Source organism: Notamacropus eugenii, chromosome 3 (assembly GCF_028372415.1).
Source record: "Notamacropus eugenii isolate mMacEug1 chromosome 3, mMacEug1.pri_v2, whole genome shotgun sequence".
Classification (NCBI taxonomy): domain Eukaryota; kingdom Metazoa; phylum Chordata; class Mammalia; order Diprotodontia; family Macropodidae; genus Notamacropus; species Notamacropus eugenii.
Genome location: NC_092874.1, coordinates 96,980,558 through 97,124,736, shown reverse-complemented (window position 1 = coordinate 97,124,736; position 144,179 = coordinate 96,980,558). Strand labels below are relative to the sequence as shown.

At 40.3% G+C, this 144,179-nt stretch overlaps 2 protein-coding genes and 5 pseudogenes across 2 annotated transcripts; all 7 read left to right on the top strand.

Moving 5' to 3' along the window:
• The first annotated feature begins 16,214 nt into the window (after positions 1–16,214).
• Positions 16,215–16,801, top strand: LOC140531192 (ras-related protein Ral-B pseudogene; annotated as a pseudogene).
• A 9,312-nt stretch (positions 16,802–26,113) lies between these two features.
• LOC140533053 (stonustoxin subunit alpha-like) lies at positions 26,114–44,346 on the top strand (annotated as a pseudogene).
• On the top strand, positions 39,570–77,790 carry LOC140531845 (uncharacterized). Its single transcript, XM_072650525.1, is given in 5 exon segments — positions 39,570–39,627; positions 45,108–45,798; positions 71,230–71,319; positions 76,949–77,365; positions 77,367–77,790. Coding segments are annotated over 5 exon segments (1,680 nt in total).
• Positions 77,791–78,452: 662 nt separating this feature from the next.
• On the top strand, positions 78,453–82,393 carry LOC140531844 (verrucotoxin subunit beta-like; annotated as a pseudogene).
• A 19,733-nt stretch (positions 82,394–102,126) lies between these two features.
• On the top strand, positions 102,127–102,726 carry LOC140531191 (ras-related protein Ral-B pseudogene; annotated as a pseudogene).
• Positions 102,727–108,226: 5,500 nt separating this feature from the next.
• Positions 108,227–110,378, top strand: LOC140531843 (GTPase IMAP family member 4-like; annotated as a pseudogene).
• A 12,801-nt stretch (positions 110,379–123,179) lies between these two features.
• LOC140533052 (GTPase IMAP family member 9-like) lies at positions 123,180–140,220 on the top strand. Its single transcript, XM_072652338.1, has 3 exons — positions 123,180–123,334; positions 131,422–131,546; positions 137,707–140,220. Exons 2-3 carry the CDS (start codon positions 131,426–131,428, stop codon positions 138,714–138,716), a joined length of 1,131 nt encoding a protein of 376 aa, XP_072508439.1. The 5' UTR covers positions 123,180–123,334; positions 131,422–131,425; the 3' UTR covers positions 138,717–140,220.
• The last annotated feature ends 3,959 nt before the right edge of the window (positions 140,221–144,179 follow it).

Below are 144,179 nucleotides of genomic sequence, written 5' to 3'. Positions count from 1 at the left end.
GAACCAGAAAATACCCTAGCTTAAAAGATCCAGGGTCTCCTATTTCATCCTGGACCATCTCCAGTCATGCTGACGAATATCTGGCCAGTGGACCCAGAGGGCTCTGGAGGAGAAAGTGAGTGTGCTGATCTTGCACAGCCTTCCCTCCCTCAAATCAAAGTCAACTGCAAGTCAAGTCATGATCTCCCCTGATGTCAAGGTCCTCTTTGAGGATGAAGGACAAACACAACATCCAAATTACCCCACATATACCTTTTGTACGTAGTTGTTCTCATATTGTCTTCACTGTGTTAATCACACAGAAAAAGGATATTATTGTTCCAAATAAATAGATGATAGGTTAAAAATTTTAAATAAAATAAACAACCCTTCATATCCTTTCCATCCTTGAAATTTTCCAGCCTACCTGAGTGGAGATCTCTTAAGAAACTATATATGACATATAACTAATAAGTGTCTAATCTTCTATCTGCTACCTTTTACCAGGATATATCTTTTCTTTGTTAGAAAGTTCCCTCCAAGATGAAAAGTGTTATCAAAAATGGTTGGTTTTACTTTTCAAAATTTTCCTGCCTTATGTGAAGCCAGACATATTTTCCATAAAACATATTCCATAAAACATAAAGTAGAGTCATAAATTAATTACCCTTGTGAAGCTAGACCCATAAGGTTCTATTCTCCCCGTAATCCCTAGACAGGCATTGTCAGATTGGGAGGAATTGTCCTCTTGTCCCCAATGGTGTGTGATCTATGGGATTTAACAACTGACAGGAGGCTAAGATTATTGCCATATCTCAATTTAGATTATTTTTTAGATTTGGTATTAGATCTTGCCCAGGCTGGCAGTGTAGCAGCCAGTCCCTGATCAGTACCAAAGCTTTAAGTGGCTACTTTTTTTTTTACCTTGCCAGGTTTGCCCCTCCTACTCAGTCTGGTATCCCTCCACTTGAGGGGACTTACCCTTTTGGTGCTGAACCTAGTGTGACATGTGATGAACCTTAACCCTAGTGCTGCTCAGAACTCCTGAACTCAAGCAATCCACCAACCTTAGCCTCTGGGCTGGCCTGCTGTGCTGCTGGACTGCTTAGCTAGGCTGTGGAGCCATGGTTGCTAACCTATACTGGGGCTAGGGGCCACTCACTGGCTTGCCTGGACACTTTCTGCACTGGGTTGCACTCCCCTTTTACCAGAGTAAGACAGACCTTTCCTGCAGTTGCCTAAATAATTAGTACTTGAGGGGATGTCCATCAACTGGGGAACAGCTCAACAAGGTGGGATATGTAAGTATGATGGAATGTTATTTTGCTGTTAGAAATGAGGAAGCATGGGGGAGGAGCTAAGATGGAGGAGTAGAAAGACATACATATGCTAGCTCCTATACCACAGTCCATAAAATACCTGTAAAGAAGAACTCTCAACAAATTATGGAGCAGCAGAAGCCACAGAACAACTAAGTGGAGGAGATTTCTATCCCACAGAGACCTGAAAGACCAATGGGAAAGATCTGTCATGCACCAGATGCAGAGCAGAGCCCAGCTCAGCCTTGGCCACACGGCACCAAGAGGAGAAGATCCAAGCAGGCTTCAGGGACAGAATCTCCAGCAACTGCACAGAACCCTAAACCCACAGACACCAAAGGTCAGTGAGAGGGCCTTTTCTGGCTGGCTGAGAGGGGAGCAGGGTATCCCCATAACTCAGGCCTCCTCAGGTGGTAGCAGTAGAGGCAGCAGCAGATGGGGCTCCCAAAGCAGGCAGTAGCCTGCATCCATTGTTGAAGGTCTCATCAGAAACCCCCTGAGGGAGCTGAACCCTGTGTGGCAGCCCTGCCCCCACCTGAGCAGCTGACCTTAATCTCACATTGAATAACAGCTCCGCCCCTGCCAAAAAGCCCCTGAGGATAGGGAGCAGTTCATTTGAATCTCAGCCCCCAAGGGCTGGCTTGTTGGAGTTGGAGGCCAGGAGGTTGTGGAGAGGAAACTCAGAAGTCAAGCAACTGGCTGGGAAAATGCCCAAAAAAGGGAAAAAAATAAGACCATAGCAGGTTACTTTCCTGGGGAACAGGTGTCTCCCCCCATCCTTTTGGATGAGGAAGAACAAGGCATATCGTCAGAGAAAGTCAAGGCCTCTCCCTCCAGAGGGAATTTAAACTGGGTTCAGGCAATAGAAGACCATAAAAAACAAGTTAGCAGCTTACTAAAGGAGAACCAAAAAAATGCTGAGGAAAATAACAGCTTTAAAAAGAGGCTAACTCAATTGGAAAAAGAGGTCCAAAAAGCCAACGAGGAGAAGGAGGTTTTAAAAAGCAGAATTAGGGAGGAGCTAGATGGCAGAGTAGAAAGAAACAGACAAGGAGGCTCTCCCCACACAGCCCATAAAATACCTATAGAGAGGGACTCTCAACAAATTTTGGAGCAGCAGAAGTGAAGAACAGCAGAGTGGAGGAGATTTCCAGCTCAGGGTGACCTGAAAGGCCCACAGGAAACGTCTGTTGCACCAAATGCAAAGCCCAGCGCAGCCATGGCCAATTCGTGGCTCACGAACATCCCTCAGGGGTGGAATCTCCAGTCCCAGCAGCAGTGGGTTTGCAGATCCCTCAACACACAGGAGCCAAAGCTGGTCAGGAAGGGAGAAGGGCCTTCCCATAGCTCCGGCCTTAGGCAGCAGCCACAGAGGCCACATCAGGAGGAGCAGCAGCCACTTCCACTGTTGGAACATAAAAACCCTGGGGGCACTGAGGAGTTGATTCTTGCCTTGGCACTGTGTGGAGGCCCTGGGGGAGCTGGCCTTTGTCTCATGCTGAATGGCAGCCCCTCCCATCCAGCTTATCTGAAAATCAGTCCCCAGTGCTGACTTGGGGGACTGGAGGCCAAGTGGCTGTGGAGAGGTAACAACTAAGATTCTGAGAACAAAAATCCCTTCCTCTGTCTAGACCAGTACATGCTTGATTGTGACACCTTGGAGGAACTGTGATCATACAGATTACCAGAGTATACCCTACTCTTGACAAAGGACCCAAAAGTCAAGGAACTGGTTGGGAAAATGCCCAAAAAGGGGGGAAAAAATAAGATTATAAAAGGTTACTTTCTTGATGAACAGATATCTTCTCCCATCCTTTCAGATGAGGAAGAACAATGCTTACCATCAGGGAAAGAAATAAAAGTCATGGCTTCTGTATCCCAAACATCCAAAATAAATATTGAATGATCTCAGGCCATGGAAGAGCTCAAAAAGAATTTTGAAAATCAAGTAAGGGAGGTGGAGGAAAAACTGGGAAGAGAAATGAGAGAGATGCAAGAAAGCATGAAAAGCTGGTCAAAACCTTGCTAAAGGAGACCCCCCTCCAAAAAAATGCTGAAGAAAATAACACCTTTAAAAAATAGGCTACCTCAATTGGAAAAAGAGGTTCAAAAAAGCCAATGAGGAGAAGAATCCTTTAAAAAGTAGAATTAGACAAATGGTAAAGGAGGTTCAAAAGCTCACTGAGGAAAATAGTTCTTTCAAAATTAGAATGGAACAGATGGAGGCTAATGACTTTATGAGAAACCAAGAAATCACAAACCAAAAACAAAAGAATGAAAAAATGGAAGATAATGTGAAATATCTCATTGGAAAAACAACTGACCTGGAAAATAGATCCAGGAGAGACAATTTCAAAATTATGAGACAACCTGAAAGCCATGATGAAAAAAAGAGCCTAGACATCATCTTTCATGAAATTACCAAGGAAAACTGCCCTGATATTCTAGAAGCAGGGGGCAAAATAAATATTGAAAGAATCCACCCATCACCTCCTGAAAGAGATGCAAAAAAGAGAAACACCTAGGAATACTGTGGCCAAATTCTAGAGTTCCCAGGTCAAGGAGAAAATATTGCAAGCACCTTGAAAGAAACAATTCAAGTATTGTAGAAATACAATCAAGATAACACAAGATCTAGCAGCTTCTACATTAAGTGATCAAAGGGTGTGGAATATGATATTCTAGAAGTCAAAGGAACTAGGACTAAAACCAAGAATCACCTACCCAGTAAAACTGAGTATAATACTTCAGGGAGAAAAATGGTCTTTAAATGAAATAGAGGACTTTCAAGCATTCTTCATGATAAGACCAGAGCTGAAAAGAAACTTTGACTTTCAAACACAAGAATGAAGAGAAGCATGAAAAGGTAAACAGCAAAGAAAAATCATAAGGAGACTTACTAAAGTTGAACTATTTACATTCCTACAGGGAAAGACAATATTTGTAGCTCTTGAAACTTTTTTCAGTATGTGGGTAATTGGGATTACACACACACACACACACACACACACACACACACACAAGCATGTGCACACATGCACACATGCATGCACATACACGCACACAGAGAGAGACAGAGAGCACAGAGTGAATTGAATAGGATGGGATCATATCTTAAAATAATGAAATTAAGCAGTGAGAGAGAAATATATTGGGAGGAGAAAGGGAGAAATGGAATAGGGCAAATTATATCTCATAAAAGAGGAAAGTAAAAGGCTTTTCAGTGGAGGGATTAAGCAGGGAGGTGAGAGAGAAAACATGAAGTTTACTCTCATCACATTTGACTAAAGGAAGGAATAAAATGCACCCTCATTTTGGTATGAAAACCTATCTTACAATACAGGAAAGTGGGAGAGGAGATAAGTAGGGTGGGGGATAATGGAAGGGAGGGAAGTGGGAGGAGGGAGCAATTAGAAGTCAACACTCTTGGGGAGGAATAGGATCAAAAGAGAGAATAGAAGAAATGGGGGGCATGATAGGATGGAGGGAAATATAGTTAGTCTTGCACAACATGACTATTGTGGAAGTCATTTGCAAAATTACACAGATATGGACTATATTGAATTGTTTACCTTCCCAAAGGGAATGGGTGGGGAGGGAAGGATGAAGAGAAATTGGAACTCAAAGTTTTGGGAACAACTGCTGAGTATTGTTCTTGCAACTGGGAAATAAGAAATACAGGTAATGGGGTACAGAAATTAATCTTTCCTACAGGACAAAAGAGAAGATGGGGATAAGGGAAGGGAGGGATGTTAGAAGGGAGGACAGATTGGTGATAGGGATAATTAGAATGTTTGGCGTTTTGGGGTGCGGGGAGGGGAGAAATGGGGAGAAAATTTGGAACCCAAAATTTTGTGGCAATGAATGTTGAAAACTTAAATAAATAAATTTAAATATAAAAAGCAGAATTAGTCAAATGAAGGAGAAGTTTCAAAAGCTCACTGAACAAAATAATTCTTTGAAAGAGAGAACTGAGTTCAGGGAAATGAATGACTATGAGTTAAACCAAGTAGTTAGTAAACAAAACCAAAAATTTGAAAAAATACAAGATAATGTGAAACAATTCACTGGAAAAACAACTGACCTGGAAAATATATCCCGGAGAAATAATTTAAAAATTATTGGACTACCTGAAAGCCATGATCAAAAAAAGAGCCTATACATTGTCTTCCATGAAATTATCAAGTAAAACTGTATTGATATTCTAGAACCATAGGGCAAAATATTGAAAGAATCCACTGATAACCTCCTGAAAGAGATCCCAAAAGAGAAACTCCTAGGAACATTGCAGCCAAATTCCAGAGTTCCCAGATCAAGGAGAAAATACTGCAAGCAGTTAGAAAGAAACAATTTGAGTACTGTGGAAATACCATGAGGATAACACAAGATCTAGCATCTTATATATTAAAGGATCAAAGGGCGTGGAATATGATATTCCAGGAGTCAAAGGAACGAGGAGTAAAACCAAGAATCACATGGCCAGCAAAATTGAGTATAATACTTCAGAGGAAAAAAATGGTCTTTCAATGAAGTAGAGAACTTCCAAGTATTCTTAATGAAAAGACCAGAGCTGAAAAGAAAATCTGACTTTCAAACACAAGAATCAAGAGGAGCATGAAAAGGTAAACAGGAAAGAGAATCATGAAGGACTTACTAAACTGGAACTGTTTACATTCCTACATGGATAGGTGATATCTGTAACTCTTGAAACTTTTCTTAGTACCTGGGCAGTTGGTGGGATTGTACACACACACACACACACACACACACACACACACACACACACATACACATAAAGAGAGAGAGCAACAGAGAGCACAGGGTGAGTTGAATAGGAAGGGATCATATATAAAAAATAAAATTAAGAGATGAGAGAGGAATATATTGGGAGGAGAAAGGGAGAAACTGAATGAGGCAAATTATCTTTCATAAAAGAGGCAAGGGAAAGCTTTTCCAATGGAGGTGAAAAGGGAGGAGGTGAGAGGGAAAAAGTGAAGCTTACACTCATCCCATTTGACTCAAGGAAGGCATAAAATGCACACTCAATTTGGTATGGAAACCTATCTTACACTACAGGAAAATAGGGGAGAAGGGGATAAGCAGGATGGGGGGGAAGAGGCAAGGGAGAGCAAATGGAAGGAGGGATCAATTAGAAGTAAGCACTCTTGGGGAACGACAAGGTCAAATGAGAGAATAGAAGAAATGGGAGGCAGGATAGGATGGAGGGAAATACAGTTAGTCTCACACAAAATTACCATTATGGAAGTCATTTGCAAAACTACACATATATAGCCTATATGGAATTGCTTGCCTTCTCAGTGGGGATGGGTGGGGAGGGAGGAAGGAAAAGAAGCTGAAACTCAAAGTTTTAGGAACAACTGTTCAGAATTGTTCTTGCATACAACTGGGAAATAATGGTAATGGGGTATAGAAATTTATCTTGCCCTATAGGACAAAAGAGAAGATGGGGATAAAAGAAGGGAGGGGTGTTAGAAGGGAGAGCAGATTGGTGGAAGGGATAATCAGAATGCTCAGAGTTTTGGGGCAGGGGGAGGGGAGAGGTGGGGAGAAAATTTGGAACTCAAAACGTGGTGGAAATGAATGTTGGAAACTTAAAACAAATAAATAATTTTTTAAAAAAAGAATCACTGTTCTACATGAAAGGCAGGGGAAAGAATAATCTAGACATTATATTTCAAGAAAATATAAATGAAAAGTTCCAGATATAGTAGAACTAAGATATAGATGGAAAGACTCCATATATACTTCCTCAGAGAAACCCCAAAAGGAAAAATCCTAGGAATGTCATAGCTAAAATCTAGGTATCCCATGTTGCAAACATAAATTGCAAGATAAAATATTGCAAGTATTCCCTCCCCCCAAATAAACAAGAGCAGTTAATTTATGAAAGAATTCCAGACAAGATCACACAAGACCTGATAGGTGCTAGCATAAACTAGAGGAGATCTTGGAATGCAATATTCTGTAAGGGAAAAGATAGAGTTTGACAATCAAGAAGAATTACCCAGCAAAGTAGAGTATAATCATACTGGACAGACATGGATTTGTAATGGAATACAGAACTTTGAAGCATTTCTGATTACAAGACTGTGACTGTCTAAAAACACTGCAATGAAAAATCGGAGTCAAGAGAAATCTTAAAAAGTCACTTTATTTGAAGAAGTTAAGTAGCTTCATGGTATTGGAGTGCTAATAATCTATTGGGGGAGGCAGGGTAAGACAAATGTCTCCTCAGAAACTTTATGTCTTCAAGGTGTACAGGGAGAGGTAAATTAGAGGACCTACAGGTGCATTTGGTCTGTTCAAATGGTTTGAAGAGGAAGAAAGAAGATAAGTAAGAGGAATACACCAAAGCAGAAAGAAGAAGCTTGTTAAACTCAACAAGGAAAGCTGGTGAGGGGATGGCATCTAGAGAAGAAGAATACTGGGAAGGTAATAGCCATGAAAAAGCTGTATTCTGAAAAGAACATTTAAAGGTGGAAAATAAGAAATGAGCTAGCATCTAAAGAGAAATACAGCCATTGGGGAATGCCTGAGCAAATTATACTATTATGCATCCAAATGAATCTTAATTGTGCCACAAAAAATAAGAAAGCATGATTTCAAAGAATACACAAAACCGATTCATGAAGATAGAAGTGAGCAGAAATAGTATAATTTCTGTAAGATAAACAACACTATAAAGAAAAGCAATCTAGAAGACATAAGAAATCTGTAACAAAAAAAAAAAAACCCAAAAAAAACCCAATCATCCAACAAGTGTTCAGAGGACCTGTAACAAAACCTTAACCCCCTTTTAACAGAGAGGTCATGAATCCAAGGTGTGAAAACAGATATACACTGTAGTATAATGACTGTCATATTGCTTGCCTTTTTGATGGTTTGGGGAGGGACTGGAGGGAGAGGGAATTTGGAACTCCAAATTTTTAAATGAATATTAAAAATAAATAAACACAAAAGATATGTACATAGCTAGAATCAATCACTGAGGAGATTTCTATCATTTGGTAGTATTTGGCACAAATTCCTTTCTTTTTTAATGAGGGAGCAGGTTGAAGGGAGAAAAAGAAAGAGGTTCAGAAGGAAGTAAGGCAGGAACTTTTGAAAGCCATGTGCGGAAGTTATTATATGCAGAAAGTTCTTGCTTGGACCATTCTGCAGACCTCTGTGTGAGACAATTTTTTTACATGATGCAACTCATCCCCTACTCATTGTCAACCAACAGACTTTCGTCTAAAAAGAGACCAACAGAATTAGGTTAATATGTACCATTTGCTCCCTTTAAACTGGCAGAACATATGTAGAAGAGTCAGAAAGTCTGAACTCCAGGAAAGGACATTTTGAAACACCCCCATAGAATGCCCCATATCTTCCTGACTCAGGATACCTGTGTCAGCCAAAATTGTAGTCTCCACAGTTGTCCATCATAAACCTGGGAATGACATAAAATATGAATGCCATGACAGGATAGCAACAAGATAAGAGAGGTGCCATTGTGTCAGTTAAAATTATAGTTTCCAAGAGAATGACCCACATGTCTGGCTTTTCTGCCATTAAAAATAGAGGTCATAAAATATAACACAGAATACCCATAAATAACAAGGAAAGAGGAATGTCATTATTGAAGATAGAGTCTTAGCAAGGAAGAGCCACAAAATAATAAAGTAAGGCAAATGTCCTGTTTAAGTCATCTGGTCTTTGTCAGAAGAATGTTGCCTCTCAGCTAACTTCACTCAGGGAACATACAAAGCATGACTGTTGTGCCCTGGTGAGCAAAAAACTAAAGCCCTCTTTTGATTGGTCAGTGCACCTTTTGTCCCTCACTGAGTGTGGTGATGCTCAAGCTCATGCTTACCACTCATTTCCACTTAGCCCATAAAAGAAAAGCGTATACAAAACAATACCTTTGAACACATCATAATATATGCTAAACTACAAATATATTGAATGCTGCTCCATGATAGTCAACAGAATTATTGAATGTAAGGGAAAGTTAATGATCATGCATGCAAAGTATTGTACAGTAAAGTTATCAGAGGTGTGCAGTATGTTATCCCTTCTCTACCCACAGCACCTGGCCTTTACCATTGCTGGTTTGCTGCACACCTTTTTTTATGAAGCTATGGGGAGATGTTTGGACACTGGATCTCTGCTTTTCCCGGTATATCAGATGATAGGAAGCAATATTATCTCAACTAGTCTTTGAAACTTTAAAAACATTGAAATAATTGGATCCAGGTTTTCAATACAAGAAAAAAATCCACTCAAATGATGAAATGCTTCTGCCAAGTCTTTCATTGCCAACTTCTCTGATTTGACTTTAGGTTCCAAAGTGTTCCTTTCTATTGAAATCTTTGCAGCTCAATCAGATCCTCATTCAACAGTTCTTCTCCAAGAAATTCAATAAATTCCACATCATTCTCATCCATTTCTAGCTCTAAATCTTCGTGTAATATTACAATCTTGTTACATCTTTCAATACCTAATTATTTTCAAATTCAGGAAAATCAGAATGAACTGTGGGAGCACTTTCCCCCAAACTCTTCATACATGTTGCTTTTACATCTTCCCATGCCTTAGTTTTATTCCAGATTGCACAAAAAATATTAGAGATCTTCCAGAGATCTCTCAATATTTAAGTACTTATCAGCATTCAAAGCTTCATTGCCCTGGGCAAATGTAGTTCCTAAATACCGTGTGTTGAAATTCTCAACTGCTTCTTGATCTATAGGTTATAAGAACAAGGTAGTGTTGGGGAAGGCAGACCACTTTTACATTTCTGTTAAAATCACCCAGATGGGCAGGGTGCTTTAAGGCACTACCCAAAAGAAGCAGAATCTGGAAATTAATGCCATTGTCATTACAAAACTCCACAACTTTGGGAATGAAGCACACTTGTTAAACATAAACCATGTATGTTCAAAGATCAGAAGGGTTATCTATGCCGTAGGGTTAGGGAAATAAATATTGGTCAGGTAGAGCTGCCTTGCTGATTCTCTTTCTTGCTCTGCTTTTCTGGGTGGTACACAAGGACTGGTTTTCATTTGAAATTTCAGATGCATTCCCTCCAAGCGGAAGAGTAGCTTTATTATTCAAAGCTTTAAGCCCCCACATAGTTTTCTCCTCCTCTGTGAAGTAGTTTTGAAATGGCCATCATGGAACAATTAGCCCAGTCCCACAGAGAAGGAATTTCATCTAGGATTTATGGCAGGAACTCTGAAAACTTCTTTGCTGTTCCAAAATCTGCACTACCAGCCTCTCCTGACACCTACATATTATAAAATCCTGCATGATTTTAAAATTGGAATGCAGATTTTTTTTCAGAATTGCTGAAATAAAGTCAGCACAAATTTACAAAAAATGAGAACTATTTGTCCTTATAAAAATAGCACTATAAAATAGACACACAATTTTAGAGGCAAGATTTTATTGTGTGTGTTCTGCTGTGTATATTTAAATGCTCTTTTTTTTTTTGGTGTCTGTAGTCAAGAACAAAAAAATAAAATTTATATATTGATAAAAATAATGAAGTAGGAAAACAGGAAGGGGAGGCACTTATGGAAGCCAACTTTTTCAATAATTTCAGCCACCAAAGAGAAGACAGTTAATTGGGATGACAGGATCAAGTGAGGCTTTGGAGTTCTTTATATGAATGCCAGTGAATTTTCTACCTGACACTGCTCAAATCCCATTTGAGAGCATTTTTTTACACATACTTTCTACAAGGTGTGTTTGTTTTAATAAAACAGAATTATTTTCCTATTCCTTTGGACATCCAAAGTTTCACCTGTTAATAGTGGCAATATCTCACATCTCTTAACAGTTAAGTTTTTTCTTTCAAACAATTATTCGTTTACATTCCTTTTCATCACAAAACTTCTCCATGTGAAAAGGGACTTAAAGGGACAGTGTTCTTTACAGGGTGAGAGAAGGGGAAAGCTCACCTATCAGAAATTTTTAATGGGAAGAAGAGGAGTTGAAAATAATGTCCAGGTGAGAGATAATATAAGTCACTTCCAAACTGATTAATGGTCAAAGAATACAAACAGGTACCTTTAAAATGAGGAACTCAAAGCAATTTATAGTCATATGAAAAAATACTCTAAATCATTAATTAGAGAAATGCAAATTCAAACAACCTTGAGATATCAGTTTACAGCTATCAGATTGGCTAAAATGATTGAAGGGGAAAGTAACAAAGGCTGAAGGTGATATGGGGAAAAAAAGGGACACTGACTCATTGGTGGTGGAATTTTGAACCCATCCAATGATTTTGGAGAGCAATCTGGAATCGTGTCGAAAGAGTTATCGAGCAGTATATACCCTTGGATCTAGTAATGCCACTGGTAGGGCTATTTCAAGAGATGTTTAAGGAAAAAGAAAAAGAACCCATATGTTCTAAAATGTTTCTAGCTCTCTTTGTATTTTTTTATTATTATTAATTTATTTATTTCAAGTATTCAACATTCATTTCCACAAAATTTTGAGTTCCAAATTTTCTCACCATCTCTCCCTTCCCTCCACCCCAAAACGTTGAGCATTCTGATTACCCCTTCTACCAATCTGCCCTCCCTTCTAACACCCCTCCCTTCTCTTATCCCCATCTTCTCTTTTGTCCTGGGGCATGATAAATTTCTATAACTCGTTACTTATATTTCTTGTTTCTCAGTTGTATGCAGGAATAATACTCAACATTTGTTTCTAAAACTTTGAGTTCCAACTTCTCTTCCTTCCTCCCTCCCCACCCATCCTCACTAAGAAGGCAAGCAATTCCATATAGGCTACATATGTGTGGTTTTGCAAATGACTTCCATAATAGTCATGTTGTGTTAGACTAACTATATTTCCCTCCATCCTATCCAGACCCCCATTTCTTCTGTTCTCTCTTTTGACCTTGTTGTTTCCCAAGAGTGTTTACTTCTAATTGATCCCTCCTTCCATTTGCCCTCCCTTACCTCATACCCCCACCCTGCTTATTCCCTTCTCCCCTACTTTCCTGTACTGTAAGATAGGTTTTCATACCAAATTGAGTGTGCATGTTATTCCTTCCTTGAGCCAACTGTGATGAGAGTAAGCTTCACTTCTTCCCTCTCACCTCCCCTCTTTTTCCCTCCATTGAAAAGGCTTTTTTTTGCCTCTTTTATGAGAGATAATTTGATATCTGGGTAGTTGGTGAGATTATACACACACACACACACACACACACTCACACAGGCAGACAGACAGACAGAGCATACGGTGAGTTGAATAGGAAGGGATCATATCTAAAAAAATAAAATTAAGGGGTGAGAGAGGAATAAATTGGGAGGAGAAAGGGAGAAGTGGAATGGGGCAAATTAGCAGCTCTCTTTGTGATGGCAAAGAATTGGAAATTATAGGGATGCCCATCATTTGGGTAATTGCTGAACAGGTTGTGGTATTTGATTATGATGGAATACTACAGTGCTATAAAAATTGATAAACTCAATGACCTTAGAAAAACATAGGTATACTTGACTAAATAATCAACAATATATAATTGTATAGAGTAACAACACTATTGTTCTCAGAACAACTTTGAGTGAAGAAGTCATTGTGACTACTATAAATACCCAAATTAACTACAAAAGTCATATGAAGAGAAAGACCTGATTAACAGAAGTATGTATAGAATGATTTTACAAATATACACATAGTTGTGTCTCATGGTAGCCATTCCTAGGTGGGGGGTGGGGTGGGGTTAACAACAAATAGAAAAAATAATTTACATGATAACCTTATTATATATTTAAAAGGAATAGCAAGTTGTACATAATAGATTTACAGTTTCATGTGCAATATATTTTTTAAATTATCCTATGGGGTGGGTGGAGACAAGATGGCAGAGTAGAAACAGGGACCTACTTGAGGTTTCCCCCAAAATCCCTCAAAAAACCTCTAAAAATTACTCTAAATAAATTCTAGAGCAGCAGAAGTCACAAAATACAGAGTGAAGCAAATTTCCAGCCCAAGACAATCTGGAAGGTGGACAGGAAGGGTCTATCACACTAGACTGGGAAAGGAGCTCAGTTTGATGTGGGCTGCACTGATGTGGATGGAGCTGGAGTGGGCTTTAGGGAACCAAATTACTAGTGCTTGCAGTGGTTTTCAAACTTCTCAACCCACAAATGTCAAAAACAGCTTAGAAGGTCAGTGAAAAGGGTTTCCCACCTGTCTGGGAGGAGAGCATGGTTGGGAGCAGCCACAGTCCCAGCCCCAGCTCTGGACCCACCCCCGGGTGGCTGCTGGTGAAGCAAAGGCTCCTGCTGGAGCCCTCCACTTAAACTCAAAGGTCAAGTGAGTGACTGGGAAGATGAGCAAACGGGAGGAAATAAATAGACTATAGATTCTTACTTTCTCAATGCAAAGGTATTTTCTTATGTCATAGATGATGAGGAAGATCAGGGCATACTACCAGAAGAACACAATAAAGTTGAGGATCCTGCACCCAAAACCATGAAGAAAGATGTGAATTGACCTCAGCCCATGGAAGATCTCAAAAAGGATTTTGAAAATCAAGTAAGAGAAGTAGAAGAAAAATTGGGAAAAGAAATGAGAGAGATGTGAGAAAATTATGAAAAGCAAGTCAATAGCTTGCTAAAGGAAAAGAAAATAACACCTTTAAAATTAGACTAACCCAGAGGGTAAAAGAGCTCCAAAAAGCCAGTGAGAAGAAGAATAACTTAAAAAGCATAGTGGGCCAAATAGAAAAGGAGGCCCAAAAGCTCACCAAAGAAAATGATTTCTTAAAAATTAGAATGGAGCAAATAGAAGCTAATGGTTTATGAGAAATAAAAAAATGTAAAAACAAAACTAAAAAAATGAAAAAATAGAAGACAATGTGAAATATCTCATTACAAAAACCACTGAAATGGAAAATGAATCCAGGAGAGATCATTTTAAAGTTGTTGAACTACCTGAAAGCCATGATCAAAAAAAACAGCCTAGATATCATCTTTAAAGAAATTATCAATAAAAACTGCCTGATGTTCTAGTACCAGAGTGTAAAATAGAAATGGAAAGAATCCACTGATCACCCCCCAAAAGAGATCCCAAAAGGAAAACTCCTAGGAATATTGTAGCCAAATTCCAGAGTTCCCAGGTTAAGGAGAAAACATTATAAGGAGCCAGAAAGGAACAGTCCAAGTATTGCAGAAACACAATCAGGACAACAGAAGATTTAGCAGCTTCAACACTAAGGGATCAGAGAGCATGGAATATCCTATTCCAGAGGTCAAAGGAGCTAGAATTAAAACCAAGAATCACCTACCCAGCAAAGCTGAGTATAATGATTCAGGGGAAAATGAAATTTCAATAAAATAGAGGACTTCCAGGCATTTTTCTTGAAAAGACCCGAGCTGAATAGAAAATTTGACTTTCCAATACAAGAATCAAAGGAAGCATGAAAAGATAAACAGGAAAGAGAAACCATAAAGGATTTATTAAAGTTGAACTGTTTACAATCCTACATGGAAAGGTGATATTTTAAAATCATGAGACCTTTCCCAGTATCAGGGTAGTTGGAGAGATAATTTGAAAATATTACTATATAAAATATATTTTATATATAAGTGTTTTATATATATATACATATATATGGAGAGGGGGGAGGGAGGGAGGAAGGGAAGGAACATGAACAGTGTAAGTTGAATATGAAGGGATGATATCTAAAAAATAAAACTGTGTTGAGAGAAATGTACTGGGAGAAAGAGAAAGGGAAAAGTAGAATGTAGTAAATCATCTCACACAAAAGAGGCAAGAAAGAGCTTTTATAATGGAGGGGAAGAGGGAAAAGGTGAGACAGAATAAGTGAGCCTTAGTTTCATAGGATTTGGCTTCAAGAGGGAATAACATACACACTCAATTGGGTATGGAAGTTTATCTTACTCTAAAGGAAGGAAGATAGGAAAAGGAAAAGAGAGGGGGAATAATAGAAGAGACAGCAGAAAGGGTAATTGGAAGCAAATATTTTTGTAGAGGGACAAATCAAAGTAGATAATAGAATAAATGGAAGGCAAGAGAGGATGGAAGGAAATATAGTCTTTCACAACATGACTGTCATAGAAGTATTTTGCATGACTATGCATGTGTAACTTATATGAAACTGCTTCCCTTCTAAATGAGAGTGGGTAGGGAGAGGGGAAGGGAAAGAAGGTGGAACTCAAAGCTTTAAAAATGAAAGTTAAAAATTGTTTTTACATGCAAGTAGGAAATATAATATATGGGCAATGGGATATAGAAATCTATTGTACCCTACAGAAAAATAGAAGGGAAGGTGATGGGCAGGGCTTAAAGAAGGGAGGGTAGATTGGAGGAAAAGGTAACCACAATATATGCTGTCCTGGGGTGCGGGAAGGGGGCATATTGGGAGAAAATTTGAAATTTTAAATTTTGTGGAAGTGAATGTTTAAAATTGAGAATAAATAAATTTAATTAGAAAAATTATACTATGTTATAGAAATGCTTGTTTTATTGCATAAATTAATAGTAAAATAATTTAAAATATTTTAAATCATTTTTCAAAAAAAAGAAAGAAAATAGTTCCTGGGCTGCTCAATGACAATACTGAGGAGGCAGCTGTGGTGGAAGAGGGTGGTCCTCTTCCTGGCGGGGGAGGAGGAAGGGGAAATTTAAAAGCACCCAGGAGTAAGGGATGGCTGGGCTGGGGCTCAGAAGGAGAAGGAAAAGAAGTGGAGGAGGAGTGGGCTGGACACTCTCAGGTCCAGGTCTCATTAAGAGAAGAAGGTACGAATTTGTGTTATTTTCTGAAGATAAAGAATGAGGACTAATCTTTCCTGAAGAAACTGAAGTAACATTTCAACTACCTTCTTCAGCAGTTCCTTGAACAGTGCTCAGCAACGCTAGACAACAAGTGCAATGACTGCAAGCAAGAATAAGAACCAGAGCTCGTTACTTCTTCACAGAGTGATCATGGTTGGTAGTGGAGGGGTGGGCACATCTGCACTTACTCTGCTTCTTTATGGAGAAGAAGTGCAGACAGACATTCTGGATGCAGCTGGACAAGAAGATCATGCAGCTATTCGAGACAACTCTATGTCCCTAGTGGGGAGGGGTTTCTCTTAGTCTTCTCCATAACAGAACATGAATCCTTTACAGCCACAGCAGAGTTCAGAGGACAGATTCTGCATGTTAAGGCTGAACAAGATAAAATTCCTTTGCTTGTGGTGGGAAACAAATCTGACTTGGAAGAGAGAAGACAGGTACCCATTGAAGAGTTCAGAAGTAAAGCAGAAGAGTAGGGTGTCCAGTATGTAGAGACATCTGCCAAAACTCGAGCCAATGTACACAAGATATTCTTTGATCTAAGGAGAGAAATAAGAGCAAAGAAGATGTCAGAAAACAAAGATAAGAATGGCAAAAAAAAAAAAGCTGCAAGAATAAGAAGAGTTTTAAAGAAACATGCTGTTTACTGTCATTGCTGAGAAGGTGAATCAAATCTGTCAGTTGCCACTGAGGACATCCGGCTGGATTCATGAAAGCTAGAATATATTTCTTCACTTGTACTGTCTTTTCTTTTCACTTGATTCATGTATTACTTCTTTCAGTGAAAAAAAAAGAGAGATCTGTGAATCAATCAACAGCTGGCAGAAAAAAATGACCCATTTTCCCTGCAATGGTACTACTCCTCTGTCATTTTTTTTTTTTAAACTGAAAGCTTAAAAACAACAAACTTAGTACCACAAGCAGAAAGTAATCCAGTGTTAATTTGAAACATACTGTATTGTAGCTTATGATATTTTTCCAGTTTTATAATATCACCAGTTCATTGAGAAATTAAAATTTTCTTGTTCTTTAAGTTTGAGGAAGAAAAACCAGACATTCTGCTACACACAGCAATCTAACACTTTACCATTTTTTATTAATGGCAGTCACAAAAATCATTAAATTACAAAGCATATAGTGTGGTTATGTTCAATGACTTAAGTGATTTATTGAATGACTTTTATAGTCAGATTTTCTTAGTATTTCCCAGAAGAATCTGAAAAGTAGCTAAAATGTAAAATTAAGTTGTCTCAGTTAAGGCATGAAGTTCATAAACCTCGTTCATACATGCTTAAAGTATGAAATATAATCTTCTGGCTTGATTTTATTAAACATTGTTGTCTGGTTCTTTCCTAAGGGTCTTAAGATTGTATGGGAACTTTAAAAAAAAAAGTCCACTTTCTTTTACTTCACCTTTTGCAGCTTTTTAATTAAAGAAAAAAACTCAATAACAATTCTACAACACACTTAAAAATGTCATGCTTGTGCTAATTTCACACACTAATTGGCATTAACAATATACAAACACCATTTTAACCCCAAAGTAATTCTCATCATTTAAAAATTATTTTTTCTCTTAAAGCACTGATAAATTCCTGTGCATGTAGCAAATGTTGTTCATGTTCTACTTTTTGTTTCTTTACTATCAGGTTCATACAAATGCTTTGGAAGAACAATGAGCTGAAGTTCTAACCTAAAATCATGAAGCCAGAGCCAGTGACAGACATTTTGCTACCTCTCACAGAATTACTCAGTAATTCCAAATTTAAATCAGAAAAATAGTGGTGAGAGTGAAGGTAGACCCCTGCCATGTTCTCTCTGGTTGCAGTTTTTCATATAGTTTTCCTCTGACAGACATAATACCATTTAGAAAGAAATTTTTAATGATGGAAAGGAAAGGGTTAAGTGTCGGTGTCCTAGTTGCTGCTGCCATATGCCTAAGTTAAGCAATAATGCAAATTTACCAGAAGGGAGAATAATATACAACTTTTTTTTTTTAAGTCAAAAGTTATCAGCCTTTTCTTTTCAGTAAAAACCAATCTTCAAGTGTAGGTGCCAAACAGAAAAAAAGAAAAGCACTTTCTATTTTATTGTTACAGAAATTGTAAAGATTATGATTTTGATTTGGAAAACCATCTTGTATAACTTCCCAATGAATCATGAACTTTTTTTGGAATAAAAAAAACAGACAAAAAAAAAAAGAATGGACAAGTGAGCAAGCAAGAAAATGGCAGGTGGGGAGGTGAATACCAAGGGAGGCAGAGAGATAGACAGAAAGTGAGCAAAGGGCTAACTGATCCACAAACCTAATAATTAATAGTTTGTTACATTAGTCCAGAGGAGTGGCTTGTGCCCTGTTTAAAAAAAACAAATAACAAAAAGTCCTGTTTTTCATGATTCCTCAGCTTAGAGACCTATTGGCTCAAAAGAACCCAGCAGGTAAGAGCACACACAGTTAAGAAACCCTGAACTTCTCTTTCTCTAAATTTCTCCATTTTCAGGAAATGAGCAGCCCCTAGGTGAGATAACTTTCATTTTCCATCACCTTCCTGCTATTTATACACACACATTCTCCAGGCACACTCTATACTAAAACTTATTCCAAATCTCAGTTCTGTAAGGAGGAAGAAGGAAGTTGTTCATTTTGGCAAATCCAGAGTGCCCAGATTGTCCAAGTGAGAGTTTGGTGGCACCTCTTCGGAAGGGTGGGCTCCATGTTCCCTCCAGGTGGAAGACATGGCCCTTTATTGTTTCTCTGTGTGCTTAAAATCTTAGCTTTGGTTCCTGTTGAGTTGGGGCAAAATATAAGTGTGTCTGAGTGCCCACTCCCTGTAAGAGCCCCAGGGTTGGCTCCTATAGCACAATCTCTTCTCAGGTGGATGACTGTCCTTTCACACTTGGCCAAATTTGTTAGTGAGGGGTGTTCTTGAGGGGTGGTGGGTGAGAGAAGATGAAATCAGCACTGGATCAGCAAATCTGAAGGAAGAAACAAATCAGTCTCCTGCCCATACAGTCAGGTCAGTGTCATTATGGATTGAGGTTTGAGTTACTTGTGAGCATACAGGGACCCACAGACAAAGTCCTGGCCCCAAAATGGGAAGCCAGCATCACCATTAGTCAGAAAATGTGGTGTTCTGAGTGTTGTAGGTGAAAGGCAAGCCTCAGTTTCCCCAAAAGTCCCCCCTTGCCTATTTCTGCCCCCAAATACCTTTTCTAAATACCGATCTCACCATCACACATCCATTTCCTTGATGTAAGCATTGCTGGCTCCAGGCATCTTCTGGCTACTTTCTCATCCTAAAAGAAGATTTCCTTAACCTTCCCCAAAAGAAGGGAAGAAAGTCAACTCAGGCTGCCCTTCCTTCCTCTGACCTTCCTGGTGGATGATCTGGCCATTTCTCCCCATCCTCCCCTCCCCACATACAAACATGTAATTGACACATAGTTTCATGTGCAATCATCTTTATTATACTTCGTTATGGAAATGCACGCTTGATTCCATAATTTAAAATTGAAAAAAGAAAGGATAATTCTTAATTCTGAACAACATGGAATACCCTTACATTATGGAAATGTCTCTGCAGCCAAGGAGAATATTAGGTCCCTGGATGATCCAAACAGTGCACTGGAGAAAAGAAAGGGGAAGGAACAAGGGGCAATGGGATCTCAAAGACAAACTGAGCTCACTTCACAGTTAGCTACCCTCTGCAGGGAGCTAGCCAAGAGTACCCAAGTTTAGTCACTGTGATACCCACACAGAACCCCTGAAATGACAGGGGGCTCTGTCATGGAGCTGGAAGGTCCCTGCAGAAGCAGCTGTGTGGGACTAGATGTCCCCATTTGTCCTACCCAAGAACTGTGGGAGGCAGGAGGGAGAAGAGCAGAGAAGAATGGTCAGGAGCTCCCAGGCAGGTTAGGGATAGGATGGGAGCCAGAGCTGGCTCTGCTCCTGACACTGACCTTGGGGGCCTCTTTCTTACCCTTCCCCCCCTCCCAATTTTGCATGAGGATGACGTTTAGATCTTCTCTCTGTGAATTTTGTGACTACACAGTGTCATCTCCCCAGCAGGGTCACTGTCCCAGTGAAAATGATATCTGAGCAATTAGTTAATCTTTGGTGCCCCCGAGCTCCCCTTTCTCTACTTTTCTCCATGACCTTTGGCCAAGAAAGTATCCCTTCTGCACCAGGAACCCAGAGTCCCAATGCTGCCCCATTTCTTCTATCAGAGAGTAAAGTCATCTAAAACACTGACAGGTAACTCCTACAAAAGTATTAGTGCTGCAGGGTGTTATCCATACTGCTGATAAACCATTTGTCCTCTAAAAGAGGGTCTCAGGAAGGAGGCAGTGTTTAAACCAAAAGAATGACCTAACAAGGACAGAATTTCCAGAAGAGTAAGGGTGACACATGAGGAAAAGAAGTTTGCTTGGTTGCCTTTCCTCCATTTTGAAAAGGTCTCACTTTATTATAGATGACCTGGCTGGTGCAAATGTTTGTGCGAGTTAACAGTTCGCATGAGCAAGGCTTATTTCCAGATGGCCATTCGCTATAGGCTGGATTACATGTATCTAAAAGTAAAGCGAAGTGTAAACGTGGCATTGCAAACCGACTCTAAGGACTGAGATTAATTTTTTTTCTCGTTTGTTTCTCATTTAATCCTAGTGCTTGATCAATTTTCAGGAATTAAATTTGTTCAGATGCACTTCGTTTTTTTCTGTTTACTGGAGCACTATTTCCCTCCCCTTTTCTCCCCATGCTGCCAATTGCTCCCCCACCACCTTGGGCCTTCTGACTGGGCCTCACACTTAAAACTTCGCTAGGATTTTTGCGACCCAGAGTATGTATTCTGTCCATTGATGCCATACTTTCTTAACACCACCCCTACTTCTCCACCACCAGCCTGGACCCTCTGACTGGGCCCAAGGCTCTTTCTGCCTAGTGGCTCAACATTTTAATAAAGGAAGGCAAACTGTGTTTTGGAAAGAGGATGCTGTAAAACTAGGAGAACGGAATCTACTGCCAACTAAGTCTCTTTATTTTCACAGAAACATACACTCCCATTCCTCCCTGTTTATGACTCCAATCCCACTCCCACCAAATCTGGCCGATCTTCTTGCCCTACCCTTTCTTGACCATGGCTCTGAAATCAGGCCCCTGGCTGCAGAAGTCTGAGTGAAGGCTGTGAGTTCAGAGGGTTTAGAAGTGAGGACATCTGGTCAATTCCTCAAATCCATTGCAGTGATTACCCCAGGAGGAAAAGGCCTTTGCAAATCACTAATTATGTGATGAGGTAGCATCTATATTAGGAAGAGAAAGGAAGAAAAATCCATGGGAGACTTAGATGTCCAAAAGAGATCTATTACAGGGTATTTTCTCAGTTGGCTAGAGATGAGAAGGAGTTGTTGCAGTTAAGATTTATATGTTCAAAACTGATTTATTAAAAATTACTCCTATATAGCTTCCCAAGGTTCAGGAGGGCTGCAGATCAGAATGGGAAGCTGTACTGCCGCAAATCTGCATCTGAATTGGGGTTGCATGGACTTTTCATTTTCCCTTTGTTGTATATGAAAAGTCCCTGCTCTGATCTGAGCTACAGTTGTCTAATTTGGTTGGGTGGAGAGGGAGGTGGAGATTCCAGGCTGATGAAATATGAGGACAAAGGCATTATTTCTTCAGTTTGTAGGTCTAGGTTGTGGAATCTAGGAGCAAAGGCACTGGTTGAGGAGAAGAGCAAAAAGAACTGAAAGATTCCCCAATTTATTCAGAAGTGGTTGACAAGGGAGGTATAGATGAACTTACCTGTGATGTCAGGTGATACGGGCCATCTAAGTCAAGATGGGCGCTCATCAATGAAGTTAATTGGACAAAATAGAAAGACCTTCTTGACTGGTTTTAGAGGCAATAGCAAAAAGTAATTGACAATCCCTAGAAGAAAATTGGGAATTTTCTGTCAAGTGAATGGAGAATGAGCTTGGGTTGTTCCCATAAGTGAGGAATCAGAAATTTACAGAGGTGCTCACATTTGTTCGCCATTTTTTTCTGAGATTCTACATATTTATTACTAATTCAAACTCTCAAGGAGATGGGAAATAAACTTTCTTCTTTTTAATTTTTATTTATTTTGTTAAATGATTCTTAGTTACATTTGTACTATTTTAATTCTTTTTTTTGTTTTCAATCCAAATACTCACCCTCCATCCATCCCTTATCCAACCACTGAAAAGAGGAGCAACATGACTCCCATTATACATTTGAAGTCATGAACATCATATATCCATATTTGCCATGTGGAAAGAAATCAAAAAATCAAAAACAATAAAAAATGTATTCTTCTCTCTGCACTCAGAGGTCAGAGGGAATGATAGCTTTTCTCCTTTGGGATTCTCATTATGAAATAGTCCTTTAAATTCTCTGGGGAAGGAAGGAATAAACCCCCACATCACACAAAGATCTTAACATGGGAAAATACCTCAACTCTTAATATAGCTGGGCATAATGTGACTAAAACTGTGTACATACATGCATGTGTTTTCCAACAAGCAATAATAATTCATTCATTACTCTGCACCAATGATACATACAAATCTGTGGAAGATCTACTGCAGAAGGACACAGAGGTTCTTCAACAACACTAAAAGGAGCAGTTTGAGAAGGAGAGAGAAGAAATCAGACAGAAATATGACAAGAAGTTTGAAGAATTGGAGAAGGAAAAGGAAAAGTGGAAAGAGGAAAAAGAACAGGATGATAAGAAATGGGAACACTATCAGAAGACAAGAAGTCCTATGAGGATAAGAAGGAGGCAGAGTTCAAAGACTCATGGCAGAAGTATAAGAAATATTGTGATGGTGCCCTAAGGGAGGCTGGATATCTTGAGAGTTTACTTCCCCAAAAATTCTGTTTTCCAAAGCTTTATGCCCCAGTGCAGTGCTAGCTGCCGCTGGAAGTGGCCTTCTGGGATCAAATATACCCGTCCCAGAAGTAGGGAGTGATCCAGGGTTTTCCACAGGAACCCTGAGAACGTGTTTGTGGCCTCAATATCTGCACTAACAGCCTCTCCTGGCAGCTACACATAGTGAAATCCTGCATGATTTCAAAACTGGAATGCAGATTTTTTTATTCAAAATTCTTTAAAGAAAGTCAATGCACATGTACACAAAGTGAGAATTGTCTGTACTTCTAAAAATAGCAATATAAAACACATTCACAATCTCAGATATCATGGCCATTTTAGGTTTTTTGTTTTTTTTTTTGGCTGTGAATATTGATAGGTTTTTCTTTTTGGTACTGGAGTTCAAGATTTTTAAAAAATTATATTTAAAAAGAAGAATGGAGTAGGAAAAAAAGAAGGGAAGGCACTGATTGGAGTCAACTTTTTCAAGAGTTTCAGCTGGGCATAATGTGGCTAAAACTGTGTACATACATGCATGTGTTTTCCAATAAGCAATAATAATTCATTCATTATATGCCCCAGAGGAAGGGTGGAATTTGCAGTTATATAAATCTAAGAGATGTCACCTCCTAACACACCTCAGAAGCAGTCACATGGGGATGGAGAAATAAACTCCTCTCCCTTGCCTGTGCGACTTTGTGAGACCTGTGCCACCTGATATCTTACAGGTCCCCAGAGTATACCCTCCCCTTGACAAAGAACTCAAAAGTCAAATAACTGCCTGGGAAAATGCCCAAAAAGGGTAAAAGAATAATACAACAGATTACTTTCTTGGTGAGCAGGTATTTTCTTCCATTCTTTCAAAGGAGGAGGAACAATGCATACCATCAGAGAAAGATTTTAAAGTCAAGGCTTCTGCATCCAAAACTTCAAAAATAAATATACAGTGGTCTCAGGCTATGGAAGAGCTCATAAAGAACTTTGAAAATCAGATAAGAGAGGTGGAGGAAAAATTGGAAAAAGAAATGAAAGTGATGAAAGAAAATCTTGAAAAGTGAGTCAACAGCTTGCTGAAGGAGACTCAAAAAAATGCTGAAGAAATTGACACCTTTAACAACAGACTAACTGAAATGGCAAAACAGGCTGAAAAAGCCAATGAGGAGAAGAATGATTTAAAGAGTAGAATTAGCCAAAGGGAAAAGGAGGTTCAAAAGCTCACTGAAAAAAGAATGGTTTTTAAAAAATTAGACTGGAAGAGGTGGAAGTTAATGACTGTATGAGAAAACAAGAAATTACGCAACAAAATCAAAAGAATGAAAAAATAGAAGACAGTGAAATATCTTATTGGAGAAAACAACTGACCTGGAAAATTGATCCAAGAGACACAATTTAAAAATTATGGGAATATCAGAACGCCATGATCAAAAAAGAACCTAGACATCATCTTTCATGAAATTATTGAGGAAAAGTGCCTTGATATTCTGGAAGCAGAGGGTAAAATAAATAGTGAAAGAATTCACCAATCACCTCCTGAAAGAGATCTAAAAAAAAAAAACTACTAGGAATATTGTATCCAAACTCCAGAGTTCCCAGGTCAAGGAGAAAATATTGCAAGCAGCCAAAAAGAAACAATTCAAGTATTGTGGAAATACAATAAGGATAACACAGGATCTGGCAGTTTCTACATTAAGGGATGAAAGGGCTTGGAATATGGTATTCCAGAAGTCAAAGGAACTAGGACTAAAACCAAGAATCACCTGCATAGCAAAACTGAATATAATGCCTCAAGGGAAAAAAGGGTCATTCAATGAAACAGAGGACTTTCAAGCATTCTTGATGAAAAGAACAGAGCTGAATAGAAAATTTGACTTTCAAACACAAGAATCAAGAGAAACACGAAAAGGTAAACAGGAAAGAGAAATCATAAGGGACTTACTAAAGCTGAACTGTTTACATTCCTACATGGAAAGATAATGTTTGTAGCTCTTGAAACTTTTTTCAATATTTGGGTAATTGGAGAGATTTTACACACACACACACACACACTCACACACACACACACACACACACACATATATATATACACACAGAGGGCACAGGGTGAGTTGAATAGGAAGTGATGATATCGAAAGAAATAAAATCAAGGAGTGAGAGAGAAATATATTGGGAGGAGAAAGGGAGAAATGGAACGGGAAAAATTATCTCGCATAAAAAAAGACAAGAAAAACCTTTTTCAATGAAGGGGAAAGGAGGAAGGTGAGAGGGAAAACGTGAAGCTTACCATCATCACATTTGGCTTAAGGGAGGAATAACATGCACACTCAGTTTGGTATGAAAATCTATCTTACACTACAGGAAAGTAGGGGAGAAAAGGATAAGTGGGATGTGGGGGGGGATGATAGAAGGGAGGCCAAATGAGAGGTGGGGGATAATAAGAAGTCAATACTTATGGGTAAGGATAACGTCAAAAGAGAGAATAGAATAAATGAGGGTGCAGGACAGGAAGGAGGGAAGTATAGTTAGTCTTTCACAACATGACTATTATGGAAATCTTTAGCAAAACTACACATATATAGCTTATATTGAATTGCTTGCCATCTCAGTGGCGATGAGTGGGGAGGGAGGAAGGGAGAGAAGTTGGAACTCAAAGTGTTAGGAATAAATGTTGAGAATTGTTTTTGCATGTAACTGAAAAGGAAGAAATACAGGGAATGGGGTATAAAAATCTATCTTGCCCTACAAGAAAAGAGAAGATAGGAATAAGGTAAGGGAGCTGTATGAGAGAAAGGAGGGTAGATTGGGGAAAGGGGTAATCAGAATGGATGGTGTTTTGGGGTGCGGAAGGGGACAGATGGGCAGAAAATATGAAACTCAAAACCTTGTGGAAATGAATGTGGAAAACTAACCATAAACAAATAAATTGGGGGAAAAAATTTTAAAACTTTCTTCTTTTTCCTCACAGAAGTGTTCCAGGTGAAAAGGCCCTTAAAGGGACAGTGTAGCTTGCAGGGTGAGAGAAAGAAGAAGGCTCACTTATCAGAAGGTTTTAGTGGGAGAGGAAGGAGGAACTTGAATATAATGGTCCAGGGAACAAGTAGGAAACAGTCCAAACTGGGGTAAGCACCAAGGGAGATAGAATGAGGATAGGTCTAGTTAATCCACAGCTCTACTAATTAAAAGAGCTGGTATATTCTTAGTCCAGAAGAGTGATTTGGTGTCCAATTAAGTTCACTTTTTTCTGCTTCCTCAGCTTAGGAAACCCATCAGGTGGCCAGTCAGGGTACCTTGGACAATTCTTCTAACTGTCCCCATTTTCAGGAAATGGGCTGTCCCTGGGCCAGATTACTTTCATTTTCTAACAGTTCATTTGCTTTTCAATCTGCCTTCCATTGCTCACACTCTGGAGGATCCAGGCACACCCCACACCAACATTGACCACAAAACTCAGCTCTGTGAGAAGGAGAGAGAAAGCTGTTCATTTTGGTGAAACCACAGTACTCAGATTGACCAGGTGAGAGTTGGTAGTTTCTCTTTTGAAGGGTGGGCTTCCTGTTCTATCTAGAGGGCAAATCTTCCCATTTCTGTCTACTGTATTTCTCTGCTTGCTTAAAACCTTAGCTTTCGTTCCTCTTGAGAGAAGGTACTGGTTATGTGTACTGGTTGAGTCTCCATTCCTGGAAGAACCCCATGTTTGGCTCCCAGAGCACAATCTTTCTCAGGTGAATGACTGTCATTTCACACTTTGACAATTTTGTGAGTGAGGGGAGGTAGGTGACAGAAGAAGAAATCAGTACTGGATCAGCACATCTCAAGGAAGGAACAAACCAGTCTCTTGCCCATACACTCAGGTAAGTATTATTATTGATTAAGTTTGGGGTTACTAGTGAGGATCCAGGGACCCACAGACAAAGTCATGACCCCAAAATGGAAAACCAGCATCACACTTACTCAGAAAAGAGGTGTCCTGAGTTTTGTAGTTGAAAGGCATAAGTTTCCCAAAAATCCTCTCCTCTTGCCTTTTCTGCTCCCAAAACCTGTTCTAGATCCCTATCTCACCAGGAGACATATATTTCTTTGAGGAAAGCATTGCTTTCTCCAGGTATCCTTTGACTACATTCCCACCCTAAAGGAACCTTCCCCAAAAGGAAAGCAGAATGTCAGCTCATGTTGTCCTTCCTTACTCTGACCTTCCTGGTGGGTGGTCTGGCCATTTCTTTCCATCCTCCAATTGCCCCATACGCACTGAAAAAAGAAGCTTTTCTAAAAGGAAGTCTAAGTAAATCCTCTTCTAGGATGAGAAGTATCCTAAAACAAACTGTTTGAAATCATTGACACTGTACTATGAACTGGTTTATCAGAAATTGACTTAGATAAAGCTTTTACTAAGAGTTCACTTTGTGCTTGGCAGAGGTGCATGCTGGAACCAACTCTCACTAGATCCCCAACACCAAATGTGAAATTTTCTAGAAAGCTCTAAAAATCTGGCTATGGTTTATGATTTGAATTCTTGTATAGATTTTTCACAATCACGGAGACTGGAGAGTAGGCACTGAGGAAATTATCTGACTATACAGTGTCATTTGCCCAGCAGAGTCACTGCACCACAGAAACAGATGTCTGCACAATTTACCTTTGTTACGCCCAACTTATTTTTTCTGTACTTTGCTCCATGACCTTTGGCCAGGAAATTATCCCTTCTTCACCAGGAGTCCAGGGCCCAATGCTGCCCTATGTCTCCTGGCAGAGAGTAAAGTTGTCTAAAAAATCACAGATAACTCCTACAGAAGTATTAGTGTTGCAGGGTATTATCCTGCCCATAAACCATTCCTCCTCAATGAGGAGGCAATGCTTAACCAAAAAGGACAACCTGCCAAGGAGAGAATTTCAGGGACAGTGAAGGAGATATGTGTGGAAAACAGGTTTGCCTGGTTGCATGAATAAAATGCCTCACCTTATTTAATGATCATCTGCTTGGACTGATATTTTTGTTCAAGACAACAATTTGGATGAGCAAGGCTTATTTCCAGACTGACATTTCCTGCAGGTTGTTTGCACATGTACCCAAAAAGCAAGCAAGGTTTAAACGTTGCATTGCAAACACGCTTTCAAATGCCTAAATTCTCAACAGGATCATGATGAGTTATGGAAGAAATATCTCCTTTCTGAGTTCCTGGTGTGTGCACCTGCTCTCAAATACACTTTTAGCATAACGCAGATACTGCAGAGGTAAAAATGTAAGTTTTATTATTATACTCAAGCATAGGGTCAGGCTCAGCAGCAGCACTTGGCAGGCCAGTACTTAATGATAAGCAGGTGCAGATGAGAGAAGGGAATGATGCCAGGACATGGCATGGAGGAGGTGGCTAAATGTCAGGGGTGAGGAGGAACACTTGGACCCAGCCCCAGCTGCCTGCTCAGCCAATCTGCCTCTGCAGATGAAAGACAGGGAGGCTTTAGCTCCTCCTCCCTGACCTCAGGGGAGGTAATCACTGGAGAGAAGCGCAAAAGATTAGGTATCAATGTGGTAAGAAGCAGTAACAACATTATGCCTTCTGGAATTATTTATTTCACAAGAGTAAATACTTTTTTTCCTGGAATTGGAATGAAGAAAGAAAGGATTAAGAATCCACAGGTGAAGAAAAGCATTTATTTTTATTGCCAAGACAAACAAAATATAGATAGGAGGACGAACATTTTTACTTCACAGTAAAACTATTATTTCTACTTGTCAATGATTGAAGTACTTTTGGACATGTAGCAAAAATTTGAGCAAAACAAAAACTATTTGAAAATCCTTGTGTCATTCAGGAGACATACCTAGTCCTTCCATAAATAGTTCTAAATATTTAAGACTACCAACAATCAAGGCAGCAGGAGCCAGGCCAATCTGACGTCACATCATGGAATACGACCCCCGAAGGAAAGAAAGATTAAACTCTAGAGCTCACAACCCAACCCTCCTCCTCCCCACTCCTGGCCAAATTGTCCGTTATACAGCAGCAGACACTCTATCCAGCAGCTGGAGAGTCAGCCCAAGAGAATCCCAGAGATACTTGAGGGAGCAGAGACACAGACTCTTTAAGAAATCATAGAAAGAGAGAAGCCATAGACCCAGAGCAAAAATATTTTCAACAAGTGGGATCTCTGACAGCAGAAACAAGAACCAGCTACCAACTCAAGATGGCTGCCAAGAGTGGGATGGTGAGGAAGGGGAGACTCTGTGAGTCCAGAAGTGAGAAATTAGTTCAGGAGAAATGCTGAACTGACAGAAAAACTTCTAGAGGGCTCTATTAAAAGAGGCACAGAAAGTCGGTGGTGCACTGGACAGTGTGCCAGGTCAGGAGTCAGGAAGACTCATACTCTTGAGTTCAAATCTGTCCTCAGATACTTAAAGACTGTGTGAAATGGCAAACTCCTCCAGTAACTTTGCCAAGAAAACCCCAAATGGGGTCATGAAGACTCAGACACCATTGAAGAAAGTATAAAGAGGAGAGGAAGGACATTACAGTAGGAGTCGCCTATTTAGACTCGTTCTACAATTACCTTTTAACACTACTCACTCAGTGATTCCTAGGCAACCATCCCAAATTCCTGTCTCACTACAAGCCCCAAATGGGCAAGGACACCACATTTTTGCCCTTGTCTTGAAGGCTTTCCTGAGGGGCTGCCCCCTTCTTCTCTGGAGCCTTGATGAAAGCTCCCTTTTACCTGCATCCAGGGATGCAGTATTGCCACCATTTTAGCTAAGGGAGCCTCTTTATTTCAGGTGAATTGACTTTGCCCATAATTGAATAAAAGAGTTTCCCCTTTCCCATAGCATTAAAAAGCAAAACATTTCCTACTATGTGTACATCTTGATCTCTCAAACTCTTTGTAAGGAGTATCTAGCTGAACGGTCCTTGGGGAAAGGAATCCTCACATTTGAGAGGGTCCTAACCACTTTCTTGGGTTGTATAGACCCTTCTGAGGAAGCAAAAAAGTCAAGACCCAGGAGACTGCCTACAGGATATGGGATAAGGCAGGGCTGCAGGAGGTCAACTAGGCCCAACTGTAAGAATGATCCATCTTTCTAGGGAAGAGAGAGTTCACTAAGGCCAGCTCTGAGGACCTACTTAAGGAGCCCATCCCCTACTTAGGACTGTGCTGATTTATCAAACATACAGCTTCTCAAAGCTGAGACGCATAATGCTGATTGTCATGGGGATGATGATGGAAGTGATGCTTTAAAGACCATTCCTGCATTCACCAGTGCCAGTTGCCCAAGAGTGGGAGAGGAGAGGGAGAGCCCAGGGAATATGATGAGAGTGGGCCCACTCTCCAACCTGCTCTGCAATCAAATGAGTGACAGACTCAGAAGCAGTAGCCCAGCAGCACCCTGCTGTCAGGGCTTGGATGGTGGCTGCCCCAGGGGGCCTTATCATTGACATGACAAGGTAAAATCCTGAAGAAGAATCTCTTGGTACTAGGCAAAATCTCTGACTTTGAGTTAGGGGAAGAAAGTAAAGGTCGTCAGGCTGCTAGTCAGAGGCAGCTTGAAAATCATTTGGAATCAAAGGCAGATCTTTCAAAGGCAGCAGCTCCAGTTCAGAGGCTAGCAGTCACTCATCTACTGATCCCTCCAGTCCCCTCCATTCCCCTCCATAAACCACCATGGCTTGCGTAGACGGACCCTCAGTTGAAATAGGGAATCCTGGCTCTCAGCCTAGAACAACTCTGCTCAAAAGAATTTCATGGCTCCAGGGTCTGGATGCAAGGATTTGGTGACTCAGAAGAACTGAGTATTTGGGGAGCTCTTTTAATTTTGCTCAAGCTGAAGATCAGATTTTCTTTTTCTTAGGAAGATCATAAATTTTATTCTAGAAAGACAACGGCTGAGTGGGTATTTCATCAAACTGTGATATTATGAAGGAGGTAGATATACAGAATCACTATTTTTCACAATACATTGAAATATAAAATCTATGTAACAACCAATGAAGATCCAAAAAAGTTAATTGATGACATGGGAAATACACATACTAGCTGTGTAATGAAAAAAAAAATCCCAAAATGTGATACAGTTTGAAAATATGAATTACTTCTTCTTGAAAACAGCACAAAAAACAGTACCTGAAAGGTTGTACACTTCTACTTTAGATTATCCAAAATCTTGTCTTTAACATCTAGCAATATGGTTATATTCCCTGAAAAACATGAGAATCAAGTAGAATGCATGTTCAATTGAACATGTACCATGCCTGTAACCATATTCCTTTTACAAACTCGCAGGTTTCAAAAAGTTTGCAACAGATTTTGTATTCCTTATCTCATTTAAACCTTAAAATTTCCCTTTAAGAAACTATTTATCTTACAATTTCAAAAGTATTAGATTTGGTTTTTGAGAACTTGGAAGAAAATTTAAGCTCTTTTATTTGCTGTTTGACCTTAACAAAATAAAACAAACTCTTAGTGATGATTTTAGACATGTATAATATAAGGAACTATTATCCCTATCTTATAAGTAAAATGAAACTCAGAAAACATACATGTGTATACTGTCATACAGTTCTGAAAAGTCAGAGCCAGGTCCAAACTGAGCTCTTCCTGCCCAAATTCAACCCTTTTGTCCACTATACCAAGTGCATCTGCAAAATGTATATCTCATTTCCTCCATGAAAATCCTCAGTAATGCCTATCTTTATATTTTAGTATAAAACCTTGTTCCAAATTGGATTTGATTGGACCTTTCTAAAATTTTTTCTTTTTACTGAATGTTCTTCTGCTTGGTGAAACTAAATAGTTTGAGGAAATATAAAATGAATTTTATTGAGAAATGTTAGACATGGTAAGGAAGTGGAAAAATAAAATGTGTCCCCAACAGAGTGCTTTCTAAAGAGGTGATAAATTGACATTGACTTTTAAGTACAATAGGCTACATATGGCCTTTTCATGTATTTTCTTTTATAAAATAATCATATTAGTAATCTCTTCATTTTAAAGAGACCATGAATATAAATGTTCCTATTAGAAAAAATCACATACAGTGATGCATTTTTTAAATTATTATTTTAGTAGATCAAGAGGTAAGGTATTTAATTAAAGCAAATGTTAACTTATTTGAACACCCAGGCAAAATATTTATATCCTATTTATAATTCTTGATGGTGTCGAATTTTTTCTATTGCATCTGTTTCACTCTATATCAGTTCATACCAGCCTTCCTGAATTTCTCTGAAACCATCCCCTTTCCTGCTTCTTTTGACACATACTCCATCCCATTAATATACCATAATCTCTACACAATAAAGACCTTTATAAGACAAAACCATCAAATAATGAAATGACTAATCATGATTCTAAGACATTGCAATGAAGAAGGCTGCCAAGCTCCTGACAGATGATGGACTGAATACATAGAATGAGACACACAGCTAGATATAGTCAAATTTTTTATTATGCATATTTTCAAGGAATATTGTAAAGGGAGGTAGAGGACCCAGAGCACTCAGTTTTCTAGACTCTGCACAGTAACTACCTGTGTGACCTTAGACAAGTCATCTCACCTAACTGAGCCTTGCTTTCCTCATCCATAGCAATAAATTAGAGGATTGGATGGTTTTCAATTTGTTTCTTGGCTCTGAATTTTCTATTTTTTAATTTCTAAAATCAATTCATTTATATTTGTTTTTCAACATTCGTTTCTATAAGATTTTGAATTCCAAATTTTCTCCCCATCTCTCCCTTCCTCTCCGCTCCAAGATGGCATGCATTTTGAATATCCCTTCCCCCAGTCTGACCTCTCTTCTAACACCCCACCACACCCCCTGTGACCCACTTCCCCCTTACTTTCTTGTAGGGCAGGATAGATTTCTATACCCAATTGCCTGTGTATCTTATTTCCCAGTTGCATGTAAAAACAATTTTCAACATTTATTTTTGAAACTTTGAGTTCCAAATTCTCTCCCTTCTTCCCTCCTTACCCACCTTCATTGAGAAGGCAAGTAATTTGACATAGGTTATACATGTGTAGTTATGCAAAACACTTCCATAACAGTCATGTTGTGAAAGACTAACTATATTTCCCTCCATCCCATTCCAACCCCCCCCCCCAATTTATTCTATTCTCTCCTTTGAACCTGTCCCTTTGCCAAAATGTTTCCTTTTGACTATCCCTTCCCCCCATCTGCCCACCCTTCTATCATTCCCCACTTTTATCCCATTCCCCCTTTTCTCCTAGAGGGTAAGATACCCAATTGAGTGTGAATGTTATTGCCTCTTTAAGCCAAATCCAAGGAGAGTAAGGTTCATTCCTTACCTGTCACCTCCCAGCGCTTCTGCTTCATTGTAAAAGCTCTTGCTTGCCTCTTTTATGTGAGATAATTTACCTTATTCTATCTCTCCATTTTGATGTCTCCCAATATATGCCTCTCAGAACTCTTAATTTTATTTTTTAAATATCATCACATCATGTTCAACTCACTCTGTATAGATATATATATCTATATATATCTCTGTATACATACATATAATATACATATAAATGCATAAATATATATATGTATGTATGTATATATGTGAGTGGGTGTGTGTGTATATGTATGTGTATATATATTCACAAATATACATATGCATACACGCATATATATGTATATGTGTATATATATATGTGTGTGTATATACATACATATTTATATATAATCCCTTCAACTACCCAAATACTTATAAAGGTCTCATGAGCTACAAATATCTTTCCATGTAGGAATATAAGCAGTTCAACTTTAATAAGTCCCTTATGATTTCCCCTTTTTGTTCAGCTTTTCATGTTTCTCTTCATTCTTGTATTTGAAAGTCAAATTTTCTATTCAGCTCTGCTCTTTTCATCAAGAATGTTTGCAAGTCCTCTATGTCTTTGAATATCATTTTTCCTCCTGAAGTACTACACTCAGTTTCATTGGGTAGGTGATGATCAGCTTTTCAAAAAACATTAGTAGGACAGAAATAACAGATAATACTAGGATTATCTCTCTGCCATTTCCCCATAGATTGTCTTGATGACTCTGGCCCTAAGCCAAGGCCAGGGTTCAAGGCTGATTCCACAAAACATAGCCTCCTTCCCCTTTTAAAGTGAACCCAACTCACCCTTTGTATCTCCCCTCACACTACAAGGAGCTGGGTGGTACAATGCTAAACCTGGAGTCAGGAAGACCAGACTCAAATTGAACCACAGACACTACCTAGCTGTGTGACCCCAGGCAAGTCCTTGGGCCTTAGTTTGCCTAGTTCCCTCAACTGTTAATTGGAGATAATAGCAGCACCTACCATCCAGGGTTGTTGTGAGGACCAAACCACATAATATGAGTAAAGTGCTTTGCAAACCTTCTAGTGGCACATAAGTACTTATTCCCCTCAAACAAACTAATCCCTCTGATTACTCTCTAGCTCTGCCTCTGCCCTCTCCTACTTCTTTAACAAGATTCTATCTAAGCTGAGCAACTCAGTCCATGCTGTCTGACTCCTTTGTGGCCTCCATACGAGTGTGATGTCTTTCCATCCCAGGACAGCCACTATCTACTGCAGGAATTTTGGCTAACAGAGATGGGGGGAGCTTAGTCACTGAGCAATGGGCCATTTATGGTTGGGGCCTCCTGGAAAGTGATAACTACCCTAGACTTCAATTTTCTTTCCTTAGGAAAATGGCAGGGAAAGAACTTCCAAGCAGCCTGACCTCAAAAACCACAATGGAGATCCCAGCTCTTGGTCGACCCTTACATCTGGGAACACTGTATGACTGTCACTCAGATACCTCCATCCCTGGTAATTACTCTTTTGAATGCAAGGCCTTGTTCCAGATGTCAAGAGAGGGCACTTTTATCCAGCTCTGGAAAATAATTATCTGATAGTTAATTGGTATGGCACTAAATAAGTAAATTAATTTAGGGAGAATGGGCATTTTAATTATATTGACTTGGCCTACCCATGAGCAACTGATGTTTTTCCACTTCCTTAGATTTGACTTTATTTGTGTGAAAAGTGTCTTGTAATTGTGTTCAGATAGTCCCTGGGTTTGTTTTGGCAGATAAACTCCCAAATATTTGATAGTGTCTACCCTAACTTGAAATGGGATTGCTCTTTCTATCTCTTGCTGTTGGACTTTGTTACTAATATATAGCAATGCAGAAGATTTGTGCGGGTTTATTTTGTAACCTGCAACTTTGCCAAAGTTGTTTATTATTTCAAGTAGCTCTTTACTTTATTCTCTGGGATTCTCTAAGTATATCATCATATCATCTGCAAAGAGTGGTAACTTAGTTTCTTCTTTGCCTATTCTTATTCCTTCAATTTCTTTATCTTGTCTAATTGCTACAGCTAACATTTCTAGTACCATATTGAATACTACTGGTGATAATGGACATTCTTGTTTTACCTCTGATTTTATTGGAAATGCATCTAGCTTATCCTCATTGCATATAAGGCTTGCTGAAGGTTTTAGGTAGATACTGCTTAGTATTTTCTCCTTCACTTGATGGTTCTGGAATTTGGCAACAATATTTTCTGGTGTTTTTAGTTTGGGATCCCTTTCAGGAGGTGAACGGTGGTTTCTTTCAATGACTATTTTGCCCTGTGAATCTAGCACATCTGGGGAGTTTTCCTTGATGATTGCCTGTAAGAAACTGGAAGATTTTTTATCATGGCTTTCTGGCAGGCCAATAATTCTTAAATTTTCTCTCCTGGATCTCTTTTCCAGGTCAGTTTTTTTTTCCAGTTAGGTATTTTACATTTTCTTCTATCATTTCATTCTTAGGTTTTGTTTGATTGATCCTTGCTGTCTCATAGAATCATTAGTTCCTACTTGCCCAATTCTAATTTTTATCAAATTGTTTTCTTCAGTTAACATTTGCATCTCTTTTTCCATCTGTCCAATTATTCCTTTTAAGGAATTATTTTCTCCAGTTTGTTTTTGAACTTCCTTTTCCATTTGTCCAATTTTCCCAGGGAGGTATTTTGTTTCTTTTTCCATTTGTTCAATTTTCTTTTTTAAAGAGATGTTCTCATCAGTGATTTCTTTTTTCATATTTTTAAAATCATTGGCCAGTTTTTCTTCTATTTCCTTCTTCAGCTGTTCCAGGAGAGCTTTTTGTGCATGCAAACAGTTTGTAGTGCCTTCTGAAGTTTCAGATGGAAGTACAGTCTTACTACTGACCTCTTTGGTATTCATGTTTTGGTCTTTGTCCCCCTAGAAAGATTGTATGGTTTTTTCACCCTTGTTTTTCACCTAGATCCTATATCTGCAGTCATAGAAAACATGTCTGTGTTACTCATGTTGTGAAAGAAAATAGACAAAAAATGGAACAAAAATAGCAGCAGTTCATGTAAGCATTTACAGGTTCTTCTGGAAGCATCCTGCTCCTCCTTTCTATTAGCACAATAGTACACAATTCCAACCATACACTACAACTAGCTCAGCCCATCCCCAATGTTCTGCAAATATTAAAGTACTGTATTAATGCTAGTGACTACTATTATTATTAGTTAGCAGCATAAAATGTCTCAAAGCAAGTGGCCTAGCCAAGACAACCCAAAAGGAAGTGTAATTCTTCACAGACATAACGACTGCTTTTCTGTCTCAGAGGATATTCCAAACATTGCACCCTCAGCTAACTGACAAAAGTGCTAGATACATGCAACATTCCTCCTCCACTCACCAGGCACTGACCTCACTCTAGGTCATCTCCTCTTCTCTATCTAGGGGAGGCATTATGTAGGCTACTCTTGGAGTCAGGAGAGCAGGACCCTGCTTTGACCCTGACTAGTTCTATGTTCTCCAAAAAGTTAACCAATATCTCTCTGAGTCTCACATAGTCTGGAAAATGGGGCTAGTGATGACAACACTACTTAATGCATAGGACTGTTGGGAGGAAAATGCTTTGTAAACACTGTGAAACCTATATCACCTGGGTCATGTTTCAGGATGCAGTCCACAGGATGGGACGAGGAAATGCTTCCCTACCTGTGGAAGAAACTGAGGAGTTAAGTGTGTACTAGGGCTGTTGGGTGAGAAGAATGAGGATCCAGGTTCAGGAGTTCAGAGAAGGGAGAGGTTTTGGAAGGATTCTCCCTATCAGTAGGCTCAGGGGAACAAGGGAGTTCCAGAAGCATAGAAAAGTTCTTCCCAGATCAGGAGAGGGATTTTCTCCACTTCTGCCATCTGGGACTCTTGCCCTGCCTACCCTCCTTCCACCAACTGCCTCCCAGGCTCAACTGTCCCTGCTGAAATGAACACCCTAAAGTGACAGAATGTGGTCCATCTGCAATCTGTGATGTACTACCTAATGGCTATGTCCCATTCTAGGCATCACCTTGTGGAACAGGGAAAGCCTCCAGAAAAATGTGGTCACAGAGGAGCAGTGCAAGACTGACTTTGACATCATCACCTCTGACTCTATGGTTGAGAAGGCCAAGGTCATGAATATCCCTGCAGAGCTGAAAGCAAGTGTCCTGGGGGATTAGTTGAAATAGGAGGCTCTGCCAAGTATTTAATGACATCAAGACATCCCAACATCACGCTCGGATCACTCTCAAGTACAGTATGACTACACAGTATTCCCACCTCACAATGAACCACCTAGGATATCAGAATATTGCTTACCCTGATGTGTTTGATAATGGAAGAGCCACCCACGTGGTCACTGCAGCGATCTATGGGGCCCAGGCTTTCTTTGTGTTTGATCAGAAAGTTTCCACCAATGAAAATGTTGAAGATATAGAAGGAACACTAAAGGCTGAAGTAAAAAAGATTCCTCAAGTATCAGGAAAAGTGGGTAGAAAGATGAAAAGAGAAGATAGGCAGAAAAAGTCAACCAAAGAATTCAGGTGCAAGTTTTATGGGGATTTTGTCCTTCAGACCAACCCAGTGACTTATGAAGATGCAGTAAAAGTCTATACCTCCCTTCCTAAGCTGCTTAGGGCCCGTGGGGTGCCCCTCCTAGTATGGCTCTACCCTCTGGAGAAGCTGAGCTCCAAGGCAGCCGCGCTGGCTCGAGGGATCAGCATTAGCTTGATGTGCGATGCCCAGAACACTCTGGAGAAGTTATCTAAGTGTGACAACAGGTGTAATGATATGTTGAAGGTACCAGGATTCTCAGTTTGAAGTACAGCCAGGGAAAAGATCAGGCTATTCCAAGAGCTAAATAAGCAGCACAGACAGCTGTTACAGAAGGAAATAGCCAAGGTCTTACCTGAGATCAGGGCAGGCAGAGCAGAGGAAGAGGAGCTAACCAGGATTTTAACCAGGGAAAACCAGTCCTCATTCAGCACTAGGAGGCTCTCATAGTTCCAGGAGATGAAGGTGGTAAATTCTTACCTCACCCTTCTGAAGGAGGTGCCAGTCATAACTGACGAGAATGAGTTGGACAGTATGGTACTAAGCTATCCCCACAGATTTGTCCTAGTGTTTGCATTCACCTCTTTACAGGAGGAACCCTACTTAGCAGATTGGAAACAGTGGCTACGGAATTCAGCATCATACAGTCCTGACTTTGAGCAGAAGACATATTCCTTATGGCTGGAGGATAGCCAGACAAGGAGAAAAGCAAGACAATTGGCAGAATCCTTTTCAATGTGTGCCAAAGCCAATCATTCCACTGAAAATATTCAGTTCATTGTGGCATCTGTTCCAAACAAGGAGAACAAGGGTGTTTCCATTTATCTCTATGAAAAGGGACTGCTGGTCAGCACCAACTTTGAGCTACCAGTCAAACCTCCCCCTCCCCAGATTGGTGAGGTCACACATGATTGTGTAATTCTCACACTGATTCCAACATCTGGGAGGGAGCAGAGGATCAATGGCTATCAGGTAGAATACCAGGTTGTAGGGAAAGAGGAGTGGACCACCATCCCTGTGTCTGGAAAGCCAGAGGTCTTCAAAGTGAGTGGCCTTGATGCTAGCACAGAGTATGTGTTCCGGTTTGCTGAGGTATATGATCTAGGGCTCAGTGAGAGCAGTGATGTGAGTCTTGCTGTGAGGACACTTCCCCCGACCTGCCCTCCTAGGAAGCCAAAAGCTGTTGTGCTGGGACCATAGACTGTGTCCCTGAGCTAGGAGGATCCAAGTGTTGTTGGAGCAGGAGTCAAGATCAAGGAATATAGAATAGAGTACAGAGAGGAGACTGAGGCAATGGGTGAGGAGGAGGAAGGAGAATGGCATGAACAGAGAACAGGAAATAACAAGACTTACTGTGAGACTGAAGGACTGTCACCTCAGACTGTGTATAGGTTCCGAGTTTCTCACATGTATGATGGTGGCTGGACAAGTGAGAGCAGTGACAGGAGTGACCCAGTGAAGACTCTCTCAAACACAGAAGAAGCTGCAGTCTCTGGGAAGGGGCTGTTAGCAACTATAATGCACTGAGATGTTTCTTATTGCTGTAATATTTAAAGTGTCGCAGGGGTTGATCAGCAGACTCTCTTTGATTTCATAATCCATTCCAATGGGCATTGACTCACTAAAAGTGAGAACTCGGGAAAGATTTTAGCTTAAAAAGGTCAGTGTCCCACACTGCAACCTGGACCATTTCCAGGCATGCTGATGAATATCACGCCACTGAACCTAGATGCCTGTGGAGGAGAAAGTGTGGCTGGTGACTTTGCATGGCCCTACCTCACTGAAATCAAAATCAAGCCCATGCCATGTCATCATGATTTCATTGTCATCTTAGAGAATGAAGGACAAATCACACAATGAAATTACAGGGGTCAGAATTTGAAAGACTTCATTTGAAATTTGTAAGGGTCCATTTATTGTGGAGGGGTTTGATCAAAGTACTTTGATCAATCAAATTCCCTCCTCCCCCTCCCAGGAGAATGTCAGATAGATAAGATATCTACTAATTCAAGTTATTCAGTTAAGTGCCTGAAATTATTACCATTGGAAATCATACCCAGTTGAAAATAATTATCCAGATTTTTCTGAGCTGTGGTTTTTTTTCCAGGCATATAAAAACCAGTCTTTTACATATATTTATTTTTAAAATGAAATCTTAAATTGTTTTACTTGAGAATTCCAAGACATTCCTTAGTATAATACAAATTTTCTAGAGTTGAAAGGAGTCATAGAGCCTCACCTCTTCTGACCTCTGGCTGCATCAAACTTCATCCCTACAACATTTCCTTGTGGAGCCTGAGACATCTGTCTTTTCTCCACATGTAGGGTTACCTCTTAGAAGGCAATGGGAATACTGCAGTTAAAATATTCCTCTGTCCTGTGCACGGGGCTCTAGGCACCCTCACAAGATTTTCCCAGAGGCAGCTGGGGGTTGCAGTGGATAGAGAGCTGACCCTGGAAGGGAAAAGGCTTCCTGTGAAATCCAGCTTCAGAACCTTAAGAGCTGTGTGCAGCTGAGCAAATCCCAACCTCAGGCTGCCTCAGTTTTTCATTTGTGAAATGGAGCTTATAATAGTACCTGTCTTCCAGAACTGCTGTGAGGATCCAAGTAGATAATATTTCTAAAGCACTTTGTGAATCTCAAAGCAATACAACTTCCCCATCATCTGTTTCTCTCATTACCATCTGTCCTGAGACTTCTTCCTGACAGGAAAGTAGCAATTTCTCATGGTATAGCTGATGTTGGTCACATTCTCAGTTGAGGACTTCATGGGATCATGGGAGTTGGAAGCAACATTATCTTCCAACATCTTACCAGAAGAACAAATCTCCTTTATGATATGGTTAACAACTGTGGACACTTCCAGTGATGGTGAGCTCACTCTCTGCCAGTCCATTCCATGGTAGGGGCAGCTTCAATTGTTAGGACATTCTTTCTTTTTAATGGAGCTGAAATCCATTTCCTTATAACTTACACCTTTGGCACCAGCTTTCTTCTCTAGTACCAAGCAAGATTACTAATCCCTTTTCTTTATGATATCTCTCCAGACACCTGAGGGCACTGACCATGCTCTATCCAAGGCTTCTCTTCCCTAGTCTAAACATCTCCATTACTTGGATTCTTCCTTCTGGCCCATCAACTCCACACCTATCACCTTCCTCACTCTCCTTCTCAGCATGAGCTCTAGCTGGTCCTGAAGGAGGAGAAAAGAATAGAAATCAGAGGACCTCCAGTCAAATCCTGGCTCTGTCTTTTGACCTTCATGACTTTGAGCAAGTCATTTAGCCTCTATGAGACTTAGTTTCCTCATCTGTCAAATGAAGGGGTTGGACTTACACAACCTTACACACTCCTCCTAGCTCCCAAACCCATGATGCAAACTTCTGCAAATGTGGTGCCCAAATTGGAACATGCTGCTGCACATGGGACCTGCCTAGTGTGAGGCAGAGTAGGACTGTCCCTTCCCAGGATAAAAGTCTTGTACCCCTACTAATATTTTCTGACATTTTGGTAGTTTTTTTGACACCTGACCTCACATTAAGCTTTTTTTAAATCTACACCTGTAGTATTATCACAATTTCACGAAAAACCCCACAGTGGAAACTCCTGTGCAGAGCAGGAACTCATTAGAAATTTATGCCTTAAGAGCAAGAGTTCTTGCTGTTTTTTCTCTTACATCCCTTAACAGTGTGATGAAGCCTATAGACACCCTCTGCAAAAGACTTTTAAAAGAATAAAATCAAAAAAGGGATCACAAAACAAATCAATTATATTCAAAGGCAATTATCAAAATGTGTATATTTTAAAATAACTCCACAAGTCCGTGGATCCCAGTGTAAAGATACCTACAATTCAGGGATTTGTTGCAAGTTCACTGAGGTTTAATGACTTTACCTACCTTCATATGGGACATGAACCCAAGTCTTCCTGACTCCAAGGCAGACCTGCATCCATTATCCCACACTGCTTCCCTCAAGCTTCTAGAGAGTTTCTAAGCACCAGGTCTTTCTGAATACCTTGTATCACTAGAGACACTGTATGGCACAGAACTGGTATCTTGGATAAGAAACCTCAGTCACTATGATTCTATTAAAGTAACCTAATACTCCAGGAGGGTTTCAGCTGCCATGTCACCATGATGCCTCATTCAGGCTCAAGGTGGGCAGCTCACTAAAACATCTAGGCTGTGAATAGTTTTCCAATCTTAACTGTTTCTTCTATGTTTGCATCTGGTAGAATTCTCCTTGAGGACAGAGACTTTAATTTTTGTCTTTTTTTCTCCTTGAAGTCTACTGCTTGATCAATTTTATGAATTCAGTTTGCTCAGATCTTGTTCGCTTATTTCTGTTGGCTGGAGCCCTATTTCCCTCTCCAACTTCCACCCTCCCCACCAGACCCAGTAGTCCCCTGCCACCCTGGGCCCTCTAACAATGCACAGTGCTTAAAACTGCACTAAGGTTTTTGGGACCCTCAGTATGTATTCTGATGAAGCCCTGTTTCCCTAACCCCACCTCCCCACTCCTCCACCATCACCCTGGGTCCTCTGACTGGACCCAAGTCTCCTTCAGGCTGGTGGCTCAACATTTAACAAAGTAAGCAGAGCTGTTCTGGAAAGAGGATACCATGAACCTAGAAGCATGATGTCTACTGCCAACTAAATCCTGTTATTTTCCCAAAAACATACATCCCTTTCTTCCTCCCCATTCATGGCTCCACTCCCACCCCTAACAACCCCTGAGTTATTCTCTTGCCCTACCCTACCCTTACCAAGGAACTTCAGGCCACAGCAGAAGCCTGAGTGGAGGCTCCCTCTGAGTTCAGGAGGTTTAGAAGTGAGGACACTGGGTCAATTCCTCACGCCCATTTCAATGATTACACCAGGAGGGAAAGGCCTTCCCAAATCAGTGATTGTGTGATAATGTAGCATCTGTAATAGGAAGAGAAAGGAACAAAAACACATGAGAGACATATATTTCCAAAAGAGATCTATTAGAGGATATTCTTCACAGCTGGCTAGAAATGGGAAGGAGATTTTCAGTTAATTAAACCAGTCAAATGAGAAGTATTTACTAAGTGCTTACTAAGTGTCTAACTCTATGCTTGGTGCTGGGTGATACAAATACAAAGAAAGAAGAAATTTCTGCTCTCAAGCTCACATTCTATTGGGAAAACTTACATTCTCATGAAGGCCCCTTCCCGATGTTGGGGGAGGGTTTGGCTGTTCCTCCTAAGTTAGCTTCCCAGGTTTCTCCTTCTGTACAATAGAAATTCCCTTTTCTGATGGGTGTAAGGGATGTGCTCTTCTTTTGAGATGGGGAGAGGGGAGAAGGGTACAGAGTGATAATGGATGGGAGATGAAGTGCTGTCTGCCACTTTGGCTTCCAGATACATATGCTGAGATCTTTAGTCACTGTCATAGGGGGAGGGACATGCATTATAGGACTGGAATGTGGCCCCACCTACTTGAGGTCAGCGAAGACACAGGATTCCACATTTCTGATCCCCAGTGCTAGATAGTTCACTTGGCTCAGGTGGACACTTATCTATAAAACCCTAATTGAGCAGACAGAGGGAGAACTCAACTAGGGCTCCTCACTGGCAGCAATGAGAACAAGGGATTCCTGAGTTTGACGAATGTTGCTTTGGGTTTTTTTTTAAAGGAAGAAGACGTATTCAAGGTACCCTACCTGTTTCCTTCATTTTGTGGTAATGAGTGATTATGTGGTAACTCAAGTGTCCACACTAGGAAGGGGGAAAAATATTCCAACCATAATATTTATGTGGTCAAAATTGACTTATTAAAAGTTATTCCTATATAGTTTCCCAAGGCCCAGCAGCGCTATAGATTAGAATGGTCCAAATCTACATTTGAATTGGGGTAGTGTGGAGGTTCCAAAAATGACTTTTCAGTTTCTCTTTATTGTATATGAAATATGTATATGTAGATCTCATCTCTGATAGAGTAGTCTAATTTGGGTAGGGGTCAGGGTTAGAGATTCCAGGCTGATGCTATATGAGAATTAAGATGTTATTTGTTACCTCAGTTTCCAGATCTGGGTCAGCAGGCAAAATAGGAGCACAGCAACTGGTTGAGGAGAAAAACATAAGGAACTGAAAGATTCCTTGATTTATTCAAGATTGACTGGCAAGGAAGCTATAGAGAAACTTATCTGTGATATCGGGTGATAATGGGCCATCTAAGCCAAGATGGACACTCCTCAATGAAGTAAATTAAACATGATGGAGAAACCTTCTTGACTGGTTTTAGAAGCAATAGCAAAAACTAATCGACAATTAATAAAAAGAAACTTGCCAATTAACTGTCAAGTGACAGGAGAATGGCCTTGAGTTGTTCTCATAAGGGAGGAATCAGAGATTTATAGAGATGCTCACATTAGTTTGTATTTTTTTTCTGGGATTCTAGCTGTAAATTGCGAATCTAGAAGGGATGAGAAATAAACTTCCTTTCTTATATTTTTTTTATTTTGTTTAGTATTTCCTAATTACATTTGTAACTTTTTCATTCTTTTTTTTATTTTGAGCACCAAATACTCTCCCTCCATCCCTTACACAACCCTTTCAGAAGATGCATTATACATTAGAAGTCTTACAAATCCTATAGCCATGTTAGCCATGTTGGAAAAAAAAGCAAGATAAATGAATGAAAAATATGTACTTCTATCTGCACTCAGAGTTCAAAGGTGATTATAGCTTTTCTCTTTTGGGATCCTCACTATGAAATAGGAATTAAGATTTGTTAGAAAAGAGAGAAATAAACTTTGACATCACAGAAAGGCCTTAATGTGAGAAAAAGTTTCAATTACAAATATAACTGGGTATGATGTGGCTATCTATAAATGTGTACATTCATGCATGTGTGTTCCAACAAGCAATAATAATTCCTTCATTATATGCCCCAGAGGAAGGATGGAATTTTCAGTTTTATAAATTTGAGAAATGCTATCTCCTAAGATCCCTCAAACAACAGGCTCCTGGGGGTGATGGCCTTCCTTCTGCTGACAAGGATCTGTGAATTTCACTAGGACAATACTGAGTTGGCCATACTCAAAGCTTGTCTAGATTAATAGGATCTTTCTCAGCTAGTGCTCCACTGGCATGGCCTTCACGAACCTAAGGGTCACCTCCTTGTCATGCTGGGATTTCTGAGAAAGGCTTTATTACAATTATCTACAAAATCCAGTCATTCACTCTTCTTTCCTACTTGTTTCCTACAGACCCAGACAACCCTGGAGGAGGCTCAAGGGAGCCAGAACTCAGAATTGTCCTTGTGGGGAAAACAGGGGCTGGGAAAAGTGCAACAGGAAACACCCTCCTGGGCAGGAGAGAGTTTGAGTCCAAGCCTTCAGGAGGGTCAGTCACCAAGGTCTGCAGGAAAGCCTGGACCACATTGAATGGGAGGGATATTGCTGTTGTTGATACTCCAGGCATTTTTGACACTGATGGTAAGGAGGAAAACAACTTGAATGAAATAGCTCGCTTCATGACACTATCCTCTCCAGGACCACATGCTCTACTCCTGGTGCTGCAAGTGAGTCGTTTCACCCCGGAGGAGAAGTTAGCCATTGAAAGGCTTTATCATATTTTAGGACCTGAAGCTGTGAAGTTTTTAATCATTCTATTTACTCGAAAAGAAGACCTGGGAGAAGAAAGTATAGGGGATTTTGTAAGAACAATTGATGATTCATATTTCCAGAAGTTGTTGGAGAAGTGTGAAAACCGATGTTGTGCATTTGACAATAATGCTAGTGGAGCCCAGAGAGATGCCCAGGTTTCAGAGTTGATGGCCATGATTGGGGCAATGGTGCAAGCTAATGGGGGCACCCACTATACCAATGATATATATAAATCTGTGGAAGATCTCCTCCAGAAAGACACTGAGGCTCGTCAGCAATGCTACAAGGAGGAGTTTGAGAGAGAGAAAGAAGAAATAAGACAGAAATATGGGAAGCAAGAGGAAGAATTGGAAAAAAAGCTGAAAGAGGAAAGTGACATGGATGAGAAGCAGAAGGAAAATCTTGAGAAGAAAAAGAGGATCTGTAAGGATAAGAAAAAGGAAGCATTAAAAAAATTAAAGATGATTTACGAGAAAGACTATCAAGGTGCCCGAAGTCAGGCAGAAAATAATCAGAGTACACTTTTTAATGTTGCAGCGATTATTTTGCCCATTATTTTACTATTTGCTGTGATTGTACTTAAAAAACAGCCCTTCTGACAACCAGAATCATTTCATAGCTAGTTTCCTCCAATAGAGCTCCTGATACAGTGACTTTAAGTAACAGAGGTCACATGGTTAATAAGGGATTCAGACATCAACGTCTAATGTTCTTTCCAGTCCATCACATGCCTCACTAAACAGTAATGTCCTTCAGGAAAATGTATCCTGATAATTTACAGTAGCAGATAAAATTTCCTAATTTCTTATGTTCAGGCTATGGGAACAGCCAGGAAAAGCCAAGAATTCAAAATTCAGTGTGTACAATTAGGAACTAAGTGGCCAAGTTCCATTCTATGCTTTTTCCTCCCAGGAAACCCTTTTCCTTAGCTATCACTCCTATCATACTCATTCTTTCAGAAACAGCTACAAACACTTAATCTCTTCCCAAAACTTCCCTACCTACAATCCCTGTCCACTCTAATGATGCTTGTTCTCTATCTTCTACAGCACTTCCTGGAGAGGTTTGATCAGATTGTGAGTCATGGGTTGCCTTATCACTGTCACCATTTAGGCTCACAAGTTTATATTGTTTTTATAAAAGTATTGTAAGTTCCTTGGTTACTGGAGGCTTGAATTAGTTATTTCTCTTCTGGAATTATCAGTCCTTCTAAGAATCCCTCCTCTACACCCCATACTTGTTAGTTACTATTGATGGGTTGTAAAAATCAGGATGTAGAAACCATCTCAAGTTAGTGAGAAGTTTACTGATTGTCACATGCAGTAAGCTGACTACATACCTGCAGGTAGCCCAAGAGACAGAATACAAAATTCCCCTAAATTGTCCCAGTTTTCATACTCTTATTTAACAACTCTGGCTTCTCTTTACCAAACATAGTTCCCCATTTGACATAATATTGATGTAAGTCCTTTGATTATCCTGAAGAAATTCTGTTTTCAAGAAAAAAAGAGGTCTCCCATACAAAGAATCCTGCAGTTTTTATCAACAACTCTATTGCCTCCTTTTTCTATTTTAGAACCTTGTGGTTCACCACAGATTATTTTCCCTTATAATAGTATTCTGTTATAGTCATGCCCAAAATTTAACCTTTCAAGATTTTAGGGGACACCATGTTTCACAGAGCAAAGGCCCAGCAAGCCGACTGTGCCCTGAATTTGGAATAACAACATGCCTCTGCACTCCGGATAATCTCACCCTCTAATAAAATGTATTGCTTTGACCACCACCAGATGTTCACTGCCCCCTCTTTCCCAGGGACAAGAGAACCAATGTGCTGCAGCCTAAGGCCATCCTTTATACCTCTTGAAATGCTCACAATCATTGTTTCTTATAACTGCTAAGTAAACCAAACCAAGTCTTGCACTCCTGTCCCCACCACACTAACTGGTTCTCTACCCTGCTGTAAGATTATCAACTTGGAGACTGTTCCCACAGGACCCAGGAACACCTGCATTGTGCATGCATGAGCCTGCACCAGGAACTGCTACTCAAGACCTAAGAATCATTGTGTTGTGATCCAACCCCTCCCCTGCCCCTACCTTGTGACCTTTATGTATGTAAGCACTGTCTTTGCTCCAGCACGTGAAGCTCTCCTCCTCAGGAGGATTTCTGCTTATAAGTTTCCTCACTTTAAAATTAAATTTCTATATGTGTCCTGGGTCTCCTGCCTCTGGCCTGTTTTCTGTGGTTCCCACCACTCACAGATTAGAGGCTGGGTCTGCTCTGGTTAACATTAATTGGTGTCTGAAGTGGGATTAGACACAGAACTGGCTCATTGGACTCTCCAAAACCAGTGGAAGTGAACTGGGTACCATCAGAGATTTCTCCAGAGTCCAACCTCCCCACTCTTCCTGTTCCTGTTGGATTCTCCTGGACTCACCCTTGATTGAGCTCACCTTTCTTTATGAGGAAAACTCTAGGGCCCATCCCTTGGCCTCCTTCTGGAAAGGGTATCCTGTGGACACCTCTGTTTTCCACTAGCCTCTATAAATTTAGTGCTATGTGCCTCTGGTTGATTTCTTTTTTGTTGTTTTTTCTGCATGCTTCAGAGCCCTGTGCCTCTCCTAACTGACTGTTCCAGCATGCTCTGTTGGACTCCAGTCATCCCCAGGTTAGAGACCATAAAAAAGGCCATTATATGTAATGGGGATAACCTAGAAACCTTCCCATTAAGCTCAAGGATGAAACAAGGATACCTATTATAACCATTACTATTCAATATTGTACTAGAAATGTTACCTTTACCAATAAGAAAAGACAAAGAAAGTGAAGGAATTAGAATAGGCAATGAGGAAATAAAACTGTTGCTCTTTGCAGTTGATATAATGGTATTTTTAGAAAATCTTTTAAAAACTTTGCTAAAGTCGCAGGATATAAAATAAACCCACATAAAGCATCGGCATTTCTACATATTACCAACAACCTCCCTCAGCAAGAGATAGAAATAGAAATTCCATTTAAAATTCCAGTCCATTTATAATTCCATTATAAATACTTGCAAATTAGTCACCAAGACAATGCCAGGAATTATATGAACACAATTACAAGGTACTTTTTACACAAATAAAACCAGATCTAAAAAATTTGGAAAATATCCATTGCTCATGGTTAGGCTGAAACAATGGAATAAAAATGTCAATTCTACCTAAATTAATTTATTTACTCAGTGCCATATCAAACTACTAAAAAAATTTTTATAAAACTAGAAAAAAAACATAACAAATTCATCTGCAAAACAGAAGGTCAAGAATATCAAGGGAATTAATAGGGGGAAAAAATACCAATAAGGTAGCATAGCTATGCCAGATCTCAAATTACATTACAAATGTCAATCATGAAAACTCTGTAGTATTGACTGAGAAACAGAGTGGTGGATCAGTGGAACATATTAGGTACACAAGACATAGTAGTAAATGACTATAGTGGTGTACTGCTCAATAAATAATACAAAGACACAAGCTTCTTGAATAAGAACACACTCTTTGACAAAAACTGCTGGAAAAACTGAAGAACAATATGGCAGAAACTAAGTATAGAACAACATCTGACATAATATACAAAGATAAGGTAAGGTCAAAATGGCTACATGATTTAGACGTAAATGGTGATAGTATAAGCAAAGGAGGAGAGGAAGGAATAGTTTACCTGTCAGATCTTTGGAGAATAGAATAATTTATGACCAAACAAGAGATAGAAAGCATTATGAGATGTAAAGTGGATGATTTTGACTATATTAAATTTAAAATGATTTACATAAACAAAACCAATGCAATCAAGATTAGAAGGAAACCAGAAGGCTGGAAAATAGTTTTTATAGCAAGTGTCTCTGAAAAAGGCCTCATTGCTAAAATATATAGAGATTTGATTCACATTTATAAAAATATAACTCATTCTCTAATTGACAAATTATCAAAGAACATGAACAGGCAGTTTTCAGGCAAAGAAATCAAAATTATCTATAGTCATATGAAAAATGCTCTGAATCACTATTGATTAGGGAATGCACATGAAAATAACTCTGAGGCACCCGCTTACACCTATAAAATAGGCTAATATGACAGAAAAGGAAAATGATAAAGGTTGGAGAGGATGTGGGGAAATTGACACACTGTTAATGAAGTTGTGAACTGATCCAACCATTCTGGACAGCAATTTGGAACCATGCTCAAAGGGCTAAAAAACTTTGATCCAGCAATAGCACCAGTACGTCAAAAGGGGAGTAGGAAAGATATACATGGACAAAAATATTCATAGCAGCCTTTTATTGTGGTGGCAAAGAATTGGAAATGGAGAGGATGTCCACCAATTGAGGAAAATGGATGAACAAGTTGTGGTATATGAATGTAATGGAATGTTATTGTGCTACAACAAATGATGAGTGGGCTGATTTCAGAAAAGCCTCAAAAGGATTACAGGAACTGACACTGAGTGAAGTGAGCAGAACCAGAAGAACACTGTACAAAGTTACAGAAACACTGTTCAATGATCAGCTATGATTGACAGTTCAGGCAGCCTTGAGGCTACATGTGGCCTTCTAGGTCATTAAGTTCAATCTTTTGACTGAATTCAGATTTTACAGAACAGATATTTTTATTTTGATTAATACATTTTTGTTCTTTTATCTTTTTATTTTGTCTTTATGTTTAAATTATTTGTTTATTTCTTTTTCGTTTTCAACAGACACTTCCACAAGATTTTGAGTTCCAAATTTTCTCCCCATCTCTCTCCTCCACCAGCCCCAAGACAGCACGAATTCTGATGACCACTTTCCCCATTCTACCTTCCCTCCTATCATACCTCTTCTTTCTCATACCCCCAATCCCTCTATTTTCTGCGAGGACAAGATAGATTTCTATACCCCATTACCTGTATGTCTTATTTCCCAGTTGCATGTAAAAACAATTTTTAACATTTATGTTTAAAACTTTGAGTTCCAACTTCTCTCCCTTCCTCCATCCTCACCCATCCCCACTGAGAAGGCAAGCAATTCAATATAGGTTATACATGTGTAGTTATGTAAAACACTTCCATAACAGTCATATTGTGAAAGATGAACTATATTTCCCTCCATCCTATCCTGCCCCCATTTTTCTACTTTCTCTTGACCCTATCCCTCCTCAAAAGGGTTTCCATCTAATTCTCTGAAGCCAGAAGTGTCCCAAAAAGAATGATTATCAATAGTTAACTCTTGTTCTTTCCCTCCCAGCTCCATTTACTTATTTTTTTCTTTCTTTTGTTCGTTAAAGGGGCCATTCCCTGTTTACTTCTTAAGGAAGCCTATTCACTGAATGGACATTATCTCACTCTAAGTACCTTTATAGGTCAAGGTCTCCCAGTGCATCCTGGGCCTTCTCCAGTCATCCTAATGAATATCTGGTCACTGGATCCAGATGGCCCAGGAGGGGAAGTGAGGCTGGGAACCTTGCACAGCCCTCTCTCACTCAAAACAAAGTCAAGTGCAAGTCATGTCATCATTTCTCTGATGTCATGGTCTTCTCGAAAATGAAGGATGAACACAGACAGACTTCTAATTACCCTCTCTTCCCATCTGCCCTCCCTTCTATCAGATCCCCCCCCACTGCCCCACCCTTATCCCCTTATCTGCTACTTTCCTGTAGTGCAAAATAGATTTTCATACTAAATTGAATGTACATGTCATTCCCTCCTTAAGTCAAATACAATGACAGTAAGGTTCATTCTTTCCATCTCCCCTCCCCACTCTTTCCCTCCATTGAAAAAGCTTTTTCTTGCCTCTTGTATGTGAGATAATTCTCTCCATTCTGTTTCTCCCTTTCTCCTCCCAATATATTCCCCTCACCCCTTAGAGTTATTTTTAGATATCATTCCTACCTATTCAATTCACCCTGTGCCCTCTGTCTATATGTATATAATCCTTCCAACTACCCTAATGCCAAGAAAAGACTCAAGAGTTGTAAATACAGTCTTTTCATGTACGAATGTAAAGAGTTCAACTTTAGTAAGTTCCTCATGATTTCTCTTTTCTGTTTACCTTTTCATGCTTCTCTCGATTCTTGTGTTTGAAAGTCAAAGTTTCTTTTCAGCTCTGGTCTTTTCATCAAGAATACTTGAAAGTCCTCTATTTCATTGAATGACCATTTTTTCCCTTGAAGTATTATACTCAACTTTGCTGGGTAGGTGATTCTTGGTTTTAATCCTAGCTCCTTTAACCTCTGGAATATCCTACTCCAAGTCTTCTTATCCCTTCATTTGGAAGCTTCTAGATTTCTGTTATCCTGATTGTATTTCTACAGTATTCAAATTGTTTCTTTCTGACTGCTTGCAACATTTTCTCCTTGACCTGGGAGCTCTGGAATTTGTCTACAATATTCCTAGGAGTTTCCCTTTTGAGATCTCTTTTAAAAGGTGATTGGTGGAGCCTTTCAATATCTATTTTACCCTCTGCTTCTACAATATCAAGGCAATTTTCCTTGATAATTTCTTGAAAGATGATGTCTAGGGTCTTTTGCTGATCATGACTTTCAGGTAGTCCAATAATTTTTTAATTGTCTCCCCTGAATCTATTTCCCAGGTCAGTTTTTTTTTCAATGAGATATTTCATATTGTCTGCTATTTTTCTCTTTCCTTTGGCTTTGTTTTATAATTTCTTGATTTTTCATAAATTCATTAGCTTCCTTCTGCTCTATTCTAATCTTTAAGGAATTATTTTCTTCAGTGAGATTTTAGACCTCCCTTTCCATCTAGCCAATTCTGCTTTTGAGAGGGTTCTTCTCCCCACTGGCTTTTTGCATCTCTTTTGCCATTTGGGTTAGTCTATTTTTTAAAGTATTATTTTCTTGTGCATTTTTGGGTCTCCTTTAGCAAGCAGTTCACTCGTTTCTCATGATTTTCTTGCATCAATCACATTTGTCTTCCCAATTTTTGCTCTACTTCTCTTACTTGATTTTCAAAATCCTTTTTGATGTCTTCCATGACCTGAGACGAAGTAATACTTTTCTTGGAGGCTTTGGATAGAGGAGCTTTGACTTTGTTGTCTTCTGTTTGTATACTTTGGTATTGTATTGTTAACTATATTAGTGCAAATGCAACACAGCATCATGAGTTTTGTAACATGCTAAAATTGAACGATGAGGTATTCAATGTGGATTTGCCAAATCATTCTAAAGTGAGTTGGCTCTCACAGGGTCAGTGAATATTTAATCTCTGAGAGAACAAATAGTTAAATTTCATGAAGAACAGAATCAGTGATAAGAATATTGAAGGAAGATTGCTGTAGAAATGCTGCATTTCTGTGTACTAAGTCAAATCAAAACAACTTGAATGCTGCTTTGCAAGGTAAAACTAAGTCTATATATGATATCTGGCAAAAAAAAAAAACTCCAAGCATTTCAAAACAAAAAAGCTATCTTTTTTCAAAACACTTCTTCAAAAGGAAATTTTGAAAGAACATTTTCTCCAGTTAGCAAAGGTCATTGATGAGCAAAGTGATATATGTGAACCATTTGATGAATATGCAGCTGTTATAAACCTGTTAATTGGAGAATGCAATGAAAGTTTCACTGACTTTGAAAATCATGACATCACACTCAAATTAGCATGTCATCCTCACCTAGTTGATATCGCCAAGTCACCTAAAGAACTACAGATGGAATTGATTGAGCTCTCAGTACATGTCATTTTAAAGTCGTTGTCTAATGCTAAGAAAGATCCAGTTGAAATTCGACAACATGCCGAAAATGTTTTCTTGCTTTTCATTCACTTATTGCTGTGAATCTACATTCTCCTACCTAACCCAAATACAGATGCCCAAAGTGAACTCAGACCTCCTGTGGTTGCAGCTGCTCAGAAGGTTTATACACTGAGAAGCCAGGGGTATTAACTGCCTGACACAAGGTTAACACAGGTCAGAACAGTGGAGAAGTATGACCTCATCTGACTTCCACTCCAGGTCTTATGGGCCTGACGAGCACTTCACCTAAGTGACTCCATATTGGTGTTCTAACATTACAACTATAACATCAAATAATGTAAAGATTATGATTTTCACAGTCCCCATTGTCTCTAGGAGACAATTCAAATTCCTACCCTGGTGATTAAAGTCCTTCATAATTTGGCTCGAGTCTACCTTTACATGTGTATTTCATGTTACTCTCCTCCATTTACTCTATATGACCTTTCTGGCCTCTGAAGTTGCCATTCCATCTCCTCCCCCTAAGCCCTTCTTTGCTCAGTTTATCCCCTAGACCTGGGGATTCTTTTTCTTGTTCACCTCTGCCTAGGAGAGTTCTGACCTTCCTTCAGTGCCCAGCTCAGGTGACACTATTTTCATGTGGCTTCCCTTGCTTCCCCAAGCTCTCAGTGTTTTCTCCTTCTTCAAGGACAGCCGAGTGGACTGAATCTGTGATGTCATTAGTACAGGGAACTCTCAGCAAGTAGACTCCCTTTACCAATGCAGGCTGGCAATTTCTCTGCAAGTTACATGCCTCAAGAATGGGAAATTAGGGAACGACTGAATAAGGTGTGATATGTGATGGTGATGGAATACTATTCTGATATTAGGAATGAAGAAGGGGGTCATGAGTGAAATTCAACAAAAGCTAGACTGTGGTAAGTTCTCTCTCAGAAATATACTAGTTTATTATCAGACAAAGAATTGAAGATTCAATTCCTTTTAATGGGCATAGAATGAAGACCAGAACAAAACAGATGAGAAGATCATGCAGTTGGTTATAGGTTGGCAGCCTCATGGCGGTAAGGAATTGATTACACTGAGGGATGGGGTTTAAACTCACACAAGTGAGAACAGGACCTCCTTTCTCTGTTTTGAAGAAACTTAGTGGCACCTGGGAATTAGATAAGACCACTTAAAATTGGGCAATGATAGGCTAAGATAGGACAAAGACAGCACATTGATGTCATGGAACTGAAGTTATGAAGGATAACAAGCTTCCTTGGCACAAAGTGATTTATGTGCAGGTGGTGCTAGGAAAGCAGCTCCCTTAGAGATAAAGTGTTTTATGAGAGTATTGTACTTCTAAAGTTATCTCAGAGTTTTTGTTTAACTGAAATTAATCAATAAGAAGAATAAACTTTGATCTCTGACTGTGAGAGAATGAATTCATGTACTCATGTTTCTTCACTTCAAGACAAAGAAGACTGACGTTTGTTATACAGCATGTGAATAGGGTTGCAGAACAGAATCAATTACAGAGTGAAAACTAAAATATTGGATCAATAAATAATTCTCACAGGAGAATGGTTTCAGAAAAACCTTGGAAGAAGTCTATGAACTGATGTGAACTGATACAAAGTGAAATGAGCAGAAACAGAACATTGTACACAGCCACAGCAACACTGACACAAGTCAAGTGTGAAATATTTAGCTATTCTGATCCATACAATAATCCATGACAATTCCAAGGGACTCACGGTGAAAAATGCTCTCCAGCCTCAGAGAGATGACTGATAAACTCTGAGCAAAGATAAAAGCTTTTTGTTTTCACTTCGTTATTCTTGCCTTTTTCTTTTCAACAGGGCTAATATGAGAATGTTTTACATGACTTTGCATACAAAAGGTGTATCCTTTGCTCTCACAGTGTGTGGGATACAGAATGAAGGAAAGGAGAGAATTTGGGAGTCAAAGTTTTAAAAATTAGTGTCAAACATTTTAAATATTTTTTAAAAAAAGAATGGAAAGAAGAGAATCTTAAAGCAGTCACTGACAGGGTATAACTTGCCCAAGGTCAGCTAGTAGGAGGAGTAGGACTGGAAACGAAGTCTTCCTGACTTTGAGTCTTGATCTCTATTATACCACACTCCCTGTGTTCCTCCAATTTCCTCCTGTTTAATTGTTTATGCACATACTGTAGCCTCAAGTAAAATGTGAGCTCTTGGAGGTCAGGGAATAATTTTGCTTCTCTTTGTGTCCTCAGGGCTTAGCACAGTACCAAGCACGTAGTAGGCACTTAGCAAATGCTTGTTGACTTGTTGATTTGGCCAGAAGGAAACAGTTCTGAGTAATGGCATAACACAGTCATGTTTCCCAGGGAACAGACATGTTCCTCCCCTTGGCAGAGAGATGACAAGGGCAAAGGGATGCACATATTGGACAAGGTAACTGTTTCAACTGATTTCCTTTCACTCTTTTCTTTGTTACAAGGGAGGGCTCCCTCATGGGGGAGGGCATAAGATCTAGAACTGATTCTGATGTAAAAAAAAAAAAAAGGTATCAGCAAAATGATTTGTGTCCAGATTTATTGAACATTCGTGGCATCCATTGCAATGAGAATCACTGATGTCTACTGAGGACAAGAGAGCCAGGGAAGGGCACAGGTAATCAAAGTTCTGTCTAAACACACCCTTCCAACTCTCTGCTCCCAGTCTCTGCCTGGAGCTGCTAGAGAGGAGAAGGGAGAATGGAGCCTGCGCCTTCCCCAGGGACAGGAAAGAGTCAGGTTCATCCCCTTGAGATCAGATGTGTGGACCTGAAAGTTGGTTAAAGAAAAGGCAACAGGCAAAAGCATACATTTTATGATTTAATTAATTAAACAATTCCCTTTTAAAGGAAATGGTACATAGTGCTACAGAGTCAGAGGTTATCTGACTGACTCAGTACAGAAATCGTCTGGCTTAAATGTATTTCACTGTGAGAAAGGAACTCTCTTAGTTAAACAAATTGTAAATTTAGTAAGACAAGACAATTAACAAAATAGTGTCAGTTGGGTTTTATAATCCCAAGCTGTGTGAATTTCCTCTCTGTAGCATTTCTTTCCCTGACATACAATAAGAAGAAAATCTCATCACTTTGATGGCAGGCATCCTGCCATAAACAGGTCCTTGAAGTCGCTGACACAGAGTTGACAAAGTTAAAATGACAATCCCGGACATCTGTGTTTTTCCTTATCATTAAGATGCCAGGAAAGGGTCTAGTAAGGAAGTTACTAAGTCAGCCCCATTTGCTTCTCTGACATTCCAAAAGGCATTCTCTGAGTTTACTTAAGACAACAAAAGAGACTATTAGGTCCTGACTCTTCTTAATTCAAGCTGTGCCCCTTATTAAAGTCCAAGATTTATATTAAATATTATCAGATGGGTAGCCACTGGGAAATTGCTCTCAGACCAGCTGCTGCTGCTGCTGCTATTCCCAACCATTCCCCTCCTCCCCACCCCAGGCTGCAGTGTTAAGTCTCACTTAATCCACTCCCCAGGATGTTTCCATTCTCCTCATGCCACACCAGAAAACTGGAGAGGAAGAAGAGACCAGAAGAGCAAAGTCAAACAGGGGTGAGGAAACTGCCAGCAAACTCCTAGACTTATTCATCAATCTTAGATCATTAATCAAAAGAGGAGCTGAATGCAGGAAATTCACCTTCAGAACAAACACAGACCTGGGAATCAAAGGCAAGGAGTCTGAGAGCAAAGGGATCCTTATACTAAAAATCCAATGGTTAGCTCTCATGAGCATGTTTGAGCTGCCTCTGGCACCTCATGGTTAGGAGAGTCAGGTTGTCCAATTCAAACCCCTCATGTCAGAGGTGAGGAAACTAAGGCCCAGAGAAAAAACGTGATTTGTGGATTTTTCACCAGACATGAGAAGATGAAGGCATTGAACGCCAGGGGAAAAGATACTTTGAGGCCATATCACACTTTCTCCTAACAGTAAAGGCTCATATTGATAGAGGCTTTATAAGTTTACAAATCATTTTCATAGATATTATGCTATTTGATATGAACCTCAGAGAGAGAAGAATTGTGGAGGAAACAGAAAAACGTGTATGACATTTACTACCATGTGAGCATGGACAAGTAACCTAATTTTTCTGGGCCTCAGTTTCCTTGACATTTAAAGGGAGTTGGACCATGTGACCTCCAAGGTCCCTCTAGATCTATGACTCTCTCTGACTGTCTGTCTCTTTCTCTTTATATTTCCTTGCCCCTAAAGCTGAAAATGTGGTTAAACCATGAGGATATAGGAAGCTCTTTGTTGTGAAGATAATGTCCTCCAGGACCCTGGAAATTTCAAGAGAGATGGAACTTGAGAAGGGAACAGACAGTTTCAGAGAGGGCAGTTTGGCAGCTCAGTGAATGACTATGGAGCCCCTGCAGGGCAGTCCCTACTGGATTCTGCAGAAGAGAGAGTTTTCAGTCCTATATATGACATATGAAGTCTAAATACTCCAGAACATTTTATTTCAGAAAACAAGCACTGACCAGGAACAACACATTGAGGAAATAACACCTGTGTCTGAAGACCAGCAGAACAGATTTGAACCCAGTCCCTGGGAGACCAAGCCTGACAGAACCATTCCCATGAATGCAAATTATGTCCACCAAATGTACGTGTCACTCAGATCCCCTGAACTGAAGGCTGTCCACTCCTCATGAGCCTTCCCTACCCTGACTGTGGGGAAGAGGGTGGTAATTACCCATCCCCTCAAAATCTCAACTGCCCCATTCCCTCTCTGGCATCCTAGAAAATACTAAACTAAGAGTTTTCAGTATCTGAGAAGAGTCCCAGTGGAAGTTCCTGTTGTATTTTACCTACTCATCCTTCTGAACAGGGCCTTTGGTAAGACTGTAACTGACAGTCATGTCAATACCCACAATCATCTGTAGTGGGGACATGAGAGTTGGTGGGAGTCATATCATTCATAGGAGTTGGGTTGACAGGACCTTAGGAGTGTGGGATGCTATTAATCCTTGTCCCATAACCTAGAGTGGATTTAGCTGTCTAGCAAATCCAGGTGTAGACTTAGTCTGAGGTAATCCTTACAGTGGTAGCATTTTGGACCTGCATGTCCTCTGAATGGGCTGCTTAATTCAGGATTACAGAATCAGGTCAGAAGGATCACTAAGAAACTCTTTTCCTGCTTGAAGAGAATGTTTAGCTTAGGGAGGAGCTGGTATGAGAGAGTTCCCTATTTCTCTTCTGAAGAATACCATGAGAGAAAAGGAAAGAGCCTGTAATATATCCATCTGACAAAAGGGTGAGGATGGTAGCTTAGGGTGGGCTATTCCAGCTGGGGATGCTGGATAACTGCTGCCAAGGCACCCCCTTTCCAGGTCAATGCTCACATTTGGTCTGAAATCTTAGAAGGTTCTTCAGATCCTATCTGGGTGAGTAATGGGTGGGTTTCATATCTCATTTGTAATATTCAAAAAGAGATACTGACTATATTTGATGAGATCTCAAAAGTTCTGATCTCATTGAATGGGGAAAATTCCCTGATAATAGTCAGGGCCTTGGTGCTACAGTTTCAGATATTGGTTTCAATTATATCAGCCAGGTGCAATCCAAGTTTCAGGGCCTGGTCAACATTAACTAGGCTCACAACAGATTTGGTGCTATCAACTAGAAAGTTAAGTAATACGTAAGGAGCGATTTTACTGCAGAGGTGACCAGAACACTCCATCAGGTGATAAAATGTTTAGACTGGAGGGGGTTTTTAGGCTGGTGCAGCATTTTCCCCTAAGGAAGGGATTCTATGGGGAAAATACAATGAAGAAGGGAAGGGTCCTCGGGGAACCTGAGACAGATTTCTCTTCTCCATATGTAGGGATAGTTCTGTGGAGGTGAGAGGGATGCTCCTGTTGGAAAATTCCTCTCTCTAGGGCCCAGGGCTCAAGGCACCCAGACAAAGTTTTCCTAGATGTAGCTAAGGGTCACTTAGAGAGGTGGACCTGGAGATGAAGAGCCAAGTCCAAATGCATCTTCAGACCCTTCCTAGGCATGTGACCCTGGGCCAGTCTGTTAACCTCTGCCTCAGTTCCTTCATCTGTAAAATTGAGATGATAATAATGCCTGTCTTCCAGAACTGCTGTGAGGATCCAAGGAAATAATATTTGTAAAGCACTTTGCAAATTTTAAAGCAGTACTTCTCAATTAGCCTTTCCTCTCATTAAAATGTGTAGTCGGGATTCCTCTTGAAAGGAAAGTAGGAATTTCTAATGGTATAGCTGATGTTAGTCACATTATAAATTTAGACTTTCAAAGAATCGTAGGAGTTAGAAGCAACTTTAGAGTCTAACATCCTCCCTGAAGAATGAATCCCCTTTATGACACCTCTAACAATTGTGGCCCCTTCCAGTGATAATGAGCTCACTATCTCCCAGTCCACTCCATGGTGGGGGCAGCTCAAATAGTTAGGACAGTCTTCCTTTTTAATTGACCTGAAATCTTTCTCCTGGCAACTGTAATGTTAAGGGAATTTGAATATCTTCCTTCCCCTTAATAGACCCATGTGACTTGCTTTGAACTTTGGGACCAGCCTACATCTTGAGTCACATGGAGTCAGTGGTGGGAGGAGCTTGCTAAATGGGTGGAGCAGGAAGGGCACAGCCAGAAGACAGAGGTAGAACTGAGAGAGAGAGAGAGAGAGAGAGAGAGAGAGAGAGAGAGAGAGAGAGAGAGAGAGAGAGAGAGAGAGAGAAGAGGCAGGGAGGCAGAGCAGCTAGCCTGGGTGAGAGAGGGGCATTTTGCCTAAGGGAGCTTGTTCATGGGGGGCGGAGCTTGATAGAGGGAAGGCTTGGGGATGGCCGTCCTCCTTCTGTTGGTGATGTGTACAAATTTTATTGTTACCATGGTAGAACTGGCTTTCTGGTATCTGAATAAATATTTTGGTTTCATCTTTAAGGAAGAAAGTTTATATTTTGCAAATTTACCCTGGAAATATACCTGCATATCCATAGTGGCTGCCATGGCTATTGCATTGGTGCTATGGCAGCCTACACCTTTGGTACCAACTTTGCTCCCCGGGGGCAAGCAATATGGTGAATCCCTTACTAAGCCTTATGTCTTCTATTCCTTCTTCTATTCCTTCTATTCTTTCTTCTTGGCAATCATGTCCACACCTTCCACCTTCCTCATCCTCCTCCTCACTCCAGGTCCTGAAGCAGAAGGAGATGAAAATAGAAGCCAGAGGATCTAGAGTAGGGGTGGGGAACTTTTCCACTTTGGGAGGCCACATTGATATTTAGCTGTAATTAAATAAGGCCACATTCAAGAAACTTCAATTAGATATACTGGAGAATGTACATTATTTTATATGGACTTAATAATTTCAAAAAATGAAAACTCTGTTAATTTTAAAGTTAACTAACTTTTTAATGATTCTGTTGTGTCTCCTTTTTATTGGAAAGCAGTTGAATATTTGGTTGTAGTATGGAGGTTCAAAGTTTCAGTTGATCCTCTGGATGGCTATCAGTCATTTGTGACTTTTAGGATATCTTGATTTAGGTTAGGGAGGAGAATGTGGATTCACAGCAATAAGTGACTTAAAAGCAAGAAAACTTTTTTTGCATGTTGCAAAAGGCATAGGTATCCACTGGGCCACCTAAGTGTCCCATGTTTTCCTTATTAAAGTTAAAAGTTAAAATATAGAAGACAAAGTGAAATATCAGATCTAAAATACAACTGACCTGCAAAAAATAAAGGAGAGATCATTTTAGAATCAATAGTCCACCTAAAAACCATTACCAAAAGGAGACTCTAGACATTATATTTCAAGAAATTATAAATGAAAAATGCCAGATATAGTAGAACAAGTGGTATTGGGAGAAACACTCTATTGATCACCTCCTCAAGGAAACCCCAAAAGGAAAAATCCTAAGAATGTCATAACTAAAATCCAGGGTTCACATATCAAAGATAAAATGCGACAAGCATTCCTTCTCCCCCTTGCAAAAACAATGAGCAGTTCAGTTATGAAGGAACTCCAAGCAAGATCACACAAGATCTGATAGCTGCTAGCAGAAACTACAGAAGATCATGGAATGCAATATTCTGAAAGGGGAAAGATAGTCTTTCAATCAAGAAGAATTACCCTTGAAAGTAGAGTATGATACTGGGCAGACATAGATTCTTAATGGAATACAGAATAGCATTTTCTCAGCATTTCTGATTAGAAGACTGAAAAGCTGCCTAAAAACACTGAAGTGACAAAACAAGAGTAAAGAGAAATCTAAAAAAAATAACTTTATTTGAAGATGTTAAGTAGCTACATGGTATTAGAGTGCTAGCCATCTAATGGGGGTGAGGGGTAGGATAAAACAAATGTCTCCTCAGAAATTTAATGTCCTCAAAGGGTTCTGGGAGAGGAAAACAAGAAAAATAGACGACCTAGAGGGGTTTTGTTCTGTTCAAAGGATTTGAAGAGGAGGAAAGGAAGATAAGTAAAAGGAATACACGAATGCAGAAAGGAGAATCTTGTTAGACTCAACAGGAAAAGATGGTGAGAGGATGGCATCTTGGCAAAAAGAAGAATACAGGGGACAGAATAACTATGTAAAGTAGACTTGCAGATTCTGAAGAGATCATTAAAAGGCGGGAAATAAGAAATGAGCTGGCATCTAAAGAGAAGTACATCCACTGGGAAATGGTTGAGCAAATTATAGTATTATGCATGTAATTGAATCTTAATTGTGCCACAAGAAATGACAAGACATGATATCAGAGAATACACAGAACTGATGCATGAAGATTGAAGTGAGCAGAAACAGTAATTTCTATGAGAAAAACAACACTATAAAGAAAAGCAATCTAGAAGACGCAAGAAATCTGTTCAAAACAAACCTCAAACAAGCCTTCAGAGGACCTGCAATGAAAGCTTACATGTCTCCTAAAAGAGCAGTCATGAGCACAAGGTGCGGAAAGAGATATACATCATAGTATAATGAGTGTCTTACTGCTTGCCTTCTCAGTGAGTGGGGGGGAGGGACTGGAGGGAGAGGAAATTTGGAACTCAAAATTTTAAATGAATATAAAAAATTAATAAACAAAAGAGATGTTCCTAGTTGGACTCAGTCACTGAGATTTCTATCATTTGACTATATTTGTCACAATTTTCTTCTGTAATGGGGCAGTATGTTGAAGGGAGAAAAAAGGAAGAAAACGAAGGAGGTTCAGAAGGCAGTACAGAGAAGCAAAGCCCTTTTCAAAGTAATGTGTGGACATTATTAAACAGACTGTTCTTGCTTGGACCATTCTGCAGACCTCCGTGTGAAACATCTTTTACATGATGGAACTCAACCCCTACATATTGTCAACCAACAGAGCTTGGTCTAAAAAGAGACAAATGCAATTAGGTTAATATGTTCTGTTTATTCCCCTTAAGCTAGCAGAACATACGTGTGGAAGTCAGGAAATCTGAACTCAAGGAAAGGTGAGTTTGAAAGAGACATTACACCCTCACAGCAAGCCCCATCACTTCCTGACTCAGAAGGCCTATGTCAGCCAAATTTAGAGTCTCAGTATGTGTCAACCATAAACATGGGAATGACATAAAATGTGAATGCCATAACAGGAGAGCAACAAGATAAGTGAGGTGTTGCAGTGCCAATTAAAATGACAGTTCCCAAGAGGATGCTCCAGATGTCTGGTTTTTCTACTATAAACAATGGATGTCACAAAATATAACGTAACAGTGCCCATAAACAACAAGGAAGGAGGAATGCCATCACTGAAGGCAGTCTTAACAAGGGAAGGCCACAAAATAATAATGCCAGGGAAATATCCTGTTTAAGGCATCTGATCTTTGTCAGAAGAATGTTGACAGCTAAATTCACTCAGAGAAGATGCAAAGCATGACTATTGTGTCAGGGTGAGCAAAAAACTGAAGTCTTCCTCTGATTGGTTAGTCCAGTTTTTGGCCCTCATTGAGCATGCTCACTGCTCACTTCCAGTTAGCCCATTAAAAAAGTATTCACAAAATAAAACCTTTGCACAAATCACAAAATATGCTAAACTGCAGATAAAGTAGAAGCTGTTCCATGATAATCAATAGAATTATTGAATGAAAGGTAAAAGTGATCATTTACGCACAGTATTGTACAGAAAGTTATCAGAGTTGGCAGTATGTTGTCCCTTTTCTACTCACTGCACCTAGCCTTTACCGCTGGTGGTTTGCTGCACACCTTTTTTTATGATGCTATGGAGAAATAAATGTTTGAACAGTGGTTCTCTTTTTTCCCTTGTACATCACATGATATCAACTAGTCTTTGAACTTTTAAAAATCTTGAAATAATTGGATCCATATTTTCAATACAGAGAAAAATTCACTCAAATGATGAAATGCTTCTTCCAAGTGTTTCATTAAGAAACTTTCTGCTTTGGCTTTAGGTTCCAAAGCTTACCATCCTCTAAAATCTTTGCAGCCCAATCAGATAGATCCTCATTCAACAATTCTCCATGAAATTCAATAAATTCCACATCATTCTCATCTACTTCTAGCTCCAATTCTTTGGCTAATTTTGCAGTCTTGCTACTCACTTCTTTCAATGTTTCATTTTTTTCAAATTCAGGAAAATCAGAACAAACTGCAGGCATACTTTCCCCCAAACTCTCTTCATACATGTTGCTTTTACATTGTCCCATGCCTTCACAATATTCCAGACTGCACAGTAAATATTCAAGAACTTCCAGGAATATCTCAATGTAAAGTACTTATCTGCAGCCAAAGTTGCATTGGCCTGGGCAAATGTAGTTCCTAAATAATGTGTCTTGAAATTCTCAACTGCTCTTGATCTATAGGTTATAATAACAAGATAGTGTTGGGGAAGGCCGATCGCTTTTACATTTCTGTTAAAATCATCCAGATGGGCAGGCTGACCTGAGGATTCATCCAAAAGAAGTAGAATCTAGAAATTAATGACATTGTCATTACAAACCTTCTCAACTTTGGGAATGAAGCATGCTTGTTAAACAGAAACCATGCTTGACCAAAAATCAGAAGGGTTGTTGTTACCTTAGTGTTAGGGAAATATTACACAGGTAGTATTCCGTTGTTAATTCCCTTCCATTCTCTGATTTTCTGAGTGGTGCACAAGAGCAGGTTTTCATTTGAAATTTCAGATACATTCCCTCCAAGCAGAAGAGCAACTCAATTTTTCAAAGCTTTGTGCCACAGCATAGTTTTTTCCTCCACTGTGATGTAGGTTTGAGAAGGCTTTGGTGGATCACATAGACCAGTCCCACAAGACGGGACTTTCATCTAGGATTTTCGGCAGGAACTCTGAGCACTTCTTTGCTGCCTCAATATCTGCACTAACAGTCTCTCCTGGCAGCTACACATTATGAAATCCTGAATGACTTTAAAATTGGAATGCAGATTTTTCTTCCAGAATTCTTGAAATAAAGTCAGTGCAAATTTACAGAAACTTCTAAAAATAGCAACATAAAACAGACATTCACAATTTCAGATGCATGGCTTTTTTTGTACATATTGAAATGCTCTCTTTTTTGGTGTTTGAGCTCAAGATAAAAAAATAAAATTTACATATTTAGAAAAAGAATGGAGTAGGAAAACAGGAAGGAGGGGCACTGATTGGAGCCAACTTCTTCAAGAATTTCAGCTACCAAGTAGAAGAAAGCTAGTTGGGATGGCAGGATCAAGTGAGGCTTTGGAAGACTTTATACTGATGCCACAGTGAACATCCACCTGACACTGCTCAGGTCCCATGTGAGATCAGTTCCCTTACCCATACATTCTATGAGGTTTTTTTAAAAAATAAAACAAAGTTCTTTTCCTATTCCTTTGGGCATCTAGAGTTTTGTCTATTAAGAGTGGCAATGTCTTATGCCCCTTAACAATTAAGTCTTTTCTTTTACGCAAAAATTTATTTCCTTTTTATCGTGAAACTGCTGTATGTGAAAAGGCATTTAAAGGGACAGTATCATTTATAGACTGAGAGAAAAGGGAAAGCTCACTTATTAGAAAAGGAAGGGAAAGAAGAGCTGAAAATAATGTCCAGGTGAGAAGGAATATGAATCATTTCCAAACTGATAAATGGTGAAAGCATATGAACAGGTAGTTTTCCAGTGAAGAAATCAAAACAATTTATAGTCATAATTGACTAGAGAAATGCAAATTAAAACAAGTTTGAGATATCAGTTTACAGTTATCGGACCAACTAAAATGATTGAAGGGGAAAGTGACAAAGGTTGGAAGGGAATGGAAAAGACTAGAATTTTCAACCTATCCAATGATTTTTGAGAGTAATCTGGAATTCTGTCCAGTTATTAAACTATATATACCTTTTGGGCTCAATAATACCAATACTAGATGTATTTAGAGAGATGACTAGGGAAAAAGGAAAAGAACCTATATGTCCTAACATGTTTATAGCAGCTTTCTTTGTGATGGCAAAAAGTAGGAATTTCAGGAATTCTCATCAATTGGGGAATGGCTGAACAGGCTGAGGTTTTTGATCATAACAGAATTACTACTGGGCTATAAAAAATGATGAGCTCAATGATCTCAGAAAAACATGGATAAAGTGGACTGAAATAATGAAGAGTGACATGAGCAGAAATGAAGAGAACATTGTATACAGAAACAATAAAATAGCTTTCAGAACGACTTTGAGTGAATCATTCATGATTATTATAAATACCCACATGAACTACAAAAGGCACGTGAAGGAAGAAACTGTCTATATCCTGAGAAGGAACTGACAGATAGAGGGATGTTTAGTATGATGTTATGTACATATACACAGTTGTGTCTCCTGGTAGCCATCCCTAGGGTGGGGGCAGAGTGGGGTTAAGAACACAAAGAAAAATAAAGTGATTTACATAATAATTTTATTATATATTTAAAAGGAATAGCAACTTGTACGTAATAGATTTACTGTTTTCTGTGCAATCTTTTTTTAATTATACTACGTTATAGAAATGCTTGTTTAATGGCATAAATTAAAAATAAAATAAATAAAATGTTTTAATTTTTTTTTTTAAAGAAAATAATGGCCAAGTGAGCAAGCAGGAAAATGGGAGGTGGGGAGGTAGGTACCAGGGGAGACAGAGAGACACATAGAAAGTGAGCGAGAGTCTAATTTATCCACAGATCTAATCATTAATAATTGGCTTCGTTAGTCCAGATTGGCTACATCAGGAAAACTTGGAGATTTCTATCTCTAAATCTTGTCATTGTCAGGAAATGGACAGTCCTGAGGTTAGACAATTTTCCATCACCCTCCTGCTGTTCATATACCCACATCCTCCAGGCACACCCTATACCAAAACTAATCCCAAATCTCAGCTCTGTGAGCAGGACGGAGAAGACTGTTCATTTTGGTGAAGCCACCAAGGCCAGATTGGCCAGGAGAGGCATTGGCAGCACATCGTGTTGACTGTGGGGGCTGGCCTGCACCTCTCAAGCAGTCTGCTTTGTTCCTCTGCTTGCTTTGGTTCTTGTTGAGTTGGGTGAAGTACACGTGTGATGGCTGAGTTCCCGTTCCCTGCTAGAGCCCCATAGTTGCCTCCTAGACAACAATCTCTTCTCAGGTGAATCATTGTCCTTTCACACTTAGCCAGATTTATGAGTGAGGGCTGTTCTTGAGGGGAGGTGGGTGAGAAAAGATGAAATCAACACTGGCTCAGCAAATCTGAAGGACCAAATCAAGCTCCTGCCCACACAGTCAGGTCAGCATCATTATGGATTGAGTTTGAGGTTACTAGTAAGGTTACAAGGACCCACAGACAAAATCATGATCCCAAAATGGGAAGCCAGCATCACTCTTAGTCAGAGAAGGGCTGTCCTGAGTGTTGCAGTTGAAAGGCAAGTCTCAGTTTTCAAAAAAGGCCCCCCCTTGCCTTTTCCTGCTCCCAAATACCTGTTCGAAAACCCTATCTCACCATTATACATCCAGGTCCTTGGGGTAAGCAGTGCTATCTCTAGACATCCCCTGACCACGTTCTTATCCTAAATAAAAATTTACTTAACCTCTGCCAAAACACGGGGAAAAAGTTAGCTCAGGTTGCCCTTCCTTCCTCTGACCTTCCCGGTGGATGTTCTGGCCATTTCTCTTCATTCTCCCTCGATCCCCATACACACAAACATCGGACTGTACTTTTTAAAGTCTCCACAAGCAAAAAATTTTCTCCAGGTGAAGGCTAAGCAAATCTTCCTCTAGGATGAGAATTGTCCTCAAGGAAACTGCTCCCAGTCATTCTCACTTTAGTGTGAACTACTTTATCAGGCACTGACTTAGATAGATAAAGCTTTTACTAAGAGTTTACATTGTGCCTGGCAGAGGTGCATGCCGGAGCCAGCTCTCATTGGATGTCCCAAGTCAAGTGCTAAATTTTCAAGAAAGCCCCAAAAATCCAGCTTTGGTTTATTGTTTTGTTCCTTTTGTAATGTAGGTTAAACTTCAAAGTGCCTCAAAAGTGTATTTTTTCCTGGAAAGCTGGCATGGCACAGGCCAGATGCATAGGGACTTGAAAGTAGGGTCTAAGGGAATCCTCTTTACTATGCAGTGTCATCTCTTCAACCGGGTCACTGTCCCAGAGAAACAGATGTCTGAGGAATTTAGCTTTGATACCCCCAACCTCCCCTTTCTGTATTTTTCTCCATGACTCTTCACCAGGAAAGTATTCCTTCATCAGGAACCCAAGGCCCCAATGTTGTCCCATTTCACCAGTCAGAGAATTAAGTCATCTAAAAAATGTTCACAGTACATTTCAATTTGCATCAGCCCATGCAAGTCTTTCCAGGTTTTTCTGAGAGTATTGTACTGCAATACAATAGTATTTCTTTTGTGCATGCAAAGTTTCATCTGCTAACGATGGAAATATCTTACATCCCTTAACAGTCAAGTCTTCTATTTTACACAAAAATTTCTTTACTTTCCTTTTCATCACAAAACTGCTCTATGTGAAAAGGGCTAAAGAGATAGTGTCATTTTCAGGGTGAGAGAAAGGGAAAAGCTCACTTATCAGAAGGTTTTAGTGGAAGGGGAAAGAGGAGCTGAAAATAATGTGCTATAAGAAATGATGAGCTCAGAGATCTTAGAAAAATCTGGAAACACTTGCACAAAAAAAAATGAAGAATGAAACGAACAGAATAAAGATAACATGGTATAAAGCAACAATAATATTGTTTTAAGAATAATTCTGAATGAATAAGTTCTTATGACTATTATACACACCCAAATTAACTGCAAAATCATATGAAGGAAGATGCTATCTGCATCCAGAGAAGGAACTAATAAAGAGAAATTTGTATGGAATCAACTTCTATATATGCAGATATATTTCTATCTAAGGGTAGTCATCTCTATGGAAAGGTGAGGGGAATTGGGGGAAGAAAGAAGAAACAGGGAAAAAAGCAAATTTACATGGTAGCATTATTATGTATTAAAAAGGAACAGGCAGTTGTAAGTAATTGATATGTAGTTGCAAGTGCAATCATCTTTTTATTATACTATGTTATGGAAATACTTAATTCCATAAATTAAAATAAAAGAAAGAAAGAAAGGATAATTCTGAATTCTGAACAAAATGGGATAACTTTACATAATGGAAAGGTCTCTGCAGCCAGGAAGAACGTTAGGGCACTGGGTGATCCCAACAGTGCCCTCGACAAAAGAAAGAGGGAAGAAGGAGCCATTGGGGCCTCTAAAGGCAGACTGAGCTCACTTCACTTAACTGGCTGCACTCTGCACTCTGCAGGGAGTCAATTAAGAATACCCAAGTATGGCCGCTGTGATACCCACACAGAACCCCTGAAATGATGGGGGAGACTCTGTCTCAGAGCTGGAAGGGCCCTGCAGAAGCAGCTGTGTGGGGCTGTATGGCTCCCTTTGTCCAACCTAAGAAGTGTGTGTCTGGGAGGGGAGGGGGAAAGGATGAGACAAGAACGGCCAGGGAGCCAGCGGGCAGGTCAGGGGAAGGAAGGGAGCCAGAGCTGGCTCTGCTCTTGACACTGACCTTGGAGACCTCCTTTTTTACTCTCCTTCTCTGCTCTTGTGTGAAGATGACTTTTAGTTCTTCTCTCTGGGAATTCTGTGACTACACAGTGTCCTCTCCCTAGCAGGGTCACTGTCCCAAGTGAAACTGACATCTAAGTAATTAATTTATCTTTGGTGCCCCCAAGCTCTCCTTTCTATACTTTTTTTCATGAATTTTGGCCAGGAAAGCATCCCTTCTGCAATAGGAGCCCAGGGTCCCAATGCTGCCCCATTTCTCCTCTCAGAGAGTAAAATCATCTAAACCATTCACAGGTAAACTCCTACAAAAGTATTAGTGTTACAGGGCATTATCATTCTGCTCATAGATCATCTGTCCTCTAAAAGAGAATCTCAGGGAGGAAGCAAAGCTTAACCCAAAGGAACAACCTGCCAAGGAGAGAATCTCAGGAAGAGTAAGGGAGACAGGAGAAGAAGAGGTTTGTAGCTACCTTTCCTCCACCCTGAATAAAAGGCCTTGCTTTATTACTGTTCACCTGGTTGGTCTGATCGTTTGTACAAGTTAACAGTTCGCATGACCAAGGCTTATTTCCAGACCACCATTTTCTATAGGCTGATTTTACACATATCCAAAATTCAAACAAGATATAAACATGGCATTGAAAACCAACTCTCTAATTCCCAAAGTCTTCAGAGGATTATGATGAGGTATGGGGAAAAATATCTCCTCTCTGTGTTCCTGTTTGGGTAATTGCTGACCAATACATATTTACCACAAGACAGATGCTAGAGATAAAAACAGAGGTTTTATTACTATCTCAAGCACAGGACCAGGCCTTAAAGAATTCCTGAACCCAGATTGGGACTCTAATGAGGCTTCTTATAGACAAAATTACATCAGACTGACAGAGGAATAATTCTGTTACATACTGCAATCTTGTGCATTCCTCTTAGCCATAAAATTTAAAGGGAAGATAGATTCCTAGTCTCACACTTGCTTCAATGTTATCAAAGCTGAGCAAACTTAGTTACTTGTCACAAATTTGTGTTTTGGTCTTACAATACTGCACTATCTATGAGTAAAGAGTGTCATTTTATATTGAGAATTACCCAGAAGAGGGAAATGAAAGGCAATGTGGAATAGTGGGTAGAGAGCTGGCCTCAGAAACAGGGCACAAGCAAACAAGGAAACAAGGAATTTTGGCAGAAGGACACAAGATCTGTCTCTGACAAATACTGACCCAAGGCAAGTCACTTAATTTTTCAGTGCCCCAGAGTAGCACCAGTGCAATGCCCACAGCAGTCACTATGGATGTGCATGTGTATTTCCAGGGTAAATTCACAAAAACATAAACTCTCTTCCTCAAAAATGAAAACAAAATATTTATTCACATACCAGAAAGCCAATTCCACCACGATAACATCGAAGTTTGTACACATTACCAATAATGGGAGCACCACCATCCACATGCCTTCCCTCCTAGGCACCCCCAGAAACAAGCTCCCCTAGGCAATATTCCACCCCTTCTCACTCAAGGTAGCTGCTCTGCCTCACTCTCAGCCCTGTCATTCCCCTCTCCACCTATTTGCCAAGCTCCTCCCACCATCCGTTCCATGTGACTCAGGCTGTGGGCTGGGTCAAACCATAAAGCAAGCACATGGATCTACTAACAGGCAGGGAAGATCTTCAAAGTCCTTTACCATTATACCCAGGAAATATGCTAAAGCTATAAATTGCAGAGGAGGTGCTGGTAGAAGGTAGAAGGAATTTCTTCACCAGGAATTCTCTAAACCCAATGAAAACCATTAATCCTGTGAAAAAAATTAGGGGAAGATGGTAAGTGACAGACAATACCAAGACATCCCCTCATGATGTCATTGGTCCTCTCAGAAAGAAGGATGAAGAACAACAAACCCAGAACTTTTTCCTAGGACAGAGATTAAACAAAGAGTTAAAGAACTGAAGGATTTAAAATCTCAGTCTACCTCTTCTTCTAGATTGGGGGAAGGGGAATCAGAGACAGGCACTCAGGGCTGGCCAGAGGCTCAGCAGCAGCTCTTGGCAGGCCAGTCCCGACCCTTGAACAGGTACAGGTGACAAGGGAATGAGGCCAGGTCGTGGCCTGGAGGAGATGGCTAAATGTCAGGGAGTGGGAACACTTGCACCCAGACCCAGCTGACTGCTCAGCCAGCTCTCTACCTCTCCAATCAGCCTCTTTTGATGGGATTTTGTAGAAGGAGGCTGCAGCTCCTCCACTCTCAGCTCAGGGGAGGTATCACTGGACAGAATCACAGATGATTGGGTATCAATGTGCTAAGAAGTAGTTAAGACATCATGTCCTCTGGGATTATTGAAGAAGTGTAAAAACTTTTTTTGCTGGAATTACATTAAGGGAAGGAAGGACTCAGATTCCTCAATTGAGGAAATGCATTTATTTTTATCCCTAAAGCAAACAAAACAGAGATAGGAGGTTAGACATTTTTATTTCACAGTAAAACTATAGTATCTCCTTGTCAATATTTTAAGTGCTTTTGGACAGGTAGGAGAAATTTATTAAAATGATAAAAATTATTTGAAAATCCTTGGGTCAATCAGGAGATGTGCCTAGTCCTTCCAGGGATCAATAGCTAAGACAGCCCACAGTGGGGACAGGAGGAGCCAAACCTGTCTGAGGTCACTTCCTAGAGTATGGCCCCTGAAGGGAGGAAAGCTTAATCTCTACAACTCACAACCCCACCCTCCTCCTCCCCAACCCCAACCAAGCTGTCAATTGTAGAGCAGCAGACACTCTACCCAGCAGCTGGAAAGTCAGTTCAAGAGAATCTCAGAGACATTTGAGGGAGCAGAGACACAGACTTTCCAGGGAGACCTAGAGTGAAACCATGGAAACAGAGCAGAAATAGCTTCAAGGAGTGCAGTCTCTGACAGCAGAAAAAAACAACCTGCTACCAACTCAGGATGGCAGTCAAGAGTGGGATGGTGAGGAAGAATAGCCTCTGTGAGTTCAGGTGAGTAATCAGTCCAACAGAAATGCTGAATGCAGAGGAAAACTTTTGGAAGGTTCTATAAAAAGAGGCACAGACTGCTGGTAGTGCAGTGGATAGAGCGCCGGGCCTGGAATCAGGAAAGATTCATCTTCCTGAGTCCAAATCTGGCCTCAGACACTTAATTGTGTGATGCTGGGCAAGTTATTTTCACCCTGTTTGCCTCAGTTTCCTCATCTGTAAAGTGAGCTGAGGAAGGAAACAGCAAAGCACCCCAGAATCTTTGCCAAGAAAACCCCAAATGGGGTCATATAGGCTCAGACACAATTGAACAACAACATACAGAGAGGAGAGGAAGGACATTCCAGTAGCAGTTGCCCTGTTCAGGCTTGTTCCAGTCTCACCTTCTAACACCACTCATTCTAACTCCTGGCTGACCATCCAAAATTCCTGTCTCCCCAGACGGCCCAAAAGGGCAATGATACCACATTTTTGCCCCTGTATAGAAAGTTTCCTGAGGAGCTGACCCTTTCTTATCTGGAGCCTTGATGAAAGCTCCCTCTTACCTGCATCCAGGGATGCAGTGTTGCCAACATTTTAGCTAAGGGAGCCATTTATTTCAGGTGAATTGACTTTGCCTGTAATTGAAGAAAAAGAGTTTCTCCTCAGCCACAGCATTAAAGAGTGAAACATTTCCTAACATATAGACACCTTGGTCCCTCAAACACTTTCTAAGAAGGAGCTGACTGAAGGATCCTTGGGGAAAGGAATCATTTAAGAGGGTGCTAATCCACTTTTCTGGGCTGTATAGACCATTCTAAGGGAGCAGAAGCACCAAGGCCCAGGTGACTGCCTACATGGTATAGAACAAGGGAGGGATGCAAGAGGTCACCTAGGCCTAACTCTAAAGATGGTCCATCTGTCTGGGAAAGGGAGAGTTCATTGAGGTCAGATCTAAGATGCTGCTAGAATGAAGAACCAACCCCCTCACACACACACTTAGGGCTGAGCTGAGTATCAAAGATGCAGCCTCTCATAGCTGGGACATATAATGCTGATTGTCACAGGGATGATGATGGAAGTGATGCTTTAAAGGCCATTCCAGTATTCAACAGTGCCAGCTGTCCAAGGATGGGACAGGAGAGGGAGAGCCTAGGGAACATAATGAGAGTGGGTCCAGTCTCCAACCTGCTCAGCAGTCTAATGAGTAACAGCCTCAGAAGCAGTGGTCTAGGAGGACCCATAAGGAAAAAGACCTGCTGTCAGGAGTTGGATGGTGGCTGACCAAGGGGGCCCATCATTGACATCACAATGCCACAACCTGAAGAAGAATCCCTTGCTGCAACGGCAAATCCCTTACTTTGAGGTGGGGAAAGAAGGCAAAGGTCCTCAGTCTGATAGTCAGAAGTAGGTTGACAACCATTTGGAATCATGACATACTGATCTTTCAAGGGCAGCAGCTCCAGTTCAGATGCCTAGCAGCTCCTCATCTACCAATTCCTCCATTCCTCTCCATAAATTCCAGTGGCTTGTGTAGACGGACCCTCAGGGCTATAGTCAGGACAGTCTGAACCTACAGGGAATCCTGGCTCTTGGCCTAAACCAACTCATTCCAGAAGTCCATGGCTCCAGAGTCTGGATGCAAAGATATGGGTAGTTTGGAACAACCAAAGGCTTTGGGGACTATTTTCATTTTGCTTATGCAGATGATCAGCTTTACAAAAGCCATTTGTAAGAACCAAAGAACACCCAGTCAGGCAATACTAGGACTGTCTTTCTCCTAAGCTCCCCATAGACTGTCTTGATGCTTGAGGCACTAAGCCAAGGCCAAGGGGCAAGGCTGATTCCACCAAAGATAACCTCCTTGCCCTCTTAAAGTGAACCCAACTCAGCCTTTGTATCTCCCTTCCCATTAGAAGCAGCTGGGTGGTGCAGTGCCTAGAAGGATGAGCCTGGACTCACAAAGATCTGAGTTCAAATTCAACCTCAGACATTACCTAGCTGTGTGACCCCAGCCAAGTCATTGGCCCTCAGTTTTGCCTCAGTTTTCTCAACTGATAAATGGGGGCAATAACAGCACCTCCCTCCCAGGGTTGTTGTGAGGACCAAATCAGATAATATTTGTAAAGTGCTTTGCAAACCTTCTAGTGGCACATAAATACTTATTGCCCTCATCCATACTGGTCCTTCTGGTTCCTTCCTAGCTTTGCCTGTGCCCTCTGACCCTGTTTGTTCCTAAAATTCTCTCTAAGATGAACAACTCAGTCTCTGGTGTCTGGCTCCTTTGTGGCCTCTATACAAAAGTGATGTCTTTCCATCCCAGGAGAATCACTACCTTCTGCAGGATTCCAGGCTAACAGACACTGGGGGGGCTTGGTCACTGAGCAATGGACAACTTATGGTTGGAGCCTGTTCAAAAGTGAGTTCCCTGATAAATGTCCTAGACTTCAATTTTCTTTCCCTAGGAAAATGGGAGGGAAAGAACTTCTAAGCAGCCTGATATTGGAGACCCCATGGAGATCCTGGTGCTTGGTCAACCCTTACATCTGGGGACACTGTATGACTGTTGTTCAGACACCTCTATCCCTTGTAATTACCCTCTTTTTTTCTAATTTAATTTATTTATTTTCAGCTTTCCACATTCATTTCCACATAATTTTGAATTTCAAATTTTCTCCCCATTTTCCACCTACTCTTACCCCAGGATAGCTTGTATTCTGGTTACCCTTTCTTCCAATCTATCCTCCCTTCAACCCCACCCCAATCTCTTATCCCCTTCCCTTCTATTTTCCTATAGGGCAAGATAGATTTCTATACCCCATTGCCTATATATCTTATTTCCTAGGTGCATGTAAAAAACAATTTTTAACATTAATTTTTTAAGTTTTGAGTTCCACATTCCCTCCTTTCCCCCCTCCTCACCCACCCTCATTAAGAAGCCAAGCAATTCTATACTTGAGTAGTCATGCAAAATACTTACATAACAGTCAAATTATAAAAGACTAACCACATTTCCCTCTATCTGGTCCTGCCCTCCATTTATTCTATTCTCTCCTCTGACCTGTCCCCTCTACCAAAGTATTTGCTTCCAATTACCCCTTCCCTAAATCTGCTGTCCCTTCTGTTATCCCCCCTTTTTTATACCCTTATGCCCTGCTTTCTGGTAAGGTAAGATAAACTTCCATACCCTATTGAATGTGTATGTTACTCCCTCCTGAAGTCAGATCCAATGAAAGCAAGACTCACTTATTCCCTCTCACTTTCCCCCTCTTCCTCTCCGTTGTAAAAGCTCCTTCTTGCCTCTTTTATGTGAGATGATTTATTACATCCTATCTCTCCCTTTCTCTTACTCCCAGTACATTCCTCTCAAAACTTAATTTTATGTTTTACATATCATCCCTTCATATTCAGCTCACTTTGTGCCCTCTCTCTGTCTCTGACTCTGTCTCTCTCTCTGTTTCTGACTCTGTCTCTCTGTCTCTCTCTTTCTTTATATAGATATACATACATACATACATACACACACACACACACACACACACACACACACACACACATATATATTCCCTCCAACTACCTTAATACTTGGAAAGGTCTCATGAGTTACAAATATCATCTTTCCATGTAGGAATGAAAACAGTTCAACTTTAATAAGTCCCTTATGGTTTTTCTTTCCTGTTTACCTTTTCATGCTTCTCTTGATTCTTGTATTTGAAAGTCAAATTTTCTATTCAACTCTGGTCTTTTCAACAAGAATGCTTGGAAGTCCTCTATTTCATTGAAATTCTATTTTTTTCTACTGAAGTATTATACTCAGTTTTGCCGGGTAGGTGATTCTTGGTTTTAATCCTACCTCCTTTGATCTCTGGGATATCATATTCTAAATTGTTCAGTTTCTTAATGTAAAAGCTGCTAAATCTTCCATCGTCCTGATTGTGTTTCTACAATACTTGAAGTGTTTCTTTATTACTGCTTGTAATATTATCTCCTTGACCTGGGAACTCTGGAATTTGATTACAATATTCCTTTGAGGATGTCTTTCAGGAGGGGATAGGTAGATTTTTTCCATTCTTATCCAGTGGTCCAGGAATATCAGGGCAGTTTTCCTTGATAATTTCTTGAAAGATGATGTCTAGGCTCTTTTTACATTGGCTTTTGATCTTTACCAGCCTCTTTAAGAGAGGCAGCTGGTGTCTCAGTGGATAGAGCACTGGACCTGGAGCCAAGAAGACCTAAGTTCAAATTCAAACTCGGATACTTCCTATCTGTGTAACCCTGGACTAGTCTGATTGCCTGACAAAAGGATGGAATCAATGTACCGGAAAAAGAAATGGCAATCACTCCAATATTTTTGCCAAGAAAACCCTGTACACTGCTATGGTCCATGGAGTCAGAAAGAATCAGAAATAATGAACAACAAATATGAAAGAGTCACTTAAATTCTATCCCAGTTACTGCCTTCCTGAGTCATGTCCCAGAAGCCTAGTACTGTGCAGCTAGGTGTTGCAATGGATGGATTTGAAGGGACAGGAACTGAAATCGGGAAGAGGAGTCCAAATCCAGGCTTAGGCACATTCTAGCTGTGAGACCGTGGGCAAGTCACTTAACCCTGTCTGTCTTAGATGGGAGTGATAAAAATAGTGCTTCCCTACCAGGGTTGTGCTGAGGATCAAAGGAGACAACATATGCAAAGCACTTTGAAAATAATGATTTATGGCTTTTTTGGTTTTAGTGGCAGCAACAGCTGCAGGAAAAGGGGCAGCAACAGACTCCCACCATTAGGCAATACCAGCAGCGAGAGGGCCAGCCTAGAACTCCAGGGAGTTCACAAGACCCTCTGCGAGGACAGCACCAGGAGCACTATCCCCAGCAAGGAGGGAGGCGAGGGGCCTAAGATCATGATGGACAGCCCCAAGGATGCCATCCTCGTCTACTCTGAGAAGATCAAGGCTCCGGAAAAGGAAGAGTTCCTTGAATGGCAGCATGATCTAGAAGTGAATGATCGAGCTCCCAGCCAAGCTCGTCCAACTGTATTTCACTGGACAGGAGAAGGAAAAGAGGTCTACTTATCTGGATTCATCAATAACTGGAGGAAACTACACCTTACAAGAAGCCACAACAACTTTGTAGCAATCCTGAATTTGCTGGAATGGACAGTGGACCTACAATGCCTCTGAGCCAGTAGTGACCAGCCAGTTTGGCACAATTAACAATGTCATTCAGGTGAAAAAAACTGACTTTGAAGTGTTTGAAGCTTTAATGGTAGATTCCCAAAAGTGCTCCAATTTGTCCAAGCTGCGGAGTTCGCCACCAGGACCCTACCACCAGGAGTCCTATGTCTGTAAATCAGAGGAATGCTTCAAAAACCCTCTCATCTTTCCCACACACCTGGTCCAGGTCATCCTGAATAAGGACACCAGCATCTCGTGTGACCCAGTTTTACTGCTGGAGCCCAACTATGGCATGCTGAACCGCCTGTACACCCTCTCCATCAAGGACGGTGTGATGGTGCTCAGCTCCACCTACAGCTATAAGAAGAAGTATGTCACCCCTTTGCTGTGCAAGCTGATATGAAGACCTGGAGAGCAATGAAGAGAATGGTGCAGCATGGCCTGACCCATCTGCAGCTGATTCATGTCACAGGAACTGCCCCACACGGTCTTCATTCCATACTCTTCTAAAACATTTTCCACTCAACCTGCTTGAAGATTTGCTTCTGGCAACAGAACCCAGAGGAGCTGGCCAGCTGCTGTGGCCACTAACTGACCGTAAGACCTTCTGGCATTAACCGCAGTGGAGAGAGCGTAAAGGTAGGTGCAGAAGATTGACTGTAGCCCAAAGCACAGGGAAACCTGTGTGCACTGTTGGAGACACCCTCTAATATGTACTAGGCACCCTCCCAAAAAGTAAGACTCAGATAAGCCTAGACTCCAGTTGCAGGCTGCTCTATGTCTCAGGTCGCTGGGCCCAATGAAGGGGCTTTCCTCACTCGTGACTTTTCTGTCACTTTCAGTCAGTGTAAATGGTAACATCTCTGGGTGGGAGGTGTACTCCCCTTTGACTGGCAGTGAAATTGAACAGGAAGCTCTGGCCCTGGCACTCACACATGGTGGGGGGGGGGGAGGGGCAATAGTAGAGATCCAATGACTCAGGCCGGTAAAAGCATTTTCTTTTTTTACTCACCAACACTTGGGTGTGGATCATGTGAAAAGGCCCCTCAGGGACCCATCCCAGCTATGGCCAGGCTGCCCAGCGGGCTGAACTGTGCCCTGAGTCACTGTTTGTTCCAGGTTTGGGTTGTTGCTTGGAGTTGTTCTTAATCCTCCAGTCAGTCTTGAGGTGACTGATGACCCTCAGACTGACATAGCTGAGATCTCAAAACCAAATGATCACGCAAGGCTCCAGCAGGTGCCAGCCGTTTAGCAAAGCTTTTGTTTCTGAAAGGAATGTCAATTTTCTGGGGTGGATGACCTCACAAGGAAACGTCAGGAGGAATCGGCACTCCACCAGGCCAGCTGCGCAGTTAGCAACAGGCCAGGGTCCCCAAGTCCGGCCTTGTTTACCTCACTCTAGTGTTCATTCACTTAGTGCTCCCACACACCTCTTGTATCACAGAAACACTGAGTCACTGTCACCTTGTCATACTTCCTGAACATGTTTAAATAAAGATTTTTGTAAAAACTGAAAAAAAAAGAAAATAATGGTTTATTATTTTTACTTTTATGTTTTATACTCAAATTTAAAAACATTAATCCTTAAACAAATATGGAATAGTCATGTTTTTTTTTTAATTTGGAATTCCAAATTCATTTCCTCTCTCCTCTCATTGAAAATGCAGAAAGTTTTTACAGATTTTATATGTGCAGACATGCAAAACTTTTTTTTCAGATTACTGATGTTGTAAAATAAAACAGACCCCCAAAAAAACATCAAAAAAGTTCAAAAAAAAAAGAATTCTTTGCACTCTTATTCCATCAGTTCTTTCCACAGAGATGGATAGCATTTTGCACCAAAAGTTCTTCAGAATTGTCTTAGATCATTGCACTGCAGAGAATAGCTCAGTCATTCACAGGTGATCATCATACAATATTGCTGTTACTGCGTAAAATCTTCTCCTGGTTCTGTTCACTTCACTTTGCATCAGTTCATGTAAGTCTTTCCAGACTTTCTGAAAGCATCCTGTTCCTCATTTTTATACCACAATAGTTTTCCACCACAATCACATACTACAACTTGCTGAACCACTCCCCAATACTCTGTAAATATTAAAGTGCCATATAAACGCTAGGGAGTAATGTTATTATTATTAGCTAGCTAAACTAGAACGTCCAAAACAAGGGATCTGGCCAGAAGAAGCAATATTTCTTCAGAGACATAATTACTGCTTTTCTGTCTCAGAGAATGTTCCAAAGGTCATATCTTCAATTAACACGGCCAAACCCACAACGTAAATGCAATATTCCTTCTCCACCCACCAGGCACTGACCTCTGGGTCACCTCCTGTTCTCTATGTAGGGCAGGCAGTGTGTTGGCTACTCTTGTAGTCAGGAGACCAGGGCTCTGCTTTGATACATACTAGCTGTATGTTCTCCCAAAAGTTAACCAACATCTCGCTGAGTATCAGTTTATTTATCCGGAAATTGGGGCTAAAGGCGATAGCACTACTTACTTCATAGAAGTGTTTTGTAAGCCTTTTGAAACCAATATCACCAGGTTAAGATGCAGTCCCCAGGCTGGGAGGAGGAGAGGCTTCCCTACCTGTGGAAGGAACTGAGGAGCTAGGTGTGTACTGGGGCTGTTGGGTGGGAAGATTGAGGATCCACATTCAGGGGTTCAGAGTATGGAGAGGCTTTGGAAAGTTTCCCCCTATCAATCATAGAAGTCTCAGTGCAGTGAGGGAGATTCAGAACCCTAGAGACGTTCTTTCCAGATCAGAAGTGGGATTTTCTCCAGCTCTGTCATCTGGGCCTCTTGCCCTTCCTACCCTCCTGCCACAAGCTGCCTCCTAGACCCAGCTGTCCCTGCTAGAAAGGAAACCCTGAAGTGACAGGATGTGGTCCCTCTATACTCTGCCATTTATCCCCTAATGTCTCTGTTCCATCCTAAGCTTTACTTTACGGTAACCCATAAAGAAGACCCTCAAGAGAAATGTGACCACAGACCAATACAAGACTGACTTTAACATCATCACCTCTGACTCTATTGATGAAAAGGACAATTCCCTGAACATTGCTGTTGAGCTGAAAGCAAGTGTCCTGGGGGGTGAAGGGGAGAGGGGCCTGGTTGAAATAAGAAGTTCTGCCAAGTATTGGGACACCAAGATATCCCAAAAGCAAGCCCAGGTTACTCTTAAGTACAGTATGACTACACAGTTTTCCCACCTCACAATGAACCACTTGAGATATCAAAATATTTCTTACCATGAGATTTTTGATAATGGAACAGCCACCCACGTGGTCACTACAGTGCTCTGTGGGGCCCAGGATTTCTTTGTTTTTGATCAAAAAGTTTCCATCAATGAAAATGTCAAGGATATAGAAGCAACATTGAAGGCTGAGGCAGAGAAGACTGCCCATGCAGCAAGAAGATTACAGGGAGAGGACAGTGTGATAAAATCAACTCAGGAATTCAAGTGTCACCTTTATGGGGATTTTGTTCTTGGTACCAATACCATGACACATGAAGAGGCAGTAAAAGTCTTTGCCTCCCTTCCTAAGCTTCTTAGGGGCCATGGGGTACCCCTCCAAGTCTGGCTGTACCCTCTGGAGAAGCTGAGCTCCAAGGCTACCACCCTGGCTCAAGAATCAGCATTAGCTGGGTGTGGGATGTCCAGAACACTGTGGAGAAATTATCTGAGTATGATAAGAGGTGTCATGACATGCTGGAGGCACCAGGGCTCTCAGTCTTTTCTGCACCCAAGGAAGAGATCAGGCTATTCCAAGAGCTAAATAGGCAGTACAGACAACTTTTACAGAAGGAAATAGCCAAGGCCTTACCTGAGATCTGGGCAGGCAGAGTAGAGGAAAAGGAGCTAACCAGGATTTTAACCAGGGAAAACCAATTCACATTCAGCACTAGGAGGCTCTCAGAGTTCCATGATCAGAAGCTCCAGGAGATGAAGGTGGTAACTTCCCACCTCACCCTTCTGAAAGAGGTGACAGTCATAGTTGACCAGAATGAGTTGGGTGATATGGTACTTAGACTCTCCCCACAGATTTGTCCCGGTGTTTGCACTCACCTCCTTGCTGGAAGAACCCTACTTAGCAGATTGGAAATAGTGGCTATGGAATCCAGCATCATTCAGTCCTGATTGTGAGCAAAAGATATATTGCATATGGCTGGAGGACAGAAAGACAAGGAGAAAAGCAAAACAATTGGCAGAATCCTTTACAGTGTTTGCCAAGGCCAGTCATTCCGCTGAGAAGACTCAAAGCATTGTGGCCTCTGTCCCAGATAAGGGAGAACAAGGGGGTTTCCATTTACCTCTACGAAAAGGGACTACTGGTCAACACCACCTCTGAGCTACCAGTCAATCCTCCCCCTTCCCAGATTGGTGAGGTCACACATGACTGTGTAGAGCTCACATTGACCTCAGCATCTGGAAAGGAAGATAGGATCACTGGCTATCAGGTAGAGTGTCAGGTTGTAAGGAAAGGGAACTGGACCACCATCTCTGTGTCTGGAAAGCCAGAGGTATTCAAAGTGAGTGGCCTAGAAATTTGCACTGAGTATGTGTTCCGGTTTGCTGAAGTGTGTGCGCCAGGGCTCAATGAGAGCAGTGATGTGAGTCTCCGTGTGAGCACACTTACCCCAACCTGCCCTCCTGGGATGCCAAAAGCTGTAGTGGTAGGACTACAGTCTGTCACCCTGTGCTGGCAGGGTCCAAGTGTTGGTAGAGCAAGCATCATGATCAAAGAATATAGAAATACAGTACAGAGAGGAGGCTGAGGCAATGGGTGAGGAGGGGGAAGGAGAATGGCATGAACACACCACAGGAAATATCAAGACTTACTGTGACATTTATGAACTGATATATCACTCTGTGTACACGTTCCAAATTTCTGCTGTATGTAGTAGGGGCTGGACCAGTGAGAGCAGTGACAAGAGTGACTCAGTGACCCCCATTCCCATAGAGGCTTTTTCATCCTTAATTAAGAAGTTGATTAAGGTTGACTAAAGGCATATTATCTAAATATTTTAACATCTTCTGACAACCAAAATTCTTTTATATCTAGTTATCACTTATGACTGCATTCATAAAGACATATTGCTGAACCCAGGGGCAGGAAACCTTCACAAACCATTTCTTCCTATCCATGGCTTTCCTAACCAGATCCCAAGTGTCCTCTAGCATTACTCAATCATTAACCCAACCCCAACCAAGTACTTTGAGAGAGAAAAAAGAAAGAAAATAAAAGACCTAATAAATTAAGGTTATTTAGAAGAAACAGAGAGATGAAAAATAAGCTAAGCAGATGTTGGGGTTCTTTAATAGAAATTTGGAAAAGTTTCAAATATAACCCACTCCTTATTTTTAAAGCATTCTTAATGCATCTAGAGTCTCTGTTAGTTTGGGAACATAAAAATGTATTGTGTTGAAATCAGTTTGTATCCCAAACAATTAGGTTTGATTTACTTGGAAAAGTAAAAGACTGAAAAAAAGCAGAAAAATTTAGAAGACCAAATAATTTGCCTTTCTCTCCACCAGCAAAAAAAAAAAAAGGACTCTCCTCTTTTCCCTCGACTTTTGTCTTTTCTGCACCTCCCAAATAAATTTTTAATTTTTTCTCCCCCCCAACCTTCATGTATAATATAAAAGTGATTTTCTCATTCATGGATGAAACCCAAGGAAGGTGTTCATACTATTTTTTTTAGATACACTTTCTCCTGGTCCCATTTAATAAAGGTCAAGGGCTTCTTATTCCCTCCAGCATCCAATGTAAGATCTTTTTATAACATTGGCCCTTCTTATATTTTCAGGATTCTTCTACCATATTCCACTCTATGTATTTAGCAATCCAGTGATCCTGACCTTCCTGTACCTAGGTGTTTCACTGGCTGTTATCCCATTCTCTCCTTGTCCATTTCAGCCTCTAGGCTTTCTTGACTTCCACCAAATTCCTCCAAAGTTACTAAAGTCAAACCATTTGTAAGAAGCCTTTCCCTTTGCCCTGACTACAAGTGCCTTTCTTCTGTGATGAGCTCCACTTTATCCTGGTCATGTCTTTTTTGCACAAAGTTGTTTGCATGTTGCCTCCCACATTTTATTGTGAGTTTCTTGAGAGCAGAGAATGTCCTTTTGCCTTCCTTCATATCCCCACTGCTTAACACAGCGCCTGGCACAAAGTAGACTCTTAATAAATGTTTCTTGATTTGACTGTTTTGTCCGGTGGTTTCATTTTCATTTGAGTGCCCAAGTCCAGTTGTACCTGATTAGATAACAGTGCCATTCAGGTTATCTACTTCTCTTGTCTAACACTTGCTGAGAGTAGACAAATCATGCTCATGGGGAAGGTGAAAATAGGAACTACAACCATTTCATTACCTCAACCTTTAACAACATGGTGACCTAACATTAGAAAGGCCCCAACTACTCCAAAAGGGAAATCAAATATAACAAACTGTGGATAAGAGATCCTGCAGTTTTGTCTAAAAGGACTTTCACAATTTCACAATGGTAAAGCTATGGAGTCACACTCCTTTGTTCCCTGTCCTTGAACCAGAAATGTCTTCTCATTCTGATTAGCCCTGCTAGCTGAAATATTCCCCCAGAATTCAAAGAATTCCCCTGATTTCCTTGGAATGATTGTCATTTTTTCTAGATGAGGACTGCTGGGTGGGCTTTCTCCCTTATGTGGGAATCTGAAGGAGCTGTTAAAAGAAGGAAAAAAAATAGAGAAAGGAGGCAGTGGGGTTTCCCCTTCAACTTTCCCTCACCTCCCACATCAGCAGCTCTCTTCCTCAAGTCTGTCCCTCTTCCCTGGGACTCTGGCATGATGAAACCCAAAGTGGAAAGAGGCAAGTCAGAAGACTGTGTCTTCTTTGTTTTTGTTGTTTATGGTTAGTTTTGGCTCCGGTGTCTTTACTGTACTGTACTTCAATACTATACTTTCAAGGGCAGAATTGTTGCAAATGAGGGCTTCTTAATCTGCCTCCTCAAGCTGTTTTGATTTGAATTTCACTCATTATCGAGTGATTTGGAACATTTTTTCATGTGGTTGTGCTTTCTTTACAATTCTTCTTCAAAGTGCTGTTTGTTCATCTATTGACCATATTTGTAATGGGAAATGACTATTAGTTGTATGTGTTACATATGTTACATGTACATACGTAAACCTACATATATGTATATGTGTTGATTGTTTCCATATCATGGTTAGAGAAATCTTACTAGAGAAGTCAAGACTTTTTCCCCATTTAACCACTGCCCTTCTTATCCAAGACACATTTATGTTGTCTGTGCAGAAGTTTTTCAGTAGCATGTCTTTAAAGTTATCTAGCTTAACTTTTGCATTTCATGAAATCACATAACCAAATTAACCCAAAGGATCTAGTATGAGTAAAGAATAATCAGAAAAAGTAGTTTTACTATCATTCAGATTGCATGAGGTAAAATCTTTGATATGCATATCTACCTCGGTTTGATGGGTTATTTCTGAATGTACACTTTCTTTTCCCCTATAGATAAATATTCCTGTTTAAAGCTGAGGTGGCTGTAGAAGAGCAAGGGAGACAAGATGGGGTGATAGATTCAAATATCAAGACAAGGTCAGATTGGCAAAGGAAGAAAGAAAAGGCAATGAGAAGTAAAGGCTGTTCTTTCTCTAACCTAATGAACCAAGGTCAGGAAGTCTAGTGCTTCCTTTGACTTGGGATTTGGAGATCAGCGAAGCTTTAATATTTAAGAATGCAAAAAAGTCCTGGGGCCAAAGGGAAGTTCTCCTGGTTGGGATCAATTATAAATTCTTTACTTGATTGTTAAGCCTTTATGACCTGGCAGCATTTCAACCTTTTACACCTGGCTTCCTCCCTCCTACGCTACAATCCAACAAATAATAACAGCTGGCAATTCTACACTGCATTAAGGTTTACAAAGCATTTTTTTAAATATTATGTCATTTTATCCTCAAGAACACCCTAGAAAATTAATGCTATTATTATCCCCATTTTACAAATATAGAAACTGAGACAGATAGAAGAGATGTGTCCAGGATCACAGTTTGTAAGTGCCTGAAGGCTGGTTTTAAGCTCAGGTTTTCCCAACTCTAAGTCCTGCACTTTTATCCATTATTTCACCTAATGTCGATGACTCTCAACACCCTGCTGTTTCTTGATCAGGACACTGAATTTTCCCTGCCTGTCCTCCATGCCTGGAATATTCTCCTTTCTCTCCTCTGCCTCCTGGTTTCCTTGGCACCCTAGGAGACCTGCTAAAAATATCACCTTTCCCCTTCCCCCTTAATTCTAAGGCCTTCCCCCAGAGATTACACCCAAATTTTTTGTAATGTAAATAATAACTGTTTCTCTTTTGGCCAGCAACCATGAGGGTCTTCCCCTCTCAGTTTAAATTTTTTTCTATTAAAGGGGCCATCCCTTGACTCACTTCTTATACAGACCTATTCACTGAAAGGATATTGCCTCACTCAAAATGAGAACCAGAAAATACCCTAGCTTAAAAGATCCAGGGTCTCCTATTTCATCCTGGACCATCTCCAGTCATGCTGACGAATATCTGGCCAGTGGACCCAGATGGCTCTGGAGGAGAAAGTGAGTGTGCTGATCTTGCACAGACCTCCCTCCCTCAAATCAAAGTCAACTGCAAGTCAAGTCATGATCTCCCCTGATGTCAAGGTCCTCTTTGAGGATGAAGGACAAACACAACATCCAAATTACCCCACATATACCTTTTGTACATAATTGTTCCCATGTTGTCTTCACTGTGTTAATCACACAGAAAAAGGATATTACTGTTCCAAATAAATAGATGATAGGTTAAAAATTTTAAATAAAATAAACAACCCTTCCTATCCTTTCCATCCTTGAAATTTTTCAGCCTACCCGAGTGGAGATCTCTTAGGAAACCATATATGACATGGAACTAATAAGTGTCTAATCTTCTATCTGCTACCTTTTACCAGGATATATCTTTTCTTTGTTAGAAAGTTCCCTCCAAGATGAAAAGTGTTATCAAAAATGGTTGGTTTTACTTTTCAAAATTTTCCTGCCTTATGTGAAGCCAGACATATTTTCCATAAAACATATTCCATAAAACATAAAGTAGAGTCATAAATTAATTACCCTTGTGAAGCTAGACCCATAAGGTTCTATTCTCCCCGTAATCCCTAGACAGGCATTGTCAGATTGGGAGGAATTGTCCTCTTGTCCCCAATGGTGTGTGATCTATGGGATTTAACAACTGACAGGAGGCTAAGATTATTCCCATATCTCAATTTAGATTATTTTTTAGATTTGGTATTAGATGTTGCCCAGGCTGGCAGTGTAGCAGCCAGTCCCTGATCAGTACCAAAGCTTTAACTGGCTACTTTTTTTTACCTTGCCAGGTTTGCCCCTCCTACTCAGTCTGGTATCCCTCCACTTGAGGGGACTTACCCTTTTGGTGCTGAACCTAGTGTGACATGTGATGAACCTTAACCCTAGTGCTGCTCAGAACTCCTGAACTCAAACAATCCACCAACCTTAGCCTCTGGGCTGGCCTGCTGTGCTGCTGGACTGCTTAGCTAGGCTGTGGAGCCATGGTTGCTAACCTATACTGGGGCTAGGGGCCACTCACTGGCTTGCCTGGACACTTTCTGCACTGGGTTGCACTCCCCTTTTGCCAGAGTAAGACAGACCTTTCCTGCAGTTGCCTACATAATTAGTACTTGAGGGGATGTCCATCAACTGGGGAACAGCTCAACAAGGTGGGATATGTAATTATGATGGAATGCTATTTTGCTGTTAGAAATGAGGAAGCATGGGGGAGGAGCTAAGATGGAGGAGTAGAAAGATATACATATGCTAGCTCCTACACCACAGTCCATAAAATACCTGTAAAGAAGAACTCTCAACAAATTATGGAGCAGCAGAAGCCACAGAACAACTAAGTGGAGGAGATTTCTATCCCACAGAGACCTGAAAGACCAATGGGAAAGATCTGTCATGCACCAGATGCAGAGCAGAGCCCAGCTCAGCCTTGGCCACACGGCACCAAGAGGAGCAGATCCAAGCAGGCTTCAGGGACAGAATCTCCAGCAACTGCACAGAACCCTAAACCCACAGGCACCAAAGGTCAGTGAGAGGGTCTTTTCTGGCTGGCTGAGAGGGGAGCAGGGTATCCCCATAACTCAGGCCTCCTCAGGTGGTAGCAGTAGAGGCAGCAGCAGATGGGGCTCCCAAAGCAGGCAGTAGCCTGCATCCATTGTTGAAGGTCTCATCAGAAACCCCCTGAGGGAGCTGAACCCTGTGTGGCAGCCCTGCCCCCACCTGAGCAGCTGACCTTAATCTCACATTGAATAACAGCTCCGCCCCTGCCAAAAAGCCCCTGAGGATAGGGAGCAGTTCATTTGAATCTCAGCCCCCAAATGCTGGCTTGTTGGAGTTGGAGGCCAGGAGGTTGTAGAGAGGAAACTCAGAAGTCAAGTAACTGGCTGGGAAAATGCCCAAAAAAGGGAAAAAAATAAGACCATAGAAGGTTACTTTCCTGGGGAGCAGGTGTCTCCAGCCATCCTTTTGAATGAGGAAGAATAAGGCATATTGTCAGAGAAAGTCAAGGCCTCTACCTCTAGAGGGAATTTAAACTGGGTTCAGGCAATAGAAGACCTTAAAAAACAAGTGAGCAGCTTGCTAAAGGAGAACCAAAAAAATGCTGAGGAAAATAACAGCTTTAAAAAGAGGCTAATTCAATTGGAAAAAGAGGTCCAAAAAGCCAATGAGGAGAAGGAGGTTTTAAAAATCAGAATTAGGGAGGAGCTAGATGGCAGAGTAGAAAGAAACAGACAAGGAGGCTCTCCCCACACAGCCCATAAAATACCTATAGAGAGGGACTTTCAACAAATTTTGGAGCAGCAGAAGTGGAAAACAGCAGTGTGGAGGAGATTTCCAGCCCAGGGTGACCTGAAAGGCCCACAGGAAACGTCTGTTGCACCAAATGCAAAACCCAGCACAGCCATGGCCACTGCGTGGCTCACAAACAGCCCTCAGGGGTGGAATCTCCAGTCCCAGCAGCAGTGGGTTTGCAGATCCCTCAACACACAGGAGCCAAAGGTCAGTGACAGGGTTTTTTCAGCTGGTCAGGAAGGGAGAAGGGCCTTCCCATAGCTCCGGCCTTAGGCAGCAGCCACAGAGGCCACATCAGGAGGCGCAGCAGCCACTTCCACTGTTGGAACATAAAAACCCTGGGGGCACTGAGGAGTTGATTCTTGCCTTGGCTCTGTGTGGAGGCCCTGGGGGAGCTGGCCTTTGTCTCATGCTGAATGGCAGCCCCTCCCATCCAGCTTATCTGAAAATCAGCCCCCAGTGCTGATTTGGGGGACTGGAGGCCAGGTGGCTGTGGAGAGGTAACAACTAAGATTCTGAGAACAAAAATCCCTCCCTCTGTCCAGACCAGTACATGCTTGATTGTGACACCTTGGAGGAACTGTGATCATACAGATTACCAGAGTATACCCTACTCTTGACAAAGGACCCAAAAGTCAAGGAACCGGTTGGGAAAATGCCCAAAAAGGGGGAAAAAATAAGATTATAAAAGGTTACTTTCTTGATGAACAGATATCTTCTGCCATCCTTTCAGAAGAGGAAGAACAATGATTACCATCAGGGAAAGAAATAAAAGTCATGGCTTCTGTATCCCAAACATCCAAAATAAATATTGAATGATCTCAGGCCATGGAAGAGCTCAAAAAGAATTTTGAAAATCAAGTAAGGGAGGTGGAGGAAAAACTGGGAAGAGAAATGAGAGAGATGCAAGAAAAGCATGAAAAGCTGGTCAAAACCTTGCTAAAGGAGACCCAAAAAAATGCTGAAGAAAATAACACCTTTAAAAAATAGGCTACCTCAATTGGAAAAAGAGGTCCAAAAAGCCAATGAGGAGAAGAATGCTTTAAAAAGTAGAATTAGACCAATGGTAAAGGAGGTTCAAAATCTCACTGAGGAAAATAGTTCTTTCAAAATTAGAATGGAACAGATGGAGGCTAATGACTTTATGAGAAACCAAGAAATCACAAACCAAAAACAAAAGAATGAAAAAATGGAAGATAATGTGAAATATCTCATTGGAAAAACAACTGACCTGCAAAACAGACCCAAGAGAGACAATTTCAAAATTATGAGACTACCTGAAAGCCATGATCAAAAAAAGAGCCTAGACATCATCTTTCATGAAATTACCAAGGAAAACTGCCCTGAGATTCTAGAAGCAGGGGGCAAAATAAATATTGAAAGAATCCACCCATCACTTCCTGAAAGAGATGCAAAAAAGAGAAACACCTAGGAATATTGTGGCCAAATTCCAGAGTTCCCAGGTCAAGGAGAAAATATTGCAAGCAGCTAGAAAGAAACAATTCAAGTATTGTGGAAATACAATCAAGATAACACAAGATCTAGCAGCTTCTACATTAAGTGATCAAAGGGTATGGAATATGATATTCTGGAAGTCAAAGGAACTAGGACTAAAACTAAGAATCACCTACCCAGCAAAACTGAGTATAACACTTCAGGGAGAAAAATGATTTTTAAATGAAATAGAGGACTTTTAAGCATTCTTCATAATAAGACCAGAGCTGAAAAGAAACTTTGACTTTCAAACACAAGAATCAAGAGAAGCATGAAAAGGTAAACAGCAAAGAGAAATCATAAGGAGACTTACTAAAGGTGAACTATTTACATTCCTACAAGGAAAGACAATATTTGTAGCTCTTGAAACTTTTTTCAGTATCTGGGTAATTGGGATTACACACACACACACACACACACACACACACACACAAGCATGTGCACACACACACATGCATGCACATACATGCACACAGAGAGAGACAGAGAGCACAGAGTGAATTGAATAGGATGGGATCATATCTGAAATAATGAAATTAAGCGGTGAGAGAGAAATACCTTGGGAGGAGAAAGGGAGAAATGGAATAGGGCAAATTATATCTCATAAAAGAGGAAAGTAAAAGACTTTTCAGTGGAGGGATAAAGCAGGGAGGTGAGAGAGAAAACATGAAGTTTACTCTCATCACATTTGACTAAAGGAAGGAATAAAATGCACCCTCACTTTGGTATGAAAACCTATCTTACAATACAGGAAAGTGGGAGAGAAGAAGATAAGCAGGGTGGGGGGATAATGGAAAGGAGGGAAGTGGGAGGAGGGAGCAATTAGAAGTCAACACTCTTGGGGAGGAATAGGATCAAAAGAGAGAATAGAAGAAATGGGGGGCATGATAGGATGGAGGGAAATATAGTTAGTCTTGCACAACATGACTATTCTGGAAGTCATTTGCAAAACTACACAGATATGGCCTCTATTGAATTGCTTACCTTCCCAAGGGAATGGGTGGGGAGGGAAGGATGAAGAGAAGTTGGAACTCAAAGTTTTGGGAACAACTGCTGAGTATTGTTCTTGCAACTGGGAAATAAGAAATACAGGTAATGGGGTACAGAAATTAATCTTTCCTACAGGACAAAAGAGAAGATGGGGATAAGGGAAGGGAGGGATGTTAGAAGGGAGGACAGATTGGTGATAGGGATAATTAGAATGTTTGGCGTTTTGGGGTGCGGGGAGGGGAGAAATGGGGAGATAATTTGGAACCCAAAATTTTGTGGAAATGAATGTTGAAAACTTAAATAAATAAATTTAAATATAAAAAGCAGAATTAGTCAAATGGAGGAGAAGTTTCAAAAGCTCACTGAACAAAATAATTCTTTGAAAGAGAGAACTGAGTTCAGGGAAATGAATGACTATGAGTTAAACCAAGTAGTTAGTAAACAAAACCAAAAATTTGAAAAAATAGAAGATAATGTGAAACAATTCACTGGAAAAACAACTGACCTGGAAAATAGACCCCGGAGAAATAATTTAAAAATTATTGGACTACCTGAAATCCATGATCAAAAAAAGAGCCTACACATTATCTTCCATGAAATTATCAAGGAAAACTGCCCTGATATTCTAGAACCATAGGGCAAAATATTGAAAGTATCCACTGATAACCTCCTGAAAGAGATCCAAAAAGAGAAACTCCTAGGAACATTGCAGCCAAATTGCAGAGTTCCCAGATCAAGGAGAAAATATTGCAAGCAGTTAGAAAGAAACAATTTGAGTACTGCGGAAATAACATGAGGATAACACAAGATCTAGCATCTTATATATTAAAGAATCAAAGGGCGTGGAATATGATATTCTAGAAGTCAAAGGAACTTGGACTAAAACCAAGTATCACCTGGCCAACAAAATTGAGTATAATACTTCAGAGGAAAAAAATGGTCTTTCAATGAAGTAGAGAACTTCCAAGTATTCTTAATGAAAAGACCAGAGCTGAAAAGAAAATCTGACTTTCAAACACAAGAATCAAGAGGAGCATGAAAAGGTAAACAGGAAAGAGAACCATGAAGGATTTACTAAACTGGAACTGTTTACATTCCTACATGGAAAGATGATATCTGTAACTCTTGAAACTTTTCTTAGTACCTGGGCAGTTGGTGGGATTGTACACACACACACACACACACACACACACACACACACACACACATAAAGAGAGAGTAACAGAGAGCACAGGGTGAGTTGAATAGGAAGGGATCATATATAAAAAATAAAATTAAGAGATGAGAGAGGAATATATTGGGAGGAGAAAGGGAGAAATTGAATGAGGCAAATTATCTTTCATAAAAGAGGCAAGGGAAAGCTTTTCCAATGGAGGTGAAAAGGGAGGAGATGAGAGGGAAAAAGTGAAGCTTACACTCATCCCATTTGACTCAAGGAAGGCATAAAATGCACTCTCAATTTGGTATGGAACCCTATCTGACACTACAGGAAAATAGGGAAGAAGGGGATAAGCAGGGTGGGGGAGAAGAGGCAAGGGAGGGCAAATGGAAGGAGGGATCAATTAAAAGTAAACACTTTTGGGAAAGGACAAGGTCAAAAGAGAGAATAGAAGAAATGGGAGGCAGGATAGGATGGAGGGAAATACAGTTAGTCTCACACAAAATTACCATTATGGAAGTCATTTGCAAAACTACACATATATAGCCTATATGGAATTGCTTGCCTTCTCAGTGGGGATGGGTGGGGAGGGAGGAAGGAAAAGAAGCTGAAACTCAAAGTTTTAGGAACAACTGTTCAGAATTGTTCTTGCATACAACTGGGAAATAATGGTAATGGGGTATAGAAATTTATCTTGCCCTATAGGACAAAAGAGAAGATGGGGATAAAAGAAGGGAGGGGTGTTAGAAGGGAGAGCAGATTGGTGGAAGGGATAATCAGAATGCTCAGAGTTTTGGGGCAGGGGGAGGGGAGAGATGGGGAGAAAATTTGGAACTCAAAACGTTGTGGAAATGAATGTTGGAAACTTAAAACAAATAAATAATTTTTTAAAAAAAGAATCACTGTTCTACATGAAAGGCAGGGGAAAGAATAATCTAGACATTATATTTCAAGAAAATATAAATGAAAAGTTCCAGATATAGTAGAACTAAGATATAGATGGAAAGACTCCATATATACTTCCTCAGAGAAACCCCAAAAGGAAAAATCCTAGGAATGTCATAGCTAAAATCTAGGTATCCCATGTTGCAAACATAAATTGCAAGATAAAATATTGCAAGTTATCCCCTCCCCCCAAATAAACAAGAGCAGTTAATTTATGAAAGAATTCCAGACAAGATCACACAAGACCTGATAGGTGCTAGCATAAACTAGAGGAGATCTTGGAATGCAATATTCTGTAAGGGAAAAGATAGAGTTTGACAATCAAGAAGAATTACCCTGCAAAGTAGAGTATAATCATACTGGACAGACATGGATTTGTAATGGAATACAGAACTTTGAAGCATTTCTGATTAAAAGACTGTGACTGTCTAAAAACACTGCAATGAAAAATCGGAGTCAAGAGAAATCTTAAAAAGTCACTTTATTTGAAGAAGTTAAGTAGCTTCATGGTATTGGAGTGCTAATAATCTATTGGGGGAGGCAGGGTAAGACAAATGTCTCCTCAGAAACTTAATGTCTTCAAGGTGTACAGGGAGAGGTAAATTAGAGGACCTACAGGTGCATTTGGTCTGTTCAAATGGTTTGAAGAGGAAGAAAGAAGATAAGTAAGAGGAATACACCAAAGCAGAAAGAAGAAGCTTGTTAAACTCAACAGGGAAAGCTGGTGAGGGGAAGGCATCTAGAGAAGAAGAATACTGGGAAGGTAATAGCCATGAAAAAGCTGTATTCTGAAAAGAACATTTAAAGGTGGAAAATAAGAAATGAGCTAGCATCTAAAGAGAAATACAGCCATTGGGGAATGCCTGAGCAAATTATACTATTATGCGTCCAAATGAATCTTAATTGTGCCACAAAAAATAAGAAAGCATGATTTCAGAGAATACACAAAACCGATTCATGAAGATAGAAGTGAGCAGAAATAGTATAATTTCTGTAAGAAAAACAACACTATAAAGAAAAGCAATCTAGAAGACATAAGAAATATGTAAAAAAAAAAAAAAAAAAAACCCCAATCATCTAATAAGTGTTTGGAGGACCTATAACGAAACCTTAACCACCTCTTAACAGAGAGGTCATGAATCCAGGGTGTGAAAACAGATATATGCTGTAGTATAATGACTATCATATTGCTTGCCTTTTTGATGGTTTGGGGAGGGACTGGAGGGAGAGGGAATTTGGAACTCAAAATTTTTAAATGAATATTAGAAATAAATAAACACAAAAGATATGTACATAGCTGGAATCAATCACTGAGGAGATTTCTATCATTTGGTAGTATTTGGCACAAATTCCTTTCTTTTTTAATGAGGGAGCAGGTTGAAGGGAGAAAAAGAAAGAGGTTCAGAAGGAAGTAAGGCAGGAACTTTTGAAAGCCATGTGTGGAAATTATTATATGCAGAAAGTTCCTGCTTGGATCATTCTGCAGACCTCTGTGTGAGACAATTTTTTTACATGATGCAACTCATCCCCTACTCATTGTCAACCAACAGACTTTCGTCTAAAAAGAGACCAACAGAATTAGGTTAATATGTACCATTTGCTCCCTTTAAACTGGCAGAACATATGTAGAAGAGTCAGAAAGTCTGAACTCCAGGAAAGGACATTTTGAAACACCCCCATAGAATGCCCCATATCTTCCTGACTCAGGATACCTGTGTCAGCCAAAATTGTAGTCTCCACAGTTGTCAATCATAAACCTGGGAATGACATAAAATATGAATGCCATGACAGGATAGCAACAAGATAAGAGAGGTGCCATTGTGTCAGTTAAAATTATAGTTTCCAAGAGAATGACCCACATGTCTGGCTTTTCTGCCATTAAAAATAGAGGTCATAAAATATAACACAGAATACCCATAAATAACAAGGAAAGAGGAATGTCATTATTGAAGATAGAGTCTTAGCAAGGAAGAGCCACAAAATAATAAAGTAAGGCAAATGTCCTGTTTAAGTCATCTGGTCTTTGTCAGAAGAATGTTGCCTCTCAGCTAACTTCACTCAGGGAACATACAGAGCATGACTGTTGTGCCCTGGTGAGCAAAAAACTGAAGCCCTCTTTTGATTGGTCAGTGCACCTTTTGGCCCTCAGTGAGTGTGGTGATGCTCAAGCTCAAGCTTACCACTCATTTCCACTTAGCCCATAAAAGAAAAGCGTATACAAAATAATACCTTTGAACACATCATAATATATGCTAAACTACAAATATATTAAATGCTGCTCCATGATAGTCAACAGAACTTTTGAATGTAAGGGAAAGTTAATGATCATGCATGCAAAGTAATGTACAGTAAAGTTATCAGAGGTGTGCAGTGTGTTATCCCTTCTCTACCCACAGCACCTAACCTTTACCATTGCTGGTTTGTTGCACACCTTTTTTTATGAAGCTATGGGGAGATGTTTGGACATTGGATCTCTGCTTTTCCTGGTATATCAGATGATAGGAAGCAATATTATCTCAACTAGTCTTTGAAACTTTAAAAACATTGAAATAATTGGATCCAGGTTTTCAATACAAGAAAAAAATCCACTCAAATGATGAAATGCTTCTGCCAAGTCTTTCATTGCCAACTTCTCTGATTTGACTTCAGGTTCCAAAGTGTTCCTTGCTTCTGAAATCTTTGCAGCTCAATCAGATCCTCATTCAACAGTTCTTCTCCAAGAAATTCAATAAATTCCACATCATTCTCATCCATTTCTAGCTCTAAATCTTCGTGTAATATTACAATCTTGTTACATCTTTCAATACCTTATTATTTTCAAATTCAGGAAAATCAGAATGAACTGTGGGAGCACTTTCCCCCAAACTCTTCATACATGTTGCTTTTACATCTTCCCATGCCTTAGTTTTATTCCAGATTGCACAAAAAATATTAGAGATCTTCCAGAGATCTCTCAATATTTAAGTACTTATCAGCATCCAAAGCTTCATTGCCCTGGGCAAATGTAGTTCCTAAATACCGTGTGTTGAAATTCTCAACTGCTTCTTGACCTATAGGTTATAAGAACAAGGTAGTGTTGGGGAAGGCAGACCACTTTTACATTTCTGTTAAAATCACCCAGATGGGCAGGGTGCTTTAAGGCACTACCCAAAAGAAGCAGAATCTGGAAATTAATGCCATTGTCATTACAAAACTCCACAACTTTGGGAATGAAGCACACTTGTTAAACATAAACCATGTATGTTCAAAGATCAGAAGGGTTATCTATGCCGTAGGGTTAGGGAAATAAATATTGGTCAGGTAGAGCTGCCTTGCTGATTCTCTTCCTTGCTCTGCTTTTCTGGGTGGTACACAAGGACTGGTTTTCATTTGAAATTTCAGATGCATTCCCTCCAAGCGGAAGAGTAGCTCTATTATTCAAAGCTTTAAGCCCCCACATAGTTTTCTCCTCCTCTGTGAAGTAGTTTTGAAATGGCCTTCATGGAACAATTAGCCCAGTCCCACAGAGAAGGAATTTCATCTAGGATTTATGGCAGGAACTCTGAAAACTTCTTTGCTGTTCCAAAATCTGCACTACCAGCCTCTCCTGACACCTACGTATTATAAAATCCTGCATGATTTTAAAATTGGAATGCAGATTTTTTTCAGAATTGCTGAAATAAAGTCAGCACAAATTTACCAAAAATGAGAACTATTTGTCCTTATAAAAATAGCACTATAAAATAGACACACAATTTTAGAGGCAAGATTTTATTGTGTGTGTTCTGCTGTATATATTTAAATGCTCTTTTTTTTTTGGTGTCTGTAGTCAAGATCAAAAAAATAAAATTTATATATTGATAAAAATAATGAAGTAGGAAAACAGGAAGGGGAGGCACTTATGGAAGCCAACTTTTTCAATAATTTCAGCCACCAAAGAGAAGACAGTTAGTTGAGATGGCAAGATCAAGTGAGGCTTTGGAGTTCTTTGTATGAATGCCAGTGAATTTTCTACCTGACACTGCTCAAATCCCACTTGAGAGCATTTTCTTTACATGTACATTCTACAAGGTGTGTTTGTTTTAATAAAACAATTATTTTCCTATTCCTTTGGACATCCAAAGTTTCACCTGTTAATAGTGGCAATATCTCACATCTCTTAACAGTTAAGTCTTTTCTTTCACACAATTATTCGTTTACATTCCTTTTCATCACAAAACTTCTCCATGTGAAAAGGGACTTAAAGGGACAGTGTTCTTTACAGGGTGAGAGAAGGGGAAAGCTCACCTATCAGAAATTTTTAATGGGAAGAAGAGGAGTTGAAAATAATGTCCAGGTGAGAGATAATATAAGTCACTTCCAAACTGATTAATGGTCAACGAATACAAACAGGTACCTTTAAAATGAGGAACTCAAAGCAATTTATAGTCATATGAAAAAATACTCTAAATCATTAATTAGAGAAATGCAAATTCAAACAACCTTGAGATATCAGTTTACAGCTATCAGATTGGCTAAAATGATTGAAGGGGAAAGTAACAAAGGCTGAAGGTGATATGGGGAAAAAAAGGGACACTGACTCATTGGTGGTGGAATTTTGAACCCATCCAATGATTTTGGAGAGCAATCTGGAATCGTGTCGAAAGAGTTATCGAGCAGTATATACCCTTGGATCTAGTAATGCCACTGGTAGGGCTATTTCAAGAGATGTTTAAGGAAAAAGAAAAAGAACCCATATGTTCTAAAATGTTTCTAGCTCTCTTTGTATTTTTTTATTATTATTAATTTATTTATTTCAAGTATTCAACATTCATTTCCACAAAATTTTGAGTTCCAAATTTTCTCACCATCTCTCCCTTCCCTCCACCCCAAAACGTTGAGCATTCTGATTACCCCTTCTACCAATCTGCCCTCCCTTCTAACACCCCTCCCTTCTCTTATCCCCATCTTCTCTTTTGTCCTGGGGCATGATAAATTTCTATAACTCGTTACTTATATTTCTTGTTTCTCAGTTGTATGCAGGAATAATACTCAACATTTGTTTCTAAAACTTTGAGTTCCAACTTCTCTTCCTTCCTCCCTCCCCACCCATCCTCACTAAAAAGGCAAGCAATTCCATATAGGCTACATATGTGTGGTTTTGCAAATGACTTTCATAATAGTCATGTTGTGTTAGACTAACTATATTTCCCTCCATCCTATCCAGACCCCCATTTCTTCTGTTCTCTCTTTTGACCTTGTTGTTTCCCAAGAGTGTTTACTTCTAATTGATCCCTCCTTCCATTTGCCCTCCCTTACCTCATACCCACACCCTGCTTATTCCCTTCTCCCCTACTTTCCTGTACTGTAAGATAGGTTTTCATACCAAATTGAGTGTGCATGTTATTCCTTCCTTGAGCCAACTGTGATGAGAGTAAGCTTCACTTTTTCCCTCTCACCTCCCCTCTTTTTCCCTCCATTGAAAGGCTTTTTTTGGCCTCTTTTATGAGAGATAATTTGATATCTGGGTAGTTGGTGAGATTATACACACACACACACACACACACTCACACAGGCAGACAGACAGACAGAGCATACGGTGAGTTGAATAGGAAGGGATCATATCTAAAAAAATAAAATTAAGGGGTGAGAGAGGAATAAATTGGGAGGAGAAAGGGAGAAGTGGAATGGGGCAAATTAGCAGCTCTCTTTGTGATGGCAAAGAATTGGAAATTATAGGGATGCCCATCATTTGGGTAATTGCTGAACAGGTTGTGGTATTTGATTATGATGGAATACTACAGTGCTATAAAAATTGATAAACTCAATGACCTTAGAAAAACATAGGTATACTTGACTAAATAATCAACAATATATAATTGTATAGAGTAACAACACTATTGTTCTCAGAACAACTTTGAGTGAAGAAGTCATTGTGACTACTATAAATACCCAAATTAACTACGAAAGTCATATGAAGAGAAAGACCTGATTAACAGAAGTATGTATAGAATGATTTTATAAATATACACATAGTTGTGTCTCATGGTAGCCATTCCTAGGTGGGGGGTGGGGTGGGGTTAACAACAAATAGAAAAAATAATTTACATGATAACCTTATTATATATTTAAAAGGAATAGCAAGTTGTACATAATAGATTTACAGTTTCATGTGCAATATATTTTTTAAATTATCCTATGGGGTGGGTGGAGACAAGATGGCAGAGTAGAAACAGGGACCTACTTGAGGTTTCCCCCAAAATCCCTCAAAAAACCTCTAAAAATTACTCTAAAAAAATTCTAGAGCAGCAGAAGTCACAAAATACAGACTGAAGCAAATTTCCAGCCCAAGACAATCTGGAAGGTGGACAGGAAGGGTCTATCACACTAGACTGGGAAAGGAGCTCAGTTTGATGTGGGCTGCACTGATGTGGATGGAACTGGAGTGGGCTTTAGGGAACTAAATTACTAGTGCTTGCAGTGGTTTTCAAACTTCTCAACCCACAAATGTCAAAAACAGCTTAGAAGGTCAGTGAAAAGGGTTTCCCACCTGTCTGGGAGGAGAGCATGGTTGGGAGCAGCCACAGTCCCAGCCCCAGCTCTGGACCAACCCCAGGGTGGCTGCTGCTGAAGCAAAGGCTCCTGCTGGAGCCCTCCACTTAAACTCAAAGGTCAAGTGAGTGACTGGGAAGATGAGCAAACGGGAGGAAATAAATAGACTATAGATTCTTACTTTCTCAATGAAAAGGTATTTTCTTATGTCATAGATGATGAGGAAGATCAGGGCATACTACCAGAAGAACACAATAAAGTTGAGGATCCTGCACCCAAAACCATGAAGAAAGATGTGAATTGACCTCAGCCCATGGAAGATCTCAAAAAGGATTTTGAAAATCAAGTAAGAGAAGTAGAGGAAAAATTGGGAAAAGAAATGAGAGAGATGTGAGAAAATTATGAAAAGCAAGTCAATAGCTTGCTAAAGGAAAAGAAAATAACACCTTTAAAATTAGACTAACCCAGAGGTTAAAAGAGGTCCAAAAAGCCAGTGAGAATAAGAATGACTTAAAAAGCATAGTGGGCCAAATAGAAAAGGAGGCCCAAAATCTCACCGAAGAAAATGATTTCTTAAAAATTAGAACGGAGCAAATAGAATTTTATGAGAAATAAAAAAATGTTAAAACAAAACTAAAAGAATGAAAAAATAGAAGACAATGTGAAATATCTCATTACAAAAACCACTGACATGGAAAATGAATCCAGGAGAGATCATTTTAAAGTTGTTGAACTACCTGAAAGCCATGATCAACAAAAGAGCCTAGATATCATCATTAAAGAAATTATCAATAAAAACTGCCTGATGTTCTAGTACCAGAGGGTAAAATAGAAATGGAAAGAATCCACTGATCACCCCCAAAAAGAGATCCCAAAAGGAAAACTCCTAGGAATATTGTAGCCAAATTCCAGAGTTCCCAGGTTAAGGAGAAAACATTATAAGGAGCCAGAAAGGAACAGTCCAAGTATTGCAGAAACACAATCAGGACAACAGAAGATTTAGCAGCTTTAACACTAAGGGATCAGAGAGCATGGAATATCCTATTCCAGAGGTCAAAGGAGCTAGAATTAAAACCAAGAATCACCTACCCAGCAAAGCTGAGTATAATGATTCAGGGGAAAATGAAATTTCAATAAAATAGAAGACTTCCAAGCATTTTTCTTGAAAAGACCAGAGCTGAATAGAAAATTTGACTTTCCCATACAAGAATCAAAGGAAGCATGAAAAGATAAACAGGAAAGAGAAACCATAAAGGATTTCTTAAAGTTGAACTGTTTACAATCCTACATGGAAAGGTGATATATTAAAATCATGAGACCTTTCCCAGTATTAGGGTAGTTGGAGAGATAATTTGAAAATATTACTATACAAAATATATTTTATATATATGTGTGTCTTATATATATATATATATATATATATATATATATATATATATATATATATATATATATATATATATATATATATATATATATATATATATATGGAGAGGGGGGAGGGAGGGAGGAAGGGAAGGAGCGTGAACAGTGTAAGTTGAATATGAAGGGATGATATCTAAAAAATAAAACTGTGTTGAGAGAAATGTACTGGGAGAAAGAGAAAGGGAAAAGTAGAATGTAGTAAATCATCTCACACAAAAGAGGCAAGAAAGAGCTTTTATAATGGAGGGGAAGAGGGAAAAGGTGAGACAGAATAAGTGAGCCTTAGTTTCATAGGATTTGGCTTCAAGAGGGAATAACATACACACTCAGTTGGGTATGGAAGTTTATCTTACTCTAAAGGAAGGAAGATAGGAAAAGGAAAAGAGAGGGGGAATAATAGAAGGGACAGCAGAAAGGGTAATTGGAAGCAAATATTTTTGTAGAGGGACAAATCAAAGTAGATAATAGAATAAATGGAAGGCAAGACAGGATGGAAGGAAATATAGTCTTTCACAACATGACTGTCATAGAAGTATTTTCCATGGCTATGCATGTGTAACCTATACGAAACTGCTTCCCTTCTAAATGAGAGTGGGTAGGGAGAGGGGAAGGGAAAGAAGGTGGAACTCAAAGCTTTAAAAATGAAAGTTAAAAATTGTTTTTACATGCAAGTAGGAAATATAATATATGGGCAATGGGATATAGAAATCTATTGTACCCTACAGAAAAATAGAAGGGAAGGGGATGGGGAGGGCTTAAAGAAGGGAGGGTAGATTGGAGGAAAAGGTAACCACAATATATGCTGTCCTGGGGTGCGGAAAGGGGGCATATTGGGAGAAAATTTTAAATTTTAAATTTTGTGGAAGTGAATGTTTAAAATTGAGAATAAATAAATTTAATTAGAAAAATTATACTATGTTATAGAAATGCTTGTTTTATTGCATAAATTAATAGTAAAATAATTTAAAATGTTTTAAATCATTTTTCAAAAAAAAGAAAGAAAATAGTTCCTGGGCCGCCCAATGACAATACTGAGGAGGCAGCTGCGGTGGAAGAGGGTGGCCCGCGTCCTGGCGGGGGAGGAGGAAGGGGAAATTTAAAAGCACCCAGGAGTAAGGGATGGCTGGGCTGGGGCTCAGAAGGAGAAGGAAAAGAAGTGGAGGAGTAGTGGGCTGGACACTCTCAGGTCCAGGTCTCATTAAGAGAAGAAGGTACGAAATTGTGTTATTTTCTGAAGATAAAGAATGAGGACTAATCTTTCCTGAAGAAACTGAAGTAACATTTCAACTACCTTCTTCAGCAGTTCCTTGAACAGTGCTCAGCAACGCTAGACAACAAGTGCAATGACTGCAAGCAAGAATAAGAACCAGAGCTCGTTACTTCTTCACAGAGTGATCGTGGTTGGTAGCGGAGGGGTGGGCACATCTGCACTTACTCTGCTTCTTTATGGAGAAGAAGTGCAGACAGACATTCTGGATACAGCTGGACAAGAAGATTATGCAGCTTTTCCAGGCAACTCTATGTCCGTAGTGGGGAGGGGTTTCTCTTAGTCTTCTCCATAACAGAACATGAATCCTTTACAGCCACAGCAGAGTTCAGAGGACAGATTCTGCATGTTAAGGCTGAACAAGATAAAATTCCTTTGCTTGTGGTGGGAAACAAATCTGACTTAGAAGAGAGAAGACAGGTACCCATTGAAGAGTTCAGAAGTAAAGCAGAAGAGTAGGGTGTCCAGTATGTAGAGACATCTGCCAAAACTCGAGCCAATGTACACAAGATATTCTTTGATCTAATGAGAGAAATAAGAGCAAAGAAGATGTCAGAAAACAAAGATAAGAATGGCAAAAAAAAAAAAGCTGCAAGAATAAGAAGAGTTTTAAAGAAACATGCTGTTTACTGTCATTGCTGAGAAGGTGAATCAAATCTGTCAGTTGCCACTGAGGACATCCGGCTGGATTCATGAAAGCTAGAATATATTTCTTCACTTGTACTGTCTTTTCTTTTCACTTGATTCATGTATTACTTCTTTCAGTGAAAAAAAAAGAGAGATCTGTGAATCAATCAACAGCTGGGACAAATAAATGACCCATTTTCCCTGGAATGGAACTACTCCTCTGTCATTTTTTTTTAAACTGAAAGCTTAAAAACAACAAACTTAGTACCACAAGCAGAAAGTAATCCAGTGTTAATTTGAAACATACTGTATTGTAGCTTATGATATTTTTCCAGTTTTATAATATCACCAATTCATTTAGAAATTAAAATTTGCTTGTTCTTTAAGTTTGAGGAAGAAAAACCAGACATTCTGCTACACACAGCAATCTAACACTTTACCATTTTATTAATGGCAGTCACAAAAATCATTAAATTACAAAGCATATAGTGTGGTTATGTTCAATGACTTAAGTGACTTATTGAATGACTTTTATAGTCAGATTTTCTTAGTATTTCCCAGAAGAATCTGAAAAGTAGCTAAAATGTAAATTTAAGTTGTCTCAATTAAGGCATGAAGCTCATAAACCTCATTCATACATGCTTAATGTATGAAATATAATCTTTTCTGGCTTGATTTTATTAAACATTGTTGTCTGGTTCTTCCCTAAGGGTCCTAAGATTGTATGGGAACTTTTAAAAAAAGTCCACTTTCTTTTACTTCACCTTTTGCAGCTTTTTAATTAAAGAAAAAAACTCAATAACAATTCTACAACACACTTAAAAATGTCATGCTTGTGCTAATTTCACACACTAATTGGCATTAACAATATACAAACACCATTTTAACCCCAAAGTAATTCTCATCATTTAAAAATTATTTTTTCTCCTAAAGCACTGATAAATTCCTGTGCATGTAGCAAATGTTGTTGATGCTCTGCTTTTTGTTTCTTTACTATCAGGTTCATACAAATGCTTTGGAAGAACAATGAGCTGAAGTTCTAACCTAAAATCATGAAGCCAGAGCCAGTGCCAGACATTTTGCTACCTTTCACAGAATTACTCAGTAATTCCAAATTTAAATCAGAAAAATAGTGGTGAGAGTGAAGGTAGACCCCTGCCATGTTCTCTCTGGTTGCAGTTTTTCATATAGTTTTCCTCTGACAGACATAATAACATTTAGAAAGAAATTTTTAATGATGGGAAGAAAACGGTTAAGTGTCGGTGTCCTAGTTGCTGCTGCCATATGCCTAAGTTAAGCAATAATGCAAATTTACCAGAAGGGAGAATAATATATAACTTTTTTTTAAAGTCAAAAGTTATCAGCCTTTTCTTTTCAGTAAAAACGAATCTTCAAGTGTAGGTGCCAAACAGAAAAAAAGAAAAGCACTTTCTATTTTATTGTTACAGAAATTGTAAAGATTATGATTTTGATTTGGAAAACCATCTTGTATAACTTCCCAACGAATCATGAACTTTTTTTGGCATAAAAAGAAAACAGACAAAAAAAAAGAATGGACAAGTGAGCAAGCAAGAAAATGGCAGGTGGGGAGGTGAGTACCAAGGGAGGCAGAGAGATAGACAGAAAGTGAGCAAAGGGCTAACTGATCCACAAACCTAATAATTAATAGTTCGTTACCTTAGTCCAGAGGAGTGGTTTGTGCCCTGTTTAAAAAAAACAAATAACAAAACATCCTGTTTTTCATGATTCCTCAGCTTAGAGACCTATTGGCTCAAAAGAACCCAGCAGGTAAGAGCACACCCAGTAAGGAAACCCTGAACTTCTTTCTCTAAATTTCTCCATTTTCAGGAAATGAGCAGCCCCTAGGTGAGATAACTTTCATTTTCCATCTCCTTCCTGCTATTTATACACACACATTCTCCAGGCACACTCTATACTAAAACTTATTCCAAATCTTGGTTCTGTAAGGAGGAGGGAGGAAGCTGTTCATTTTGGTAAACCCAGAGTGCCCAGACTGTCCACTTGAGAGTTTGGTGGCACCTCTTCGGAAGGGTGGGCTCCCTGTTCCCTCCAGGTGGAAGACATGGCCCTTTATTGTTTCTCTGGGTGCTTAAAATCTTAGCTTTGGTTCCTGTTGAGTTGGGGTGAAGTATATGTGTGTCTGAGTGCCCACTCCCTGTAAGAGCCCCAGGGTTGGATCCTACAGCACAATCTCTTCTCAGGTGGATGACCGTCCTTTCGCACTTGGATAAATTTGTTAGTGAGGGGTGTTCTTGAGGGGTGGTGGGTGAGAGAAGATGAAATCAGCACTGGATCAGCAAATCTGAAGGAAGGAACAAATCAGTCTCCTGCCCATACAGTCAGGTCAGTGTCATTATGGATTGAGGTTTGAGTTACTTGTGAGCATACAGGGACCCACAGACAAAGTCCTGACCCCAAAATGGGAAGCCAGCATCACCATTAGTCAGAAAATGTGGTGTCCTGAGTGTTGTAGGTGAAAGGCAAGCCTCAGTTTCCCCAAAAGTCCCCCCTTGCCTATTTCTGCCCCCAAATACCTTTTCTAAATACCTATCTCACCACCACACATCCATTTCCTTGATGTAAGCATTGCTATCTCCAGGCATCTTCTGGCTACATTCTCATCCTAAAAGAAGATTTCCTTAACCTTCCCCAAAAGAAGGGAGGAAAGTCAGCTCAAGCTGCCCTTCCTTCCCCTGACCTTCCTGGTGGATGATCTGGCCATTTCTCCCCATCCCCCCCTCCCCACATACAAACATGTAACTGATACATAGGTTCATGTGCAATCACCTTTATTATACTTCGTTATGGAAATGCACGCTTGATTCCATAATTTAAAATTGGAAAAAAAGAAAGGATAATTCTTAATTCTGAACAACATGGAATACCATTACATTATGGAAATGTCTCTGCAGCCAAGGAGAATATTAGGTCCCTGGATGATCCAAACAGTGCACTGGAGAAAAGAAAGGGGAAGGAACAGGGGGCAATGGGATCTCAAAGACAAACTGAGCTCACTTCATAGTTAGCTACCCTCTGCAGGGAGCTAGCTAAGAGTACGCAAGTTTAGTCACTGTGATACCCACACAGAACCCCTGAAATGACAGGGGGCTCTGTCATGGAGCTGGAAGGTCCCTGCAGAAGCAGCTGTGTGGGGCTGGATGGCCCCATTTGTCCTACCCAAGAACTGTGGAGGCAGGAAGGAGAAGAACAGAGAAGAATGGTCAGGAGCTTGCTCTGCTCCTGACACTGACCTTGGGGGCCTCTTTCTTACCCTTCCCCCCCTCCCAATTTTGCATGAAGATGACGTTTAGATCTTCTCTCTGTGAATTCTGTGACTACACAGTGTCATCTCCCCAGCAGGGTCACTGTCCCAGTGAAAATGATATCTGAGCAATTAGTTAATCTTTGGTGCCCCCGAGCTCCCCTTTCTGTACTTTTCTCCATGACCTTTGGCCAAGAAAGTATCCCTTCTGCACCAGGAACCCAGAGTCCCAATGCTGCCCCATTTCTTCTATCAGAGAGTAAAGTCATCTAAAACACTGACAGGTAACTCCTACAAAAGTATTAGTGCTGCAGGGTGTTATCCATCCTGCTGATAAATCATTTGTCCTCTAAAAGAGGGTCTCAGGAAGGAGGCAGTGTTTAAACCAAAAGAATGACCTAACAAGGACAGAATTCCCGGAAGAGTAAGAGTGACACATGAGGAAAAGAAGTTTGCTTGTTTGCCTTTCCTCCATCCTGAAAAGGTCTCACTTTATTATGGATGACCTGGCTGGTGCAAATGTTTGTGTGAGTTAACAGTTCGCATGAGCAAGGCTTATTTCCAAATGGCCATTCGCTATAGGCTGGATTACATGTATCCAAAAGTAAAGCGAAGTGTAAACGTGGCATTGCAAACCGACTCTAAGGACTGAGATTAATTTTTTTTCTCGTTTTTTTCTCATTTAATCCTAGTGCTTGATCAATTTTCAGAAATTAAATTTGTTCAGATGTGCTTTGTTTTTTTCTGTTCACTGGAGCCCTATTTCCCTCCCCCTTTCTCCCCATGCTGCCAATTGTTCCCCCACCACCTTGGGCCTTCTGACTGGGCCTCACACTTAAAACTTCGCTAGGATTTTTGCGACCCAGAGTACGTATTCTGTCCATTGCTGCCATATTTCCTTAACACGACCCCTACTTTTCCACCACCAGCCTGGACCCTCTGACTGGGCCCAAGGCTCTTTCTGCCTAGTGGCTCAACATTTTAATAGAGGAAGGCAAACTGTGTTTTGGAAAGAGGATATTGTGAAACTAGGAGAATGGAATCTACTGCCAACTAAGTCCCTTTATTTTCACAGAAAAATACACTCCCCTTCTGCTCGGGGTCAAGGCCCGAGCCCCCTGGATCCCCCTGACCCATGGGCCTCTACTCTGTGGGCCCTGAAGGAAGGAGACTGGAGACAAGATGATCCAGGCAACAACTCTCTTTATTCAGCTGAGGGTTAGGGTTTATAAAGGCTGATCCACCAATCACATACATGCTCAGCTCATCCCATTACTTCACCATCTCACGACTGTTCCACATCCTTACACCCGCAGTAAGGAAAAAAGCTTATCTTGTTCCTGCAGCTAGTTCCTGGGTTCCCAGGCTCACTTGTAACTTTACTGTACAGTACATTGGTATCTGCAGGAACATCAGGTTCCAGGGTCACACAGAGCTTCTGCCAGGGTGTGCATCAGCACCGTTCCCACAGGAACAGGCTTTGCCTCTGACTTGCACCCCCTGGGACCCTCTGGGCCCCTTACACCCTTCCTCCCTGTTCATGGTTCCAATCCCACCCCCACCAACCCCTGGCTGATCTTGCCCTACCCTTTCTTTACCATGGCTCTGAAATCAGGCCCCTGGCTGCAGAAGCCTGAGTGAAGGCTCTGAGTTCAGGGGGTTTAGAAGTGAGGACATCTGGTCAATTCCTCACATCCATTGCAGTGATTACCGCAGGAGGAAAAGGCCTTTGCAAATCACTAATTATGTGATAATGTAGCATCTATATTAGGAAGAGAAAGGAAGAAAAATCCATGGGAGACTTAGATGTCCAAAAGAGATCTATTACAGGGTATTTTCACAGTTGGCTAGAGATGAGAAGGAGTTGTTGCAGTTAAGATTTATATGTTCAAAACTGATTTATTAAAAGTTATTCCTATATAGCTTCCCAAGGTTCAGGAGGGCTGCAGATCAGAATGGGAAGCTGTACTGCCGCAAATCTGCATCTGAACTGGGGTTGTATGAACTTTTCATTTTCCCTTTGTTGTATATGAAAAGTCCCTGCTCTGATCTCAGCTACAGTAGTCTAATTTGGGTGGGTGGAGAGGGAGGTGGAGATTCCAGGCTGATGAAATATGAGGACAAAGGCGTTATTTCTTCAGTTTCTAGGTCTAGGTTGTGGAATCTAGGAGCAAAGACATTGGTTGAGGAGAAGAGCAAAAAGACCTGAAAGATTCCCCAATTTATTCAGGAGTGGTTGACAAGGGAGCTATAGATGAACTTACCTGTGATGTCAGGTAATACGGGCCATCTAAGTCAAGATGGACACTCATCAATGAAGTTAATTGGACAAAATAGAAAGACCTTCTTGACTGGTTTTAGAGGCAATAGCAAAAAGTAATTGACAATCCCTAGAAGAAAATTGGGAATTATCTGTCAAGTGAATGGAGAATGACCTTGGGTTGTTCCCATAAGTGAGGAATCAGAAATTTACAGAGGTGCTCACATTTGTTCGCCATTTTTTTCTGAGATTCTACATATTTATTGCTAATTCAAACTCTCAAGGGGATGGGAAATAAACTTTCTTTTTAATTTTTATTTATTTTGTTAAATGATTCTTAGTTACATTTGTACCATTTTAATTCTTTTTTTTTGTTTTGAATCCAAATACTCACCCTCCATCCATCCCTTACCCAACCATTGAAAAGAGGAGCAACATGACTCCCATTATACATTTGAAGTCATGAAAATCATATATCCATATTTGCCATGTGGCAAGAAATCAAAAAATAAAAAGCAATAAAAAATATATTTTTCTCTCTGCTCTCAGAGGTCAGAGGGAATGATAGCTTCTCTCCTTTGGGATTCTCATTATGAAATAGTCCTTTAAATTCCCTGGGGAAGGAAGGAATAAACCTCCACATCACACAAAGATCTTAACATAGGAAAAGACCTCAACTCTTAATATGGCTGGGCATAATGTGGCTAAAACTGTGTACATACATGCATGTGTTTTCCAACAAGCAATAATAATTCATTCATTATATGCCCCAGAGGAAGGGTGGAATGTGCAGTTATATAAATCTAAGAGATGTCACCTCCTAACACACCTCAGAAGCAGTCACATGGGGATGGGGGCCTCCCTTCTGCTGACGAGGATCTCTGAATTTCACTAGAACAATATATAGCCATGCTCAAAGATTGTCCAGATTATTAGGATCCTTCTCAGCTAGTACTCTACTGGTGTGGCCTTCAGGAACCTAAGGGTCACCTCCTTGCCATGCTGGGACTTCTGAGCAAGGCTTTATTACAATCATCTACAAAACCAGGTCATTCATGCTTCCTTCTTATTTGTTTTCTACAGATCCAGACAGTAGTAAAGGAGGCTCAAGGGAGCCAGAACTCAGAACTGTCCTTGTGGGAATAACAGGGGTTAGGAAAAGTGCAACAGGAAACACCCTCCTGGGCAGGAGAGAGTCTGAGTTCAAGTCTTCAGGAGGGTCAAGTCACCAAGATCTGTAGGAAAGCCAGAATCACATGGAATGGGAGGGACATTGCTGTTATGGATACTCCAGGCATTTTTGACACTGACACTCAGGAGAAAGAAAATTTGAAAGAAATAGCTTGCTTCGTGACACTATCCTCTCCAGGACCACAAGCTCTGCTCCTGGTCTTGCAAGTGAGTCATTTCACCCAGGACAAGAAGGCAGCTGTTGAATGGCTTTATCGAATTCTAGGAGATGCATCAGTGAAGTTTCTAATCATTGTCTTCACTCAGAAAGAAGAGCTGGGATCACAAAGTGTAGGGGATTATGTAAGAACCATTGAGAACCCCTATTTCAAGGAGTTGTTGGAGAAGCGACAGATTCTGTGCATTTAATAATAACGCTAGTGGAGCCCAGAGAGATGCCCAGGTTTCAGAGCTGATGGCCATGGTGGAGACAATGGTGCAAGCTAATGGGAACACCTACTACACCAATGATACCTACAAATCTGTGGAAGATCTACTCCAGAAGGACACAGAGGTTCTTCAACAACACTAAAAGGAGCAGTTTGAGAAGGAGAGAGAAGAAATCAGACAGAAATATGAGAAGATGTTTGAAGAATTGGAGAAGGAAAAGGAAAAGTGGAAAGAGGAAAAAGAACAGGATGATAAGAAATGGGAACACTATAAGAAGAAAAAGAAGTCCTATGAGGATAAGAAGGAGGCAGAGTTCAAAGACTCATGGCAGAAGTATAAGAAAAATTTTCATGGTGCCCGAAGGGAGGCTGAAAATCTTGAGTTTACTTTGAGAAGTTGCAAAGTTAATTTTGTCCATTGTTCTATCAGTTGCTATGGGTGTTTTCTGCAAGAAGTTCTTTTGACAATCAGAATCATTACCTATGTAGTCTCCACCAAGGGAGCTGGTGATAGAAAGAGAGTTTGAGAGGTCACATATTCAATAAAAAATTCAGACATCAGCTGAACCCAAGTCTCCTGACAATATGTCTAATGTTCCTTCTGGTCTATCACACTACTTGCTAAATAGCAATGCGTTTCAGAAGAATGCAGCCTGATATTTTACAGTAACACATAGAATTTCCTAATTTCTTATGTTAAGTCTACGTGAACAGGCAGCTAGGAATAGCCAGGAGAAGGCAAAAATTCAAAACTCATTGTGAACTCTTAGTAACTAATAAATAGCTCCACTTTGGGCATTATCCCCCCAGGAAGCATTTCCCCTTTTTTGACCATCACTCCTATCACTGTCATCTTTTAAGAACCAGCTAAACACACATGGCCTCTGCCTAAACCTTCACTACTTCCTTTTCTCTCCACTCTCATGATACCTATTCCAGAGAACCAATGTGCTGCAGACTAAAACCATCCATTACGCCTCTTGACATGCTCACAATCCCTCTTTCTTGTAACTGCTAAGTAAGCCAAGCAAAGTACTGTTCTCATCACCCTAACTGGGCTCTGTGCCCTGCTGTGAGACAACCAACTTGGAGACTATTCCCAGAGACTCTTCCCCTCACACATGGATTTTATTTTGACCAAGTAAAAGAGTGTATATTTTGTCTCATTTCTTCCCTAACCTTATTCACTGAATGGGCTTTGCCTCAGTCAAACGGAGACCTGTTAGAGACCTTGGCTTAGAAAAGTCTAGGGCTCCCACTGCATTCAGGGCCATCTCCAGTCATCCTGATCTATTTCTTGACACTGGACCCAAATGGATCTAGAAGAGAAAGGGAGGCTAGTGACTTTGCACAGCCCTCCCTTCTTTAAATCTGTTTCACTTGCATGTCATGGCATCACTTCCCCCATGTCATGGCCTCCTTTGAGAATGAAGGATGAACAATAAACCATGCCTCAGCAATATTCCAGATTACATGGCCAATATTATAAGACTTTCATATATCTCTCAATGTCTACTCCTTATCTGCATCCAAAGCTGCATTTCCCTGGGCTCGTGCAGTTCTTAAATAATGTGCCTTGGAATTCTCAACTACATCCTGATCCATAGGTTATAATAACAAGGTAGCGTTTTGGGGAAGGTAGACCGCCTTTACATTTTTTTAAAAATCATCCAGATGGGTGGGGTGACGAGGCTTATCCAAAAGAAATAGAACTTTCAAAGGAATGCCATTGACTTTACAAAACTTCTCAATTCTGAGAATGAAGAGTACATGAACCAAGCTTGTTCAAAGATCAGAAGGGTTATCCATGCTTTCAGGTTAGGAAAATAACCCACAGATGATGTTGCCTTCCTGATTCAATCCCATGCTCTGATTTTTTGAGTGGTGCACAAGAACAGGTTTTCATTTGAATCCCAGATGCATTTTCTCAATAGCACCCACCACCTACATAACAAACAGCCCAAAAGCATGTGGCATTTTTGCTCTCAACACAGGAACCACAGTCAGTGTGTACTTACTCCCCAGCTTTCTGATAACTGGGCCAGGTAGGCAGTGGCAGCACAGAAGAGTGACTAGCAGGGTCCCCTCCTCATGTTCAGGATGCTGGTGCTTGGGACCTGATTGCCAAAGAAGAAGTCTGTGCCCCTGGGCGGCCTGTGGGAACTCCACTTACCCAGTCATTAGATTTTTCAAAGCTTTATGCCTCAGCACACTTTTAGCCTCTGCTGAGATGTAGGTTGGAGCCCAAAAATAAGGACTGAAACAGGATTTTCTGCAGGAACTTTAAGCTGTCCCACTATCTGCACTACCAGCCTCTCCTGGCAGCTACACATGAAATGCTTCATGATTTCAAAGTTGGAATGGAGAATTTTATTATTCAGAACTCTTGGGCTTTCCTTTCCTGCTTTGCTTCCTACTCATGATGATGATAATCACTTTTTCCTGGCTTTTAAAGTAGATCTCTGCTTCTAGGGTATGAGGGGCTCTGTCCCACAGTTCTTGTGCCTTGAACTTGAGGCTTTGTGTGTTGTGGCCTCTGGTTCTTTCAGCTAGAAGTTGAAGTGCTGAAGCTTCTCTGATCCTTGGTTGGCTGGAGGAAACAGAGGCCACGTGAAGTCTTTTTGTGTTTTCCAGATTTATCCTGGATCTAGCTTGTTAAGTGTGGGGAAGGGGTGGTCTGGCCACAGGAGTGCTCCTCTGCTGAGCTAGAGGATAGGCAAGCTCAGCAGTTGGTGATCCCAACTCACCTAGTGTCTTCCCTATTCTCCTGGGGTGCTATTCTCCTGGGATCCTGGAGTTAGTGGTTTTGGGGCTCCATCTCCCTGAGGCTCAGACTCTCCTCCTGGTTTGCTGATGTGGGGCTGTCTGGGACAACTCTGCTCCTGCACTGCTCCCCTTTGGCCACAGCAAGAGGGATCCTCCTTAAAAATTTTCCTAACCTCACATGCTAAGAAACTGTTTGCCCCTTCTGCTCAACCCACTGTTCCAGGATTTTTCTGGGAAAATATTTTAAAGTTCTTTCAACGTCAGCAACAATAGCGGGACAGAGCACTTACCAACCACTCTGCCATTTTGGCTCCTGGAAGTTCAAGTAGGTGACTTACAGACATCTAATCTGTGGGCTGAAAGTCTCAGTAGCAGCTGCTGCAGGTACCTGGGGCTCTGGGGCTCTCATTCACTTGGTTCCACTGGATTCCCATCTAGGGCTGATATGCCCGAGATTCTGCAGTGCAACTGTTGCCTCAGAGTACCCAGGGCTTCCAGCTTGGCACAATCACTGCAGGGACACGGTGGTATAGCCTGTGCACTGTGTGCTGTGTGCTCCTCCAGTCCTGCAGAATAGATCTTTCCTGTCGACCTTCCTGGGCTGCCCTGGGCAGTGAATCTGGCACAGTCTGTCTCCCGTTGGATTCTGCCCCTCCAATATTGACTCAGATTCTCTTTTTAGAGGTACCTGAAAAGGAATTTGTCTAAGAGCTTAGGTGAGTATTTGCTCTCACTTCACCATCTTGGATGCTCCCCTATTCAGAATTCTTTAAAGAAGGTCAGTGGAAGATGGGGGAGTGATTGATAACTGCTATCTCCCTTCCCTTCTTCACTTTGACCAGCCCAGAGATTATCTCCCAGGGAAAAAACCTGGAACAGTGAGTGTAGCAGAAGGCATACACAGACTCTCAGAGTGAGAGACTAGAAAGATCACTAAGGAGAGTTCTTCTTGCTATGGCCAAAGGTGACAAGTGCAGGATCGGAGAGGTTTCAGACAGCCTCACCTCCACAAAACATGAAAAGATCCTGAATCCCAGGGATTGAAGTCAGCAACTGCCAACACCTGGACTCCAGGAGGGCCTCAGCACTCCAGTGGAATCAGGAAGACACTAGCACAGAAAGCTGACCTTTCCTATGCTCTAGCTCAGCAGTAGAGCCTCCTGCATCCAGACCAACCCTCCCCCACACTTAAAGAGCTAGCTACAGGGTAATTTCAGGGAAACACAAAAACACCTAACCAATCTCTGCTTTCAAACACCAGCCAGCTTACCACCAGGTAAGCTGCAGCAGTTAATTTCTAGCTGAAAGAACCAGAGGCCACAACACACAAACCCTCAAGTTTTAGGAATAAGAACTGTGGGACAGAGCTTCCCATGCCACAGACACAGAGATCTGCATTAAACTCAAGAAAACGGTTATTATCCTGAGTAAAAATCAAAGCAGAAAAGAAAAGATCATAGAATGAATCCTTCTGTAGGGACAAGGACCAAAACACAAATATCAAAGAGGTAAGCACTGAGACTGTACTCCCATTTGAAACTTCAGAAGGGAATATGAACTGGTAGGAAGCATAAAGAGCCTTCTTGGAAGAATTTCAAAACACAAATCAGAGAAATGCAAGAAAAACTGGCCAATGATTTTAAAATTATGAAAAAGAATTCACTGAAGAGAACAGGTCCTTAAAAAAGAAAATTGGACAAATGGAAAGGGAAGTATAAAACCTAACAGGTGAAAATAACTCCTTAGAAAGGAAAAATTGGACAGATGGAAAAAGTGATACAAAAGTTAACTGAAGAAAACAATTTGATAAAAAATAGAATCTGGAAAGTAGAAGTTGAGGAATCTATGAGACATCAAGGATCAGTCAAACAAAATCTAAAAAATGAAAAGAGAGAATGAAATGTAAAATATCTCATTGGAAAAAAAACTGACCTGTAAAGTAGATCCAGGAAAGAAAATCTAAGGATTATTGGTCTACCAGAAAGGCATAATGAAAAAAAGAGCCTGGACAATATCATCCAAGAAATCATCATGGAAAATTGCCCAAAAATCCTAGACTGAGAGGAGAAAATGTCATTGAAAGAATCCACTATTTACCTCCTCAAAGGGACAACAAACTAAAAACACCAAGGAATATTGTTGTCAAATTCCAGAATTAACAAGTGAAGGAGAAAATACTGCAGATGGCTAGAAAGAAACAATTCAAATATTGAGGAGCTACAGTAAGGATCACACAGGACCTTGTAGCTTCTATATTAAAAGAGCAACGAAATTGGAATATGATATTCTGTAAAGTAAAGGATCTCCGACTACAACTCAACTGTGCCCAGCACAGTTGAGCATAATATTTCAGGCAAGGAGATGGGCATTCAATGAAATAAGGCATTCCCAGACCTTCCTGATGAAAAGGCCAGAACTCCATAGAAAATTTGATCTTCAAATGTAGGTCTCAAGAGAGGCATAAAAAGGTAAACAGAGGTAAAAAAAAAAAACTTGTTACACAATATAGGAAAACTGCTTACATCCCCATAAGGGAAGATGACACTTGGTAACCTTGAGAAATATATATTTATTATGAAATGTAAAAGGGATATACATAGATAGAGGAAGTGGATATAACTAAAATGATGTGATGATAACAAATGTGATTTAAGGGTATGAAGGGATTGTAATAGGAGATGTGAAAAGAAGGAGGCACAATAAAAATAAATTCCATCACAAGAAGAGGCAGAAAAATATATTAGAGTAGAGGGAAAAGGGGCAGGGAGATGACTGGTTTTTGAGAGGTACTCTCATCTGATTGGATTCAAGGAGGGTAAAATAAACTCACTTAAGTATTGAAATACAACTAGCTCCATAGGCAATAAGAGTGGAATGGGGGAAGAAAAGGGAGAAGAGGCTAAAAGGGAATGAAGAAGTAGAACGGGAAAAGAGGATTAAAAGGGAGAGGAGCTGAAAGAAGGGAGGGAAGACGGAGGCAGGCAGTGGTCAAAAATTAAAACTGTTGAGGAGGGGAAGGGAAAAGGGAGAACTAAAAGCATAAACAATGGGAAAGGGGATGGAAGGAAAGACACAAATAGTCATCATAACTGTGAATGTGAATGGGATGAACTCTCCCATAAATGGAGGTGGATTGCAGAATGGAATAAAAACCATGATCCAACAATATATTGTTTGCAAGAAAAACGTTTCAAAAGGGGAGATACACAAAAGTAAAAGGCTGGAGCAGAATTTACTGTGCTTCAGCTTATATAAAGAAAACAGGGCTAGCAATCCTAATCTCAGACAAAGCAAAAGCATAATAGATATAATCAAAAAAGATAAGGAAGGAAACCATATCCAGCAAAATGGCACCATAGACAACAAAGGAATTTCATTACTAAAGGTATATGCACCAAGATGTACAGCATCCAAATTCTTAGAGGAGAAGTTGGGGAGTACAGGAAGAAATAGACAGCAAAACTTTAATAATGAGGAACCTCAACCTCCCCCTCTCTGAACTTGAAAAATCAAAAGGTGTCAGCAAAATGATTTCTGTCCAGATTTATTGAACTTTCATAACATCCATTGCAATAAGAATCACTGATCTCTGTTGAGAACAAGAAAGCCAGGGAGGGGCCCAGGTGATCAAAGTTCTGTCTGAATACCCCCTTCCAATTCTCTCTGCTCTGACCCTCTCTGCCTGCCTGTCTCTTTCTCTTTGCATTTCCCTATCCCTAAAGTTTAAAAGTTTGGTTAAATCATGAGGATATAGGAAGCATTTTTTTATGGTGGCAACGTCTTCCAGGCTCCTGGGAATTTCAAGGCAGATGTAACTTGAGGAGGAAAGAGCTTCAGAGAGGGCAGTTTGGAAACTCAGTGAGTGACCACTGAGCCCCTGAAGGGGACATAAGTCCCTACTGGATTCTGCATAAGACAGGAGAGTTTTTAGCCTTACATATGACACATGAAGTCTAAATACTCCTGAACATTTGATCGCAGAAAACAAGGGCTAATCAGCAACAATATGCTGAGGGAAAAAGGCCTGAGACTGAGAACCAACAGGACAGACCTGAACCCAGTCCCCAGGAGACCCTGCTTGACAGAATCATTCCTGTACATGTAAATTATACCTAACAAATATATGCATCACTCAGATTTCGAGAACTGAAAGCTGTCTACTCCTGATGAGGTTTCCTTCACATCAGACATCACAACTGCTAGCAAAAACTAAAGGAAATCTTGGAATGCAATATTCTGAAAGGGAAAAGATATGAGTTGTTATGGGGGGTTTTTTTGGCTGTGTACATTGATATGCTTTTCTTTTGGGGGGCTGGAGTTGATTTTTTAAAAGTTATGTTTAAAAAAAGGAATGGAATAAGAAGAAAGGAAGGGAAGGCACTGATTGGAGTGAACTTTTTCAAGAATTTCAGGGGGGCGGAGCCAAGATTGCAGAGTAGAAAGATGCACATATGCTACCTCCAAACCCACTGCCTATAAAATATCTGTAAAAAAAGAACCACTGGCGAATTCTGGAGCAGCAAAATACACAGAACAAGGAAGTGGAGGAGATTTCTGCTCCAGAGAGCCTGAAAACCTCTCACAAAAGGTACCTCGCGCCCTGGACCCGGAGCAGAGACCAACCCTGCCTCGGCAGCATGGCACAGAAAGGAGCGGATCTGAGCAGGCTTCAGGGACGGAATCTCCAGCAGCCACACGGGTCCTCCACCCACAGGTGAAAAGGGTCAGTGAGAGGGTCTCTTTGGTGGGTTAAGAGGGGTGTGGGGTGCCCCCATAACTCAGGCCCCCTCGGGAGGCAGCAGAGGAGGTGGGAGCAGAACAGGGCTCCCCAAGCAGGCAGTAGCCAGAATCCACTGTTGAAGGTCTCTGCATAAACCCCCTGAGGGAACAGAGCCTGTGAGGTGGCCCTGCCCTGACCTGAGCACCTGAACTTAATCTCACATTGAACAGCAGCCCTGCCCCCGCCCAAAGCCCTGAGGCTGGGAAGCAGCATTTGAATCTCAGACCCCAAGTGCTGGCTGGGAGGATCTGGAGGCAACGTGGGGGTGGAGAGGACACTCAGAAGTCAAGTCACTGGCTGGGAACATGCCTAGAAAAGGGAAAAAAAATAAGACTATAGAAGGTTACTTTCTTGGTGAACAGGTATTTCCTCCCTTCCTTTCTGATGAGGAAGAACAATGTTTACCATCAGGGAAAGACACAGAAGTCAACTCTTCTGTATCCCAGCCCACTCAATGGGCTCAGGCCATGGAAGAGCTCAAAAAGGATTTTGAAAATCAAGTTAGAGAGGTGAAGGAAAAACTGGGAAGAGAAATGAGTGACGTGCAAGAAAAGCATGAAAAACAAGTAAACACCCTGCTAAAAGAGACCCCAAAAAAATGCTGAAGAAAATAACACCTTGAAAAATAGGCTAACTCAAATGGCAAAAGAGGTTCAAAAAGCCAATGAGAAGAAGAATGCTTTCAAAAGCAGAATTAGCCAAATGGAAAAGGAGATTCAAAAGCTCACTGAAGAAAATAGTTCTTTCAAAATTAGAATGGAACAGATGGAGGCTAATGACTTTATGAGAAACCAAGAAATCACAAAACAAAACCAAAAGAATGAAAAAATGGAAGATCATGTGAAATATCTCATTGGAAAAACAACTGACCTGGAAAATAGATCCAGGAGAGACAATTTGAAAATTATGGGACTACCTGAAAGCCATGATCAAAAAAAGAGCCTAGACATCATCTTTCATGAAATTATCAAGGAAAACTGCCCTGAGATTCTAGAACCAGAGGGCAAAATAAGTATTCAAGGAATCCACAGATCACCGCTTGAAAGAGATCCAAAAAGAGAAACTGCTAGGAACATTGTGGCCAAATTCCAGCGTTCCCAGGTCAAGGAGAAAACATTGCAAGCAGCTAGAAAGAAACAATTCAAGTATTGTGCAAATACAATCAGGATAACACAAGATCTAGCAGCTTCTACATTAAGGGATCGAAGGGTGTGGAATAGAATATTCCAGAAGTCAAAGGAACGAGGACGAAAACCAAGAATCACCTACCCAGCCAAACTGAAGATAATACTTCAGGGGAAAATTGGTCTTGCAGTGAAATAGAGGACTTTCAAGCATTCTTGATGAAAAGACCAGAGCTGAAAAGAAAATTTGACTTTCAAACACAAGCACGAAGAGAAGTATGAAAAAGTAAATAGCAAAGAGAAGTCATAAGGGAGTTTACTAAAATTGAACTGTTTACATTCCTACATGGAAAGACAATATTCGTAACTCTTGAAACTTTTCAGTATCTGGGTACTGGGTGGGATTACACACACACACATGCACACACGCACACACATAGAGAGACAGAGTGCACAGAGGGAATTGAAGAGGAGGGGATCATATCTTAAAAAAGTGAAATCAAGCAGTGAGAGAGAAATATATTGGGAGGAGAAAGGGAGAAGTGGAATGGGGTAAATTCTCTGTCATAAAAGAGGCAAGCAAAAGACTTATTAGTGGAGGGATAAAGAGGGGAGGTGAGAGAAAAACATGAAGTTTACTCTCATCACATTCTACTAAAGGAAAGAATAAAATGCACACTCATTTTGGTATGAAAACCTATCTTACAATACAGGAAAGTGGGGGATAAGGGGATAAGCAGGGTGGGGGGGATGATGGAAGGGAGGGCATGGGGAGGAGGGAGCAATTTGAAGTTGACACTCATGGGGAGGGACAGGATCAAAAGAGAATAGAAGTAATGGGGGACAGGATAGGATGGAGGGAAATATAGTTAGTCTTATACAACACTACTATTATGGAAGTCATTTGCAAAACTACACAGATTTGTCCAATATTGAATTGCTTGCCTTCCAAAGGGAAGGGGTGGGGAGGGAGGAAGAGAAGTTGGAACTCAAAGTTTTAGGAACAACTGTCAAGTACTGTTCTTGCCACTAGGAAATAAGAAATACAGGTAAAGGGATATAGGATGGAGACAAGGGCAGAGAGGGATGATAGAAGAGAGGGCAGATTGGCAGACAGGGGCAATTAGAACACTCGGTGTTTTGGGGTGGAGGAGGGGACAAAAGGGGAGAAAATTTGGAACCCAAAATTTTGTGAAAATGAATGTTAAAAGTTAAATAAATAAATAAATAAATAAATAAATAAAGGGAAAAAAAATAAAACAAACAAACAAACAAAAAAGGAATTTCAGCCACCAAGTAGAAGAGAGCTGCTTGGGATGACAGGATCAAGTGAGGCTTTGGAGGACTTTACACTGATGCCACAGTGAACTTCACCTGACACTACTCAAATCCCATGGGAAAGAGGTTCCTTTACACATACGTTCTATAAGGGATTTTATTAAATAAAACAAAGTTCTTTTCCTATTTCTTTTGGGCACCCAAAGTTTCATCTGTTGTAAGCACAGCACAGCCCTGCACAAGCTGGGCTGCTTGCCATGGCAAGGGCAGGACTGGAGTGGGCTTCAAGGTGCCTCACCACCTGCAGCAGCTGTGGGTCCCAGATTCTTCAACTCACAAATACAAAAGACCACTTCAAAGGTCAGTGAGAGAACTCTTTCACTTGGGTTAGAAAGAAACCCAGCAGTCTAGCCCTGGCCCCAGACAGTGGCAGCTTCCATTGTTGGAGCCCTGGCCTAAAACCCCTCAGGGAATTGAGCAGCTGATCTGGATCTCAGCCCTGAGTGGCTGTCCTTGGGGTGATTAGGAGTGCTTCTGTGGTGCAACTGCTGGAAGTTCTGGAGAGGGAATCCTGCTCAAAGACCAGAGCACAAGCCAAGAGAGGAATAATCTCCTCTCCCTTGCCTGTGCGACCTTGGAAGACCTGAGAACTTACAGATCACCAGAGTATACCCTCCCCTTGACAAAGAACTCAAAAGTCAAATAACTGACTGGGAAAATGCCCAAAAAAGGGCAAAAGAATAAGATAATACATTCCTTTCTTGGTGAACCGGTATTTTCTTCCATCCTTTCAGATGAGGAGTAACAATGCATACCATCAGAGGAAGACTTAAAAGTCAAGGCTTCTCCATCCAAAACTTCAAAAATAAATATGCAATGATCTCAGGCCATGGAAGAGCTCAAAAAGGACCTTGAAAGTCAGGTAAGAGAGGTGGAGGAAATATTGGAAAGAGAAATGAAAGTGATGAAAGAAAATCATGAAAAGTGAGTCAACAGCTTGCTAAAGGAGACTCAAAAAATGCTGAAGAAATTAACACCTTTAACAAGAGACTAACTGAAATGGCAAAATAGGCTGAAAAAGCCAACGAGGAGAAGAATGCTTTAAAGAGTAGAATGAACCAAATGGAAAAGGAGGTTCAAAAGCTCACTGAAAAAAGAATGGTTTTTAAAAAATTAGACTGGAAGAGGTGGAAGTTAATGACTTTATGAGAAAACAAGAAATTACAGAACAAAATCAAAAGAATGAAAAAATAGAAGACAAAGTGAAATATCTTATTGGAGAAAACAACTGACCTGGAAAATACATCCAAGAGATACAATTTAAAAATTATTGGAATATCAGAAAGCCATGATCAAAAAAGAACCTGGACATCATATTTCATGAAATTGTTGAGGAAAAGTGCCCTGATATTCTGGAAGCAGAGGGTAAAATAAATAATGAAAGAATTCACCAATCACCTCCTGAAATGTAAAAAAAAACAAAAACAAAAAACTACTAGGAATATTGTACCCAAACTCCAGAGTTCCCAGTCAAGGAGAAAATATTGCAAACAGCCAAAAAGAAACAAAAAGAATACTCATTCGAGTATTGTGGAAATACAATCAGGATAACACGGGATCTGGCAGTTTCTACATTAAGGGATGAAAGGGCTTGGAATATGATATTCCAGAAGTCAAAGGAACTAGGACTAAAACCAAGAATCACCTGCACAGCAAAACTGAATATAACACCTCAAGGGAAAAAATGGTCATTCAATGAAACAGAGGACTTTCAAGCATTCTTGATGAAAAGAAAAGAGCTGAATAGAAAATGTGACTTTCAAACACAAGAATCAAGAGAAACATGAAAAGCTAAACAGGAAAGAGAAATCATAAGGGACTTACTAAAGCTGAAATGTTTACATTCCTACATGGAAAGATAATGTTTGTAGCTCTTGAAACTTTTTTCAATATTTGGGTAATTGGAGGGATTACACACTCACATATATATATATATATATATATATATATGTATATATATATATACATATATATATATATATATATGTATATATATGTATATATATACATACATATATATATATATATATATATATATATATATATATATATATATATATATATATATACAGAGGGCACAGGGTGAGTTGAATAGGAAGTGATGATATCTAAAGAAATAAAATCAAGGAGTGAGAGAGAAATATATTGGGAGGAGAAAGGGAGAAATGGAACGGGACAAATTATCTCACATAAAAAAAGATAAGAAAAACCTTTTTCAATGAAGGGGAAAGGAGGAAGGTGAGAGGGAAAAAGTGAAGCTTACCATCATCACATTTGGCTTCAGGGAGGAATAACATGCACACTCAATTTGGTATGGAAATCTATCTTACACTACAGGAAAGTAGGGGAGAAAAGGATAAGTGGGATGTGGGGGGGATGATAGAAGGGAGGCCAAATGAGAGGAAGGGGATAATTAGAGGTCAACACTTATGGGTAAGGATAAGGTCAAAAGAGAGAATAGAATAAATGAGGGTGCAGGACAGGAAGGAGGGAAGTATAGTTAGTCTTTCACAACATGACTGTTATGGAAATCTTTAGCAAAACTACACATACATAGCCTATATTGATTGCTTGCCATCTCAGTGGGGATGAGTGGGGAGGGAGGAAGGGAGAGACGTTGGAACTCAGAGTGTTAGGAATGAATGTTGAGAATTGTTTTTGCATGTAACTGAAAAGGAAGAAATACAGGGAATGGGGTATAAAAATCTATCTTGCCCTACAAGAAAAGAGAAGATAGGAATAAGGTAAGGGAGCTGTATGAGAGAAAGGAGGGTAGATGGGGGAAAGGGGTAATCAGAATGGATGGTGTTTTGGGGTGGGGAAGGGGAGAGATGGGCAGAAAATATGAAACTCAAAACCTTGTGGAAATGAATGTGGAAAACTAACCATAAATAAATAAATTGGGGGAAAAAATTTTAAAACTTTCATCTTTTTCCTCACAGAAGTGTTCCAGGTGAAAAGGCCCTTAAAGGGACAGTGTAGCTTGCAGGGTGAGAGAAAAAAGAAGGTTTCAGTGGGAGAGGAAGGAGGAACTTGAATATAATGGTCCAGGGAACAAGTGGGAAACAGCCCAAACTGGGGTAAGCACCAAGGGAGATAGAATGAGGAAAGGTCTAGTTAATCCACAGCTCTTCTAATTAAAAGAACTGGTATATTCTTAGTCCAGAGGAGTGATTTGGTATCCAATTAGGTTCACCTTTTCCTGGTTCCTCAGCTTAGGAAACCCATCAGGTGGCCAGTCAGGCTACCTTGGACAATTCTTCTAACTGTCCCCATTTTCAGGAAATGGGCTGTCCCTGGGCCAGATTACTTTCATTTTCTAACAGTTCATTTGCTTTTCAATCTGCCTTCCACTGCTCACACTCTGGAGGATCCAGGCACACCCCACACCAACACTGACCACAAAACTCAGCTCTGTGAGAAGGCGAGAGAAAGCTGTTCATTTTGGTGAAACCACAGTGCCCAGATTGACCAGGTGAGAGGTTGGCAGCACCTCTTTGGGAGGGTGGGCTCCCTGTTCTGTCTAGATGGCAAATCTTCCTGTCTCAGTCTACTGTATTTCTCTGCTTTCTTAAAACCTTAGCTTTGGTTCCTCTTGAGAGAAGGTACTGGTTACGTGTACTGGTTGAGTCTCCACTTCTGGAAGAACCCCATGTTTGACTCCCAGAGCACAGTCTTTCTCAGGTGAATGACTGTCATTTCGCACTTTGACAATTTTGTGAGTGAAGGGAGGTAGGTGACAGAAGAAGAAATCAGTACTGGATGGGCAAATCTCAAGGAAGGAACAAACCACTCTCTTGCCCATACACTCAGGTAAGTATCATTATGGATAGAGTTTGGGGTTACTAGTGAGGATACAGGAACCCACAGATAAAGTCATGACCCCAAAATGGAAAACCAGCATCACACTTACTCAGAAAAGAGGTGTCCTGAGTGTTGTAGTTGAAAGGCATAAGTTTCCCAAAAATCCTCTCCTCTTGCCTTTTCTGCTCCCAAAACCTGTTCTAGATCCCTATCTCACCAGGAGACATTCATTTCTTTGAGGAAAGCATTGCTTTCTCCAGGTATCCTTTGACTACATTCCCACCCTAAAGGAACCTTCCCCAAAGGGAAAGCAGAATGTCAGCTCATGTTGTCCTTCCTTACTCTGACCTTCCTGGTGGGTGGTCTGGCCATTTCTCTCCATCCTCCAATTGCCCCATACGCACTGAAATAAAAGCTTTTCTAAAAGGAAGGCTAAGTAAATCCTCTTCTAGGATGAGAAGTATCCTAAAACAAACTGTTTGAAATCATTGACACTGTACTATGAACTGGTTTATCAGAAATTGACTTAGATAAAGCTTTTACTAAGAGTTCACTTTGTGCTTGGCAGAGGTGCATGCTGGAACCAACTCTCACTAGATCCCCAACACCAAATGTGAAATTTTCTAGAAAGCCCTATAGATTTTTCAAAGTCACGGAGACTGGAGAGTAGGCACTGAGGGAATTATCTGACTATACAGTGTCATTTGCCCAGCAGAGTCACTGCACCACAGAAACAGATGTCTGCACAATTTACCTTTGTTACGCACAACTTATTTTTTCTGTACTTTGCTCCATGACCTTTGGCCAGGAAATTATCACTTCTTCACCAGGAGTCCAGGGCCCAATGCTGCCCTATTTCTCCTGGCAGAGGGTAAAGTTGTCTAAAAAATCACAGGTAACTCCTACAGAAGTATTAGTGTTGCAGGGTATTATCCTGCCCATAAACCATTCCTCCTCAATGAGGAGGCAATGCTTAAGCAAAAAAGGACAACCTGCCAAGGAGAGAATTTCAGGGACAGTGAAGGAGATATGAGTGGAGAACAGGTTTCCGTGGTTGCATGAATAAAATGCCTTACCTTACTTAATGATCACCTGCTTGGACTGATATTTTTGTTCAAGATAACAATTTGAATGAGCAAGACTTATTTCCAGACTGACATTTCCTGTGGGTTCTTTGCACATGTACCCAAAAGGCAACAAGGTTTAAACATTGCATTGCAAACATGCTTTCAAATTCCTAAATTCTCAACAGGATCATGGTGAGTTATGGGAGAAATATCTCCCTTCTGAGTTCCTGGTGTGGGCACCTGTTGTCGAATACATTTTTACCATAATGCAGATACTGAAGAGGTAAAAATGTACGTTTTATTATTATACTCAAGCATAGGGTCAGGCTCAGCAGCAGCACTTGGCAGGCCAGTACTGAATGATAAGCAGGTACAGATGAGAGAAGGGAATGATGCCAGGACATGGCATGGAGGAGGTGGCTAAATGTCAGGGGTGAGGAGGAACACTTGGACCCAGCCCCAGCTGCCTGCTCAGCCAATCTGCCTCTGCAGATGAAAGACAGGGAGGCTTTAGCTCCTCCTCCCTGACCTCAGGGGAGGTAATCACTGGAGAGAAGCACAAAAGATTAGGTATCAATGTGGTAAGAAGCAGTAACAACATTATGCCTTCTGGAATTATTTATTTCACAAGAGTAAATACTTTTTTTCCCCTGGAATTGGAGGGAGGGAAGGAAGCATTAAGAATCCTCAGGTGGAGAAAAGCATTTATTTTTATTGCCAAGACAAACAAAATACCAATAGGAGGATGAACATTTTTATTTCACAATAAAACTATAATTTCTACTTGCCAATGTTTGAAGTGCTTTTGGACATGTAGGAAAAATTTGAGCAAAGCAAAAACTATTTGAAAATCCTTGTGTCATTCAGGAGACATATCTGGTCCTTCCATAAATAGTTAAGACTACCAACAATCAAGGCAGCAGGAGCCAGGCCTATCTGAGGTCACATCATGGAATATGACCCCTGAAGGAAAGAAAGATTAAACTCTAGAGCTCACAACCCAACCCTCCTCCTCCCCACTCCTGGCCAAATTGTCCGTTATACAGCAGCAGATACTCTATCCAGCAGCTGGAGAGTCAGCCCAAGAGAATCCGAGATATTTGATGAAGCAGAGACACAGACTCTCTAGGAATTCACAGATAGAGAGAAGCCATAGACTCAGAGCAAAAACATTTTCAACAAGTGGGATCTCTGACAGCAGAAACAAGAACCAGCTACCAACTCAAGATGGCTGCCAAGAGTGGGATGGTGAGGAAGGGGAGACTCTGTGAGTCCAGAAGTGAGAAATTGGTTCAGTAGAGATGCTGAACTGACGGAAAAACTTCTAGAGGGCTCTATTAAAAGAGGCGCAGAAAGTTGGGGGTGCACTGGACAGTGTGCCAGGTCAGGAGTCAAGGAGACTCATACTCTTGAGTTCAAATCTGGCCTCAGACACTTAATAACTGTGTGAAATGGCAAATTCCTCCAGTAACTTTGCGAAGAAAACCCCAAATGGGGTCATGAAGACTCAGACACCATTGAACAACGTATAGAGAGGAGAGGAAGGACATTACAGTAGGAGTTGCCTATTTAGACTTGTTCTACACTTACCTTTTAACACTACTCAGTGATTCCTAGGCAACCATCCCAAATTTCTGTCTCACTACAAGCCCCAAATGGGCAAGGACACCACATTTTTGCCCTTGTATTGAAGGCTTTCCTGAGGAGCTGCCCCCTTCTTTTCTAGAGCCTTGATGAAAGCTCCCTCTTACCTGCATCCAGGGATGCGGTATTGCCACCATTTTAGCTAAGGGAGCTTCTATATTTCAGGTGAATTGACTTTGCCCATAATTGAATAAAAAGAGTTTCCCCTTTCCCATAGCATTAAAGAGCAAAATATTTGCTAATATGTATAAACCTTGGTCTCTCAAACTCTTTGTAAGAAGTATCTAGCTGAACGGTCCTTGGGGAAAGGAATCCTCACATTTAAGAAGGTTCTAACCACTTTCTTGGGTTGTGTAGACCCTTCTGAGGAAGCAGAAAAGTCAAGACCCAGGAGACTGCCTACAGCATATGGGATAAGGCAGGGCTGCAGGAGGTCAACTAGGCCCAACTGTTAGAATGATCCATCTATCTAGGGAAGAGAGAGTTCACTAAGGCCAGCTCTGAGGACCTACTTAAGAAGCCCTTCTCCTACTTAGGACTGTGCTGATTTATCAAACATACAGCTTCTCAAAGCTGGGACACATAATGCTGATTGTCATGGGGATGATGATGGAAGTGATGCTTTAAAGACCATTCCTGCATTCACCAGTACCAGCTGCCCAAGAGTGGGAGAGGAGAGGGAGAGCCCAGGGAATATGATGAGAGTGGGCCCACTCTCCAACCTGCTCTGCAATCAAATGAGTGACAGACTCAGAAGCAGTAGCCCAGCAGCACCCTGCTGTCAGGGCATGGATGGTCGCTGCCCCAGGGGGCCTTATCATTGACATTACAAGGCAAAATCCTGAAGAAGAATCTCTTGGTGCTAGGGAAAATCTCTGACTTTGAGTCAGGGGAAGAAAGCAAAGGTCCTCAGGCTGCTAGTCAGAGGCAGCTTGACAAACATTTGGAATCAAAGGCAGATCTTTCAAAGGCAGCAGCTCCAGTTCAGAGGCCTAGCCGTCACTCATCTACTGATCCCTCCAGTCCCCTCCATTCCCCTCCATAAACCACCATGGCTTGTGTAGATGGACCCTCGGTTGGAACAGGGAATGCTGGCTTTCAGCCTAGAACAACTCTGCTCAGAAAAATTCATGGCTCCAGGGTCTGGATGCAAGATTTGGTGACTCAGAAGAACTGAGTGTTTGGGGAGCTCTTTTAATTTTGCTCAAGCTGAAGATCAGCTTTTCTTTTTGGTAGGAAGATCACAACTTTTATTCTGAAAAGACAAAGACTGAGTGGGTATTTCAACAAACTGTGATATTATGAAGGAGGTAGATATACTATTTTCACAGTACATTGAAATATAAGACCCATCTAACAACCAATAAAGATCCAAAATAGTTAATTGATGACAAGGGAAATACTACACATAGCAGCTTTGTAATGAAAAAAAAATCCCAAAATGTGATACAGTTTGAAAATATGAATTGCTTCTTCTTGAAAACAGCACAAAAAACACTACCTGAAAGGTTGTACACTTCTAGTTCAGATCATCCGATATCTGGTCTTTAACATCAAGCAATATCGTTATATTCCCAGAAAAACATGAGAATCAGACAGAATGCATGTTGAATTGAACATGTACCGTGCCTGTAACCATATTCCTATTACAAACTCGCGGGTTTCAAAAAGTTTGCAGCAGGTTTTGTATTCATTATCTCATTTAAACCCTATACTTTCCCTTTAAGAAACTCTTTATCTCACAATTTCAAAAGTATCAGATTTGAATTTTGACCACTTGGAAGAAAATTCAAGCTCTATTATTTACTGTTTGACCTTAAGAAAATAAAACAAAATCTCAGTGATGAAAATTAGACATGTATAATATAAGGAACTATTATCCCCATCTTATAAGTAAAATGTAACTCAGAAAACATAGATGTGGATGCTTCCACATAGTTCTGAAAAGTCAGAGCCACGTCCAAACTGAGCTCTTCCTGCTCAAATTCAACACTTTTGTCCACTATACGAAGTGCATCTGCAAAATGTATATATCATTTACTCCATGAAAATCCTCAGTAACGCCTGTCTTTATGTTTTAGTATAAAACCCTGTTCCAAAATGGACTTGATTGGATCTTTCTAAATTTTTTCCCTTTTTACTGAATGTTCTTCTGCTTGGTGAAACAAAATAGTTTGGGGAAATATAAAATGAATTTTATTGAGAAATGTTAGACATGGTAAGGAAGTGGAAAAATAAAATGTGTCCCCAACGGAGTGGTTTCCAAAGAGGTGATAAATTGACACTGACTTTAAGTGCAATAGGCTACATATGGCCTTTTCATGCATTTTCTTTTATAAAATAATCATATTAGTAATCTCTTCATTTAAAAGAGGCCATGAATGTAAATGCTCCTATTAGAAACAATCACATACAGAGATTCATTTTTTAAATTATTATTTTAGTAGATCAAGATGTAAGGTATTTAATTAAAGCAAATGTTAACTTATTTGAACACCCAGGCAAAATATTTATATCCTATTTATACTTGATGGAGTCTAATTTTTTCTACTGCATCTGTTTCATTCTATATCAGTTCATACCAGCCTTCCTGAATGTCTTTGAAACCAACACCTTTGTTGCTAATTATGACACATAATCCATCCCATTAATATCCCATAATCTCTACGCAATAAAGACCTTTATAAGACAAAAACATCAAATAATGCAATGACTAATCATGATTCCAAGACATTGCGATGAAGAAGGCTGCCAAGCTCCTGACACATGATGGACTGAATATATAGAATGAGACATGCAGCTAGATATAGTCAAATTTTTTATTATGCATATTTTCAAGGAATATTGTAAAGGGAGGTAGAGGACCCAGAGCACTCAGTTTTCTAGACTCTGCACAGTAACTACCTGTGTGACCTTAGATAAGTCATTTCATCTAACTGAGACTTGATTTCCTCATCCATAGCAATAAATGGGAGGATTGGATGATTTTCAATTTGTTTCTTGGCTCTGAATTTTCTTTTTTTTAATTTCTAAAACTAATTCATTTACATTTGGTTTTCAACATTCGTTTCTATAAGATTTTGAATTACAAATTTTCTTCCCATCTCTCCCTTCCTCTCCACTCCAAGATGGCATGCATTTTGAATACCCCTTCCCTCAGTCGGCCCTCCATTCTAACACCCCTGCTACCCACTTCCCCCTTACTTTCTTATAGGGCAAGATAGATTTCTATACTCAATTGCCTGTATATCTTATTTCCCAGTTGCATGCAAAAATAATTTTCAACATTTATTTTGCAAACTTTGAGTTCCAAATTCTCTCCCTTCTTCCCTCCTCACCCAACTTTATTGAGAAGGCAAGTAATTTGATATAGGTTGTACATGTGTAGTTATGCAAAACATTTCCGTAACAGTCATGTTGTGAAAGATTATCTATATTTCCCTCAATCCCATCCCACCACCCCAATTCATTCTACTCTCCTCTAACCCTGTCCCTTTTCAAAAATGTTTGCTTTAATTATCCCTTCCCCTAGTCTTCCCACCCTTCTATTGTTTCCCACTTTTATCCCCTTCCCCCTTTTGTCCTGGAGGGTAAAATACCCAGTTGAGTGTGAATGTTATTCCCTCCTTAAGCCAAATCCAAGGAAAGTAAGGTTCATTAGTTCCCTGTCACCTCCCAGCTCCTCTGCTTCATTGTAAAAGCTTTTGCTTGCCTCTTTTATGTGAGAAAATTTGCCTTATTCTATCTCTCCATTTTGATGTCTCCCAATACATTCCTCTCAGAACCCTAAATTTTATTTTTTAAATATCTTTGCATCATGTTCAACTCACTCTGTGCCCTCTCTATAGATATATAATATACATATGCATAAATATATATACATGTATGTATGAATATATGTGTGTGGTGGATGTGGGTATATATATGTGTGTATATATATACATATATATATGTATATATATTCACATATGTATCCATACACGCATATATGTATATGTGTATGTACATGTGTGTGTATATATATATATATACATATATATATACATATATATAAAATCCCTCCAACTATCCTAATACTGATAAAGATCTCATGAGCTTCAAATATCTTTCCATGTCGGAATATAAGCCGTTCAACTTTAATAAGTCCCTTATGATTTCCCCATTTTGTTCAGCTTTTCATTTTTCTCTTCATTCTTGTATTTGAAAGTCAAATTTTCTATTCAGCTCTGCTCTTTTCATCAAGAATGTTTGCAAGTCCTCTATGTCTTTGAATATCATTTTTCCTCCTGAAGTACTACACTCAGTTTTATTGGGTAGGTGATGAGCAGCTTTCCAAAAAACATTAGTAGGAGCAAAATAACAGATAATACTGGGATTATCTGTCTGCCATTTCACCATAGATTTTCTTGATGCCTCTGGCACTAAGCCAAGGCCAGGCTTCATGGCTGATTCCACCAAAGATAGCTTTGTTCCCCTCTTAAAGTGAATCCAACTCACCCTTTGTATCTCCCCTCACACTGGAAGGAGCTGGGTGGTACAACGCTGAACCTGGAATCAGGAAGACCTGACTCAAATTGAACCACAGACACTACCTAGCTGTGTGACCTCAGGCAAGTCATTTGGTTATGGTTTGCCTAGTTCCCTCAACTATCAATTTGAGAAAATAGCAGCACCTACCTCCCAGGGTTGTTCTGAGGACCAAATGAGATAATATTTGTAAAGTGCTTTGCAAACCTTCTAGTGGCATGTAAGTACTTATTCCCCTCAAACAAACTTATCCTTCAGATTACTCTCTAGCTCTGCCTCTGCCCTCTCCTACTTCTTTAACAAGATTCTATCTAAGCTGAGCAACACAGTCCATGGTTTCTGACTCCTTTGTGGCCTCCATACAAGTGTGATGTCTTTCCATCCCAGGAGAGTCATTATCTACTGCAAGAATCTTGGTTAACAGAGATGGGGGGAGCTGAGTCAATGAGCAATGGGTCATTTATGGTTGGGGCCTCCTGGAAAGTGATAACTGCCCTAGACTTCAATTTTCTTTCCTTAGGAAAATGGCAGGGAAAGAACTTCCAAACAGCCTGACCTCAAAAACCACAATGGAGATCCCAGCTCTTGGTCGACCCTCACATCTGGGAACACTGTATGACTGCCGCTCAGATACCTCCACCTCTGGTAATTACTCTTTTGAATGCAAGGCCTTGTTCCAGATGTCAAGAGAGGGCAGTGTTACAAAAGAGTACTTTCTAGAGGAAAAAATGATCTAGTGTAAGAAAGTCATATTCTGAGAAAGACGCAATGATTAGTGTCTCATCATCTTTTTTCTCCCTGTTAAAACCCACCTGGATCACTTTGTTCTGATGGGAGATGATATATGATGGCAAATCTCAGTCAGGAGTGATGAGAGCTGTCTGAAGAGGTCAGGGAAAGGAGGGGCTAATTCACCCTGGAAGGGTGGAGGTCAGAAAAAAAGTACTTACCAAAAACACTTAACAAAAATATGACTGAGCTTTCTTAAAACTCAAAAACAAATACCTTTAGCCAGAGAGGGTTCAGGGCCTTAACTGCATCAGAAACAGTGTTGGGAGGTAGAGAAGGCAGATTGTGGACTCAGTCACACACACACACACACACACACAAGCACATACATCTATGCTGTTTATGCATGTTTATGCACATTATAGTTAAAATTCAGTTGAAAGGCAGCCTTGAAGGAGAAAGGATTGATGGTTCAGAATGGGGGACTGGGAAGAAGGTGGAAGGGTAGGCAGTTCCATCACTTTCCCTTGAGAAGGGGGAGGGTTACAGGTTGTTTGAATATACATTGTCTTTTGATCTTTACCAGCCTCTAGAAGAGAGGCAGCTGGTGCTTCAGTGCATAAAGCACTAGACCTGTAGTCAGGAAGATATAAATTCAAATTCAGCCTTAGGCAGGACAAGTCCCTTAACCTCTGATTGCCTCACAAAAAGATCCAGTGGCTCCATTGGAGAAGAAAAGGTCAATCATTTCAGTATGTTTGCCAAGAAAACCCCACGCACAGTTATGGTGCATCTAGACAGGAAGAGTCAGAAACTATTGAACCAGAAGTATTTTGAAGAGCCACTTTATTCTACCCTAGTTCTTGCCTTCCTAAGTCACACCCAGAACCCAGTCAGTAGTATGCAGGTAGGTGGTACAATGCATGGACTTGAATAGACTGGACTTGGAATCAGGAAGACTTGAGTCCAAATCCAGGCTTCAACACATCCTAGCTCTAACACACTGGGCAAGTCACCTAATTCTGTATGCCTTAGTTTCTTTCCTCACTCAAAAAATGAGAATGACAATAAAGGCACCTACCTCTCAGGGTTGTTCTGAGGATCAAATGAGATAATATTGCAAAGTATTTTGAAAATATTTCTTTATTACTTTTAATTTTATTTTTTAATCACATGTAAAAACATTCATTTTATTTTTTTATTATATATTAATTTTATTTATTTTTGGTGTTCTAAAATCATACTTAGAACTTAGATTTTCTTTCCCCTACCTACCTGCACTTCCCCACTCTGTCTCCAAAATGGCATACAGTGCTACATAGGATTTACACATACCTTCATTTAAATTACATTTTAAATACATTTTCACTATGGTCATGCTGTGTAGAAGAATTAAAATGAATGGGAGAAATCACATAACAAACCAAAACATGATACACACACACACACAAAAATGATCTGCTACATTCTGCGATTGAATTACATAGATCTTTTTCTGGACGTGGAAGGCATTTTGCCTTAGAAGAACACTGGGAATTTTTTTTCTAGTCCTTGCCTTGCTACAAAGTTCCAAATCTACCAGAAAAAACTCTCCCGCACTGTGGTCATTGCTGTGCACAAAGTTCTCCTGCTTCTGCTCCTTTTACTCAGTATCAGATCATATAAGTCTTTCTAGGCCTTTCTGAAGTCTTCCTGTTCATCATTTCTTATTGGGCAATACTATTCCATTACATTCATATACCATAATTTATTCAGCCATTCTCCAGTTGATGGGCATCCCTTTCATTTCCAGTTTTGTGCCACTACAAAGAGTGCAGCCATAAATATTTTTGTACGTGTGGGACCCTATCCCATTTTTATGATCTCCTGGGGACACAATCCTAGAAGCAATACTGCTGGGTCAAAGGGTATGCACATTTTTGTAGCCCTTTATATATAGTTTCAAATTGCTCTCCAGAATGGTTGGATCAGCTCACAGCTCCACCAACCATGAATTAATGTTTCAACTCTCCCACATCTTCTCCAACATTTATCATCTTTCTATTCTGCCATGTTTGCCAATCTGATAGGTGGGATATGGTACCTCAGAGTTGTTTTGATTTGCATCTCTCTAAGCAAAAGTGATTTAGAGCATTTTTTCATAAAATTATACATATCTTAAATTTGTCCTTCTGAAAATTGCCTATTCATATCCTTTGACCATTTATCAACTGGTGAATTGTTGTTGTATTGTCGTACATTTGACTCAGGTCTCTATATATTCCAGAAATGAGGCCTTTAACCCCAAGATTATCTGCAAAAATTCTTTCCCAATATACCACTTTCCTCTGAATTTTGGTTACATTGGGTTTGGTTGTGCAAAAACTTTTCAGTTTAACGTAATGAAAATTATCCATCTTACACTTCATAATGCTTTCTATGTCTTCTTTAGTCAAAAATTCTTCCTTTCTCCATAAATCTGATAAATACACTATTCCTTGCTCTTCCAATTTGTCCATGGTATCAATCTTTATACCTAGATCTTGTACCGGTTTGGACTTTATACTTGTGTACAGTGTCAGGCATTGGTCAGTTCCTAGTTTCCACCACACTGTTTTCCAGTTTCCCCAGCAATTTTTTTTGAACAGTGAGTTCTTATCCCAGAAGCTGGGGTCCTTGGGGCTTATCACACAGGAAATTGTTATATTCATTGCCTGCTGTGCCTTGAGTATCGAGTTTATTCCATTTTTCAGCCCTTCTGTTTCTTAGCCAGTACCAAGTGGTTTTGATAATTGCTGCTATATAATACAAGTTGAGATCCGGCAGTGCTAGGCCACCTTCCCTGGCATTTCTTTTCATCAGCCCCTTTGATATTCTAGATGTTTTGTTCTTCCAGATGAATTTTGATATTACTTTATCCAACTCTGGAAAATAATTATCTGAGAGTTAAATTGGTATGGCACTAAATCAGTAAATTAATTTAGGGAGAATTGTCATTTTTATTATATTGACTCAGCCTATCCACGAGCAACTGATGTTTCTCCACTTATTTAGATCTGACTTTATTTGTGTGAAAAGCATCTTGTAATGCTGTTGCTGTAGTCCCTGGGTTTCTTTCAGCAGGTAAACTCCCAAATATTTTATAGTGTCTACCTTAGCTTTAAATGGGTTTGTTCTTTCTATCTCTTGCTGCTGGACATTTTACTAATATATAGCAATGTAGAAGATTTGTGTGGGTTTATTTTGTAACCTGCAGCTTTGCCAAAGTTGTTTCTTATTTCAAGTAGTTTTTTACTTGATTCTCTGGGATTCTCTAAGTATATCATCCTATCATCTGCAAAGAGTGGTAACTTAGGTTATTCTTTGTCCATCCTTATTCCTTCAATTTCTTTATCTTGTCTAATTGCTACAGCTAACATTTCTAGTACTATATTACATAATAGTGGTGATAATAGACAGCCTTGTTTCACCCCTGATTTTATTGGAAATGCATCTAGCTTATCACAATTACATATAATGCTTTCTGCAGGTTTTAGGTAGATACTGCTTAGTATTTTCTCCTTCACTTGATAGTTCTGGAATGTGGCAACAATAAATCCTGGTGTTTTTAGTTTGGGATCCCTTTCGTGAGGTGAATGGTGGATTGTTTTGATGGTTATTTTGCCCTCTGGATCTAGCACTTCTGGGCAGTTTTCCTTGATGATTACCTGGAAGATATTGGAAGATTTTTTCATCATGGCTTTCTAGCAGGTCAATAACTCTTAAATTTTCTCTCCTGAATCTATTTTCCAGGGCAGTTGTTTTTTCAATTAGTTATTTTACATTTTCATCTATCTTTTCATTATTAGATTTTGCATGACTGATCCTTGCTGTCTCATGGAACCATTAATTTCTACTTGCCCAATTCTAATTTTTATCAAATTGTTTCCTTCAGTTAACTTTTGCATCTCCTTTTCCACCTGTCCAATTATTCCTTTTATGGAATTATTTTCTCCAGTTTGTTTTTGAACTTCCTTTTCCATTTCTCCAGTTTTCCCAGTAAGGTTTTTTGTTTCCTTTTCCATTTTTTCAATTTTCTTTTTTAAAGAGATGTTCCCATCAGTGATTTCTTTCTTCATACTTTTAAAATCATTGGCCAGTTTTTCTTCTGTTTCCTTCTTCAGCTGTTCCAGGAGAGCTTTTTGTCCCTGCAAGAAGTTCATAGTGGTTTCTGAAGTTTCAGATGGAAGTACAGTCTCACTACTGACCTCTTTGGTATTTGTGTTTTGATCTTTGTCCCCAAAGAAAGATTCTATGGTTTTCTCACCCTTGTTTTGCTTTTTCTTGCTCATGGTGGTGATTGTGTGTTGTGGCTTCTGGTTCTTTCAGTTAGAAGCTGCAGAACTTGGTGTTGGGCTGACTAGTGTGAAAAGGCTAAGGGCAGATGTGTTTTACCTTTTCCTTTTGTGTTTCTTTGATCAACCCTGGTGCTAATGCGTTAAGCATGGGGGAGGGGTGGTCTGGTCACAGGAGATCTCCTCACCTTACCTGAGGTAAAGGCAATCTCAGGGGTTGGTGATCCTAGCTCCCCTGTTGTCCTCCCATTTCCCCCTGGAGCCCTGAGGAATGCCTGGATCCTAATGTGAGTTTCCACCCCTCCTGGGGCCCCTCTCCTTCTGTTTCACTCCTGCCACAGTAGGAGGAATCCTCTTTAGCAATTTTCCTAGGCTCAGCTGTTATGAGACCATTTGCCCCCTCAGCTGTTCTCACTGATCCAGGATGTTTCTGGGGAAATATTTTATGGTCCTTTTGAGGTTAACAAGTGGGGAGGAGAGAGTATTTAATGATCACTCCTCCATCCTGGCTCCTGGAAGTTCAAGTAGGTGACTTACAGACATTTAATCTTTGGGCTGAAAGTCTCAGGAGCTGCTGTGGCTGTTATCCAGGGCTCAGGACTCACTCAGCTCCCCTGGTCTCTCACCTGGGCTGCCACTCCACCATCTGCCTTCTGCTGCCTCAGGCCTCCCCAGGGCCCCCTAGCTGGATGTTCTGCGCTGTGCACTGTGGGCTCACCCCCATGCAAGAGAAGTTACTTGGACAAGACAGAGAGACCTTCTTGACAGGTTTAGAGGAGATAGCAAAAAGTAATAGAAAATCCCTAGGGGAAACTTGGGAATTATCTGTCAAGTGAATGGAGAATGGCCTTGGGTTGTTCCTATAAGTGAGGAATAAGAAATTTTCAGAGAGGCTCATATTTGTTTGCATTTTTTTTCCGGGATTCTGCATATTTATTACTAATTCATACTCTCAAGGGGATGAGACATAAACTTTCTATTTAATTTTTATTTTCTTTGTTAAGTGATTCCTATTTACATTTGTACCTTTTAAATTCTTTTTTTTTTGAGCTCCAAATACTCACTCTCCATCCATCCCTTACACAACCATTGAAAAGAGGAGCAACATGACTCCCATTATGCATCTGAAGTCATGAAAATCATATATTCATATTTGCCATATGGGAAGAAAACAAAAAAGAAAAAGCAAGATTAAGTGAAAGAAATATATTCTTCTATCTGCACTCAGAGTTCAGAGGGAATAATAGCTTTTCTCCTTTGGGATTCTCACTATGAAAAAGTCCTTCAAATTCCTTAGGGAAGGAAGGAATAAACCTCCACATCACAGAAAGATCCTAAGATGAGTAAAGGCCTTGACGCTTAATATGGCTGGGCATAATGTGGCCATAATTGTGTACATACATGCATGGGTTTTCCAACAAGCAATAATAATTCATTCATTATATGCCCCAGAGGAAGGGTTGCATTTGTAGTTATATAAACCTAGGAGATGCCACCTCCTAATAACCTTCAAAGAAGTCACCTGGCAGGGGTGGGAGGGGTCTCCCTCCTGCAGACAAGGATATGTGAATTTCACTAGGACAATACATAGTTATGCTCAAAGCTTGTGCAGATTACTAGGACCCTTCTCAGCTAGTGCTCTACTGGCATAGCCTTCAGGAACCTAAGCGTCACCTCCTTCTCCTGAGATTTCTGAGCAGGGCTTTATTACAATCGTCTGCAAAAACAATCATTCATGCTTCTTTCTTATTTGTTTTATACAGACCCAGGCAGCAGTGAAGGAGGCTCAAGGGAGCCAGAACTCAGAATTGTCCTTGTGGGGAAAACAGGGACTGGGAAAAGTGCAACAGGAAACACTCTCCTGGGCAGGAGAGAGTTTGAGTCCAAGTGTTCAGGAGGGTCACTCACCAAGGTCTGCAGGAAAGCCAGGACCACACGGAATGGGAGGGACATTGTTGTTGTTGATACTCCAGGCATTTTTGACACTGCTGTTGAAGAGAAAGAAAATCTGAAAGAAATAGCTCGCTTCATGACAGTATCCTCTCCAGGACCACATGCTATACTCCTGGTCTTGAAAGTGGGTCGTTTTACCCAGGAGGAGAAGGCAGCTGTTGAACAGCTTTATCGTATTCTAGGAGATGGATCAGTGAAGTTTCTAATCATTGTCTTCACTCGGAAAGAAGAGCTGGGAGATCAAAGTGTAGGGGATTATGTAAGAACCATTGAGAACCCCTATTTCAAGGAGTTGTTGGAGAAGTGTGAGCACAGATACTGTGCATTTAATAATAATGCTAGTGGAGCCCAGAGAGATGCCCAGATTTCAGAGTTAATGGCCATGGTGGAGACAATGGTGCAAGCTAATGGGGTCACCCACTACACCAATGATACATACAAATATGTGGAAGATCTACTCCAGAAGAAAGCAGAGGCTCTTCAACAACGCTACAAGGAGCAGTTGGAGAAGGAGAGAGAAGAAATCAGACAGAAATATGAGAAGATGTTTGAAGAATTGGAGAAGGAAAAGGAAAAGTGGAAAGAGGAAAAAGAACAGCATTATAAGAAATGGGAAGATTATGAAAAGAAAAAGAAGTTCTATGAGGATAAGGAGAAGGAAGAGTTCAAATACTCATGGGATAAGCTTGAGAAAAATTATTATGGTGCCCGAAGTGAGGCTGAAAATCTTGAAAGTTTCCTTTTGAAAGTTGGATATTTAATTTTGGAGTATGTTGTACCATTTGCCACCAGAGTTTTAGTCAAGAAGTTCTTTTCATAACCAGAATCTCTTCCTACCTAGTCTCCACCATGGGAGCTGCTGATACAAAGAGTTTAAGAGAGGTCACATATTTAATAAAGAATTCAGACATCAGCTGAACCCAAGTCTCCTGACAATATGTCTAATGTTCCTTCTGGTCTATCACATTACTTGCTAAATAGCAATGCCTTTCAGAAGAATGCAGCCTGATATTTTACAGTAACACATAGAATTTCCTAATTTCTTATGTTAAGTCTATGTGAACAGGCAGCTAGGAATAGCTAGGAGAAGACAAGAACCCTTCCCACAATTATGGCCACATTATGCCCAGCTATATTAAGTGTCAAGGCCTTTACCCATCTTAGGATCTTTGTGTCTATTCTTTCCTTCCCCAAGGAATATGAAGGACTATTTCATAGTGAGAATCTCAAAGGAGAAAAGCTTTCATTCCCTCTGAACTCTGAGTGCAGATAGAAAAATATATTTTTTCACTTAATCTTGCTTTTTCTTTTTTGTTTTCTTGCCATATGGCAAGAACCTTCACTGCTTCCTTTCTTCCCCACTCTCATGAGGCCTATTCCAGAGAACCAATGTGCTGTAGACTAAAACCATCCATTCCACCTCTTGACATGCTCACAATCCCTCTTTCTTGTAACTGCTAAGTAAACCAAGCAAAGTACTGTTCTCATCACCCTCACTGGGCTCTGTACCCTGCTGTGAGACAACCAACTTGGAGACTATTCCCAGAGGCTCTTCCCCTCACACATGGATTTTATTTTGACCAAGTAAAAGAGTGTATATTTTGTCTCATTTCTTACCTAACCTTATTCACCGAATGGGCTTTGCCTCAGTCAAACTGAGACCTGTTAGAGACCTTGGATAAAAAGGCCTAGGGCTCCCACTGCATCCATGGCCATCTCCAGGCATCCTGATCTATATTGTGACACTGGACCCAAATGGCTCTAGAAGAGAAAGGGAGGCTAGTCACTTTGCACAGCCCTCCCTTCTTTAAATCTATTTCACTTGCATGTCATGGCATCACTTCCCCCATGTCATGGCCTTCTTTAAGAATGAAGGATAAACAATAAACCATGCCTAAGCAACACTCCAGATTCCATGGCCAACATTATGAGACTTTCAGATATCTCTCAATGCGTTCTCCTTATCTGCATGCAAAGGTGCATTTTCCTGGGCTCATCTACTTCCTAAATAATGTGCCTTGGAATTCTCAACTACGTTCTGATCCATAGGTTATAATAACTGTAAGTGGCGCTGACCGCCACACCATCTGGGATGCCACACTGACAGACATCAGGTAAACTGAGTCCAGAGCAGGGAAGGGTGAACTAGATGGCACTAGAAGGGACGGCCCCACCCCTGGTTTGGTTTTGTCACTATAGTTCCAGCTTGTGTTCATTTCTATAGTGTCGGGTTTGTTTGTGTGTGTTACCATGGCTCACTGGGCTGGCTGGCAGAGACTACATAATCAGAGTGCTTGCTTGAATAAATCGGACTTGCTTCATGACCTACTCTCCCGCCTCATTCTTTTATCCGCGATCTCCACAGGAGGACGAGCAGCCTGCTGGTCAGGCATAAGACTTCCTCCTCTTGGTAAGCTCTGCTGTCACCAAAGCAATAACAAGGTAATGTTTTGGAAAAGGTACACCGTCTTTACATTTTTGTTAAAGTCATCCAGATGGGTGGGATGACTTGAGGCTTTATCCAAAAGAAATGGAATCTTAAAAGGAATGCCATTGGCATTACAAAACTTCTCAACTTTGGGAATGAAGAATGCATGAAGCAAGCTTGTTCAAAGATCAGAAGGATTATCCATGCTTTAGGGTTAGGAAAATAATGCACAGGTGGTGTTGCCTTCCTGATTCCATCCCATGCTCTGTTTTTTTGAGTGGTGCACAAGAGCAGGTTTTCATGTGAAATCCCAGATGCATTCCCTCCAAGCAAAAGAGTAGATCTATTTTTCTTTCTTTCTTTTTTTTTTTTTGATTCAGCACATGAATTTATTTTACATCAGTCTGGTGATGATTACAGATTGATTTAGCATTGTCTTCACCAAAAACATGAAATTCAAATTCAATATTCAGCAGTCTGCCTATGCAGCAAACAACTGGTAAGTAGAAGGTCTGATGGGAAAGAAAACATTTGAATTAACTTAAGGAACAAAATGGAAGTTGGAAAAGGTCACTGCATATCTTGTAGATTTAAGAAATTACAAAGTCATGATGACTCAAAGGAATATAGAATCTTCAAATGGACAGGGAAAAGATCTTAGAAAAGCCAAGCTCTATTATAAGAGCTATTTTATAAACTAATTTTTGCATGGTATCTTACTAATCAAAGCAGTACCCAGAATGAATTCAAGGTCTTCAAACCAAGTTAGTTTTATTAAGCTTCTACATTTAACGCTGATAACTTACGTGGCAAAGCCAATATTTTTAGGCATGAGTATAAAGACGTTTTAGGAATTCCAAGTACCCATGATTCCTGCTAGTATTTACTCCCTTGTCCAGTGTAAACATGGGAATAAATCACATTTTCTTATCAAGTTTTGTACCACTTACACTGAAATCCTGACACTCATGGACACCAAATTCCAGATTTTTCCAAAATCTTTGTTTCGACTCATGACAATAAAACCACAATTTCTTCGGGTGAACCATCCTAACCTTTCCCTTACAAAGATTTTGAAGCTACACATTTCAAAGAATTAAGGCACTTGATGAAGTTAGGCATGCAAATGTGCAGGTAAAACAAACTTTTCTGTACCAGCAAGTAATAGAGAAAACAGTAAAACTTCATTTCAGCAACCTTTAAGGTGATTCAGGTGATTGGAGCAAGAGTTTTCAATTGCTTTACCACCCACACTCAAAAATAAATCAATGCAATGCCATCTGTTGCTGCAGGTAGTGCTGGAAACAAGCCACCAAGGATCAAATGACAAGTATAAACATGAACAAGGGGAAAAAATAATAAAAACCTATTTTAAGCCTCTTAGGCTAAATCCAATTGAGTATCAATGGAGAAAAGGAGCTCCAAGAGACACTTCAATAAAAACACTAATGTGCTTTGGAAAAATTAGTACTTAAAGAAAGATGTATTCCAAAGCATATGTGTGCCCTTTTAGGTAATGTTTTGGGAACTACCAAATCCTCAGACTTATAGAATCTGCTCTAACAAGAAATAACTCATTTTCTGAAATTTCACTGGGCATAACTCTTCTTCAAACCCTGCTTGTCTTTTTTTAATAAGGAATGAACTTGTGAAGATTCTCAAACTAGTATTTGTTTCCTCCTTGCTTTATGAAGCAACTTAAAAGTTTCTGGGGAAGCTTAAAAGGCACAAGAGCAACACACAAAGAACTTTTAGAAAATACCAGTAAAGTGAGATATGTCTGATATTTTCCCCAAAATTATCTTCTTCCTTAGAAAATAAAATGTCATAAAAATATTTTAGTAGATACACACAAAAATATTGAAGCCTTTAACTTATGAAGTTTCAACTTCCCAGAAAATTTTTTAATTTCAAAATGAAGATGAGACTTTGAAATTAAATAATAGTATGTTGCTGAGTTTCTCATAAATTTGAGTGCATGTTACTGCTGATCAGAATTTAAGCCCATGTTATCTTTTCTTAATGAAAAATGACAAATCACATAAACATTTACAGTTGCAGTCCACCTTATTTTTCTGTTGTCCTTAATTCAAGGTGCTGTTTTGTGTTTTCCCAAAAATGAGGTGCTTTTAAAAAATGGACAAAAACCTGCTGCATATTTTTTGTTTGTAGCCTTTGCATTCAAAATGGAATGTAACTTCTGGTATTGCATGCTATGTCTAAGGTAGAAAAAAATACAGTTTTGTCAACCACTACATTCCGCTGCAAGGATATATATATAGTAAGTCATGTTTTCCCATAAATTAACTCCACTTTTGAATCAATAGTCAACAATCCACCAACTGATCATTTGGCACATTCATCTCCCAATTCAACCTACGAGCTCACATCCTGAGTGAAAAATGGAAATAAGACAGCTTTTAGACTTTTAAATGACTAAATTTTAATTGCTGGCACTTATGAAATTGGCAGCTCAGGACAGTGAGTCCACCAAATACAGATCAATAGATATAGATAGATAGATTAAGAGAGAGAGATAGACAGATAGATAGATACACACATATGTATAAGGCATGTCATGGTAAGAAGGAGAAAATCCCATAAGAGCTGCCACTTAAAATAAAAGACAGCTAGCCATAAGGATTCACGCAGAACATTTTTGGTATTCCTGTTGAATATAAGTGATTGAACTGCTTCTTTTTCAAGGAAGGTGTTCCAAAATACCCTTTATTGCATCTTTTGGAGATTTAAAGATTTTGAAACACTATCTTTTATGTAGGACATCTCAAAAGGTAATATTTTGATTTCAATAAATTACACAGATAAACTGCTAGTCCATGTTATATATTCTTGTTCCTTAAAGAGTATGGAAGTTTCATTCTTTGGACTTGCAAGACTTAAAGAGAAAGAAACCATACTACTCAGCAAGAGAATGATTCCCCCAATGAAGTTCACAGCTCCATTGAAAGTAGACTTTCTTATAGAAGAGGCAGGAATCATAGCAGTGTTTTGTGCATGTAATGTGACAGCTCTGGTGACAGCTGGGATGGCAAAGCCTGCAGGGGAAGGCTGGGCTGCAGAATGATTTGGAGATGGACTGGCAGGAGGTCCCACTAAATAGCAGCTTGCACTATTAACAACAGCCCATTCTAGAGTTGCTGCGTTTTCTCAACAGCAGCTACCACCCACATAACAAACAGTCCAAAAGCATGGGGCATTTTTGCTCTCAACACAGCAACTGCACTCAGTGTGTACTTACTTGCCAGCTTTCTGGTGCCCAAGCCTGGGCCACACATGGCTTCCTAGTGGATAGCACTGATGAACTATCCTAGGAGGTGGCCATTTTCACTGGGGTCTCAGGCATTCTCAGCATGCACAGAGGGGCCAAGCAGGCAGCAGAGGTGCAAAAGAAGGGCAAACAGGGTCGTCTCCTCATGTTCAGGTTGCTGGTGCTCAGGAGTGCATTGCCCAAGAAGTCTGTGCCCCCAGCGGCAGGCCCTCGGTTCTACAATTCCCCAATCACTTGATTTTCAAAGCTTTATGCCCCTGCACAATTCAAGCCTCCACTGAGATGTAGGTTCGAGCCCACAAATAAGGACTGAAATAGGATTTTCTGCAGGAAACCTGAGCTGTCGCAACATCTGTATTAACAGTCTCTACTGGCAGCTACACATGAAATCCTGCATAATTTCAAAATTGGAGTGCAGATTTTTTTTATTCAGAATTCTTGAACTTTTCTTTCCTGCTTTGCTTCTTACTCCAGATGATGACAATCACCTTTTTCATGGCTCTTAAGGTAGATCTCTGCTTCTAGGGCATGAGTGGCTCTGTCCCACAGTTCTTGTGCCTACACTT

Coding starts and splice junctions, on each gene's coding strand:
- LOC140533052 (XM_072652338.1), top strand. CDS start 131,426: ATGGCAGGGAAAGAACTTCCAAACAGCCTGACCTCAAAAACCACAATG. Junction 131,547..137,706: donor CTCAGATACCTCCACCTCTG/GTAATTACTCTT, acceptor TGTTTTATACAG/ACCCAGGCAGCAGTGAAGGA.